The 144,179-nt window shown below is 35.3% G+C and overlaps 1 protein-coding gene across 1 annotated transcript in view; it reads right to left on the reverse strand.

Moving 5' to 3' along the window:
* LOC101270711 (elongation factor 1-alpha 1-like) overlaps positions 1 to 190 on the reverse strand; it is a gene marked incomplete at its 5' end in the record, with an annotated part of 315 nt that extends 125 nt beyond the window's left edge. Inside the window, one exon of the mRNA XM_033433374.2 lies at positions 1 to 190. This exon is cut by the window's left edge and continues 125 nt beyond it. Within this exon, the coding sequence (XP_033289265.1) occupies positions 1 to 190 (190 nt within the window).
* Between the last annotated feature and the right edge of the window lie 143,989 nt (positions 191 to 144,179).

A 144,179-nucleotide genomic window follows, 5' to 3' on the forward strand; every position in this document is an offset into this window, starting at 1 on the left:
AAACAGCAAAGCGGCCCAGAGGAGGATAGTCAGAGAAGCTCTCAACACACATGGGTTTGCCAGGAACCATATCAACGATGGCAGCATCACCAGATTTCAAGAATTTGGGGCCATCTTCCAGCTTTTTCCCAGAACGACGATCAATCTTCTCCTTCAGCTCAGCAATAGGAACATAGTGCCAAGGGTTGTTTCATGACAGTACAGGTATAAATGTTACACTTGTAAAGCTTCGACTTCAAAGATCTTTAAGCGTTTCTTGATAGGTCTTTGTTAAATGTATGCTTGGTGCTCTGCAGTAACATCAGTTTTCATCTTTAGATTTAACTCTTGTGTTATTTCACACTAGATGTCAAAGTTTGGGCCACATATTTTAGCCATCCTAATCCTGTTTTCATCTTGGCCTTATTCTCATCACCTCCCCCTGACATTTCTAGCTTCTTCATTTTCCTTCTGGCAAGGCTGCATGGTGTGGCCTAATCAGTTAATGACAAATTCATTGTCAAATACATTATTACTGAATGAAACCTTTAAAAAAGCATAGGAAGTTAAACATATGTACACACACACGACACCTTCCGTATACCTCAATGGTAGTATTTACTTATCTTCCTTTTTTGAACAGATTGTAAAATCCTTGGGAGTAGAGGGCAACATTCTATTCATTGTAGAGTTCCCAATGTTCATTGCTTGGCAACAAAATAAATTCAAAATATTTTAAAATTAAATCAGTTGTTCCCAATCTGGGGTTAATTTTCCTCCAAAGGGATATTTGGCAATGTTTAGAAACATTTTTTGGTTGTCACAAATAAGGCATATTGCTGCTGGCATCCAGTGGGTAGCAGCTAGTGATACTGCTAAACATTCTACAATGCACAGCACAACCTATCTGCAACAAAGACTTATCCAGACCCAAATATCATTAGTGCCTAGATTAAAAAAAACTATAAATTAAATAGTATATTCATATTGTTGACAAATTCAACTTTCACCCATTTACAATTAGCAGTTTTTGTAAATTACCATTATTAGTTCAATGACAATATCCAAAACAGTATAGGATAGAATCTGTGGTATGAAAAATAAAATCGAATTCCAAACTGGAATTTTTAAATAACTTTGATTTGTGGAGTGACTGAATTCTTTTCTGAGCAGTTTAGAACTAATAGAGAATGCCATCCTGAACTTGTCTGTAGTCTGGGTGGTAAATAGTAGCTGCTTATGTCTGGCTAGTTCAGTTTGTTAGAACAGAATGCACATGAAGTTAATAATGCTTTGTAGCAACTTGGTCTGAACTTTTTCTACGGCCACAGAAATGTCTGTTTCTTATCTTGACCTGGCTTAAGTGCCATTGATCACAAGAGGCAGGGATCAAAAGAAGGGGAATAGATTCTTTTTAAACTATCATCACTATTGTGTCAACAGTCTCAATGGCAGCTCCTCCTGCCAGCAGGTCAGCACCGGTGTCTTTATTCTGGAAGGACAGCTCATAAATTAAGCAGTTGACCTTTATATCAGTCAATCAACATTGAGCTATCCATGGCTGCCAAAACCATTAACTTTGAGCAATGGCCACTTCACCAAAGCACAAATGCAGTATTTATGAACTTCACATTGTTGTCTTTGCCAAAATCTCAATGACATTGTCTATTTCTCATTTTTTTTCCATCCACTAAAAGGTAGGAAGTGATAATCAATAGCCTAGGACATTATCTGTGAAAAATTCAATGACTCAGAAGTTAAAGAGTATACAAAATGAAAATTCCAAGCAACGTGCCCATTTTACATCAGAGAACAAAAACAAATTAGAACTACAAAGAATTCAGTGATGTTTTCCATTCACCTATTGCATAGATGAAAAAACAAGAAAACAAAGAACTTCTACTAGGTTATACAAATAGTGGACTATCTCGAGTAACTAACTCTAGCTTCTCATGAACCAGTTAAATAGTATCTGCCTTCTCTAATAAGGCCTAAGGAACTGAGAATCTGAGTTAGCCAGTATTTTATTTATAACTAAAATATGCAAGAAATGATGACACATTTAAGATGCTCTCTCCAGCCTTGGCAAAATAAGAAGTAATTAGAACTTCAGATAATATTAGTATTGACTGAAATAAAAATCCTATATATATGTTTGAAAAAACTGGCTCATTTAACACAATTACTGCATACCTATAGAACATGTGGAGCATCTTAGAGACACAAAGACAAATCAAGCACAGATGTAGCCCTAAGGGAGTTTACAGACTACTGATAATATTAAGAAAGATGTTTGTATCAGTCACGGTCTCATTAAGAAACAAAGGGTACACTCAAGTTAGGAAAACTTGAGAAGGGTTTGTTTACAGATGGACTTAATACAAAGGTGGGGGCAGTGTGTAAGGAAGCATAAATATAATGCAAGAACAGCAGTCTAGGAGCAGTGATGGAGATTCCCATGCAGGGGATTTACTGGGGAAAGGAAGTGAAGGAGGCAGGGTTGGTCAGATGCTCTAAATATAAGGGGGAGGGAGGAGTCATGTGTTCCTAGAAATAGAATCATTAGAGTCAGCTGCTTAAGAAGATCAGTGATTTGCTCTCAAGGGAGCGAACTAGAGGAATTAATAGGCTGAATTTACTCTTTGCTGTCTCGTCAACTTCTGCCTGGCTAAGTGCAACAAGAAACAAAGTGGATTTAGAGAGCAGAAAGAAGATATATGGCACGAATGTCTTCCTTTTAAAACATGTTTGAGGATTTTGTTTTTCTTTTTACATTAAAAATGAGTAGCAATGTTACATAATAGTTTGGTGAACACTGTGATAACACCATCCTGATTCTCTTGTAAAGAATTAATAATTTATTCTGTACTTCCTGTCTATAGTTTTTAGCTCTCAGCCTTCTTTCGGAACTGCCATGGCTATAGACAGCCATGCTGCTTAAGGTACATCCCCATGAGGGGTGCCCCATATACAATGATTGATCAGTGTGGGAGATCAATCATCAATCTGACCCATTTCCCCCAACTCTGGAAAATGCTGAATAGTTGTCCCAGCTTAATCTTACATGTAGGATTGACTGAGCTTTCCATTGAGATTGTAGCAGATCTCAACTTCTTGCTCTGACCAACCCTGCTTCCTCACTTCCCTTCCCCAGTAAATCCCCTGCATGGGAATTTCCATCATAGAATCTGTTTCCTGGAAAGCCCACAGGGACAACTGGTGTTAGTAGTCATCTGGTGGACTAGAGATAGGACTCTAGAACTGAATTGCCTGCTTTTTGGTTGGCAATGACCACATCACCGGTAGGAGGTGGAGTATAGATGGCTCCTGGCACAAAGTACCATTGTAATTGTTAAAACATTTACCTGAGGTGGTGTACTGCTGGAAGGGATTGCACTCGATGGTTTGATACATCAAGTATATGAGAGAGGAAGAGTAAAATGTAGCTAAAAGAACCTGTAATTGGCTGCATATGCTAAATGTTATTGCTTTAGGAAAAGAAAAGGAAAGGTTCAAAGTAATTAATTGACAACTGAAAGCCAAGTATGAAGGCTAGGGGGATTTTTAACACATGAAGAGGATTTTACTTTCTGCAGTAGAGTCAGAGAAAACTGAGGGTTAGGCCCGGGGCTTATTCGTAGGAGTAACAGAGCTCCAAAGATGGTTTAACTCTCCACCTAATCAGGTGTGCTACGCTAAGGCCAGGGCCCTGGTTAAGAAAGAACTTGACCTTGACACATGGGATGGGAACATCTTGATTAATGGGACTTATAAACTTTGAACTCCCAAATTCCCCTGAACCCTCAGAGCTGGAGAAATGGCTCACTCCGTATTTAGGGCTAGTAGTCCTACTTTTCTTGAAGTTGGTGGAGAGGCTTCACTCATACAAGTTAGCATATACCCCATCCTCAAGCTCTGTCTCCAATTCCCCTCTTGGCCACTAGGAGTAAGTCAGAACATAACCCAGTTGGGGACATGCAGGGCCAGATAAGGGAGGAAATGGACAATATCTCCACAGGAGCTGAAGAACATACTCAGCCTTAGTATGCCTGAGATGGTAATCTGAGGGTGCTTGATCAAGGAGCAGGGTTGGGGGAAAAAAAGAGGCAAGAAAAAGAATCAGCATTTTGTCAAGGTGAATTGAATCTGATCATCGGGAGTATACAGTGGGTCTGTTGTTATTCAGTGGGGGCAGAATGTATAATCCAGGTGCTGTACTTGGGGTCTCTTGATATTGTTTTGCCCTATTTTGATAGTGAATGGGCAAGTGCAACATGCCTGCTTGATAAGGATGTGATGACTAAGGGCTCAAACTTCTCATGGATTAAGAATGCATCATGCCTTGGGACCAGCAAATATGCTAGTTGATGTTGAAGGGAATAGATAGAATGGATAGTAGTGAAGGAAAATAAAGTAACATTTGTGGCTCCCATAACCGTTTCGAGCAGTAGTGTCTGTAGTTTTTCTCACTCATTCTCTTCAACTAAATTTCCCCAGCAGGAGAGGCTTACTAGCGCTCTGGGCTAACTGCTCCCTGAATTTATAAAAGAAGTGGTTCCAAGTGGTGTAAGGGACAGAAATCTCCCAGATGCCCCTTTAAGAATGAAGCTGCTAGGCGAACTGTCAGTACATAGCTAGTCCTCCTCTGTCAGCCTTATTTTGAGATTGTCTCTGCTGAAGACAAGTACCTTGCTCTAAGTCATGTCTCCTTTCTGGGAGAGTCCACATCTGATGAAGACTACGGGGCTGTAAAGATAATGGCTCTCTTACCCCAATTCAGGGTAAATATGAAGGGTTATTCCAGCTTTACCTGGTTTGGATGGCACCTCTATTGAGATAGCGCCACTGCTCAATTTCTTTCTCTACGCAGTCGGCTTCATTTATTCCCAAAGGACTTGAACCTAAGAGCTCTCCCTAAAAAAACTCTTGCACTCTAATCTGCATCTCAGAATCTTTTTCCAAGAGAACCCAACTTGCAACAGCTGGTGAGATGTATATTTGTACCATTGGGTGGAAATATCATCATATGTTGGGCAGGTTTTTACAAAGCTGTTCTAAAATCATTGCTAATCTGCATTGCTTTAAAGTACTATACTGTTTTCACTTTCTCACAATTAACACTTAATTGTATTTTATTTTGTATTTTTTTCTGGCTTCCTTAATAGGATATATTTGAATTTATAGTTTTTATATTGTATACATGGAAAATTTTGCCATATCAACAAATAGAGAATTACAAAATTAGGGAAGTGAATGGTCTTATAATCTAGTTTATCTCTCTGTTAGCCTTTCTCACTTTTCAAACAATTATTAAATCAAAGAAGATTGTTTTTTAATTGCTTTCTTCAAAAACATCATAACTGAATTTCAAATGGAAGAGCCAGGGTTGAACAGAAATGCTGTGGATGACATGGACAGAAAATGAGAATGAAACAAGTCCTATTTGGACCGTTAGTTAACTATCTGGACTGGTTAACTGTTAGTGGAGAGTTGGCCAAATATTAATTACTTACCTCTTCCTATGTCTGTATGATTTGTCCATTAATCTATAATTGCCCCCTTTTATGTTGATTTATTGCCAGTGTTTCCCACTAGACTATAAGCTCCATAACATATTGGTGACATTGTCTATCTCATTTATTGCTGTACCTCAAATACCTAGCATAGTTCCAGTACATAATAGCTACTCAATGAATATTTGTTGAATGAAAGAAGAGTTGGTTTGTAAAGAGAGGGCTCTATTTCTATGATGCAGTTATATGTGAAAACAAGAGTTGTTTCATAATATCCCAGCAACAGACAATTCATCTACTAAACTACATCATAGGTTATAAGGTAACTCTACCTACGTGGTTATCTTATCATTGCTTGGTCACTTGAGTTGATGGATCTTTTGCAGTCAGATTAACTTGGCAACTTTCTATCTTGTACCAGTTTTTTGTGGCAATATCATTACTTCTTATAAAACTCTTTTCTACCTTATAGCTTTAGTAAAAGAAATATAAGCTAAGAACATTTGAGTATTTTGGTAAAGAACATTACACTGCTGTTTGAGGAGACCGTAACACTGATTGTTAATATTCATGAAAAATGAATCATTTGTTTGCCCTCGTTTCATGCACAGAATTCACCATGACATCAGTGGGAGTTTTTACAACAATAAATCTGTGCCAAATAATAAATTACATTCCCTCATATTAAATTAAAATGTGCGCATTGGAGAGGTTTAATTTTAAATTTTCATGACACATGGAAATATGGACACTAAAAGAACTGAAATAAAGTTCAACAACAAAGAAAAACCTCCAGCCGTGACCTTCCCAGGGTTTTTTCTTTTTTCTTTCTTTGTTATGTAGCAAATTGTTCACCTTTAACACCTTTAACATGAGGTGTTGCTGTCAGAGAAGTGTTTTGTGCTTTTTAAAAGGAGTATCATCTTAATAATGGGTATTTATATTATTTTTGATAACTAAATATACATGTAATATTTCCCACAAGCAAAAAAAGTAAGAGAAGAAATCATATAATAAAACAAATGAAATTAAACATCCTAACAACACTCTTTCAAACAAGTGAATGTAACTCAGAATTTCAGAACTATTACATTTTTCTAGTAAACTGTTACATTTTTCTAGTAAATGTTATCTAAACTGAGTTAATGCATCAATTTCTTTGATTCTGGGTTATTATCACGTCGCTACCCACAGAAGTCCTATAAACTCAACAGTTTTTAAAAGGGTCAGATAAAACCTTCAGTTATTCTTTTATCACTATGATAAAACATCAGCTAAAGGTACAAAATGTCATGTCTCTCTTCTTCTCTTATCAGTGTGAGGTTCCCCAAATAATCTCCCCAGCACAGGGAGCATCTCATTTCAGCCTTAATAAGAATGGAAAACATCAGGTGTTTCTCATGTCCTATCCCTGGCCACTGCTGTAGGCATCATGGTGATCGATTTCATCCTGCAGTCTTCAGTTTACAGGAAATCCATATAAATCAACCAGAATATGGAAATTCATACCTCCCAGGAGTAACAGATTAACTGATTCTAAATTAGAGGCAAAAAGAAAGGTCAATAAGAAAGCATCAATGAGGAACACAGGAATATGCCAAACACTGAGTACTTTCTTTGGAGGGCTACAATATGGGTTATTTATTTTCTGATTCAGAACAGCACATCCAGGAGCCCACAACCACAAATGACCAATACTCGAGAACTATTAGGGTTACTGCTGTGCGGAAATCTTTAGCCTTTTTAAACTCAGATGTGAGAAGAGTCAAGGAAACTCTCTTTCCAGAAATATCTGTATTCAGACAATTTTTCATGCACCTTCAGAGAGAATTCTGTTCTTGAAACTGTAGTGCAAGGTTAGGCTGGCTTCCCATCAGGAAGAGAACTTCAGTAAAGAGGGGCTCCAAGAATTCAGATGGAGGCCCTCCAGAAACTACTGGAACAGAGTTCTGAGTTGCATTTCCATGAGGTATAAATTTTTTCATTCTTTTCAGAATATTCCCTAATGACATAGTGTCTCTAAATTATCCTTTTTACCTTATGGTCAACCTGAGTAAAATTCTGAAACAAAGCCTCATGAAAACTATGAATCCAGCGAGAATTAGAAACATTTATTACTCTTGATCCCCTCTTTGATCTCTTAGGTTGGAGTAAGTTCAACTAGGGATGGAAGGTAGGAAAGGATATATACATGAAAACCAATTTATAATTTTGTATATACAAAGGAGCAGTTACTTTGTTGGCAGACCAGCATGGATACCGGTAGAGTACCCCTGGTTTATCCAAAGTAAGTCATCTGAAGGAGTAGGAGGGACTTTAAGAAAGATATTTTTTAAATTAGATAGCACTAAAACCATTGTTCATAGTTCATGGAAAGAAAAACTATTCCTAAGCTATGTCATTGACTGGTGGATCTGTGTTAAAATTAATCATAGATCTTATTGGGTAATGATATTGAACTAATGAATTAAGAAAGAAATCTGGCAGAGCAGTCGAGGGCAGAGAAAATAGGGACAACAACTCTGGCTTGTTTTTGGATTGGGGCTAGAGTAGGCTAGAGTTAGTACCAGATGTACTGTAGATAGAAGAGAGAAAGGAGGTGGCACTGTCAGCCAATGCAAAAGAGACCTATTAAAATCTCTGAAAATGAAAAATAATAATTAATAGGTACATACAACTTAAATATACCTCACCCTTCACAAAATGATATATTTGCGTGTCTTTAATTAATTAATGCTCTAGATGTTTATTTTACCGATATAACTTTTTCTAATGAGCAGGGCTGCCCTATAAGTGTAGGTGCTGGACAATTGGCATAAATAAGATGTAGAGTTAATACATTTAAACCTTATTCATACATAAGGCACTATTCTAGATACTTTAAAAATAATGCCTTTGTTTCTTACAAACACCTTGCAAGGTTAGTGCTGTTATTACTTTCTTTTTTGCAATGAATAAATTAAGGGACATAGAATTTAAATATCTTGACCCAAAGCACACAGCTGTAAAGTATTAGAGGTGGGGTTGGAACTCAAGTGAGTTTGACTTCAAAGTCATATGAAGTCCATTCTGTTAAACCACTTTTCCTGCAGTGGTTATGCATAAACCAGAGGTTGAAAAAATCTCAAAATATTAAATATTTTTTGTCATAAAACTAAAATATAAAGTTTTTTGATATCAGGACAAAATAAAGTTGAACAAGTTTCAAAACAATGAATTTCCAAGAACCAAAAAATTGTGCAAGTAGTAAAATTGGCTACTGATCCTAAACAGGGTTGAAGTGATAACTATAAAATATTTCCTCTTTAACAACTTATTTCTTAGTGTTGAAAGTAGAGAATCCTAGTAAAAATGTTTGTTTATGTAGCTAGGCTCTGAGTAAACAGAGAACTCTTATTTCCATAGCCTCCAGAACAAATAATTTTATCTGAAGTTAAGAAGAACAGCCAAGTATATTAATAAAAAATGTTAAGAAAGAGAAAATGAATATATGTGTCTATTCATTCTGAGAAAGAATGAAAATAATTTAAAGTCTTCATGTTCAATATCCACTGTTTCGGAAAGATATACTTTTTTTCCCCAAAGTCGCAACTCAAGATTATTGAATATGACATCAATACTGGTGGTATTCTTTGCTGAAAGAAATGAACCATCACAGGCCTTCAAGGGGGCAGTGGTGGATTTAATGGGGCCGTTTGATCGGAGAACTTTCAGTCTTATTGCTGTTCCTATCACTTTGTGCAGGGGCTTCTCCCTTTATATTCAGTCTCGTAAGTAAAGTGGAAGAATCCAGAAGGGAAAAAAAAAAAAAAGCCAACTGAAGGGACTGCTTGCTCCCAGGAAGCTTTAATAAATTGTTCACTAGCCTGTTCAACACATGCACACAAAACTCCTTAGTAGAGGTATGTTTCAACTTTGTGTAACACCTGTCTAACATGGTTCAAAGAATGTCAGGAGAAAAGAAGATCAACTGATGGCAAAAACAGAAAGGACATCCAAGGTACACATTTGTATTACCAGCTCATTTCGATCCAGGCCAAGCTATAAACCAGGGTGCTGAGAATGAAGTTGCTCATGACAAGATTAGTGACCAGTGCTTTTCTTCTCCCCTGACAGCTTGTGGATGTAGGATGGATTTACGAGTCCCTAGAGGACAGGAAGGCATAAACAGCACTTGGCATCAGCATCATGAGTGCTGACATCCCCAGAACAAATCATCTGAATGAGCCAGAAAATTAGAATCCAAAACTTAATTTTGTAGTACATGGCCATGCAAATGAGGAAATATGACAGATCTCAAAAATGCTTCTGAAATATAGTCTCCCTTATCCATTGTCTTTTGTATTCTGATTGAGAGCATTCAAAGGGAGATAATATTGCAGACACAGCCTGTACAATTTGGGAAATGAGGGTTGGAGTATTGGCCCTGGAGTTGTAGATTAAGTGGCAACCAGTACTTTATTATAGTAATTACAAGCTCCAGTCACATGAAGGCAAAAACCAGCCCTCCTAACCTCAAGATAACAGACATATTTATATGGTGGAATCCTGCCATCTCGGGCTTGGCAGCATCAGACTGACGAGCAAGCTGTGTTTGAGCTGTCAGATGCTATACCATCACTGGCAGTCCCACTCTTGACACTTTAGTTATGTCTGTATTTTAAGAAAGGGCAAAAGACTGATCTTTCCCAAATCTATTTTCTGGCCCGTATTTTCATTTTGTCATCAGCAATCTCATGTATCAGTATCTAGGAGAGCTGTTTCTCTGTGTTAAGGTAAGAAAAGCAATTCTGAAATTAATCAATTTATTTCAACATTTATTCTGTTTTTACTTGCTAATCATTATAATCTCTAAGAGGCCCTCCTTTTTTCAAAGAATAGGTGATTCATTTCATAAAACTAAGTTATGGTGACATTTTCAACATTGATGTACAAATCTGCCTTTCAGGCTCAGCAGTAGTTATTTTAGTGTTTTCAAGTAGATAACCCATAGAAGCAGCATACTTCTACAATATTTATATTTTATATTTGATTTCTTGTATCCAGTGTTAAGTACCTGGACATTAGTAAAATCTGTATTTATGTGTAAATATAATCTACCAATAAAGCTTTGTTTTTAACAGAATAAAATCAACCAAAATATTTAAAATAGTTATATATGTATTTAGTTACCGAGTAATACTACTAATAATATTGCTAACCAGTAAAGGTGAATTATTTATTGAGAGCCTGCTATGTGCCAGACATAAGAACATGTGAATTACATGCGGGACATACAGATGTCTTCTTCCACACCCTCCCTGTGTTGATCTCTCAATTCTCAGGACTTCTGCAGTAGCTTCCTGTTATGGGAGGAGTAGAACTGAGAGGGTCCAACCAGTGCCTATGAACATAAGTCTCCTTGGGATTCACAGATTTATTTCATCACCCCAAAAGGCCAGTCTCTCATGTTGGCATCTGCTGTTATTTCTTCATTCTCATTTGGTAGCCAGTCTAAAGGACATCCTTTACCAAATGCCCAGGTTCTACTACAAGAATTTCATGCCCACAGGATGTTTATTACCTCCTTTCCTAGGATGGGGTGGGGAAAATCTTGTGTCCATCCACAGGATGGGGTGAGAAGAATTCAGATGCTCTCCCAGTTCACTCAAGAACCACGGGACACTATTGGAGCTGCCCCTCTATCTCCTTGCCCTTGGCAACCAATGTAGCTTTTACTCCTTTATTGCTCCCCTCTCTAGGGGATGTGGAAACTTCTGCCAAGCTTCTCTGCTCTCAGGTCCCAGAGGGGAAGTTCTACAAAAGTTTTCTGCATGCTTTGATTCCCCAAAAGTTATATAGGGTTCTCTAGGCCATGTTGTTAGATGAAAGTCCCTTGACAACTAACTGTCCAGCTTTTTCTTTCTCTGGAAACACAGGATGTTGGTATCTCTTCTGTGATGCAAAATACTTACATATATATGTAAATGCATACATAAATTTTTAAAACCGCTTTGCAAGTATTCTTTTAAATGTTATACTCTGACGCAGTCTAACAGATTTCTCTGGCTGTCATCAAAATTTCCCCTTGGGACAACAGTGATTAACTGCTCTAGGGTGTTGGGAGCTTTTTAGTAAAAATGGGGGGGGAGGGGACAATGTTGTAGAGTGGAATACATGTCGATGATTATTTTGCAGCATCGTCTTATCACAAAAGACAGAGAGAAAGGGGGAGAGACAGTATTCAAATTGCACTTAGGGTATGTTTCTTACAATACATCCTCCAAACTGGATGCTTTAATAGAATACATAAAAGCACTTTATTTGTCATAACACTCAATACCCATTACTTTTTTTTTTTTAACATCTATATTGGAGTATAATTGCTTTACAATGGTGTGTTAGTTTCTGCTTCCCTTTACTTTTTAGATGAGGAAGAAAAAAAAGCACAGAGAAATTAAGTATCTTTTCCAAAGTTACACAGCTCCTCCTGAAAAGCTCATGCTAGAATCTAGTTTTCTACTTCTTCATCCCGGGCATTGTCAAACTTCCACCAGTTTAGAGCTTCAGGTAATCTTGTGTTCCTGGACTAGCACACCCCTAATTTTCCTAGCTATGCCTGCATTTCCCTTTTAGTTTATTCTTTGCACCTAATTAGATAAATATAACTCAGTGATAATGTATACATAGTCAAGTGTTCCATTTTCTCTCACAGAATTAAACCCTGAGGGATTGAGCCCTTCTTTCTTAGGCACTGGTAATAGTAATAAATACTAGGTAGAAGCATTCAAGGGGAGAAATGACCCCCTATGTCTTTTAAGAGGTTGATTTAATGTAGCAAATATAGTATGTTTCATCCTAATGGTGATTGAATTGACTATTAAAAGATTTTATAGACGTATAAAAATTGTGATATGATGTAATAGGCTTTGAAACAATTACATAATTTCAAGCTGTTAATAAAAACATTATATTCATTCTATAAAAGTAATCATTAGCATCTGAAATGTGAATAAAATATTTAATTTTTAAAGTCCTAGATCCAAGAGACTTAGAGAATTTTTCACTTTTACAATGGAGAATTAGAGAATTTAAAGTGATATGTCCTCAGAGGAATATAGAATAATAAAATGAACATTTTCAATATATTCAAATAAGATGAAACAATTTGGAATGTTGAACTAAAAAAGATTTTCAAATTCCTTTTGAAAATTATAACATAGCATCTCTGTGATTTGCCACCTAAAGAATGTTTAAAAGCTTTCAATCATTGATTGTAGAATCTTTTTTTTTTTTTTTGGTAGTGGTAGTGAGGTACTCTTTGCAACACATAAGAAAGATATTAGCATTATTTATTATTACAATAAATTCTTAAACATTCTTTGTGACTGATATCACAACATACTAATTTTATACATGATTGGTATAACAGAGAATCCTAGATGTCAGCATTGTTTAAGGTTTTTGTTGGCTGATATATTTTCCCTTTGGATATAATTCTCTTTCATATTTAAGAGCTTTGTATAAAAATGCACTGAGTGAGGTTCTTTGGCTGTCAATGAGAACCTGTTACAAAAACCATTGATCTTTCCTCTTGCAATGCACAGCCTTATTTGAGTCACTGTTTTTTTAATATCTAGGGAGCATTGTAGCACACAGAGTGCAGAAGTAGACATGAAAGGTTAGTGATTTGCCTTTACATGACATGCTTTGCTTAATCTATTATACTAATGCCTTTCATTGCATCATCCTGTAAGATAAGAAACTTAAAGCCACATTTTAATAATGCAGCCTCATTAAAAATTCTAAACAAATGATCATGTTGGAGTTAGAGAGAGAGAACTGGATAATGCCTGAGGTCAATAAAATCTGAATTAATTATTTCAAAAGATAGTTTGTACCAGCAGACTTGTGTATTTGTACCTTGTTTCCCACCATGACTGAAGAATATGGAAGACTTTTTTTGTATTCAAGTCAGATAAATATCAAATTATATACATTTGTAGATACAAAAGTAATTATCATGAGTTGCATTGACAGTATCATTTGTCACCAGTGGCTGTTGTCGTAAGTCATTTACATTTGACTTACCCCCTCTAAAGACTCAAACCTCATAATTTTTTGAATAAACTTGGACTAAAATTCATTGATCTCATAACATTTTCACTGTCTCTTTCACTTTCAAGATACCCCTCCTCCACTAAAACCCAGCCTAAATCCATTTAGGTAAATAATTAACATTTCCTTCTATGTGCCCTCATCTTCTTTGCTACTTCTTCCAATATTCGTTTGTTTGACAATGTTCTCACTCCTGCTTAAATGTGGCTCTTTATATTACTGATAAGGAAACTGAGGCACAGAGATTAGATAAATTTGCCTAACGCCTAATATATTCTGGGAATGTTTGTTTAAATGTCAAAAATAATTTTTACCACTGTGTCCTTTAATTCATATTCAATTAATTTTAATGTACTATAATTTTATTTTAATTTTGTGGAGATGCTCATATAAATCTCTAGCTGAAAGCTCTTTCATTTCTAGTATCAATCCTGCCCACACTCCCCACAGTGAATTATTTCCATACACTCATATTTGTACAGGGACTGACTAGCTAGTTTTACTGCCTTCTGTTGTTCCAACCTCTCTTTCTCTCACCATTAACAGATTTATCTTCCTAAAGTCACTACTTTTTGCTGACCTTCTAAAACTGGCAAAGGTGAGTGGAACCTGTAACTTAGACGCTTCCTAGCAGCACCGTAAGTCCAATAGGCATAGCCTTCAAAGTCTCATTTAGGAAACATATGTCAAAGTTCCCAACTAGTTCTTGTATGTCAAGGAAAACTTAAACACCTGGGAATCTACCATAGTGTAATTTTCCTAATACACAGTAAAGCTTGTTGCATGACTGTGTACATCACATTATAAGTGTGACTCAAGTGACAGCTTATGAAGGTCCTTAGGGCTTGAATGGATTTTTAATATAATGACCTCTTTCCATATACTATGAGAAAATTATCTGCCCCCGAGTATTGTTGATGATACTGAGAAGGCTTATATTTCTCTTGAACACATTGTTTCAGTGACCTGTTTCCTTTGCATTCTCAATTTCCACTTCGTATTTTGTCTTATAAAACTGTTTTTTTTTTCCTGTGTCATATTCCCTCATTCTGGACCCTACCCCTATTCCTTCTTTATCTTAAAGTATCACTTCTCTAAAAGGTATCACTTAATCAGAAAGTACCATTGTTGGGAAACACATTTTTAACTGATATATGGATGCAGTGAAGGAGAATATATACTACGGTTGCTCCAGGCAATAATGTAAATTTTAATATTAGACATCATTGTGCAAAAATTTGCCAGGCATTTTCTACCATCTGGGAATCTCCCCATAACCTCTGGCTTCTTGCTGTAATCTTGAAATCCCCCTTCATATCAATTCTTCCCCTTTTCCAAAAGCCCTTTGGAAAACATCAGACTCTTTCTACATATTTAAATAAACCATTGTCCTGATTCAGTAGATCCAAACTGGGAACCAAGAATCTGCATTTTTAACTAAGTGTCAGAAGGTATTCCTGGCTTTAGCCTGCTCTTCTGGCATAATTATCACAACCTCTTGTTTGTCTCTCAGAAGGGGCATGGTTTGGAAGATGCATTATATGGTTATCCTAAATTAACAAATATTCCTGGTGATTCTGAAGTAATTGGTCCATGAACCATACTCTGTTCTAATGCTTGTTCTCATCAACAAAGGAGAATGGGTCACCACTTTTCCTCCTCAAGTGAGGAAATACGTGGCTATTTGTAGGAAATACAAATGTGGAGCGGGAAGGTTCAAAAGATGTTCTCTACGTTACTAGCATTTTGCTTATTTCCATGTGTTTCACTTTTTTTTTTATCCCTCTGTAAGCCTTTATGTCTGCAAAGGGCTTTACATGTAGGAAAACCATTACTATTACCTAAGGCCATGAAATTGGGTGGGGATTGATAACATCTAAATCTCAGTCAGGTGAAGCTGCCATGTTCACTATCTCCAGGTGTGTGAAGCATAAGTGTCCAGAGATAATGTTTATGTCTATAAGTGTGCACTTAAATTGCAGATGACCTTTAAATATGTGTTAACAGCAGAACGTAACATATGTGTTAACTAGTGTTAACAAGGGACCACCTTATATTACCTCCTTTCTTCTCCAATTTGTTGACTGATTGTTAAAAACTGAAAATTCAAAAACTAAACATAATTTGATAGTTTCTAAGATTAATCTCCCCTTCAGTGATTTCAAGGAAAAGAAATATACACATATGGAAATGTCTTACATTTTTTTAAATCAAACATCTTGCTGTGGATTTTCATCGAATAGTGTAGTTAATATATTTCCAGTAAACCCATCTTGACCTACTAAAGTGATAATGAACCTTGGAGGATAATGCTGATGTTGGTAAGATTGTTTTAGTGATGTGTGGAGTGAGAAAAAGCATCAGTTTTAAGTGGTATTTTCATGAGTCTCTATAGCATCTGGACATCTTTAAGAAAAAATCTGTTCTTGTGATTTGTTCCAATAATAAACTCCAACAAATATCTCTTCATTTATAAACTTAGATAAAATTTTAACTGTGAAGATTGAGAAAATCATTGATTGGAAAAATATTTCATAGTGCTCCTAAATACCAATTCACCATACACGATTTCACAAGCATAGGGCTGTTCCTTATACAGAGCTGATGTGTAGTTATGGAACACGTAGTTGCATAAATACTGAATACCCAGGGGGTAATGTCACAATTTACTGCCTTGCTTTTCCTTTAGAGTTTATTTCAATGCTGAGGACGACACTGATTTGCTGCCTTGTGCCTGGCCTGTATCTATCTTCAGCTGCTGGTCTATGGGTTAATAACACCCAGGGGAAATCTGGCCCACTGCTAAATGCGTTTAGTCCTTTATATTCTTAGGTCCACTGAAAATCATTATTGGCATTTTCAATTTATTTATTAGGCAAACCTTTAATGTCAACACAAGTTTAGGTCGGTTATCTTATATAAATCATCTCTACAGCCATGCGTTATATCACATGATCACAGAGGGGCATATTGTTTGTACACAACAGAGCACAGATGTTTACCCTACTGATAGTTTCCATAATATCTGCGACATAAATATCCATACCTTGTTGTATTTAAATAAGAAATAAATATAATTCCAGGAGTTAAACTAGGAATGTTTTTGTAGGATTCATGAGACAGTGAAGTGTTATGGAGATAGAGTAGATTTTGAACCAAATCCTGAATTCTTTATTTAGATATGTAATTTTCTCAAGGTGCGAAAGTTTTCGAGTCTCTAAAATGAAGGGTATTACAAGTAATACAAAACATTGTGGCTCTTGTCTATCCACTCCATCAAAAAAAGAGGGAGTCTGAACATTCTAGAAATAGATCTAGCTTCTCAGATCTCCTTGCCCCTGTTAACAGAGTCCGGTGGGACCTGCAGGATTAGATCTCAGACTGCTTTCCCACTGGCCATCAGAAGAGATCAAGGGAATACCTCCACATGCTTAGGGTAAGACCGTCCCTCCCCAGCCACCGAACTTCTATTTGCAGCAATTAAAGAGATTACTAGACTTTAATACCTCCCCAACCCCATAATACTCAAATTCTCACCAACATTGTATGCCTTAAATTCAAGACTTATGTAATTTATGCCTTTTATCCCTATTTGTATCAATCATCGAATGAGATCCTAGATTCCCAAATCACCCTTTATCTTCCATATTATAACTTCCATATAATTAGGTTCATCTATTCAACTATCCCTATTTCTCCCTGTACCCCAAATCCTTAAATTCTTCTACTCTGTCTTCTGGAAATCGTAGTCCATTATCAGTAAAAAATCTTATAACATCAATATCTTCTCTGAAAGTTCCCTTAACCTCCATCCTCTAACTGAAATGTGGACAATAATTTCTCTGCATTTCTCTCAAAGATGGTTGTTTCGTTTTCTTCCACAGTCCTCATAATTCTGGGCCTGGCGTCAAACTCTGAGCTCCTTAAAATCATAACACCTTGAACCTCATCTCATTACATGCTATTTCTCATAACCTCTCATTATTGCAGTCATCTACCAACCCCCACCTTATTCTCCATTATTTCTTGATGATATTAACTCCTTAAACACTCATTATTCTTAATTACTAATAATTTTAATAAACAGATCAATAATCTTTGCCTTTTCAATTTCTTTTATTCTGTTATTCCAATAATGTTGTCTTCCAACCTATTTCATCTCTCACAGACATATTGGACATATCCTTGTCATTGTCAATAACTGCTAATTGGAATATAACTGTCAAGATTGGGTAGGTTAGGTGCAGTAACAATCCCTAAAGTTAGTCTTATTATAGCAACAAATGTTTATTTATTGCTCACATGAATTCTCCTGTGTCTCCAGGCAACTCTCCAGGGCACTTCTCTACCTGTGCTGGCTCCATGTTGCATTTCTGTTGACTTGTGCTTCCATGATTGCTATCTCATGGGAAGACAGATGTTCTCTCCCTTCTGGATAGTGTGCTCATTCAGAATCACAACGTCATGTATACAACCATATAGCCACTCCCTCCAACTTTTGCAGCTTACCCCCTCTAAAGACTCAAACCTCATAATTTTTTGAATAAACTTGGACTAAAATTCATTGATCTCATAACATTTTCACTGTCTCTTTCACTTTCAAGACACCCCTCCTTCTCCACTAAAACCCAGCCTAAATCCATTTAGGTAAATAACATTTCCTTCTATGTGCCCTCATCTTCTTTGCTACTTCTTCCAACATTCGTTTGTTTGACAATGTTCTCACTCCTGCTTAAATGTGGCTCTTTATGTACTTTATATTTTGTTCAAGTCTGGAGAATACAAATAGCTATTTTTATTGCCTTAACCTTGAATTTATCACCAGAAAAATCAAGTGGACTTATAATACTATCTGGCAATGAAACTACATTTCCTTAATTTATTATTTATTTTACTTTTTTAGAGTACTGTTTTACTCCTTTTCTTCTTTCCTCAAGACACATTATTTCCTGTCCTTACTCTCAAATAATAACTGTTCCTATCTCACTAAGGGAAGTGACATCATCAAAGGAGAACTTTATCAAACTCATACCATCCCACCTATACATCTAACATCATTGGTAACCATATTCCTGCCTTCTAATCCATTTATAAGGATAAAATTTATCTGCCTGTATCTGAGGCAAAGCTCTACTCTTGTGCACTAGATTCTCATACCTACTGAGGAACACTGTTTATTAGCTATTCTTCTTTCTTTATCCTACAATTTCAAAATGAGTTTTCCTCTGCCTCATCACATTAGTATACAAAGCAGTTATTGGACATCCTATATAACTGAAAATTCTATTGGCTCTCAATAAAGTTTTAAAATGACTTCATTCTCAGTCCCTTATCTTTACATACATGATTTGCTTCTTGAATCCTTGTGATTGTCTCCTAACATGTTTCTGGTCCTCCAGTAGTATTTCCCAGAATACAACTAATTCTCTCCTTCTTCACTGCTACCACCATATCCAAGTCGCAATCAATTCTTGCCTGGAAATATTCTCTTGCCTCCATGGAATAGTGTAATAGGATATTAACTGGGCTTATTCTCTGCATGTTTGCTTTCCTTAGTTTATTTATAACAGAGTACATTATGTTTCTTTTAAAATTTAAGCATATTCAGGTCACTCTTTGTCACAATCCAAATGTCTTACTGTGGCCTTGAAGGTCCTACTTCGTCTGGCTTCCTCTGGCCACTCTGCCTCACCTTATCTTGCTCTGCTCTTCTGTCCCTCATTCCTCTCCACACTGTCCTACAGCTGCTACTTGAACATGCCAGACATGTGCTGTGTCTCCAGGTCTTTGCATAGTTTCTTCCTTTTGCCTGATATCCTTTTGGATGTGCTTATGGCTCCCTTCTTCATCTGCTTCAAGTCTTTGTTCAATTGTCACTTTCTCAATAAGGTCTGCTCTGACCACACTATTAAAGTTCTAACTCCACCTACCATTAGCAGTTCCCCTTTCCCTGCTCTAGATTTTATAATACTTGTAACCTTCTGATTATATCATTTACCTATTTATCTTGTTTATGTCTGCTTTCCTCTAAACCTGATGTAAACTCCATGAAGGCTGAAAATTTTGCCTATTTTATTGATATATTAGCTGTTAATATTAAATTATTAGTAATAACTCAATAAGCATATATTGGACAAATAGGTGAATGAAATCTGCTACCCATGTCAAAATCTTACACCTTCCAGACAACACATCATCAACTCCTTTAGTTTTTTTTCTTAAAATAATTTTATTCTCAGTACCTTAACATGCATAATTTGCTTCTTAAATTCTTGGGATTGTCTCTTAACACATTTTTAGTCCTTCAGTAGTATCTCCTTTCAACCCATTCTTCTTATGGCTACAGAGTGATCTTCTAAAAATACAATTTTATCAGGTTGGTCCTCTACTTAAATTCAATTATTGCCTGTCATTATTGCCCACTGGATAGAATGTAAGTCCCTTAGGATGGCAAATTAGGCTTTTACACCTACAACCCCACCACCTCAATAGCTTCATCTCCTCCCAGGCTCCTGTCCTCAAACTGATCCCCAACTGTGACCATTATAAGCTGCATTTGTGTCTCCTGCACACTGATTTGCACCTTCTGTGATGGTAGAGATTGCTTTCCTTATAAATTATTGCTTAATTAGAATCTAAAGTATAATTGATTTTCTTAGTTCATTTCTTGGTTCATTCATTAGTTCAATAACAAAATATCATAGACTGGGTGGCTTATAAACAGCAGAAATGTACTTCTCATTGTTCTGAGGGCTGGAAGTTCAAGATCAGGATGGCAGCATAGTCAAATGTGGTCTGCTTCAGCGTCAGAAACATCTAGTTGTATCCTCATATGGTGGAAGGAGATAGAAAGCTCTGTGGCATTTCTTTTATAATGTCACTAATCCCATTCATGAGAGCTCCACCCCCATGACCTAATCACCTCCCATAAGACCCACCTATTAATACCATAACTTGGTGCTAGGATTTCAACATATGAATTTTGGGAGGACACAAACATTCAGACCACAGCAGTGATCAATAAATATTTGTTGGAAAATAAAAAATGAATATACTACTTTTCTCCATGTAGCATGTTCTCTTGCCTCCATGGTTTAGCACATTTTAGTCCCTTTGCCTGAGATGCCATCTTCTGCTTTCTTCACCTGGCTAGTGACTTTGTGTCCTTCAAATTTCAGCTCACGTGACAAACTCTCTCCAAGGACTTTCTCATCCTAAATGTGTTGCTTATTCCTCATATGTCTTTTCATGGCATCTACTATGTCCTCAGTACTAAGAATAAGACCACAATAATACCGCAATTACTCTATTATTAGTAACTGGTTGACTGTCTTTTCCACTGGGACCTGGGTTCCTTGAGTGCAGCAATCATGGTTCCTTCAGGTTATGCCAGCACAGAGCATAGTGCTTGGTAAAAAATAATGAATGAAATAATATCAAATTATATACATAGGTAAACAATGCATTAGCCATGAAAAGTGTTGGTTCTACCCTTGGACGCTGTGGACAAGAGATAGGAATCGACTTGCCCAAGTCACAGAGTAAGTCAGTAGCATAGGAGAAAATTGGTCCTAGATCATCTGCCTCCAGGCCAGTTACGGCAAGGGGGATATTTCACTCTATTTCTTGCACCCCAGGAAGGTAACCCCACAACTAGCCTTAGGTAGCACATTACATAGTGAGAGTCAAATAAGGATTATCCTCGATGTGGCTGAGGTATTGTTACATAGCCTCTTTTAGCCTCAACATAACCAGCCAGTTTTACCCAACAGGTGAAAATATGGTTTTTGTATGTTTCTGCTTAAAACTGTTGGTCTATTCCATTATATGACACGCAGTTGGAATATAAGCTCAAAGAGATGAATAGAGTACATCTGACTGCTTGATTTTGCTAGAGAATGCATCCATTCTGTCTCATTAGTCTAAATGTTTCCAAGAATATACAGGAGACATGAAGATGACATTAAAGATTTAACTTCTTTGCAATTCAGAAGAATTTACATCCCCTCAGAAGGAAGACCCCAGACAGTGTCCTACAGAGGTACGCTAAGGGCTCTTAAAGACATAGACATAGCATTTAAAGTTGAGAAGTCAAAAGACCCAACATAAAGATGATCCAACAAAGCAGCCCAAAAAGCAAGAATGAGGAGGAATTAATTACATATGGAATACGGTAGTTATAAATAAAGACAAAGATAGGGAGTGCTTTGGATGAAGGGCTCCAAAAGGAAAATATAACTTTAAGAGGAAAATTTGACACTTTAATCAAAGTTAATTAATTAACTTTTAATCAAAGTTATTCTTTGATTAAACATTTACATGACAGTATGTAAAAGGAATTATGTTGGTGCTGGGGAAAACTGTCTAATACGATTTATTTTCTAAATTAATTTACAGTCTAGTTAGATTTGACCAAACAATAGGAATTTTAACAGATCATGAAGGTAAATAGGAAGTGAACATGAGATGATGGAAGGAAGGGTATTGTGAGCTAAACAAACAGTTTGAAAAGAATTCAGAGTGCAGAAATGCAGGGCTTATATAGGGAATGTCAGGTGGTTCATTACAATAGTCAAAGGATATACAAAAGGGAATATACAGATGAGGTAAGTTTTGAAGTTTTGAAGACAGATCTGTGTTAATTGACATTTCTGTCTTCACATTTACTGAATTATTTTCATAAACCTGACAAGGTAGGAGACCCCGATGCTCTCTTGTCTCAGTAATATAGAACTGGGGCTAGGGAAAACTTCCTTAGTTTTTTGAGTCTGTTACCTAAAATGTAGTGCACTGAATCGTAGCCCCCCAAAACAATCATCATATCAATTCCCACAACATCTGAATATTACTTCATGTGATAAAAGAGTAAATATTACCTTATATGGCAAAATATATGATTAAGTTAAGGATTTTGAGAGGAGGAGGCTATCCTGGATTATTTGTGTGGGCAGTAAAAATAATTACATGTGTGATTATAAAAAGTCGACAGTGGGAAATAAGACAAACACATAGAGGAGGATATAGACACACAGAAGAGAAGGTGATAGACACATAGAAGAGAAGGTGATACAGAACAGATTAAAGAGATGCAGCTATAAGCCAAGGCATGTTGACATCTGCAAGAAACTAGAAGAGGCAAAGAACAAAATCTCCCCTAAAGCCTCCAGGGAGAGGTCAACAACTCTGCCATTTTGATTTCAGATTTCTGCCTTCCAGAACTGTGAGAGAATACTTTTTTTCTGTTGTTTTATACCACCAAGTTTGTGGTAATTTGTCACAGCAGCCTTAGGAAACTAAAATAAAAGAGGAATGGCAGGTTTTTTCTCCCTTAGGTTAGAAGCTTTGAGGCATAAGGAAATGCATCATTTTGTTAAATGATGAATGAATATTATTGTGGCATTGCATTAATATTTATCAGGATATCTACTTGGCAAGAATATTACATAAAATTTAAAAAGGAAATGTAAAGGACTACTTGGACTGCAGGGGCTAATAGGCTGTGATCTTATCATTGAGACATCACCCATAATTTGAAATTATTTAAAATATCTACCTACTTTTGGTCATGTTCAGTTTTGTTCCAAGTTTTTGTCTCTGTTGTAGCTACTCTGTAGAATTAGAGTGGAACTCCCCACGAATGTAGTTTAGATGTCAAGCCTGATGATGCTCAACACACACCAAGAGTGTATGAAAAGTTTCATTACTTACATAGTGAGGCTTTCTAGAGAGAACAAGGCAGGCCCCTCAAGCTGGTCCAAAAGCTTCTTGAGAGAGCAAAGAGACAATACTGGCTTTAGGGTCTCAGTGGTACTTAGGTAGTGGGTTCATGGTGAGGTTTGTGTGTGTGGCAGGAGCTCGTGTTGTTTTATCTCCTGTCATCATCAAAAGAGGAAGCACCGGGCTTCCCTGGTGGCGCAGTGGTTGAGAGTCCGCCTGCCGATGCAGGGGACACGGGTTTGTGCCCCGGTCCGGGAAGATCCCACATGCCGTGGAGTGGCTGGGCCCGTGAGCCATGGCCGCTGAGCCTGCGCGTCCGGAGCCTGTGCTCCGCAACGGGAGAGGCCACAGCAGTGAGAGGCCCGAGGACCGCAAAAAAAAAAAAAAAAAAAAAAAAGAGGAAGCACCAAAAGCAGAAACTAACACACCACTGTAAAGCAATTATACTCCAATAAAGATGTAAAACAAAAAATATGTATATACAGACTGCCAACAAACACATGAAAGAATGCTCAACATCATTAATCATTAGAGAAATGCAAATCAAAACTACAATGAGATATCATCTCACACCAGTCAGAATGGCCATCATCAAAAAATCTAGAAACAGTAAATGATGGAGAGGGTGTGGAGAAAAGGGAACACTCTTGCACTGCTGGTGGGAATGTGAATTGGTTCAGCCACTATGGAGAACAGTATGGAGGTTCCTTAAAAAACTACAAATAGAACTACCATATGACCCAGCAATCCCACTACTGGGCATATACCCTGAGAAAACCAAAATTCAAAAAGAGTCATGTACCAAAATGTTCATTGCAGCTCTATTTACAATAGCCCGGAGATGGAAACAACCTAAGTGCCCATCATCGGATGAATGGATAAAGAAGATGTGGCACATATATACAATGGAATATTACTCAGCCATAAAAAGAAACGAAATTGAGCTATTTGTAATGAGGTGGATAGACCTAGAGTCTGCCATACAGAGTGAAGTAAGTCAGAAAGAAAAAGACAAATACCGTATGCTAACACATATATATGGAATTTAAGGGAAAAAAAATGTCATGAAGAACCTAGGGGTAAGGCAGGAATAAAGACGCAGACCTCCTAGAGAACGGACTTGAGGTTATGGGGAGGGGGAAGGGTGAGCTGTGACAGGGCGAGAGTGAGTCATGGGCATATACGCACTAACAAACGTAGTAAGGTAGATGGCTAGTGGGAAGCAGCCGCATGGCACAGGGATATTGGCTCGGTGCTTTGTGACAGCCTGGAGGGGTGGGATAGGGAGGGTGGGAGGGAGGGAGACGCAAGAGGGAAGACATATGGGAACATATGTTTATGTATGACTGATTCACTTTGTTATAAAGCAGAAACTAACACACCATTGTAAAGCAATTATACCCCAATAAAGATGTTAAAAAAATATGTATAATGTATGAGGCAGTTGTTTTGTCCTTTTAAATATAAAGATTATTTTTTCATCAAAAGAAAAGAAAAGAGGAAGCACCAGACCTTCTTATCAGGTTGCCCAGATGCAGAGCAGCAGGGGCAGAGGGAGGAGTGAGACTTAAAAGTAGTCAGCACTCAAATATCAAAACATAGAGTCAGATTATTACAGTCCCCATAAAATTATTAAATGTAGTAAATATTGGTTGTTACTCTTTGTCTATTCCTTTTTCTACCGTGGTCGGTTTGTTTTCCCCTCTCCAGTTCATCCTCCTCAGTATATTTTCTTCTGTTTTCCTCTAACAATTGCTTAAGCCATCCACAGCCACTGTTAAGTGATTGAGGCTGAAGGAGATCTTGACTTTGCTTATAAGTGACAAGCACTGAGTCCCCAGAATCAGGGGGTCTTTGACTTTCTCATGTTTACACATGAGTGTTTACACTTGTACTCATGCATTTATCATAAACACAAGTAATCTGGTAATCTGTAATTATCTGGATGACTGAAGCTTTCTGTCCTATCTTGAAAGTAAGTATTGCAAGGTGGCATAAATATGTACCTGATCAAGTGAGAGGTCTCTTGAGTGTAGGATTCTAACTTTATATAATGATGTTCAGTCACTATCTGATGCCTCTCTACATTTTATCAGCCTCAAAAGATACCCAAGGCACTTTGCTATCTTCTCTAATAGCTGTCCCATCAGACAAGTGATTGTATTTCATTGGGAAAGTAGAAATGAAAGAACCAACTCTGTATTCCTCAAAGACTGTGAAATTGTCTGATTTAGAATAAACTAGATAGTTAGGCTATCCTGCTCACTATAATGATGCTGCAAAGGAGAGCTTCTAGTAGAACTTTGTCGAGAGAAGTAAGTTTAACAGATTGCTTATGGAGTGGTTTCTGTAATTACATGATGTGCATATCAAAATGGGTTTATGCATTGCATTTCATATCACCATTCTTGTTCCTGTAAAAACATTTTATTAACCTAAAAGCAAATAACTGACATGTTAATGCCCAACATCACAGTCAAATGACATTTATAATAATACCAAGTAAATCTATAAAACTCTTCACTACACTAACATAATTAAATTGGAAGGTAACAGCAGCAGTGTAATACAGGATGCCTGTTCATTTCATCCATTTAGAGGCAAGGATACTTTCCAATTTTAGAACTGGTACCAAAGAAAATATAAGTAAACATACAAGTAAATATAGCTCATGTACATCACTTTGTCCTTTAAAACATTTGCTTTTATGGTAAAAATTGTATTGAAATATTACTGAGTATTCAAAAAAAAGAGGAAAGGATCAATAAAACATTTTTAAAGTTTTGTATTTTCTCTTTTACTAAATTGTTGATCTGCCATCTTTGTCATTGTATAATCTTCATGTAGGTGAAACCTCCATTTTGTTTTTTCTTTTAATCATATATCTATTTTTAATTTTATAGTATTCATATTCTCATTTTTGTGATTCTTGAAGTTTATTCCCAGGAATGTCTTGTTTCCCAGAAGAAAAGTTAGAAAAGTTGAATAAAGAAGTCCACAGTGTATATTCAGAGGGCTTTATAATTACATATTAATGAGAGAAAAACCACAGAAATTTCATAAACCAAACTGAGGATATTGGCTAATGAATGCATAGGCATTAATAGACACATATATTACAATTCAGTGTAGGTGCAACCACTTAGGAAGTCATATATAATTTGGTAGAGTCTGTGATATAGACAATATTCTCACTTGCTTACCTTTTATTGATCATATCTGAAATGATCACTTAAATAAGTACTGGACTCTGATTATATTTTGTTTAAGTACAGATACATTATGTAAGAGGGAAAAACACTTAATAATATATTAAATATTCTAGACTTATATACCCATAAAATTTTAGAACTGGAAGGAAATGAACAATCATGAAGTTTAGGAGACTAATTTACAAAAAGGCATAGTGACTTGGTGAATATTACACAGTGATTAGATGGTGCAGCTAGGATTTGAAATCTTGTGGTTTAATTTTATTGCTGTTTTAATAACTTAGAGCTATCTATTTAAAGATGCTTGAATTCTGTACTATTGTAATTCATTCATCAAGGAAGTAAATTAAGGCCAAAATAATATTTATGACTATATCAACATTTGAAGAAGATGACTAGAATACATTTGAAGACAGAATACCCTATTGGTAGTTAACATGCAATGCAGACAGTTACATGCTGAACTTAGTTCAAAGTGCTAAATATTGTTCAAATTATTTCATTTGATTGTTTCTAAAAATGTGCCATATGTCCATTTTCATCCTAATCTTGTATAAATCAGGCATGTGGCTTAGAAACTGTATAATAAATAAAGGATGGTGGAAAGAAGGTAGAAAGGGAGAGAGAAAGGGGAGGAAGGAGGGAAGGAGATGAGTGATGGGAGAAAATAGGAAATTTCAGATCCTGCCTCCAGAAAAACATTCACATGCACACAGGCACACACAAACATTTGAATAAAATTAAGGTGGTTCATATTAACTCGTAAATCACAGATTAAGAGACTCTTTTATCTTAATTCTATAATCAAAAATCCCAAAGATTCAAACATTTAAGAATTATATGATAATTTGGAGTGTATAAGCCAGTTTTCTACCTATTCAAGTCTAAATCCTTTATTTCAGCATTCAGGATTCTCTAACATCTGTCCTGATCTTTATGCCTAGTCCTAATTGTGATTGCTTAAGATTTTATATTGATTAAAAAGAAAGATTCTAAAAGACTGTTCCTCTTTCTCATTGCATAACTACTACTACTCATTGTATTATTATTATTATTTTTTAATATCTTTATTGGAGTATAATTGCTTTACAATGTTGTGTTAGTTTCTGCTATATAACAAAGTGAATCAGCTATACATATACATATATCCCCATATCACCTCCCTCTTGCGTCTCCCTCCCACCTTCCCTATCGCACCCTCCTAGATAGGAGCAAAGCAACGAGCTGACCTCCCTGTGCTATGCAGCTGCTTCCCACTAGCTATGTATTTTACATTTGGTAGTGTATATATGTCAATGCTGTGCTCTCACTTCATCCCAGCTTACCCTTCCCCTACTTCACTCTGTATGACACACTTGAAGTGCATCCACCTCATGACAAATAACACAATTTTGTTTCTTTTTATGGCTGAGTAATATTCCATTGTACATATATGCCACATCTTCTTTATCCATTCATCTGTTGATGGACACTTAGGTTGCTTCCATGCCCCGGCTATTGTAAATAGTGTTGCAATAAACATTGTGGTACGTGTCTCTTTTGGAATTATGGTTTTCTCAGGATATATGCCCAGTAGTGAGATGACTGGGTCATATGGTAATTCTCTCTTTAGTTTTTTAAGGAACCTCCATATTGTTCTCCATAGTGGCTGTATCAATTTACATTCCCACCAACAGTGCAAGAGGGTTCCCTTTTCTCCACACCCTCTCCAGCATTTATTGTTTGTAGATTTTTTTGATGATGGCCTTTCTGAGTGGTGTGAGGTGATACCTCATTGTAGTTATGATTTGCATTTCTCTAATGGTTAGTGATGTTGAGCATCCTTTCATGCGTTTGTTGGCTATCTGTATATCTTCTTTGGAGAACTGTATATTTAGGTCTTCTGCTCATTTTTAAATTGGGTTCTTTGATTTTTGATATTGAGCTGCATGAGCTGCTTGTAAATTTTGGAGATTAATCCTTTGTCAGTTGCTTCATTTGCAAATATTTTCTCCCATTCTGAGGGATATCTTTTTGTCTTGTTTATGTTTTCCTTTGCTGTGCAAAAGCTTTTAAGTTTCATTAGGTCCCATTTATTTATTTTTGTTTTTATTTCCATTTCTCTAGGAGGTAGGTCAAAAAGGATCTTGCTGTGATTTATGTCATAGAATGTTCTGCCTATGTTTTCTTCTAAGAGTTTTATAGTGTCTGGGCTTACATTTAGGTCTTTAATCTGTTTTGACTTTATTTTTGTGTATGGTGTTAGGGAATGTTCTAATTTCATTCTTTTACATGTAGCTATCCAGTTTTCCAACCACCACATAATGAAAAGGCTCTCTTTTCTCCATTGTATATTCTTGCCTCCTTTGTCAAAGATAAGGTGACCATATGTGTGTGGGTTTATTTCTGGGCTTTCTATCCTGTTGCATTGATCTATACTTCTGTTGTTGTGCCAGTACCATACTGTCTTAATTACTGTAGCTTTGTAGTATAGTCTGAAGTCCAGGAGTCTGATTCCTCCAGCTCCGTTTTTCTTTCTCAAGATTGCTTTGACTGTTCGGGGTCATTTGTTTTTCCATACAAATTATGAAATTTTTTGTTCTGTGAAAAGTGACATTAGCAGTTTGATGGGGATTGCATTGAATCTGTAGTTTGGATACTATAATCATTTTAACAATGTTGATTCTTCCAGTCTAAGAGCATGGTATATCTCTCCATCTGTTTGTATCATCTTTAATTTCTGTTATCAGTATCTTATAGTTTTCTACATACAGGTCTTTTGTCTCCTTAGGTAGGTTTATTCTTAGGTATTTTATTCTTTTTGTTGCAATGGTAAATGGGAGTGTTTCCTTAATTTCTCTTTCAGATTTTTCATCATTAGTGTATAGGAATGCAAGAGATTTCTGTGTATTAATTTTGTATCCTGCTACTTAACTAAATTCACTGATTGCCTCTAGCAGTTTTCTGGTAGCATGTTTAGTATTCTCTATATATAGTATCATGTCATCTGCAACAAGCAACAGCTTTACTTCTTCTTTTCCAATTTGGATTCCATTTATTTCTTTTTCTTCTCTGATAGCTGTGGCTAAAACCTCCAAAAGTATGTTGGATAATAGTGGTGAGAGTGGACAAACTTATCTTGTTCCTGATCTGGGAAGAAATGGTTTCAGTTTTTCGCCATTGAGAGTGATGTTGGCTGTGGGTTTGTCATATATATAGCCTTTATTTTATATTGAGATAAGTTCCCTCTATGCCTACTTTCTGGAGGGTTTTATTCACAGATGGGTGTTGAATTTTGTCAAAAGCTTTTTCTGCATCTATTGAGAGGATCATATGGTTTTTCTCCTTCAGTTTGTTAATATAGTTTATCACATTGATTGATTTGCATATGTTGAAGAATCCTTGCATTCCTGGTATAAACCCCACTTGATCATGGTGTATGATCCTTTTAGTGTGCTGTTGGAGTCTGTTTGCTAGTATTTTGCTGAGGATTTTTGCATCTATGTTCATCAGTGATATTGGCCTGTAGTTTTCTTTCTATGTGACATCTTTGATATTAGTATCTGGGTGATGGTGGCCTCCTAGTATGTTTTTGGGAGTGTTCCTCCCTCTGCTATATTTTGGAAGAGCTTGAGAAGGATAGGTGTTAGCTCTTCTCTAAATGTTTGATAGAATTCGCCTGTGAAGCCATCTGGTCCTGGGCTTTTGTTTGTTGGAAGATTTTTAACCACAGTTTCAATTTCAGTGCTTGTGGTTTGTCTGTTCATATTTTCTGTTTCTTCCTGGTTCATTCTCAGAAGATTGTGCTTTTCTAAGAATTTGTCCATTTCTTCTAGGTTGTCCATTTTATTGGCATATATTGCTTGTAGTACTCTCTCATGATCCATTGTATTTCTGCAGTGTTAGTTGTTACTTCTCCTTTTTCACTTCTAATTCTGTTGATTTGCGTCTTCTCCCTTTTATTCTTGATGAGTCTGGCTAATAGTTTATCAATTTTGTTTACCTTCTCAAATAACCAGCTTTTAGTTTTATTGATCTTTGCTATTGTTTCCTTCATTTCTTTTTCATTTATTTCTGATCTGATCTTTATGATTTCTTTCCTTATGCTAATTTTGGGGATTTTTTTGTTATTTCTCTAATTGCTTTAGGTGTAAGGTTAGGTTGTTTATTTGACATGTTTCTTTTTCTTGAGGTAAGATTGTATTGCTATAAACTTCCCTCTTAGAACTGCTTTTGCTGCATCCCATACTATTTGGGTCATCGTATTTTAATTGTCATTTGTTTTTAGGTATTTTTTGATTTCCTCTTTGATTTCTTCAGTGATCTTTTGGTAATTTAGTAGTGTATTGTTTATCCTCCATGTGTTTGTATTTTTTACATATTTTTTCCTGTAATTGACATCTAGTCTCATAGCGTTGTGGTCAGAAAAGCTACTTGGTATAATTTCAATTTTCTTAAATTTACCAAGGCTGGATTTGTGACCCAAGGTATGATCTATCCTGGAGAATGTTCCATGAGCACTTGAGAAGAAAGTGTATTCTGTTGTTTTTGTATGGAGTGTCCTATAAATATCAATTAAGTCCATCTTGTTTAATGTATCATTTAAAGGTTGTGTGTCCTTATTTATTTTCATTTTGGACGATCTGTCCATTGGTGAAAGTAGGGTGTTAGCATCCCCTACTATGATTGCGTTACTGTTGATTTCCCCATGTATGGCTGTTAGCATTTGCCTTATGTATTGAGGTGCTTGTATGTTAGGTGCATAAATATTTACAATTGTTATATCTTCTCTTAGATTGATCCCTTGATCATTATGTAGTGTCCTTCTTTGTCTCTTGTAATAGTCTTTTTTTTTTTTTTTTTTTTTGTGGTATGCGGGCCTCTCACTGTTGTGGCCTCTCCCGTCGCGGAGCACAGGCTCCGGACGCGCAGGCCCAGCGGCCATGGCTCACGGGCCCAGCCGCTCCGCGGCATGTGGGATCTTCCCAGACCGGGGCACGAACCCGTGTCCCCTGCATCGGCAGGCGGACTCCCAACCACTGCGCCACCAGGGAAGCCCTAATAGTCTTTATTTTAAAGTCTATTTTGTCTGATATGAGAATTGCTACTCCAACTTTCTTTTGATTTCCATTTGCATAGAATACCTTTTTCCATACCCTCACTTTCAGTGTCTAAGTGTCCCTAGGTCTGAAGTAAGTCTCTTGTAGACACCATATATACGGGTCTTGTTTTTGTATCCATTCATCCAGTCTGTGTCTTTTGGTTGGAGCATTTAATCCATTTACATTTTAGCTAGTTATCGATATGTATGTTCCTATTACCATTTTCTTAATTGTTTTGTTATTGTGGGTCTTTGCCTTCTCTTGTGTTTCCAACCTAGAGAAGTTCCTTTAGCATTTGTTGTAGAGTTGGTTTGGTGGTGCTGAATTCTCTTAGCTTTAATTGTCTGTAAAGGTTTTAATTTCTTCATTGAATCTGAATGAGATCCTTGCTGGGTAGTGTAATCTTGGTTGTAGATTTTCCCTTTCATCACCTTAAATATGCCCTGCCACTCCTTTCTGGCTTATAGAGTTTCTGCTGAAAGATCAGCTGTTAACCTTATGGGGATTCTCTTGTATGTTATTTGTTGTTTGTACCTTGGTGCTTTTAATATTTTTTCTTTGTATTTAATTTTTGATAGTTTGATTAATATGTTTCTTGGCATGTTTCTCCTTGGATCTCCTTTATCCGGTATGGGACCCTCTGTGCTTCCTGGAGTTTATTGACTATTTCCTTTCCCATATTAGGGAAGTTTTCAACTATAATCTCTTCAAATATTTTCTCAGTCCCTTTCTTTTCCTCTTCTTCTTTTGGGACTCCTATAATTCGAATGGTAACACATTTAATGTTGTCCCAGATGTCTCTGAGTCTGTCCTCAATTCTTTTCATTTTTTTTCTTTATTCTACTCTGCGGTAGTTATTTCTACTCTTTTATCTTCCAGGTAACTTATCCGTTCTTCTGCCTCAGTTATTCTGCTATTTATTCCTTCTAGAGAATTTTAAATTTCATTTATTGTGTTGTTCATCATTGTTTGTTTGCTCTTTAGTTCTTCTAGGTCCTTGTTATACTTTTCTTGTATTTTCTCCATTCTATTTCCAAGATTTTGGATCATCTTTACTATCATTACTCTGAATTCTTTTTCAGGTAGACTGCCCATTTCCTCTTCATTTGTTTGGTCTAGTGGGGTTTTACCTTGCTCCTTCATCTGCTGCTGCATAATTCTCTGTCTTTTCATTTTATTTAACTTACTGTGTTTGGGGTCTCCTTTTCACAGGCTGCAGGTTTGCAGTTCCTATTGTTTTTGGTGAGATTGGTTCAGTGGCTTGTGTAGGCTTCCTGGTGGAGGGGACTGGTGCCTGTATTCTGGTGGGTGGGGCTGGACCTTGTCGTTCTGGTGGGCAAGGCCATGTCCGGTGGTGTGTTTTGGGGTATCTGTGAACTTAGTATGATTGTAGGCAGCCTCTCTGCTAATGGGTGGTGTTGTGTTCCTGTCATGTTAGTTGTTTGACACGGGGCGTCCAGCAATGGAACTTGCTGGCCATTGGGTGGAGCTGGTTCTTAGCATGGAGGCAGAGATCTCCGGGAGCAGTCTTGCCAAGTGATATTACATGAATTTTCAAATCTATTTCTAAGTCAATTTGGGTTAGAATATTTGAACATGAGTTTAAACTCTTCTGTCTTTCACTACATTACCAAACAACCTAACTTCTTTGGACTTCTGTTTTCTCATCTCTAAACTGGATAGAATTATCCAGTGGGTTATTTTAATAAATAAACAGATAAAGTTTAAAAGACACATTTTAAATTGAAAATTTCTAATTTACAGTGTTAATTGTGTTTATGTCCTTTACTACAAAGGTTATAATTGGGGCAGCCTGCATGCTGCGCAAATTTGGTGTGTTTTGTTTTCTTTTCTTTTGTTTTGTTTTGCAACCTGATACTCAATACCTTAATAAGTTGAGTGAACGTTTAAGAATTGGAATATTTTAAATAAAAATCCCTATTTTAGGGCTTCCCTGGTGGCGCAGTGGTTGAGAGTCCGCCTGCCGATGCAGGGGACACGGGTTCATGCCCCGGTCCAGGAAGATCCCACATGCCGTGGAGTGGCTGGGCCCGTGTGCCATGGCTGCTGAGCCTGCGTGTCCGGATCCTGTGCTCCGCAACGGGAGAGGCCACAACAGTGAGAGGCCCGTGTACCGCGCAAAAAAAAAAACAAAAAACAAAAAGCAAACAAGCAAACAAAAAAATCCCTATTTTAGTTTCTTTTTTTTTTTAAAAGTATAATGTTTGAAAACATTTTAGGAAGGAATATATATATATATATATGTATCTCCTGCTTCTTGTAGTTGCTACAGTCCATTTTATATTTGAATGTCCAAACTTCAGTCACATTTGTTGTAGAAACTCAAAAAGTACCATGAAAACTTTGTCTCGCTTGATCTCTTAATTGAACTTTCAAAATTTGTTCTGATTGACTCAGTGCACAGCAGCATGGCCTTTGTAGTTTTTTGACTTTGCAACCTCTCTTTTCTGTAGTAATTTTCCTAGAATAGGTGCCAAATACAAGTTCGTTCAGTGTGAATCTGGTATGATTTGAAGTCCTCAAGGAGACATTGTTTCTGCCATAAAATCCTGCTCAGGCAGGGAATTCTGCTGGCTTTAGATTCATTCTTTTAATTTAACATTTTGATCCTCGTTATATTGCAAATATCACTGGGAAAAATAGTGCTTAGTTTTCAATAATTTGTTGAGTAATGCTAATAATAGGTATTGAGTTTCATATCATTGCAACATTTGAAACACAAAATTGTTTCAAATTGTGTAATACCAAAGACACTGCTTTTTAATTGCTGGCTTCTGTCACATTTGGATCCAGGAGATCACACAATATCATCAAAACAGGCTGTCCTTTCATTGTTCAGGTTAGCTTTCCTCTGTGTGGGTACAACTCTTAGTCAGATATTCTTCCTCTGGCCGCCAGGAAGTATCAGGCTTACAGCCTGTCAGATTTCAACTTCCAGTGGGAGGAAGATGCCATTTTTCTACTATCTCATAGGGTTATCATGAGGATTAGAAACCTGAGTGAATAAAAAACACTTAGAACAGAGCCTGGCATATAATAAGTATATATTTGTTATTATTATTAAATAAGTATATATTTGTTACTAGCAAAAATTCTGGGCCTCAATGTTACTGGCCTGACTGGGACTGTATGTGTATAACCATGTATATATGTTCTTATTGATTGGATTTCACCTCTCAGTTTCTAAGGAGTGGGATCCAGCATCCCAAGACCTTGTGGAATAGGAGAAGAGGGAAGATTGGAAATCAGAGTTATGTTATTAACAAAGAGGGGGAAAGGAAGTCATCAGGAAAAAAAAAGTGTACATATATATATATATATATATATATATATATATGTTAAACCTTCAACAAGGAGAGGAAAATAATTCTACCATTTGTGCAATCCTAAAAAACAGGTCCCAAATACAAGAGAAACTTATTCTCTATATGAAATATTGACTTAAACAGTAATGTTCATAGATGTCTGTTTTGATACCAGTTTTTTCAGCAACACTGCACTTCCCTTCCTGCTATTCCACTTCAAGAAGACTATCATTACATTTGCAGGTAATGAGATTTCAGGGAATTCCATTATCTTTTGGCAGCCAAAATGAGATACACATTTCATCACCATCTTCAATCTGGAGAAAGCTAATGGCTGGATCCTGACCTTTTGTGCTTGATGTGGAGATATGCAGCATCCTTTACACACATGGATTAGTATTTTGGGAATATATTTAATGGTGACAAGAATCAGAACACATACTTCATAGGTCTGTTAGATGCAGAATTATGTTATGATTCAGTAGTGATTTATGAAACAGAAGCAAAAACTTCCCTAATGGCGGAACTATATCCTCCACAGGCATAAACTGTCTTATTCTTCTGCAGGTATTGGAATGCTTGTATAAAGAAAGCATTTGACAGCAATATTGATTCTGAATCCAACATTAGTGTGGCCAAAAAAAAAATGTAAAAGCACCTTGTATCTATTTGGAGTGTGGTTTAAACTGTTAAATGCCTTTCTGTGTGCCATCATGGGAAATGAGTAGCTATTTATGGATCTTGAATAATACTAACAGAGTTTTACTTGAATTTATTTTAACACTTTAACTCATATTTATCTGTCACTTTTTATTGTTCAAGGCTGCTACCAAACTTGAGCCTAGCTATTTCCATTTTATTAAAATAAAAATATTACTAAGTACACACTTGATAAAAAAAAGTGTAATGAATTAAGAAGACCATTGATACAAGTGTCTGGTTGATGTTATTATAAAGTTACAAAAAATTAAAGTGCTTTTTTTTTAAACACCAAAATAGCATCCTGTCATAGGCATTGATTCCTACTTCAAGTTGCATTGAGAAAAGATTTGTTTTATCCTTTTCAATAAGCACAAATTGTGGTGAAGTTATACTTGCATATTAGGGAAATGTATTTAGTTACAGATTGTCTTTGATTAGGAGTTATTTTAGTAAAAATACTATTTCATTTTTTGTCTGTTCTGAATTATTTTCAAGTATGCAACATACTATCCTAAACATATGTAAATCTTCTCCAAAAGCAAGTCAAACCATGTTTTAAATCACGGAAATAAAAATTTTCACTATTAACTCCCACCAAGTCTAACATATGGACACTCAGCATAAAACATTTTTATTAACAATTTGTAGAGCCCTTATATCTGCTGGTTTTAGGCTGAGTAACAGTTTTCACATAGGTCTATAGTTCTTTATAGATTATAAAACATTTTTACATGTATTTTTTCCTCCAGCACCTGTGTCAGATCTGTGAAATTAAGGAAGCATTTGAGGGGGTATATTGCACCTCATATTCCAAATTACAGATTGCTGCCAGCCATGCACTCATGGTTAAAAGAGTCCATGTGTCTGCCTAAGTGTCTACCACATTGTCAGACAGTGATATGAGACTCAACCATTGATTATTACACCCATAAGATATTCTACTATTTCAGTCATGTAGTTTAGTTTTCAGTGTTTCATATTGAAAACTTACACATTTTCCCCCATTTAGGATGACTAAGTGAAGGCAGTAAAAATATAAAATTATTCACAAGGAAACATTGTTTTTCAAAACTTACTCATAAGTATGTTAAACATTAATCTATATGACTATAATCTTTATATTACTCTATTAAGTGACTGGTGCTGTTTACAAGGAAATGATCATTTCACATACGTATTGTAAATATTTTCAACAACTTGGATTATTTTGTTGTGTCTGAATACCTAAACCTAAGGACACATGTGTCCATTTCCTCCACGGCACAGAGAATACAGAGCTTACTTACATTTGGTGGCACAGACATTACCAGTTTTCTCTTTCATCACTCCTTAATAAGATAAAATATATATACAACAATAATGTGTGAGTCTTTTCTGAACTTCAATATTAAAATGATCAAATAGGAAAAAGGGAAAAACCTTGCAAACTAAACTCATCTGCCATTAATAAACCCCATCTGCCATTTTATGGCACATACACAAACTGCTATAGGAAGATGCCAAGACAATTTAGAATTTCCTTCTACAAGGGCCTGAGCCAGAGCTAATTTCATTCAAAGGATAAATGAGCAAAGTATTCCTTTGCCAACTGACAAAACGTAATGATTCATGATTAATGGATCCTTGTGTTTTTCCTTCGAAGACCTCTTCTTTCTGTATGGCAATACTGTAATCAGTGCAGGAGGAGAACCTGAAACTTTAAATGTGAGAGCAGCAAATCTGATCTATGGTTAGGACTGGCTTATTATTAGCAAAGAGAATGATTGATGATAGAAAAGGCTGTCTTTTGAACCTTATAGGGCATATGCTAAAAATATTTTAAAACATTTGTCTGCTCTAGATTAAGTTTTCTTAGGAAACAAGTTTTTGCTATTAAATGTTTTTGCTCTGATGATTAAATCTAATTACTTAAAAAACTATTAAGAGATGTTGACTCAATCACTTGTGACTTGTTTTTTAATTATAAAATTGGAATCACTCTTTGATAGAATTAGCAGTCTTTTTAGTGTTAGCTGTAGGGTAAAACAGTAACTTATATATTGTTAAATAATTTAGGAAAAACGATTCTGATGGAAAACAAGAAAGTGTTCTATTTTTATCCCTAATAATGAATGTACTGTTAAAATAAATATGATTGAAAAAAATTAGTCAGCACTCATTTCTTTACTATCCTTATTGTCAAGGATATTAGTGCCTAAAGAGTGTGAGAGTATTTCCCAAATACTATCAACATATCAGAACAACAAGGTAATTCTCATTGGTAATCTATTTGGGTTTCTCCTTTGACTCTGGGCAACTATTTAGTGACAAAATATACAACTGTCAGCTTATAGCCAGCATAATTTACAGATATCTTGCTTCTAAGTAATGGGGAGATTTTGTAAACATGAGATCAATAAAAATGTAAAAATGCATTGATCACATTGTGAAAGGACTGTGAAAGGATGATTAATCTGTTGAATAAAAGTTATATTAATAAGCAGTATATACAGTCTGATTAAAAGCCAATAAAATGGGCACATTTTAAAATATCTCATGAAACAAAATTATAACATACACACAAAAATTTTATTGGTCAATAAAACTCCTGCCTGAATAACTTTCATGGTTATAAAATGTACATGGATATATATTTGCCTGTTATGTGCTTAAATGTTATCATTATTAAGTCAAATAAAACTTAAACATAGTGTATATTAGAATAAACCATATGAAATTGAGTAATTCCATCTTTTTTCACTATAATATTGAGAATTTTATTTATTCGAATTATAAAAGGACCAATAAAAATTCTAGTTGTCTCTTCTAGTTCTGTTAGAGGAGAAAACTCAAGTTATCCTATATGTGTATAACAAAGTGCTTGGGATAGTAACTGGCACAAAGTATATACTCAATATGTTAGCCCTTATTATTTTATCATCACCATTATCATCATTATTAGTAAAGAGTTAATAGGATCAAGTGGCAGGATTTCCGATATAAATAACAATGGAATCAATGGAAAATCTTGAAGGCATTCAGTGGAAATAAAAAAATGGTTATCCAGAACTGGTAGATCTAGAGATAAACATTGGGATGAAGGCTAATTTACTCCTCAGTAACATAGGAGAGTAGTGTCTACTTTTGAGTTTCTTCTTTTGATAAAATGAAATCATGTATAAAAAGCTACCAGGATAGTGCTTGACTTGTAGTAACCTCTAACAAAGAAAGATTACTTGTTCTTTTGTTTTTAATGACATTCATTAAATTTTCTTTTCCTCAGGACACTGTCAAATATTGTTTTTATTATGATAAGTGACATGCCAACTTAATTTAGTATATCTTGAAAATTGAAGACAGTCTTATTAGAAAAATGAAAGAAAATATTCATATTAAAATTCATATTGGGAAGCTGTTGTTAAAGATTTTGCATTGGGGTACTAGCATTAATAATGATCGTTATATTGATGTTATTATGTGTATCAGGAAAAACTTTATTAAAATTTATAAATTACGATGAGCATTACTGGGAAGTCAACAGTTAGGCTAATTCAGATATAATTAATTCTCTTTTTTTGTCCTGGTAGTTACTGTGTTCTAATTTGAGGCAAGAAGTAAATAGGTTCTCAATGCCTTTTTTCAGAATTGTAGTACAACTCAAAAAATTGAAGTATGATAAATCATGTTGAACCCTAATGTTTTCTAAAAAGCTTTTGAGGTTTTTTGTATGTGTTTGGTTTGGTTGTTTTTGGTTTTTTCTGTTTATTCTTAATATATTAAAAGAGAAATTATTTTGCAATACAGCTGTGTACTTAGAGTGCTTCACAGAGCAAAAGAACTCTTTGTGCCTGTATAGATGTTTCAATAAAACAGTAAAAAGTATTTCCTTTCCTTTTCTTTTTCTATTCCCTCACTTCCATTCCTTACTGCACACAAAAGGGTTTAGACATTTAGTTTAGACATTCTGACATTCTTCTAATTCACCCAACACATTAAATATATAAACTGTTAACAGCAGCTCTAAATTGGTTGTTAGATTAAACGAATTTTAAGTATTCTATTTCAAATTTTCCATGTTTTCGGCTACTTACCTGAGGCTTAATGACCATGACGGCATAAAATGTGTTCATTGGGAATGTAAGAGAAACAGGAAAGAAGGAAAAACTTTGATCTGATGATTGAATTTTAAATATTAAGATTCTCAAAACCTATAATTCCATTTAGTTCATGAAGCAAATGAGTTAAGTCAGTACTTCAGTCCTGAGTGTATTTGTTGGGTGAGAAATTTTTGAGAGACATTAGGTATCTTGTTAATTCACAAAATTTCAGAGAGTTAATTCTGTTTTTTCAACTGTAAGTAGGTTAAACACTGACTATGGTACCCAGTAAACAAATGTTCTCCTTTCTGGGTGAGCTGTGATATTTCATTTTTTCACATTTTTGTCTTAGGTTTTTCTCACAGTAAACATAAATTGAGCATTGATGTTATGTTTTTGATTCAATTTCATATTGACTCATCTGTTTATTTTTCATGTTTTTATTGGTAAATATATTTCCCTATTTCCTTCACAAGAGTAGCTAAAGGCAAAAGAGCAATCTGATACCACTCATACCAATGATATTTCATTAGAAGATGCCTTGCCCTTTGGCCGGTTGGAGAGTTGGATAGCTGATTTGTGTAGAAGTACATAATACTGTGGTAGATGAGAAAAACCTCCAGTATGCAGCCCCAGAATTTCAGGTTAAATAATTAATGACAAAGTCTTTCCCTTAAAACTTTTTCCCCTCAGAAAATGCTTCCAAAGTGCATTCCTAAATGAAACCTCCCTGGGGGCACTTCTTTCCCACAGACATCAAAAATATACGAAACTTTCCTTTATAAGAGATTCTTAGATTGGGCCTAGTGCATTCAGAAAAAGAGGATGGAGATTAAGAAGAAAAGAATTGCAAAGAGCATGGGGGCGTCTACCCGTTTAGCAAAACCCACAAGGCCCTGACACCTATCGTCTTGTTTTTTTCCAAACTATATTCTTTTTCCCCTGTGATTTCCATCAGAAATCCCTCCTCTCTTCTGAGGATGTCTCTTTTGTTCACATGCATGGTTGATCACGTAACAGATTTAGGCTGAATCCAAGTGACAGTGCAACCAAGTCTGGTTTTTCCATCTTCCATTTTCTACCCCCTGTTGCCAGGTCTTTGATATTTGGAGATTTGGTCAGAGAAATGAATTGCTTTTCAATATTTACTTCTTAAAAACTTCTTCTGTCTATCAGACCAAAGGAAAAATATTAAGCATGGAGGAGAAATAACAATTTGTGGATATAAACTAAAACCACAGTAAGTGAAGAAAAATTTAATTTGTATAAAACTTCATAAAAATTTTGTTACTTCTTAATCCTTCAGCAGCTGTGAGTTAAGTACTCATTTGTTCTGAATGTGTCACATGGCAGGATATTACGCTAACTCTAAAATATACAAATTAAGTCTCTTTGCAGAACTAACAGCACTTAAGGAGCACCTGATGGGACCATCATAATTTAATAAGCAATATGCTCATTATCATGAATACACAAGGCTTTTGTTTGTTTATTTCAACAAAACTCCTTCATTAAAAGCACTTAGGTGAATTTGAAATCTGTGAAAAAATGCTCTCCGTGCAGCCTTAGAGGGTGAACTTAACATTTTTTTAATTTTAAAAAATAAGCTTGAATTGACAGGTGAAACATTCACAAAACAGTTCATCAAGGAATGGTATAAATAGTGCTAAACATTTGTTTTCCTTCACTCATTTATTCATTCACTCAACAGATATGGTAGAGTATCTGCTGAATGCCTGATGTTGTGTTAAGATGCTGGGCAAGGTGCATAGTTTTTTTATCCTTTCAAAAGTACTTCCTTAGACATTCTATCATTTGATACTAACAGTACTTTCTAGTAATGGGGCAGATGATACCAATTCTCATTCATTTTTTCAGTGAAGTTTGGGGGATGTGTGTGACTCCGTGAAGTTCAGACAGAGGGATGATAGTGAAGTTCTGGCTAAAAACTAGAACTCCTTTGTCTTGGTCCAGTGTCATTTTTATTTACTTGATAACCTTGAGACATTGTGAACTTGGACTTTCTGATTGCTTAAGTGTTGAAGGCCACCAAACAAATTATTTTGTTTAAAAAAGTAGAAAGCCCTGAGGATTTGTTAAAGAGTGTACCCATGAATAAATGATCAAAAAGCATTGAAGTACCCTGCCTTTCCAATTCTTAGTTGATAATAATCATAATTTTAATACTTACTGTAATTTGTGTCCTCTCCTCCACCCAGAATATAAGCTCTAGGATGTGAATGCTATTTGTATATTGTTCAATGATGTATCCCAATTCCCTAGAACAACGTCTGAGACTTAGAAAACACTAAATAAATATTTATGGATTATGGAATAAAAGTTGAACCTATCTGTGAGCTTTGATGCATGTGATAGGGCATGGTGGGTGTGAGCATTTTTATTCTGTTAAGGGATAACATATAAACACTTAAGACCACCAATTCCTCTTTCCATACCAAAGGGTAGTAAAAAATACCTTCATGCCCTATAATGAGAATTTAATAAAATCAAATTGGTTCACCATTAACAATCTCCTTTAATAATAGAACAGAGAAGAGAAACACATGTTATATAATATTAGGACAATTTCAGAACCTTATTTTAAGCTATGTTGTTAAAGTCCTCCTAGTCAATTCTTTTTTAAAAATCATTTATTTATTTATTTTTGGCTGCATTGGGTTTTCATTGCTGCACGTGGGCTTTCTCTAGTTTCAGTGAGCGGGGGCTACTCTTCGTTGCGGAGCACAGGCTCTAGGCACGCAAGCTCAGTAGCTGTGGCTCAGGGACTCTAGAGTACAGGTTTAGTGGCTGTGGCGCACGGGCTTAGTTGTTCTGTGGCATGTGGGATCTTCCCTGACCAGGGCTCAAACCCATGTCCCCTGCATTGGCAGGCAGATTCTTAACCACTGTGCCACCAAGGAAGTCCTCTCCTAGTCAATTCTTTTGCACACGTAACAAAAGCTGACTCTAGTTCATCTCTTTATATTATCCTTTGCCCCTTCTCTGGTACAGCTGATTAAGAGACAGAAATGGTTATAGATCAAGTCAGAGGAGAAGAACCAAAGAATGAAAAAAATCTACAATTTTATCATTAGCTCTTGAATAAGTTTTATATCAAACTCTAGAAAAGGAGGCTGTGAAGATCAACAGGTTTAATTTACATTGGCATTGTGTGTGTGTGTGCCTGTGTGTGTATCTATAGACATTCCTTATACATTTGACCTATCCATTTTGGAATGTTGTCTCTGCCTTACACTATCAGAGGGGGGTATTTTTGTTTACTTTGCTTCCTAAAGAAAGTATGTTCCATTTGGTAAATAAAAAGTGAAAATTCAAAGCAAATGTAACTAGGAGAACAGCTTAGCCAGGAAAATTGAAAAACACACCAACAAGGTTATCACTTACTTCTCACTCTCTTCCCCATCCCCCTTTTCTGCAGTGATTTATTTTCTCTTGCATAATGTTTCTCACAGTATGATAGGGTATGTTCTTGTGGAGGGCCTGCCTGCCTTCAACCCCCAGGCATAGAAGCTTAGTTAACTCTTCAAACAAAGAGCATATAAATTTGTAAAATGGTTTATAGATTGCTCCTTTTTGAAAATATAAAAGAGATACATATTTCATCCCTTTTTTTGTGTGTGTATAAATATATCCATTATACCTATAAATAGCCCTCATTAACATATTTCAGAAGAATTAATGATCCTTTAGTATCTTTTTCCATATGCTATTGATGTAATAGTTTCAAAAATATGTTCATCATATTTTAAAAGCAGAAACAAAAATAAAGGGAATAGCATTTTTACTGTGGAACTAACTTTTCATGTAACTTTTTGTGAATGGACAAGATAGGTAATCATAAGGGTCTTAATGTCCACAGCATTAGGATATAAGATGTTTTATTATTTGTTTTATGTTTGTATTTATTTGTGTTTGTTTTGTTATTTATTTCTTTGCTTTTGGTACTGCATAATTATAATAGTCCTTATTTTGTGCAGGTATTCTTCATTTTCAGTGTCCATATCTCTGAATGTGTTTATGCTGTGGTGGTGATTTTAAGTGTGTACACTGGCATTTTGAAGTCATGACTTCATGAACTTAAGGCACTTGATAATTTTCTTGTTTAAAGGATACCTGAAGTTCAGAACACTAATGGAGGAACTGTACCTGAAAAATAATTCTGCAGAAAAGAAAGAAATTATATAAATCCTTACTTTTGGACTAAAACAATTCATCTGTCTTTAAAAATGAGAGGAAAAAGAAAAACAATTTTCTAGGGGACCAAAAGATGCAATATCTGTGAATGAGATTTAAGTAAATGCATTGTGTTTGCTCTCCCCACATTCAAACAAGTATTTCAGAAAGTTTTCAGGTTGATTTTTATTAAAGGAAGAAAAAAACCACAGTGCTTAGAAATATATATCTACACTTCAAATCCTAAATCCAATTCATGAATTTAGGTTTCTTTCCTTTCTTCCTTCTTTCTGTCCGTCCTTCCTCCCTCTCTCCATAACTCCATTACTGTCACATTTCCATCTATCCATAGACATTTATTGAGCTAGGTATTTTTCTATCCTAGGAGTTGAGGCATATATAACTGAGTAAGTCAATTAGGCTCACTGCTGTAATGGAGCTTAACATTTTTTTCCAGTAAAATATGGGCAATGGTATAGTTATTTTTCATGATAAAATAGGTATGATGTTTGAAAGGATTTAGTTAAATATCTATCATCTAGAATAAGGCCTGAAGGAATAGTAGATCCTTCCTAATAAATTGGTTCCTATTTTCCAGTTGGCTGGTTACGGGAGCTACTAATATCCCCTATTCTTACTCTACTTTCAAATCTAAGAAACTAGGTTGATCCTTGACCACTCTCTGGTCCAGACCAATGGACCAGCTGAAGCAAGGCTCTTTATAATTCTCAGCCCTTAGATCTATGGAGAATGGCTGACTTACTATATGAATGAAATATGGTTGGATCCCCTTCCTGTTCAGTTCTCAGGCTTCACAATGCTCAGCGGGCAGCAGTCAATTTAGTAAGGTCTTATCCATCACAACTGAAAAGATACCAGGCATTGACTTGATGAATGGAAGATAAATCATGGAGGGTTATCCATTCAGGCAAAGCTGAATGACACTGACAGAGCCCTGCGTGAAAGCTCATTTTGCGTTTGCCTGTACTGTCGTGAGGTTCACTTGCCAATGATATTGGTGGCTTCCCCTGTATGAAGCCTTCTCTCTTTATTCCCTTCAACAAGTCACCCAGTTGGCAAAATGAAAAAAAACACCAAGGAGACAAGATGCTATTATGATCTAAAAATTCAAGTTCAAAAATATACTTTGTCTTTTTCTTTGCTATACAACAAAAACTAAGTGCACAATTTCTGTTGTTGTTATGTGGGAACAGATGAAACATCTCCAGCAGATGAGACTTAGAATGTTATAGAATTTGATCACCATACTATTCTACTTGCAAAATAAGTAATAAATTTCTTTATTTTTTAAAGCTTTCAGAAACCTAAGACTAATTTTGGAAAATTAAACATTTTGAGCATTTTCTTAAATGTTATTATAATTTTCATGTAAAATGTTAAAATGAAATGAGTAAAGTTATTCTGTGCTTTCTCTCACATTTTTATAGCAGTCTGTTAAATATTGAAAATTAGTGGGCTATTCCATAATATATGACAGTCATGTTAAAATTCAAGTTAGTTTTGTATAGGACCACATTACTTAGTACAAAAATATTTTCACATCATGATGTAGGAATTTGGAGAGACCTCACAAAAGATACCTCAAGTGTTAAAGCAAACAATGCAGCCCTGCTATTTTGCATTCCTGATACTATTTAAAAGAATTGAAATAATTAAAAATAGTCAATTTTCAGTGACTCTCCCACACTTGCTGATAATGTAGATGGGAAATTTGAGTCCTATAAGATTTTAGCCATTTTCTCCAAGATGTTGGTAAATCTGTAAATACTCTTTCAAAGAATAAGGGAAACTACATAGTTCATTCCTGCTATTTGTATATTAATCATTGCTACAGTATCAGAAACACTAAGGAAAATAAATATGTACCACTCTAGGGTAAATTTAGATGGGATTAAGTTTTGAGATTATCTTCAAGATTTCTGTTGTATTCATCAGAATGAAAGAAAATTTTAAAAAAGAAAACATCAAATATGCAAATTGGCACTACAGTTTTTATATCTCACTTAACCATAAATATAATAAATACTATAAAATCCTCTTTAAATGACCATTCATCTCTGAATTTGAGAAAGAAGAAAAAGATTTTAAAAATTCTATAACTTCATTCTAAAATACATCAACAATTACTTAATTTCAACATGGAAAGAATGAATGAAAGCCTTTAAAAATGTCAACCTTATAACAATTTTGAGGATTTTTATTTATATGCTAATATCTTGAATAAAGGACTAAGAAATGGCAGGCTTTCAGCCGGGTGAAATAAAGAATTATATCAAAGTATTCATTAAAAAATAAACTTTTTTATTTTCCAGGATGCCTATAGTATTTTCTCTATGAAAAGTTTAATGATAATTAACCTTCTCATCTCATACTATGCTACTTCCCATAGTGTCATAAATTATAGTTTTTATAAATTTATTAAGATGTTGTATCAGTTTGTTATACTATTGTAAGAAATGTCATATCCTATAATATATCAAAATAGAAGTATTATTTCTTTATGGAAGGACTACATGAAGAAAACTAATTTTAAAGACATATCACAAAGACTAGCTTATAGCACATTTATCAGCATTTACATTTTCAGTGCAGGCATAACTAAGGAATATTTTTCAATTTCTGATTTTTTAAAATATTAGCTTGGAAATAAACCCCTCAATGTAACAAATTACATTCATTATTGAAAGTGACCAGTTGATTTAAAAGATATACTGATTTTTGTCACTAAAGGCAATATAGCTGTTTCTAAAAAAGAAAAAAAAAAAAACACATTTTCTCTTGATAGCCTAACTCTTTTAACATTATAAGTTCATTTTTCATGGTTGTTATTAAGTTAAAAACAATTGATATCTCTCTTTATTCCTGTGTATTCAATTGATTCAATATTAATTTAACATTAGTATGGGAAGTAAATTTATTATGCACTCTTGGGAATTAAAAGACAATTTAATTATGCATGTATTACATAAAGTACAGACTTGTTTATCATAAGAGGCAAAAAGTTTCAGAGGCACTGCTTTCAGATGAGATCTGAGCAGATGTCATGAGAGAAGTCACATTTGAAAGTAAGGAGAGATGCACTTCAAGTAGAACAAAATGGTCAGATTTGGAACATATTCATGGTACTGACAGAACCATGGAATAGCAGTCCTCTTCTGTAAGAATGTTGGGTTTGTGTAAGAGAACAGAGTAAGAATAAGTTTGAAAATGATATTTGGTGTGGGTTTTGAAGAGCTTTGAATACTTGCTTGAGGAGTGGGAACAGTTTTAGAAGGCATTAGGGAGATGGGAAAGGTTTTGAGCATGAGTATGACACAACCGAATCTGAACATTAGGATAATTAATGTGACAGCTGTATGCAGGGTGGAATGTTCAGGTAAACAGTGGAGAGAGGGAGAGGAGATTTTGAGCCTGCAGCAGTGGTCAGACAAAAGGGAGTGAAATGGAACTGAAGCAACAGACATAAGAGATACAAAAGGGGAATCCACAGAGATTAAATTGTGTGGTAGAGAGAGGAAGTAAAATGAAGGTGTGAAAAGGGAGCAGCACTTTCATAACTGGACAAAATGGTAGCACAGGATATAGAATTAAATAATAAAGAATTTCATTTAAGAATCAGTGTGACTGAAGGTCTCAGCATGCTCCCATTTTCAGTGACTTGTCTCATCTGCTGATCATTTCTCAGCTTCCAAATTATATGTAAATGTTTAAAAAATATATATGTTATATAGGATATATAATATATTATATGGGATATATATATATGTAATTTTAGAAACATACTTTTGTAGAATAAGGTGTTTGAAATCATTTTCTACATTCTCTTCTATAAACTAGTACTTCCCTTAATTTTCTCTGTTACACACTTAAAAATAATACATGGCTTAAGAAATATGATGATTCATCATTTGCATAGTTTTTTCAAACTCTTTACAGTCTATCATTAAGTTTGTAATTTTTTCTCCATAGAAGTGTATTAATAGAGCTTTGAAAAGCTCATTTTCTCATAAAGTTTATTTTCAACAACAGGCTTTCCCTGTGATGAAACAAAATGCCTTAGAACAAGCTTAAGAGAAGTCTTAGATGGAATTATGAATTAGCTGAAATGCATCACTGACAAAACTTGGAATTTCTCTGTAAGTATACTAGTGAATGTAGAATTGCAAAGTCATGCATGTTCATATTGGTGAGGCACAAGTTTCCTTTCTCTCTCTTCCCCTTTATATATGTCAGCCCCCCACCTCCCCACCTCTCAACCACATCTGTTTCTCCCCCGCACCAGCCTCTCTTACCCGTCTTATCCTCTGACCCTCTGACTTCTCTCTCTCCTACTTTCCTTCATTTCTTCATACCTTTCCTATATATGTTTAAATTTTTTTTACCATGAATTGTCAGGAAGAACATATTCTTACTGCAACGTCAATATCCTATGCAGTTGGATATAGGGTAGCAATTATATGAATTAATATAGTGTTCATTATTAGTCAAAAATTATGTTACTAAATGTACACATTTTACTTCAAGGTGAAGGTAATGTTTTAAAATACACACACACACACACACACACACACACACACAACGTATATGAAAAAAATTTACATTGCTTTAAAAAAAACTGAGGAAAGGCTACATTCTTTATTCATTTATTTAAATGCTTCTTTAATATTCCCAGGCATGGTTTTCTTTTCACTGATTGTGGGGTCAGGCAGAAGAAAGAATTCCTTACAATAGTACATTATAAAATGATTATCATCATTTTGTAAAGTTTAAAAATTAAATTGAATTTTTTTAACCACAGATTAATCATCTTTTGCAAAATTTACTTCACTTCTTATACACAGCATTCTCCTTAACTGTTTCCCTTTAAAATATAAAAACAATCATAGCTTATTCAAACTTCTTAATAAAAGGAAAAATATCTTCATGATTTTGCAACAGCACAAGAATAGTAAAATAAGTAATCCTACATAGGAATCAACTGAATATAAGAACAGTGTAAGTTTAGTTATAAAATATGTGGTAAAAGTCTTTTAAATTATCTTTAGTTAATGACATAAATTTAATATGGAAAATTTTAGTAATCTTGATCTTTAACATTTTTAGTATTTAGTTTTATCTAAGGAAATGTTAAAAAGTACTCTGTTCATTAAGCATAAAGTTTTCAATATATGTTTTCATTATCCTGATTTCTGAGTAAGTGGCTTGACCATCACACGTGGCATTAATCCTATGTATATGAACAATTAACACTTTACTGCATGAAGAACATTGTAGATTTAAAGACTTCATAACCATAAAACACAATAGAGTTTTAGAACTAAACATGTATATTTCAAAATGAATAGTTAGACAAATATGTGACTTCTTGGCTTTCTGTATTGCTCAACATTTAAAACATGTTTTAAGCTATTTGCAAAAACACTCATATCATAAAAATACAGATTAAGAGTCCGTATTAACTTTTAAATGATAGCATGCACAACATTTCACAATATTGCCACACCCAATGAAATTAGTGACAGAAAAACAAATTATTGGAAACATTCATATGGTACATTCAAGCAATGAACTATTGGATTATTAAGAAGTCAAAACTACACTGCAAAGTTTAAAATTAAGTTGTAATTGAGCCCTTCAATATCTACAGTAGCCTATGACTTTGTTTCACTAATTTAAATGAGTTTATACTTAAAATTTCTGTAGTTTGTTTGATAATAGAGGTTCCATTTATATCATGGAGTCAATGTAATATTTTCAAAACTCTGTGAAAATATTAATGTGTAAAGATTACGGATATGCCAGATAATTCTAATGGAATTCAATTCAAAATACTGAATTAAGCATTTATGTTTCACGTAATTATTACTGCACACAAGAAATACTCACCTTCTAACAAATGCTTGTGTCCGAAAAAGGGAAAGAATATGATATTTTCCTATATGTAGTAAATAATAGTAATGAATAAGATACATTTCTGAGGCTTCTTATAATTTCCTACTCATTTTTACTCATGAAATATGACTTTACTCTCAAAACAAAATATTTCATTAATATAATAATTAATAGATGTTATAATTTAATATGATCACTTTCTCATGGTAATTAAAACAATTTTAAAGTGGTGAAGACATTAACATCACTATGTCAAACCACACCAAATTTAATTTAAAATTAAGATCATGAATAAGCCATGAACGTATTTGGGCAAGATTCTATTACCTTGTTTCAGATTATGATCATTTTCTTTTTTTTCTGATCTCCCAAAGAAAAATGTTTTGCCAGGTTATCTACTGGGCATCAAGTATGAATGTTTTCTCAGTGGTTCCTTGCATGAAGTAGAAGATTAAGTACCCACAATATTTTGTTTGGAACTAAGCATACATGTTTAGGAAACCAAGGATATTCATGCTTATAGTTGCTTGGGATTAGGGCACCATACTGATTAAATCCAAGAAGGATTTTAAATATTGCAGCACCATTTTTCTGTTTTACTGAATAATTGGTAACACTAGATTACAAGATTTGCAAGCTCCCAAGCTGCTGTATTTTCATAGGGAAAAGGTTCCCTTCATTCAAGCTTAATAAGCTTGGCCTATATCAGCTTTTCTCACATCAGCGCCAAGTGTCACATTTGGGCTGGGGGAAGCTTGTTAGCAGTAATTACCAGCAGTAGGTTCTATTATTTGCCAAAGTAATTTTCACTGCTAAGTACCACCAAAACTGCCTCAAGCCTTTAATTTTTTCCCTTCCTCTTGCCTTCCTTTGCTTTCTTTTAAGTTAGTGCATTTTCCCATGATACTGCTCTCTGTGGTGTGGGATGAGGCAGGGGGAAGGCGCTGGGTATCAATGTGCTCTTGAGACATGGGGTCAGGCCTAGCGAAAGCCTTTCACAAACAGAGCCTGAACTCTATATAGAGATGCAAATCCACTCTCTGAGTAAGGATTGTTTCAGCCACATAATGGAGGCCAAGGAATTCCACTGTAGCTCGCCTTTCAGCCTGGGCCCTTTGTCTGCGTCTTAGCAAATTTCAGCAGCCTGTTTAAACTCCAGCCATTGTTCCGTTGGCTTCATTGGTTTCTCTGCCTGCCACTAACTCACAATGGCCTGATATGAACATCTTTGCTACTGCTTTTGTACTGTATATCAGAGTAATGTTTCAGCAGATTGAGGCCTAGGAGGAAGAATTAAACCTGTACTACACAGAGCATGATGAATTGCAGGATTTACATATCATTTTGAGACTTTGGGGGTTGGCGGGGAAGGGAGAGGTTGTTGCTGAATGCTGTTGTGTCTCAAAGGATGTTGTCAGAAGACAGAGTGACAGAAAAGGAAGTGATTTAGATAGTCCCTGACAGCTTAATACAAAGAATACAGACAAATTGTGGAAATTCACAGGCATCCTATCCTTTTCCTATGTATAGCAGATTTGATTCTGAATATTAGCGTGGTTCCCGTGAAGGAGTTTTATGTGGTTGTCTTATTTTACGCTTTCAGAACTTAAGTGGTAGAAATACTGATATTTTAGATCCCATTATTCTTGGTTGACATAAAAACTTCCATTATTTGGAATATGGAAGCAAATCTTTCAATGTTAAGAGCAGTAATGATTCCCAAAACATATCTTCACCTTATTAATACAATTAAGTGATCCTTACCTACTTTTAAGGTTTTTCTAACTATATAGGTTTCTTTTTAAAGACATATCAAGTGGTGTATAAACTATGGAATAATTTTCCTTCCAATATTGAAAGATAATTATAAAGAAATATCCAGCTGTGTGCCAATAAATGTTTAATAACTGGTTCTCCCAGGGGAAAACAATACTGATGTGTTGCATTTGCTGATTTCTGTGATGTACAAACTTCCACCATGGCCAATTTCTCTTGCTAATGTGAGGTCACTGGATGTGGAATTGGGAAAGGAATATACCCAGTTGGCTTCTGTGAGCTTTACAAGGCAGTTCCAGCACAAAACTAGGAGTATCTGATTGCTTTTTTTACTATTTTGTAATAAAACAAATAATCTTAAAAACTTGGGTGAACGATGCTATAGAAATGCATAGATAGTGGTGCTTAAAATACTATAATTATAATGGGTTATCATCTAAGAGATGTCTCTTGTATGGTTGACATAATTTACATGTAAATTATGTTTTTTTCCTTTACTTTTTTTTAACCAGTGTCTTTGGCTCTTTATGGTATGTGATTGGCATCAAAATGAAAGGGAAGAAGTGAATCTAAATAGACTCATTTTATATGCTTCAACTTTCCAAGAAGTACACACTTAGGACAGAAGGAAGTTTTCATTTCTTGATTAAAAGTTATTTATTTGATGAGTTCTAATAAATATACTTAAAGGATAAAATGTTATAACTTCTATTCATATGCACTTTAGGATCACAACACCCCATATGGATATCTACTTATAAAAAATTATGAGATTAAGAGAAATGTTTTTAAAGAATCTCATATGTTTTATATCCCCCAAATTACTGAATTGCCTATAAATCCCAGAATACACAATGCAGTTTCACACTTCCATACTATTGCATCTGCTGTTCTTTCTACCTTGAGTGCCCTTACATCACATTTATAAATTCTTCAGTGAGTCGTCACCTATTTTGTACATGTCTATTTTGATATACATCTTACATTATTTGAACACATCTTTCTCCCCATTAGGTTCTAAGCTCTTTTAAGAGAAGCCCAATATGTCATTGAGCTTTCTGTCACCAATGCACGTAGCAGAGTATCTTAACAAATTGTATTTGAACCAAAATTAATTGAACCATAAAGTATTGGTCTTTTTTCCTATTTCTATGCCTTTACACATTTTTTATTGAATCCTGGTGTATTTTCTCTTTACAATTCAGTATTTTAAATATACCCACCAATTTACCATCAAAGCAATGTTTGTCTAAATAAATTATGACAGGGTTCATTCAGTCTATTTTTATCATCTGTGTTTCCAATTTTCTCAATTTGCATTTTCTTATGACATGGTATGTTTAATCCACCCAAAGACACTAAAAGCAGTTTTACTAACTGCATCATATTCATACCTTAAACCATGCCATTGATTGAGCACTGCTGGCATAGTTAAAGGTATGAATATGTGTCCTCTTGGTAATCAGTGTTTGCACAGTTTAAAAGTATTATAACACTCCCTAACACCATACACAAAAATAAACTCAAAATGGATTAAGGACCTAAATGTAAGGACAGACACTATAAAACGCTTAGAGGAAAACATAATCAGGACACTCTATGACATATATCACAGCAAGATCCTTTTTGACCCACCTCCTAGAGAAATGGAAATAAAAATAAACAAATGGAACCTAATGAAATTTCAAAGCTTTTGCACAGCAAAGGAAACCATAAACAAGACGAAAAGACAACACTCAGAATGGGAGAAAATATTTGCAAATGAAGCAACGGACAAAGGATTAATCTCCAAAACTTACAAGCAGTTCATGCAGCTCAATATCAAAAAAACAAACAACCCAATCCAAAAATGGGCAGAAGACCTAAATAGACATTTCTCCAAAGAAGATATACAGATGGCCAACAAACACATGAAAGGATGCTCAACATCACTAATCATTAGAGAAATGCAGATAAAAACTACAATGAGATATCATCTCACACCGGTCAGAATGGCCATCATCAAAAAATCTACAAACAATAAATGCTGGAGAGGGTGTGGAGAAAAGGGAACACTCTTGCACTATTGGTGGGAATGTAAATTGATACAGCCACTATGGAGAACAGTATGGAGGTTCCTAAAAAAACTAAAAATAGAACTACCATACGACCCAGCAATCCCACTACTGGACATATACCCTGAGAAAACCATAATTCAAAAAGAATCATGTACCACAATGTTCATTGCAGCTCTGTTTACAATAGCCAGGACATGGAAGCAACCTAAGTGTCCATCGACAGATGAATGGATAAAGAAGATGTGGCACATATATACAATGGACTATTACTCAGCCATAAAAAGAAACAAAACTGAGTTATTTGTAGTGAGGTGGATGGATCTAGAGTCTGTCACACAGAGTGAAGTTAGTCAGAAAGAGAAAAACAAATACTGTATGCTAACACATATATATGGAATCAAAAAAAATGGTTCTGAAGAACCCTGGGGCAGAACAGGAATAAAGACACAGACGTAGAGAATGGACTTGAGGACATGCGGAGGGCAAAGGGTAAGCTGGGACGAAGTGAGTGGCATGGACATATATACATTGCCAAATGTAAAATAGATAGCTAGTGGGAAGCAGCCGCATAGCACAGGGAGATCAGCTCGGTGCTCTGTGACCACCTAGAGGGGTGGAATAGGGAAGGTGGGAGGGAGATGCAAGAGGGTGGAGATATGGGGATATATGTATATGTATAGCTGATTCACTTTGTTATACAGCAGAAACTAACATACCATTGTAAAGCAATTATACTCCAATAAAGATGTTTAAAAATATATATTATAGCATCCAATCATATTTTTGTCACTTTTTTGTCTTGTTTCATTATTTCTTTAAAGTGTACTAAATCATTTGTAACATCCAGACATGCAAGATTCACATATTTTATATCATACCCTGTCTATGTCCTGATATTGAAGAAAGAACTCTACACATTTATAGCCAGAGTTCAGTAATGTTAGTGGCGACTAATTTATTATCTTCTCCATTACCTTTTAAAACTTCAATTATGAATCACCTTGTTGATCATTTAACCTTTACTTCATATGCCATTTACAACCAGTGCTTAAAAGGAACCTAGGTACAGGCCTTACACAGTACATAAAATTGACTCAAAATGGATTGTAGGCTTAAGTGTAAAATGCAAAGCTATAAAATATCTAGAAGAAAACATATGACAAAAATCTATGTAAATCTGAGCTTAACAATTAGTTCTTAGATATAATACATAAGGATTGATCCTTGCAAGAAAAAACAGATAAGTTGGACTTTATTCAAATTAAAAACTTCTGTTAGACGGAGATGCTGTTAAAAGAATGAAAAGACAAGCCACAGATTAAGGGAAAACTTTGAAAAAAAAATCTGAAAAAGAACTTGCATCCAGAATAGACAACCTGTAAAACTCAATATCAAGGAAACAAATTAAAAATGGTCCTGAAAAAATATCTTACCATAGAAGATAGATGGCAAATAGTATACAAGAAGCTCAACATCATTTATCATTAGGAAAAGGCAAATTAAAAGAACAATAATACAACACTATAGACCTATTCTAATACTTGAAATCCAAAAAATCTGACAATACAAATTGCTGGTGAGGGTGCAGAGCGACAGGAACTCTCATTTATTGCTGGTGGAAATGCAAAATGATACAGTTACTTTGGAAAACAGTGTAGTAGTTTCTTACAAGACTAACCATCATCTTACTATACAACCCAGCAACTGTGCTACTAGGTATTTACCCACCTGATTTGAAAACTTAAGCATGGGCGTGCCTGCACACACACACATACACACATACACACACACACACAAATAGGAACATGAAAGATATAGAAGATTTATTCATAATAGTCCCAAACTGGAAGCAACCAAGATGTCCATCAATAGTGCATGGATAGGGACTTCCCTGGTGGTGCAGTGGTTAAGAATCTGCCTGCCAATGCAGGGGACTCGGGTTCGAGCCCTGGTCTGGGAAGATCCCACATGCTGTGGAACAACTAAGCCCGTGCGCCACAACTACTGAGCCTGTGCTCTAGATCCCACAAGCCACAACTACTGAGCCCACGTGCCACAACTACTGAAGCTGACATGCCTAGAGCCCATGCTCTGCAACAAGAGAAGCCACCGCAATGAGAAGCTCATGCACCGCAATGAAGAATAGACCCTGCTTGCCGCAACTCGAGAAAGCCCTCATGCAGCAACAAAGACCCAACACAGCCAAAAATAAATAAATATATTAATTAAAAAAAAAGAAGCAGTGCATGGATAAATAAAATGTAGTACATCCATACAATGGAATGTTATTCAGTAACAAAAGGAATAAGCTATCGAAGTCATGAAAAAAAAATATGGATGAATCTTAAATGCACCTTGCTAGGTGAAGGAAGCTACTCTGAAAAGACTGCATGCTGCATGATTTCAATTATATGACATTCTGGAAAAGGCAAAACTCAACAGAGGTTAAAAAGGTCAGTGACTCTTAGCAGTTTAGGGAGTGGGAAGAACTGAATTGATACACGACAGGAAATTTGTAGGGTAATGAGATTATTTTGTACAATATGGTAATGGTGGATAGTAATGGTGGATAGATGACACAATGCATTTGTCAAAAGCAATAGAACTTCATAGCAGAAACACTGAATCTTAACATATGCAAGTTTTAAAAATCATATGGAAGTTGAGGGACTCCAGGATGGACGGCAGATTGAGAAGAGAAATCTAACTGTACAGGCAATACCTCAGAGATACTGCAAGTTCAATTTGAGATCACTGCAGTAAAGCAAATATCTCAGCAATGCAAGTCGCACATATTTTCTGGTCTCCCAGTGCATATAAAAGTTATCTTTACACTACACTGCAGTCTGTTAAGTGTGTAACAGCATTATGTCTAAAAAAATGTTTATACCTTAATTTAAAAATATTTTATTGCTAAAAATGCCAAAACAATTAGAATAGTAACATCACTGATCACAGACCACCATAACAAATATAATAATAATAGTGAAATTTTTTAAAATATTGCAAGAATTGCCCAAGTGTCACACAGAGACATGAAGTGAGCAAAAGCTTTTGGAAAAATGGTGCCAAGAGACTTGCTTGACACAGGGTTGCCACAAACCTTCAATTTGTAACAAACACGGTATTAGCAAAGCACAATAAAACAAGGTATGCCTGTACAAAAAAATGTATTAAATAACTTCACTGATTGTATTGGAGGGGTGGGAGTTGGAGCTGACCTAAGTAACATTGGAAAAGAGTGGAGGCTATAATACTGCAGGCAAAAGTAAATATGTATAGCACTGAACTCTAGTTGATAAAGCTGTTTCCCATAGAGGAGGTTAACAATTCTAACGCTATACATGTGTGTTAAACAATTAAGTAAATGTATGACAAATGACAGTGGCCAGGTTTCTCATAGAGTGAATGGTTACAGACAAGGAAAGAGAGGAAACTAGAATAATCCATGGAATACAGAAATAAAGTTGAAAACATCAATATAAACTCATGTTTACCTTAATATAGATACATATATAATTTTTAAGATATGTATATGCACATGGGTTAGTCTACACACCTATATTTCCTTGCTCTATCTGCTGACAAGTTTAAGAAGCAATAACACTCTGGCATCAATGAGTACAACTAGCTCATAAATCTTGATATCTTTAATGCTAGTCTCTAAGAAAGGAGCCAAGACTCCTTGGAGAAACAGCTGATTCTAGGGCTGAGGAAGAAGAGTACGTAAAAGATAAACCTAGAGAATCTTATAGTGCTAGATATTAAGGAACTTAATAATAACAATAACGACAATAATAACAATAAGAATATATCAAATAGAGAAGCCAAAGAAAGAGCTCCCCATGGTAAAAGCTGGAACAATTTTAGCAGCAATATAAATGGATTATAATTAAAACTATACAATTAATATCTATCAGTCCATACTGATATAGATAAATGATCAAATAAACAAATGAGTAGGGGAGAAAACACAAATATCTAGTACAGAAGAATTCCAAATAAGTTGTATAGATACTTGCCTCAAGGAGGTGCAGTATTACTCCTCACTCCTTAAGTGTGATCTGTGCAGTGAATTCCTTCCAAGCACAACATGGAAGAAAGAGAAAAAACATAACATTCAGTAGAGAAACCTGATAAACACTATCTCATCCAGGTGATCAAGGTTACTATCAAAATAGTATGTTTATAGTATGTATTGGTGTGATGTGATGAAAATGGCATTTTACCTCTGTGGTCTTTCTTCTAAAAACTATGACCTCATTTTAATCATGAGAAAAACGTTAGAAAAATTCCAATTGAGTTACATTCTACAAAGTGCCTACTCAGTACTCTTCAAATTTTTCAAGGTAATCAAAAGTGAGCAAATGTTTATGTCCCTGCTCCCCTCACCAAATTTGAAATCCTAACCCCTAAAGGTGATGGTATTAGTAGGTGGGGCCTTTCAGAGGTGCTTAAACGATGAGGTGGAGCTCTCATGAATGGGATGAGTGCTTTATAAAAGAAGCTCCCTACCGGCTTCCACCATGTGGGAAGATAGTGAGAAGGCAACAGCTACGAACCAGGAAGAGGATCTTCACCAGAAAGTGAGCATACTGATGCCTTGATCTTAGACTTTCCAGCCTCTAGAACTGTAAGCAATAAATTTCTGTTGTTCATAATCTACCCAGTTAGTCATATTTTGTTATAGCAGCCCAAAAGCATTAAGATAGTAACTAAATGTGATGTGGTATTGTGTATGGAATCCTGAAACATAAAGAAGGAAATTAGGTAAAAGCTATGGAAATAAATTATGAACTTTTGTTAATAGTCATGTATCATTGTTGGCTCATTAATTGTGACAAATATACCATAGTAATGTAAGATGTTAATAATAAAGGAAACTTGGGGTGGGTACATGCAAACTCTAATATCTTCTTAAACAGGGTATATGCAAACTAGCTTATTAAATCTGAAACTATTCTGAACTTTAAAATTGATTAAAACACATCCCAAAAACACTTCCTCAATTTTTGTTTGGGCCAATGTGCAGGATCTTGTAAAACTTTATATGAACCTGAGATATGTAAGTTTCTGTCCCACTCCCTGTGTCCCCTCACAAAGTAATCCTTTCATTCCATTTTGAATTATGATGCAATTGTAATATTATTTATCCAGTGTTCTCCCTCCTGCTTTTTTTTCTGTTAGATATGGTTCTATAATGAACTCTTTAATTTTATACATATATTTTTCTTGCATTTTCTAAGACAGTCTTCTGCACTTTTTAATTTTTTGGACCATTAAAAAAAATCACAAGAAACTCTTGTTAAAAGTGCAGATTTGAAAGTCCTAACCAAACAATTTTTATCCAATAGCCTGGAGTCAGACTCAGGATTCTGAAGTTTTATAGACATTTAGGAAAAGATTATGCATTCCAAAATTTGAGAAACACACGTCTAAGATGTCTAGAGGTAGTGTCCTCATTTATTCTTGTTTTTTTTTCCCCCTACATCTTTCTAGCAATTTTATTTCTTGTATATGAAATTATTTTGCTTTGTACAGAAAAAAAAAATATTGGAGTCTAATTATCCCCTTGCATTTTCAAATGGGTCTCTCGATTAAACAATTCTAAAACTCTTCTTGGTGTTATAGATTTTAATAAACATGCTAAAACTTGCAAATGTTAACATATTTACAAATCTCTGTTACTTTTAAAATAGATCCCCCAATTTTTTTTTTTTTTTTTTTTTTTTTTTTTCCGGTACACGGGCCTCTCACTGTTGTGGCCTCTCCCATTGTGGAGCACAGGCTCTGGACGTGCAGGCTCAGCGGCCATGGCTCACGGGCCTAGCCGCTACGCGGCATGTGGGATCTTCCCGGACCGGGGCACAAACCCATGTCCCCTGCATCGGCAGGCAGACTCTCAACCACTGTGCCACCAGGGAAGCCCAGATCCCCGAATTTTAATTGTCTCCTGTATATGCAATTTTTTTCTGTTTTAAAAGGAATTTACTCAATCATTGATCCATTTTCCAAATTTCTAGTATTTTAATCATACTGTGGCATTTACAATAATCTTCTGACCACCTCCACCTAATAATATACTAACACTTAAAATTTAGAATGTCTAAAATTGATTCAGTCTTTGTCTCTTTCAACTCTGCTGTTTCTCTGGTGGTGTATTTCAGTTGATGGCAACACTAGTCTCTTAACCTGAAATTTTGAAACTATCTTCGTGTTATTCCTTTCCGTGGTCCTACTTAATGAAATTCAATACCAAAATATAACACAATTTTCTCACCCTATTCTTCCTTTCTTCAGTGGACACTATCATAACTCAAGTACTTATTTCTCATCTGAAATCTTGATATCATGTCCATTCCCAAAGCATAACTCTGATCTGTCACCACTCAAACACTGTAAATTTGTGATTAATAAGTGTAGTTGAAATGGTTTATTAAAATCGTCAGTAGGACTCTTGTTAAGAAAGTGACAACTGTGGTTTCTTTCTGCAGCAATTTGTCGAGCTTGGTGAACTGCATCATTATCACATTTCCCAATTCAAAAATCAACCATCTATTGGCTTGAATTACTGTTTTAATGATAGCTAACCTATGCTATCATCCAATTGGGATATGTACAAATATACATATGTATGTAATATATATATATTAGTTAGCTGTGGCTGCCATAATAAAGTACCAGAGAGTGAATGACTTAATGAACAGAATATTTATTTTCTCACAATTCTGCAGGCTAAAAGTCAGAGACTGAGATGTCAACATGGTGAGTTTCTTTTGAGCCCTCTCTCCTTGGCTTATAGATAGCCGTCTTCTCCTGTGTCTTCACATCGCCTTTTCCTCTGTGCCTGTCTGTGTCCTAATCATCTCTTCTTATGGGACACCAGTCATATTGGATTAGAGTCTGCCAAATGACCTCATTTTAACATAATTACCTCTTAAGACCCTATCTCCAAATAGTCACATTCTGAAGTTCTAGGGGTTAGGACTTTAACATGTGAATTTCAGAGACACAGTTCAACATATACATATGCAGGAAACGATGAATGCCTATGCATAAGCTGTGGGTAAAATTATTTATTGAGTGTTGATCTTGTTAAGTACTTGGGAAATCCAGTTCCCAAGTACTTAATCTAAGGTAAAAAGGCATATACCTTTTGAAGTGCGAGAAACTGTTATAGGCACTATCATTCCATGTAGATATCATGGAACACACAGATGAAGAAAACTACCCGAGGTAGGCAAGATCATCCTGACTGAAAGATTCTCCTTGTGGTATGTTGGTCTCTATCTTTCTACACAGTTGTTGTGTAAGCTATCCACTCTGAAACCCTCTGATTGTCCCATTACATTTTGCCTGGCTAACTCCTACTCTAGCTTAAACATCCCCATCTCTGGTAATGTACCTCATGTGTTCCCCTGACACATACCTTTTACCTCCTCTATCAAAACACTCATCAAACTTTCTTGTAATTATTTTTTTTTTTTTTTTTTTGCGGTACGCGGGCCTCTCACTGTTGTGGCCTCTCCCGTTGCGGAGCACAGGCTCCAGACGTGCAGGCTCAGCAGCCATGGCTCACGGGGCCCAGCTGCTCCGCGGCATGTGGGATCTTCCCGGACCGGGGCACGAACCTGTGTCCCCTGCATCGGCAGGCGGACTCTCAACCACTGCGCCACCAGAGAAGCCCCCTTTCTTGTAATTTTAAGAATATATTGCCCTCTCATCTGAAATGTAAAACTCACTGTTTTAATGGTATTTTTTTATTAATGTATTTCAGTAATGATTTTAGTGTATATGAATCTCTATTCAAATATGTATCATACTTGGTTTTCAAATTTTATATTTAAATATGTTTTTAAAGCATAGAGTATCACCCTTTTGAAGTTTGTTTACTTCTAGCTTCATAGGCCTTCCCTCATAGGATATATTCCAAAACAATCTGTGGAAAGATAGGATTAGGGGGTGTGAAATAATAAGATATATCTCTCCAGATACAGATCTACATATAGGTCACTGCTCCTAGTTCCTAACACAGAGCTCCTAAAACTCTTGAAATGTCCTGAGTGATAGAGATGCTAGGAGCATCTTATACAGAATTCCTAAATCCTTTGAAATTCCCTGGGTGATAGGAGCATCTTTTGTTCTAAAGGAGAGACTCTTGGCAGGCTCCTGAATAGGAGCTGGTCACCAGAAATACCAAGCCATGATTAGAAGCTTGGAACTTTCAGCCCCATCCCCCCTTCTTCCAGGGAGGGGAGAATGGAGTGAGATCAATCATACCTATGTGATGAAGTTTCCATAAAAATCCCTAAAGTCCAGGATTCAGAGAGCTTCTGGGTTGGTGACACATCTACATGCCATGAGGCAGGCACACCTCAACTCCACAGGGACAAAAGCTCTTGTGGTTAGGACACTTCATACCTTCCTTGTGTATCTCTTCATCTGGCTTTTCCTCTGTGTCCTTTATCATATATTTTATTACATAATAAACTGGTAAACACAAGTATTTCCCTGAGTTCTGTGAGCCATTCTAGGAAATTATCAAACTTAAGGAGGAGGTCTTGGAAACCCCTGACCTATAGAAGTATGGGAGGCCTATACTTGGCATTGACATCTGAAGTGGGGGCTGTCTTGTGGGATCTGAGGCTAACTCTAGGTGGTGTCTGAATCGAAATAAATTGGAGGACACACAGCTGGAGTTGGGGAATTGATTGATATGGGGAGAATGCCACACATTTGGTGGCAGAAGTGTTGTGAATAGTAGAGAATATAGAAGAAAAACAGCTTTGTTTGAGTTCTTAAAGTCTTTTTGTTGGTGCCTCTTTTAGGGGGGTTGTAGGTTTGCACTTATGTGTAAAGAAGAAACTATAAAATAGATGTGTTAAGAACTGATCTGTGTAGATTCCCATTTTCTGGCAGTGGTAATTTCCCTTCATTTCTTCCAGGTTGCAGATCATAAGTAATCAGGTCATACTTCACATTTTTTGAGTCTGTGTTCTTTATCCACAACACACTCATCACTAATGCCTTGTCTTTTTTATATTGTAAACTTGGGTAACTCCAATGATTAAAATTGCCAGCTATTTTGTCCCCTAGAAAAGGGACACCCTGGTCCTTGACCTATGTTTTAATACATCCACTTTAACCCTAGTTTCCTGTAATCTCTCTTGGGCTAAACATTTCTTGGTAATCACATCACTAATTTCAAAGTACCTGTAACTAAGAGTCTCAAGGTGAGAACTGGTACCTTAAAGAAAGCAATCTTGCTTTGAAATCGCAGTTCTATTTGTCCCTAAAAATGAAAGTTCATTAAAAAAATACAAAAAATTACTGCATTTCAAAAATATGTTCTTATATGTTTGCAATAAATTTTTCGAGATTTTAGCTGAGCTACTCCATGGTATTGCTGCCTCAGCATCCGTTTTGTTTTTGGCCAAGTGACCTGCAGGGACCTTGAACTGACACTAGTCCCTCCTGTGATTAACAGCACACAGAGTCATAAGCAAATATAAGTTTCTGATATGACTTCCCCAACAGCCCTTGTGATTAGCAGTCTGCCCTTCTTCCAGTGCCTTCCCCTTGCATACCCCTTAGATAAGACCCCAGAGGGGCTTAACAAAACCCCACACTTTAGGTTTGAAATTACCAATCTGGCCTAAAGCTGGGAAACCCCAATGCTCTCCACCCACAGACCCTAATAAAGGCATGAGACTCAGGTCCTATACCTCTCTCTGTCCGCATCCTTCCTTAACCTCCCTGTATGGAACCCTCAAGGCATGCTATGTACTTCCTCCAGGACCTGTGAGTAATAAACTACTCTATTTCAATTTCTCTTGTGGTCTGTTGTTGAACTACAGCTTACCATCTGACTCCTTTTACTACATTTTATAAGTTTTAATTTGATATATTCATAACATATCATAAATATATCATAATTATGTTATAGTTAATAATCAAAGACAAGTTAGAAATATACGGCATTATGATTACTCTTATTATCGTTTGTTAATCACGTTAGCTCTAAAAACATTCTATAAAGTTCTTAAGGATAGGAACTACTTCTTAACTATTTGTATAGTTTTCTATCCTGCAACAACCTCACAGCCCCTGTCTATAGCACATATTATGATGTGATGTATATAATGGTTACATTTAAAAAAAAATATTTTAAATGATTATTTGTATTATATCAAGCTAGAGCATTTGGAATACTCCCTTTGTAGAGAAGGAAGTTACTGATTACCTTCAGCTTTAGATAGTTTTAAAGAATTTGAGCAGTCTGTAAAACTTAATTCTACAACACTGCTAATATTTGCATTACTTGACGTCTTAATGGAAATCTCTTCACTCTTTGTCTTTTGAGTTCATTCCCCTTATTGTTAGCATTTCCTAATGCTTCCTTTTTAGTAGTATTTTATGCGGCCGCCTTGGCACCTGATCAGAAGAGGAAGGCATAAAATTCATACAATTCTCTAACCTTGTTCTCATTCCAGAGACAGATCTCTCCTTAAGGAGCAATTTCTGAGAATTCAGGCACCTGGTTTCTTGAAGTGAACCCTGGAGGAGAGCTCCTAATCATCTTTCAGTGTTCACATACAAATGGAATATGATTTTATACTTTTAAAAATGACATTAGTATTCATACTCATAGTTGAATCTTTATATAATATTCTGAGGAAACCTAGACTCTTTTTGAGCAGAATATGCAGTAGAACCCTGGAACTGCGAAAAAGGAAAATGCTGCCTCTCTAATAAAGGTTAGAACATCAATGTTGTTCCTCCTTTGGAATCAAATAGGCCATATATTACACAGGTTTATATCAAATATCTTTGCAAGTATAAGACCACATAATTATAACCCCGGAAGCATTTATTGAGTGGCTAGTATAGGTGAGATACTATGGATGACACAACGAATGTCAGAAATTAACATAGTTAGTAAAAATAATTTATCTAGAGAACGATTTCATTTTGTGGTAATGACAATATCTATAAAAACAACTTTGGAATCTCTTTTTCTGGTTCAAAATGAATCGTACATCAAGACATTAAAATTAACTGCCAGTTTTTGTTGTTAGATGTGAAAAAAAGGTTGGGTGGTCCATAGTTTTCACTCAGCAAATAACTACCATGCATTTGAATATTTCTCTAGTAGTTTCTGAACAGCTACTATAATCAGAATCAAAGTCCATAATGTTCTTAACAGAGCCCGAAATCCTGATATTATTCTATTTGCTGTAAATATTTTTCCAGTTTTCCTATTTATAATGTTCTCCAACTTTCCTGGCAGCTCTCAGAGGTTATGGGTTAGTATGAATTTGCCTCTTACAGTTGGATACTGGGGTTCATATAAAAACAAAGTCAGTGTGTTATGCACTGACAGTGCTTCAACCTTTTGCCTTTTTGTGTGAGGTTGTAAAAATAAGGAAGGAAGGGTCTGAGAGAATCAAATTCTTAGCCTTTGGGCTTCATGGCAGATGCATCACTGGCCTACCCAGGGTTGTCAGGGATCATCTCAGGTCTGTGTCAGGAAACTAAAGCACAAACTTTAAGGAAAATAAACTTGCTTTCCTCTTGACATGAGTACATTTTCTTTCTGCTTTCTGTCCCTTGGATTAATGTATTTCCTGTGATGCTTACCATAATAGACTATTTTGTTGAAAGTGTCTAAGTTTCTTTTGATCTCTTCAGATAAATGGAGCTGAATAAGGACATTATTATAATAATTAGCACCATCTTCATCATATTATAATTATACAAAGGATCAAATAATAAGAAACCAACCCTTTTAAATGCAAAGCATTTAAGTCCACTCAAATTCTTTGTGAATATCTTCATGTACTATACCAGCTTTCCTCAAGAAGAGTCACTTTCAATTATAGGCATGAACATATTTATTCATCAGTTCGAAAAAAGCTACCAGATAGGTTAACCAGTAAATGACATTTCCTTTCATGGAACACATAAAAAAGCCTCTCACAAAAAGACCTGCTCAAACCTTCATGATGGATTTCCTTGTCATTTTGTAGCTGTATCATTATCTTTTTGTGAATTTGATATACCTACAATACAGTACTATTGAAGACTCGTGTTTTGCCATGATGGCTCTCACATAGTTGGTTTCAGAATTCTAACTTTGGAAATCCTCAAATTGAAATAAGTTTTTTCCCTGCTAAGTATTGTATATCTACAGGGACATAATTCATAATCATTATTCCTGAGATACAGACAAGAGTTAATTGACAAGCTCTTTCTTAGAACTGATTTTAGGAAAACCCAATCTTTAGGGTCACAGACTGAGTATTAATGTATTTGAGGCTCTACCAAGTAAAACCTTCTTCTTTTATGTTACACTAGGTAACTAATGTGAAAAATAAACTATAAAATGTAATATATTTTTAATTATTTATATGAATTATTCTCTCAACCCATTTATTAATTGATTTTATTTTCTCTACCCATGACTAAAGCAATATGTTTGTTTTAGTCACTACTAAAAAGCTATGAGGTAATCACTTGATAAACTACTTTTCTTCTTACACTATACTTGGACAACAGCCCCAGTTCTTAAGTCCTAACTGTATAAATCTGATTTTTTTTTTCTGAAAACCTGTTCTCTAATTTCCTATTCAATCCCCTTGCCTTTTAATAGGGATGTTTTCGCATCTTTTCAACTCCTTATCACAGGGTACTAACGTATTCTCATTTTGTCACCAGATTCTTTCCTGTGTATTATGTGATTTTTGCAATTAGATTTAGATCAGAAGTTTCTCATTTTGGAGGGGATGGAAGAGTGAGAAGGAGAAACAAGAAAAAAATCATTTTCCTTCTTTTTAAGTCTATTGTAGTATATCTTAAAAGTTACTTAGAATTTTAAATTTGGTCCTGCAAAAGCAGAGATTATCTACTGCATACTTTATAAAATCCAACACTTAATATGTTAGAAGGAGCTCCAGAAAATTACGTAGTTGTATATTGGTTCTTATGCAAAGTATAATATGTTTTCAGAGTAGCAAAGATTTTAATCAAGTTTAAAAAGTAAAAAGTAGGCACAACTGTCCTTGTAATAAAATAAGAACCATTTAATACCAGCCATACATGCATTAATATTTTATCAATAACTGAAACATCAAAGACCTTAGAAATGAATGCAACTGTTTAAATAAAAAAAAAAATTTAAATCAATAATAGTCAATGATTCCGTTGTTCAAAACAATGAAAGAAAGAAATCCTATAACAAATGCTTCTTTTTGTAGGATACAATGTTGGTAGGTCAGTAATTAAGAGAAGCTAAAGAGCTAGGAGGTGCTACTGACCTGCTGTGTGTGGCATGTTACTGTGATGTGCTGGTATCAGGACCCCTTTGGTTTGCAGAGAGAAACAATGCTGTGAACACACGAGAGAGATCTCAGTGTCTCTCTCAATCTTCTTTTCTATGGGTGAGGAAGCCAAGGATCCTGGAAGTTAACTATCTTAGGAACCATGTTCTTAATCAACGGCAAAAAGTAGAGGTGGTAAGGGGGTAGAGAGAAACTGTCTTCTCTCTTCTCACCTAAATTTGTTAGGCATTGTGCCAAGTACTATACCTGTTTCATTTTACGTAATTTTTACAACTTAACGAGGTAGAGTTTTAATTCTGATTTTACAGATGAGGAAAATCTGCAAACAGTGTCAGCAACATAATTTGTGGGCCCCAGAACAAAATAAAATGCTAGGCTCATTGCTCAAAAAGGAGGAAAAAATTTTCCTTCCTCCTGCAGTTTCTCTGTTGACCAGTCATGGTGTTTTTTATTTGCTGTTTAGTGTCACCCTCCCTTGGGGATGGGCAGTAATGTTCCTTTTCGTTTAATTGTTTAACGTCTGACTTACCTCTCTAGAATATAAGTTCCAGGAGATCATGGACCAATAAAATGGGATATTTTGATTTTTTTATAAACAGATTCAGAGTGAACAAATTTGTCTGAGGTTCCGTGTTCTGATAAACTCAAACCTTACTAAAACATTGTCTCCCTGGTCGCTAATGTTGGCACTCATCGCTTAAGACAAAGTTCCTCAAATGTGTCTGATCATAAGACTCACTTGATTCATTTGTAAAAACCATTCTTATTTTCCATCCCCAAACTCCAGGAGATTTTCATAAAACTGGTTAACCAGAAGGATCATTTATAAATGAAAGTCCTATCATACTAGTCCCCTGTATAAACTGCTGCAACGGCTTCTTATTCTACACAAAATAAAATTTAAATCCCTTGTTCTGGCATATATGTCAATTCTTTTTAACTTTCTCCCCCACCCCTGCTTGTGTGCTCAATATACAAGTTTTTAAATACTCTGTGCTTTGTAAATGCCAAGCTTATTTCTGCCTTTGTATTTGCAGTTCCATTTCATGTGGCTGGATATTCTTCCTCTGATGCCTTCATGAAAGCCATCTTCTGGACATTAAGGTCCCTTTCCATTATTGTCTCTTGTAGATAAACTCCCTAACCACACAGAGTCTTCTAGAACTCTATCACATCACTCTTTCATTTGTCTTGCCAACATTTTAACATATAAATATCTGAATTTACCTAGTTATTGCTTAATTACTTATTGTCTTATTAGCGTTCTAGAATATAAGCTCCAGGAAATCATGGACCTTATGTCTTATTCTTTTTTCCAGCCCCAGTGCCTGGATTAGTGTCTGTCAGTCAATACATATGAATTCATACTTTGTCCCATTCTTGATCTTCACTATACCTTCTACATTTACCTTAATAATTTTCCTGAGTTTACATTTGGAAGGAAGATTATGACATTCCCTGACCAACATCTCACCCCCACATGGCTCTGGTCAGAATATTTAAACACCACTGAATGGTATAAAATATTGACAATTTTTGCTACTAAAATTATCACACCCAGTGCAAAATATTCAGTGTTCTCTATTATCATGACTGAGTTTAGAAAGGGATAAACTGGAGAGTAGAGATGGAGTGAAAACCAGATAATCAGATTTCCGCTGTATAAACTGCTTGCTATTAACTATACTAGTAGCTTGTTGGTAGTTAGGAAATGGTTGGATTCTTTTTACTATTGTCTAATTTTTATATCTTTTACATTTTAAGTGTCAGGAGTTTCAAAATTTTAAAAATATGTAAAAACAACATATATAAGCTGTGCTTCTTCCATAGGTAGGAAGACTCTCAAAATCTAAATGTGGTTCTGGCATTGCCACTTGAGAAGCTTAGCTTTGGAATATAGCATATTTATTTAAAGTTTTCCAAAATCTTGGATGTGTTATCTCTACATAATGTTCTTGTTACCATTTATTTCCTGGAAATACTAACTTGCAATATTTTAAAATTTGGTTAAACTACGTTTAAAAACGTTAACAACTGCTCTTTTATATTATATAGTTAGTACTTCCTTCTATCTAAAACAATACAGTTAAGCCAAAAGGAGAAGAAATTTAAAATGGCTCATTCTCACCAAATAAAGATAACCACCAATGACATTTTCACATATAATATATACACATATATATATTAAATAAAGCACCCATGCTGGACATGTTTTATCTTTTATTTTTTACTTAGCAATATATATTTTGTTTAATATATAGTATATTTTCTCATATAATTATATATCATTTTTAATATTTGCATAGGAATCCACTATATGAATGTAACAATAAGAAGTGTACTTCTAGTTGATGGCTTTACTTCAATTTATTTGACTTATTTAATATGCAGAATACTTATATTTATTACTATCTTGAGTCTTCTCTGTATTAGTCTACTTGTGCTGTCACGTAATAAAATACCACAGAAATTTATTTCCTCACAGTTCTGGGGACTGGAAGTCTGAGATCCGGGTGCCAGCATGGTTGGGTTGTGATGAGACGCTATTCCTGGCTTGCAGATGCCTGCCTTCTCGTTTTGTCTTCACATGAAAGAGAGAGCAACAGAGAGTCAGAGAGAGAATGAGTTAGCACACATGAGAGAGAGCACTCTGGTGTCTCTTCTTAAAGCACACTAATCCTACTGTCTCAGAGCCCCACCAGTATAACTTCCTTTAGCCTTATTTACCTGATAAATGCCCTATCTCTAAATCTCTAAATATAATCACATGGGTGGGGTGGGGCTTCAACATATGAATTTGGGGGAGAGGTAATTCAGTCATTAATATTCTCATAATAAAAAAAATTAAACTTGCATCTCTGTACTGTTTTTAAAATCTCAGATACTCAGACATTATTTTCTTATAGCTTAAAAGCAGGTAAGAGTAGTAATAAGATTTCTCTAATAAGAAACAAGTACATAATATTTATTGGAGTCTTTGTAGGGAAAACAGAGGTTCAGAGAGCCATAGAGTTTTGCCAGTCACACACTACAATACATAAACTCACATATTCTAAATCCAGTGTCCATACAATAGTGTCTAGTTTTCACACTTATAGAACGGCTAAATAACAACAACTGCATACGACGAGATCAAAGAAATAAAATGCTTTTCATGTCTTTATGGAACATTACATTGGTTTGAAAGATAATAGTCAGTTTTTACCAAAATAGCTTATCTTTCTTAGAGATTATTATTAAAATATTCAAGGGTCTTTTTTTTTTTTTTTTAGGGTATCATCTGATGTATTCTGTTGAATTTGGTTACGGTTTCAAACTTTGCTGCCAGAAAGTGTTGTGTGTGTGTTGTACCTGCTTTAAATTGACACAGAGACTTTTTCTCAAAACAGTTATCCAGTACGGAATGCTGTGCTGATTCCATGAAATGGATTGCAAACACTGTCCTATATCCGCTGTGTCTGTGTCTCTCTAAGCCAAAAATGAGCATGGAATAATATTCGAGTAACTACCCTCATCATTCTTGGAAAATGTCAGGCTCCTGAAAGGAAGAAAATTTCCTGACACATCATCAGAGTAGCAAAATGCCAGTGTCAGGGTTTAACAATATTGCAAGTGTGATTGTACCAGACATGTGTGATACAGTTTGGCTTATGTGCTTCATGGTTTTCTTTTGAAAAAGAAAAGAAAAAAGCCTTCTCTCTTCATTAGTCTGCAGTGGTATCCTTAATGCTATAATTCTCAAACGACCCACAAAATGGAATATGCGATTTCCTCTCAGAAAGTAAATCTCAAAAAAAAAAAAAAATTAAATGGTTCTAAAAAGGCTCTAAATTTAGCAAGCTCAAATATGATGGTTGTTGATTATTGGTTCTGCCCTGAAGAAGATGAGCTTATTTTGAGGGAAGACATAATCCTCTTAATACATTTGCTAGATGGAATTCTAAGTATATTTAAATGGCATGATTTTAAACTAGATAGCAACTGAGAATTTAAATGGATTTTGTTCTAGTATTTTTCTCCTAAAGAACAAGACTCTGAGTTGAAAATTTAAAAAAAGAAAACTCTTTCTAAGCAGGAATAGTAAAAGAAATAGAAATAAGCACAACTTGACAGGTCTTTGAGGATTATATTCCTTGTAATTTTATCCTTTCTCATGAAAATATTAGTATAATTTTATTTATTTTTCTTAAGTAGAAGACCTAGTTATACTTATGAGCACTCATAACAAACAGCATTGAGTGGATATAGTAGCACTTAAACAGATTCTTCAAATGATTCAAGAATGAGCATTTCTATCATTAATTTATCTTGCTGTAATAAAAGTGTTTGGTGTATAATTATTCTATACAAATCATTAAGTGTAAAATACAGTAGGAGAACATACATGAAATAGATACAGATTCCCTATCTGTGGATATTCTAAGATAGTTGGAGACCTATTACATGCGTATAAACTATACTAAATGGAAAATACTGCCTGTCATAGGAAGTTTAAGAGTTAAGGGAAGGTGGTGATGCAGAGGAAAGAGAGAGAACAGCTAACTCTGAGAACAGGACAGTTTGTGGAATAAGTGACATTTGTATTTGTATTTGTACTTAAAAATGGATAAAATGTGGACATTTAGAGATTGTGGAGGATATGGGGCATGCATATGAGGAATGGAAGTTGAAAAATGAAGGTGATTGTTCGTACTACATGAAATAAAACTATAAAAGTGCATGGCTCCACATTTCTTGAATTTAGAATGAGTATGGATTTAAAGAAATTAAGTGAACTGTGGGGTCAGAAAAGGTAATTTGTAGCCTGGGCTGAGGAGGAACTTGAATCCAAATATTGGTTGTCCTGGGATTTGTGAGCAAAGAGCAATGTACAGATTTTGCCACTGAAAACAGTATCTAGTAGGCTGACTTCAAATAACTCTCAGGGTGACATCTTATTACTAAAGTGAGTTTATCATATGCAGGATCTGGTCTTAAGTCTTGGGCACTCAAAAGGTGGGTTAATGCCTCCCTTAGGAAAGGGAGAGGGGCACCCATTAACCGAGCCCAAGAGATTTTTACATGAGATTAGAATTCCCAATCATTAACTTATAATGAGAACTCGTTATTACATGACCTTACTTTCCTGGTAGATAGACAGCTGTGAAGAAAAAGTCATAAAAAGGGCTTCCCTGGTGGCACAGTGGTTGAGAGTCCGCCTGTTGATTCAGGGGACACGGGTTCGTGCCCTGATCTGGGAAGATCCTACATGACGCGGAGCGGCTGGACCCGTGAGCCATGGCCGCTGAGCCTGCGCGTCCAGAGCCTGTGCTCCGCAACGGGAGAGGCCACAACAGTGAGAGGCCCGCGTACCGCAAAAAAAAAAAAAAGTCATAAGAAGTTTAATTTTATAAGCATGTGATCAGAATTCAGGGAGTTTGATGATTTAAATATTTAATACTATTTGTTAATGTAACTTTTTATATCTATTTCACAGAAGGAAGGTTCTGCCAAGGAAACCCGATTTTAAAGACCCAATGTTTTGTCTATCAGTGGCTGAATGATACTGAAAACTTTTATTTCTGTGATTTTTCCCTTTTCTCTGCTTTCACAACTAACCAGTCTTCCTCCAAACATTACCTTTATATGTTGATCTTTTTAATCATCTTTTTTTTTTTTTTGCGGTACGCGGGCCCCTCACTGCTGTGGCCTCTTCCGCTGTGGAGCACAGGCTCCGGACGCGCAGGCCCAGTGGCCATGGCTCACGGGCCTAGCCACTCCGCGGCATGTGGGATCCTCCTGGACCAGGGCACGAACCCATGTCCCCGGCATCGGCAGGTAGACTCTCAACCACTGCGCCACCAGGGAAGCCCAATCATCTCTTTTTTTTAAGAGGTGTTTTTTTTTTTTTTTTTTTTTTGATGTGGACCATTTTAAAAGTCTTTTTATTGAATTTGTTACAGTGTTGTTTCTGTTTTATGTTTTGGTTTTTTGGCCCTGAGGCATGTGGGATCTTAGCTCCCCAACCAGGGGTCGAATCCACACCCCCTGCATTGGAAGGCCAAATCTTAACCACTGGACCACCAGGGAAGTCCCCTCAATCATCTCTTAATGAGGTCTTGATGGATATTATGTGTTGATTTTACAAGATAACTCATATTTCAATGCATTAGTATGTTATAAAATAGGAAAAGCACAAACTGATTTAACTAATATGTACACTGCAACTTTCCATTACCTGCATAAAACTTTATACTGTAATATTTGGCTTATTAAGAAAGCGTGCAAGCTCTATTTGGACATCTCAAAGGAATTTCAAACTCAAGTACCAGGAAAAATTTGTTATTTTCTCACCCACCTGCCCAAGATTCCCATTGTGTATTTTTTTTCCTTTTTTTTTTTTTTCCTTTTTTTGTGTGTGTGTGTGTTGGGGGGGTACGTGGGCCTCTCACTGTTGTGGCCTCTCACGTTGTGGAGCACAGGCTCTGGACGCGCAGGCTCAGCGGCCATGGCTCACGGGCCCAGCCGCTCCGCGGCATGTAGGATCTTCCCGGACCGGGGCACGAACCCGTGTCCCCTTCATCGGCAGGTGGACTCTCAACCACTGCGCCACCAGGGAAGCCCCCATTGTGTATTTCATCAGTGAATGAACCGCCGTCCATCAAGTTGCACATATTGTAAAACTGGGAGTCTTCTTCGACAATTTCTCCTCTTCATCCTTAAAGCAACCCCTCCCTTAGTTTATCCAACAAATATATCTTGAATGGCCATACTGCTTCAGTTACTGGCAAAAGAGCAATAAAATGCAAGGAAATCACCTTGTAATCATTACATTTAGCATGCAGTTGGGGAGGAATGTAGGCAGAAAATAAAGAATTAAAACAAGTAAAACATTTACTGTATCAGAAGTTGGTAAATGTCAGATCCCCAAATAAAACTGTATGAGAGAACAGGATTATGTGGGAGAAGAGAGGTGCTTTTATAGACGAGGTGGTCAGGGAATGCATCTCTGATAAGTTGTCATTTACACCTTTCTAAAATCTTATAAAGTGATGTTGACTTTAATTCTTGAATCTTGATCATATCTATTTATTTCTTTCCTTCTTCACAGTCAACACAGTGTGTGGCATCCATGAAAATACACCTCTCAGATCTTCTGCCAAGTGTATTTGACCAAAGAGCACAGTTGCTGTACTCTGAAATTCATCATACAGTTATACTTACGCCAGACTTCCCACGGACTCCTCCCAGACAGCCATTGAACACAACAGGGATGCCAAGGTAGGCCCGTTCCTGGGAGACAGAGCATTCATTTAAAAGGCTTTCAAGAGCTTCTCATCAGTGGTATTGAATGGTGGGCTAAGACTTTCCTACTCAAATGTCTTCCTTCCCTCTCTCCCTCATCAAAGTTGGGTGGTCTCATAACTCCCACAGCCTCTCCCATTTCTCTCCCCATTTTCTTGCACATCTAATCTTTGCTTCTCGAAGGGCCTGGATACACACATCCTGCTTGAGCTCTCTCACATTCTCTCTGACCCTCTCTCCCTCTCTCCGTACTTCAACCATTTCACACAGTGAAAATCTCATCATGTCATCACTACTGATTAGAACACTGTAGTTTCATTCTGTGCTCTTCAGAGACTCAAATCCATAACAGGGCATTCAAAACTCAGCGTAACTGTCTGTCCCTGGCCACCTTCCCAACTCCATCTCAAACCCCTCTCTTTCTCACTTTCCCTGATCGAGTTCATGTGCCCTTCTTTTGTTCTGTGAAGGTGTCGTGCTTTCACTCAATTGACAGACACCTCTATACATTCTGTTCCTTTGCCCAGAGTGCTCTGACCCCTCATTTCTCCCACCAATTTTGAGCAGGTAACTCTTATTTATCCTATGATTTTCCTGTTCAAACTTGCTCTGATCACCATTATCCTTCATCTAAATCAGATTCCTTTATTTTATCTTTTCAGCTTCCCTAAAGAACATTTACACATTCATTAGCATGATTGCCTTCAGAGACTTTGTCTCACTTTGCAATTATGCATTTATTAGTATGATTATTTGATTAAAACCCAATTCCCCTACTGGGCTATAAGTTCACTTTTTATTAGCATTGTATCCCAGCATTTAGCTCAGTGTCTGGCCTGAAGTAGGCATATAATTAATATGTATTAAATGAAAGAATGAATAAACAATCTTTCTTCCTAGGAAGTCTGATTAAATAGCATATCTTCTTGAAGCTTGATTTTTTTTTCAATTATAAGTAATTGCAAATATTCTATATTAAAACAGCCTCTACATAATGGGAACATAATAATACAAAACTGATGTAATTTTTAAGACTATATATCAAACTGCAAAGACATAAAACAGAATTACTGTGTATTGAGTACTTATTACATGGTAGGTACTACTGAGGACTCCATAAGCATGAACTCACTTAATTCTCAAAACACCCCAAGGCAGTGTTGCTATGATTTCTTTCTTGATGAGGATCCTGAGACTAAGTGCTGCCATCTAAGAGTGGTTACCATGCGAAGGAGCCAGGGTTCAACATAGGTACACATAGGTGTTCAACTCCAGGGTGCACTCTCCTCAATGCTGTATTATGGGTCCTTTTAAAGGAATTTTGTGTTTTCCAATTATACTTCCAGATTTCTAAAGAATATAAAATACACTTCTACTTTGGGATCAACTTTGAAAATCACGGTATGCTTTAAATTGCTTGTGATTTCTTGAACACAACATGAGGTGCTTCACACTGCCATTCTGTAAAAATTAGCTTGTATGTATTAGCTTCTGCAAGCCTCCCCTGAACTATTTGCATGGCTGAGAGGCTGACTACCTGATTTGTACAGCATCATGGGCATAAGTCTAATTTAGCTTTTGATACATTTTATTAGTATTTTTTGTTCACTTGTCTGCCCTTCCTTAGACTATAAATTTCTTGAGAGAGTAGCAGTGTCTTAGTAAGAGCAGATATTTGCGGAGGTTTTGTTAGGCCAAATACCATACTAAGTGCTTTAATGAACTCAGTCCTACTGACAACTCTACTTACGAGGTAAGTACTGTTATATCCACAATTTATAAACGTAAGACAAGATAACTAGTAAGTAGCTGGGTTTGATTTCAAGTCTGTCCAATTTGAAGTTCATTCTCTCTTCCACTTAACAGAGCAGGGCAGATCATTAGATTTTCGAAAATAATCACATATAACTGGCATTTAGTAAGCTCACAGTAGCCTCTCCTTCTCTCCCCCACCCCTTTCTCTCATCCACCTCTTCCTCCCTCCCTCTGTTTCTCTCCCCCAACTCTGGGGTGTGTGTGTGTGTGTGTGTGTGTGTGTGTGTGTGTGTGTGTGTGTGTGAGAGAGAGAAAGAGACAGAAACAGAAGGAGAGTGATAAAGAGAAATATTTTTTAAACACTTGTTTTTTCTTTTTGGCTGCACAGCATGTGGGATCTTAGTTCCCTGACCAGGGATCGAACCCACGCCCCCTGCAGTGGAAGCATGGACTTCAGGGAAGTCCCAAGAAGAAATATTTTTTATTAAACTTTTATTTCTCAAATACACTTGTAATTTCCTACCAAGGGAATGAATCTGGGAAATTTCTATTAAAGGAAAACTGACAGATTGGTCATATATAAAAAATAATAATAACAGGAGATACTAACTTGAAAGATGGAACATATTGCTTGGATTTAAAAAAAAAAAACACAAATTGATCAGAGAACTATCTGGGAGTTTAAAATTAAGCAGATCATCCAAGGGGAAAAAAGCCATTTTTTTCTCGTAAGATTGTCTCTTCATTAATGAAAATTCTAGAAAACCACTGACATGCATTTTTAAAATTTTTTTAATTGAAATATAGTTGATTTACAATATTATATTAGTCTCAGGTTTACAGAATAATGAATCAGTATTTTTATAAGTTATATTCCCTTTAAAGTTATTACAAAATCATGGCTGTATCTCCCTGTGCTGTACAGTATATCCTTGTTGCTTGTCTATTTTATACATAGTGATTTGTATTTCTTAATCCCATCCCCCTTTCATACCCCTCCACCCTTCCCTCTCCCCATTGGTACCCATTAGTTTGTTTTCTATATTTGTGAGTCTGCTTCTGCTTTATTTTTTAGATTCCATGTATAAGTGATAACATATATTATCTGTCTTTCTCTGTCTGACTTATTTCACTAAGCACAGTACCCTCTAGGTTCATCCACATTGTTGCAAATGTGCAGAATTTCATTCATTTTATGTGCAGAATTTCATTCATTTTTTTGGTTGAGTAATATTCCAGTGTGTGTGTGTGTGTGTGTGTGTGTGTGTGTGTGTGTGTGTGTGTGTATTCTTCACATCTTCTTTATCCATTTGTCTGTTAATAACACTTGGGTTGCTTCCATATTTTGGCTATTGTAAATAATGCTGCTATGAACATTGGGGTGCAAGTAACTTTTCAAATTAGTGCTTTCATTTTCTCCAAATATATACCAAGTAGTGAAATTACTGGATCATATGGCACTTCTTTCTTTAATTTTTTGAGGAACCTCTAAACTCTTTCCCATAGCAGCTGCACCAATTTACATTCCCACCAACAGTGTACAAGTGTTCCTTTTTCTCCACATCCTTGCCAACATCTGTTATTTGTATGTAGATTTTTGATGTTAGCCATTCTGACAGGTGTAAGGTGATACCCCATTGTGGTTTTGATTTACATTTCTCTGATAATTAGTGATGTCAAGCATCTTTTCATGTGCCTGTTAGCCTCTTTATGTCTTCTTTGGAAAAATGTCTATTCAGGTCTCCATCCATTTTTTAATCAAGTTATTGTGTTTTTTTTGATATTGAGTTGTATAAGCTGTTTTTATATTTTGAGTATTAATCCCTTATCTTTAATTTCATTTGCCAATATTTTCTTCCATTCAGTAGCTTGTCTTTTCACTTTGCTGATGGTTTCCTTTGCTGTGCAAAAGCTTTCAAGTTTAATTGGGTCCCATTTGTTTATCTTTGCTTTTATTTCTTTTGCCTTAGGAGACATATCCAAAAAAATATTTCTACAATTTATGTTAAAGAATGTTCTGCCCATGTTTTCTTCTATGAGTTTTATGGTTTCAGGTCTTACATTTAGGTCTTTAATCCATCTTGAGCTTACTTTTGTATATAGTGTGAGAAAATGTTCTACTCAGTGTTCTTGGATTGAAAGAATTAATATTGTTAAAATGTCCATACTATCCAAAGCAATCTGCAGATTCGATCTGTATCCCTATAAAAATGCCCATGACTTTTTTCACAGAACTAGAAGAAATAATGCAAAAATTTGTATGGAACCACAAAAGACCCTGAATAGCCAAAGAAATCTTGAGAAAGAAGGACAAAGCTGGAGGTATCACACTCCCTGACTTCAGATTATACTACAAAGCTATAGTCATCAAAACAGCATGGTACTAGTACTTAAACAGACATATAGTTCAATAGACGGAATAGGGTGCCCAGAAATAAACCCACATGGCTATGGTTAATTAATCTATGAGAAAGGAGGCAAGAACACACAATGGAGAAAAGATAGTCTCTTCAATAAGTTATGCTGGGAAAACTGGACAGCTGCATTTATTTTTACTTTTAAGATCTATTTTAGATTAGAAATTTGTTTTAAATTAAATGCTTGTTGAAATATATAACTTCTCATAGTGTGTTGCTATTTTCAACCCTCTTAGCATGTCTCTGATTTTCATTGCATTTAACCTATCTATAGAAAATTAAATACTATATGGACATGAACATGACAGTGGGAAATAAATTTAGGGTGATGTCCTTTTTCCCTCCTAGAAAAAAATGTAATTGATGTAACTATGTTAGCAGAAAAAAACAGACACTAAAATGTTCTTATTCTAACATTATCATGTTCTTTATATCATTATGACTGGTAGAATCAATAGTTTATTGCAGGAGAATTTTTTATCCATGTCATTTACAAATGACAATTCATGGTACATGAAGCATTGAGATATTTCCTGTCTCCTTCATGTATTAGTGAGCTGATTCTAAAAGGAACAATTTCAGTAAGAGATAGACTTTTCCTCAAATTTTATATTACTTTTTTCTTTCTGATGAACAGTCTGCAATAGTTGCCATGTAAATGGAAACTTAAAAATAAGCTAGCTGTCTTTCAGTCTAAATAAATCACTGCTTTATTATATATCTAATTATGAGGTATATTTATGTACGTTTCTCTGAAAACTGGCATCAACTGATCAGTGGCATTCTAAAGGCAGAGAAATGCTCTAGGTTGCTGAAAATATAAAAGATCAAGAAAAATTTTCCTCTGAGGGAACGTGTAACAAAAAGGATTATAATATAATTCAGTCAGAGTAAGTGAGAACAAATAACATAGTAGACTGGCTTGTCCTGTTATATGGTAATGACATACACAGAACCACTCCTTTTTGAAGGTCTGGGTATCAGTCCTTGACAGGGCTACCTGTAGAAATCATGTCACTAGCTTGAGATATGCTGAATTGGGCTATTCTACATATTTTTAGTATATTTCTAGGCTGACAGATTTCCAAGAAAATTAATAGCTATAAAGGAATAGTAAGTGGTGAGTTTATTTGCCTATTTGAGAGGCTAAACTGACAAGGTTGTAGTGCTGATGTAGAATTCTAATGTCTTGTAATTATCCTAATTTTTATTTATTTCTTGACAATGTATGGATATTTTAAACGCCAATAAGATGAGTCTCAGAGAAATGTCTATGTACGCTTGGAACTAGCAGGAATGGCAATTCTATAGAGTAAATACTAGTAAATACTGGAGTAAATAGTGGTTACCTGCAATCTTGTCACTTGGAAAACTTTAGGAGGTAGGCAACATTTCTAACTGACTGCTATGAAAAACTGCCCAGAGGATTAGCAACAAGGGAAGCTTTCATTTTTTGTGGAGGTCAGATGATTCCAGCTACTTAGGTTAAGGGGGCACAATATGAAAAATAGAAATAGATGTGTCAAGTAAAAACACTGCAAAGTAATACAGATATTGTGTTTTTTATGTGTCAAGTATATATTCAAATGCCAAGAAATTTCATTCTTCCTGTTGAACTGTCAAATCATTCTAGAAAGAAAGCTTCCAAAGACAAAATGTCAAGAAATGATGGTATAATACTAGCGATGGTATTCATCTAGAAAGAACCAAATATGTTGTCAGTACCCTTTAGGTGATTCTATAAGCAAGTCAAAAAATTACTTCCAATATATTGTCATGAAAATTGGATGGCATAACCTCTCCTTTCATCTTCTATGACTGGCAAATAAATATTTATAGCTCTATAGTGATTTATCATGGATAATAGAAGTTTTTCATTATAAATAACCTTAGGAATGACCAGATCATCATTTGTGAGCTGGAAGAAAAAGAAAGAGAGTGACTCACTCAAGGTCAACACACAGATTTTTAGAGATGGGGGCAGAAAACAGTGGTATTGTTTTTTTCACTTGAAGTTCAGTGCTTCTTTTTGTATTACAGCATGCCAAAGTTAATTTTCCAAATGGAAAAGTTATTTGGATCATTTAAGAATGTAAAACATGTTGAGATTAACACAAAACTATCTACTTATTTAAATTGTTTACAATTCCCAAAACAAGTGAAATGGATAAGTGTGGGAACATACTCAAACAAAATATGTAGCCAAGTACTTGGTACAAAGGATCTAGCCTGCTCCAGTGATTTGCAGATAAAAAGCTATCCTTCATTTATATTTTAAAAATTCATGGATAAATATAGGGGTAGAAATTTGCTTAGGCAAATGCACTGGTCAACAATATGCCAATTTAAAACTAGTCATTATTTGGAATCCCTATAGGAAAAAGACTACTGAAAAGTCATGGTTGGGTAGTGTAGACTGTATTTATTTCTGCCTATAGTAATTACAGTAAACTAGAGAGTACCAGGTTCTTGAATTCCTCAAAAATTTATGAGATTGTTATAATATTTCTCATTTTTATTGTAAGATTTGTGTACAGGCTTGCCTTTGATTTATTTGGTTACTGAGTGGGTCCATACAATAGTGAGCTAATGTTTTGTTCTTTCTTATCTTCTCTTGACCAATGTAGAATATACTTTAAGAAAAGCATTTGAACTAAGATTGACATCAGACTACAAAAATTTACCATTATTTATAGAAGACCAGAACATAGATAAATTAATAATACAGTTCTTCTCTCAAGAGATTCTGCCTTTCTCTTTGAAGGATTGTCCTCTCAGGGTCAAGGTCATGGACAAAGCAGCCTGGAGAAATTCCTTTGCAGCTGTCTGCTCTGAGCAGGCATGTGGAAAATAAGCAGATGACTTCAATTTGCAGTGTCATTACTCACCCCATTCCTGACGTTGTCCTAGCATATACACACATACCATGAACAGCACCAGAGCTATATTCCCATATGCCTGATATTTGAACTACAGTATGTCAAAATAGATTTGGAGAAGAAGGTGTTTGCTGATATATGGCATATATTCATTTTAAGTACAGATGGGTAAGGTCTTCACCTCATTTTCCCTAAGGTAGCTGGATTCCCTGGTGTCTATTGTTTTTTTTGTTTGTTTGTTTTTTGTTTTTGTTTTAATAAACACCATCCAGACTGAATAAGATGATATCATTAAAAATGCGACTTAGCCAACAAACCATATTGATGGTGTTGACCATCTGACAATGACAAGTTATTCTACTTTTTAGAAGACTTTTGACAAAATTTGTCTACACATGAGAAAATAAGACATTGGGAATTTATAAGAATTCTCCACGAAAATATAACAGAGATTTTAGACCTGAGACATCAAGTTTTCTCTAACGTAATTCTGGTTTTAAATCACACAATGCAAGCTATTCTATGGCTGTACACTTTTGCTTCAGAGTGATATAAAAGATTTTTATGCTATGGAATTGTCTTCATCTCTTGGTTCAAAACAGTGTCCTCTGGATGTCTTCTGTCTAACCTGCAGCAGTTTTTTTGTTAATATAAATTAAAAGTTGTCCATGATGTCATACAACACATTCAAGATAATGTTTTTATGGAAGTAGTTTCTCAGCTATATATTTATGGAGTTTTAAAGAACTGTTAGGGGTTTTTTTTGAATTTTATTATTATTTTTTTTATACAGCATGTTCTTATTAGTTATCTATTTTATACCTATTAGTGTATACATGTCAATCCCAACCTCCCAACTTATCCCACCACCACCACCCCATCCCCGCTTTCCCCCCTTGGTATCCATACATTTGTTCTCTACATCTGTGTCTGTATTTCTGCCTTGAAAACCGGTTCATCTGTGCCATTTTTCTAGAAGAACTGTTAGGTTTTCTTAAAGGTGAATTTCATTGATGTAACTTTTACAATAAACAGAACTCACTTTGAGCATACAGTTTTAAGAGCTTCGACAAATATATAAAGTCATATAACCACCACTGCAATTAAGATATAAATTGTTTGTTTCATGATTATTTGTAACAGGGAAATATATTTGGCGCTAAGCATTAGGGTATATATTCATATCTTAGGGTGTTAAAAAAACATCAGGCAAAAAGATCAGGATTTCTTCATCTAGGGCCCTTGGACCCAGAGATATATCCATGGAGGTAATTAAGAATGTCTGAAGACTTCCTGAAATTATATGCAAAATATTATGTGTATGTACACATGTGTATTTTTCAGGCAAAAGTGTTCATAGCTTCTTTCAGAATCTCAATGATGACTCTAAACTTCCAAAATATAAAATTCACTGTAATTAGCTTAAAGCCATCATAAAAAGAAAGAAATTTCCAACTCCTTACATTTCTCCTTTATGTTCTGGCTTATGGCAATATCTGCCTCCTTAGAATTTATTCTTAATACTACTCATATGATAATTATTTACTTATCCATGAACACATATGAAGTTTCTATAATATGAAAAACACAGTGCTCTAAGATCTGAAAGATAAAAAGATAAATAGCAAATAGCCCCATCTCTAAAACCCTCACAGCCTAGTAAACCTTCTAGTATCTCTTTTATTATAGTATGACAAATTTATTTATTAAGGGATAATGCATGAATGTTTCAGTTACAACAGTATTGAAAGCTAGTTGAAATCAAGGGCCAAACCAGACATAGATGATTGTTTGATAATTGGTTATAACAGGGAAATCTGTTTAACTCTAAGGACTAGGGTATATATTCATATCTCTCTGAAGATTCCTCCATGTCTAGAGTACTACATTGCGTAGTGATTGCTGAATTAAAATAAGTGTAGATTGGGACTTCCCTGGTGGCGCAGTGGTTAAGAATCTGCCTGCTAATGCAGGGGACATGGATTCAAGCCCTGGTCCAGGAAGATCTCACATGCATAGCAACGAAGACCCAACTCAGCCAAAAATAAATAAATTTACAAAAATAAAATAAGTGTAGATTGATTTCTGACCCTTGCTATTTGGTGTTAAGAGTGGATCAATTTTTTGAGGTATGGAATAAGTATGATTTGGTAACATGAGTTGCATTACTTCAAAGGGGAATGGGATCTTTAGTCTTGTGATGCTTACACAGTAATCTGCAAATTTCCAACAAATGAACAGAAGGAATATGGGGAAACCTAAAGAAGAATGGCCTTCTACCCAAGAAATTTTGTCTGTGGCCTACATTCTTCTTTTAACTGGTCTTCCTCAAAAGTAAGCCAATTTTAAAGGACCTTGTGTAGTTTTAACCAATGATCTTGCAAAAAGAAAGAAGCAGTTGTACATTTAAATGATGTACTTTCTTTTTTTAAAATTTATTTTATTCAAGTATAGTTGATTTACAATGTTTATTTCTCCTGTACTGCTAAGTGACTCAGTTATACATATATATACATTCATTTTTATATTCTTTTCCATTATGTTTTATCACAGGATATTTAATATAGTTCCCTGTGCTATGCAACACCGCCTTGTTGTTTATCCATTCCATACATAATAGTTTGCATCTACTAACCCCAAACTCCCAATCCATCCCTCCCCCACATCCCCTCCCCTTGGCAACCACAAGTCCGTGCTCTATATCTGTGAGTCTGTTTCTATTTCATAGATAAATTCATTTGTGTCATATGTTAGATTCCACATATAAGTGATATCATATGGTATTTGTCTTTCTCTTTTTGACTTACTTCACTTAGTATGATAATTTCTGAGTCCATCCATGTTGCTGCAAATGGCGTTATTTCATTCTTTTTCATGCTGAGTAGTATTCCATTGTATATATGTACCACATCTTCTTTATCCATTGATCTGTTAGTGGACATTTAGGTTGTTTCCATTATTCACTACCGTGAATAGTGCTGTTATAAACATAGGGGTGCATGTATCTTTTTGAATTATAGTTTTGTCCAGTTATATGTCCAGAAGTGGGATTGCTGGATCATATGGTAACTCTATTTTTAATTTTTTGAGGAATCTCCATACTGGTGTCCATAGTGGCTACAGCAATTTACATTCCCACCAACACTATAGGAGGGTTCCCTTTTCTCCACACCCTCTCCAGCATTTGTTATAAAATGATGTTCTTTCTTTCTCATCTTCCTTAGAAGTTTGAGCATTGAATTCACAGAGATAAACATATATATACACACAGACACACACACACACACACACACATATATATATATACACACACACAGGTCTGTAGAAAAAGACCTTGTTTTGTCCTCAACTTCTATGTAACTTGCTCTGTACTAATGGAGTCATTTGGCCTCAACAGAGACTCAGATCTGCTTTGTAGTCTTAAGTCTAATCATGGCTTTAATTGAAAGAAGTTTAAAACTCAATTTCCAAAATATTAGAGTAAACATTATACATTACACATAGCTTTAAATTCCTAAGAATTATATCACTTAGTACAAGACATTAATGGAGTAGGGGTAGTGGGAGCCTAAGAAAAACTTTTTTATTCAGAAAAGGAATCAAGGAAAGACACACAGCAGTCACTGGTCAATAGCAACCATAAGTTAATATGCGTATGTTTGTGTGTGTGTGTTACGTACACACACCACAGGAACTTCAACTGCTATTCTCCCTGAAGCATCACATCAAATTTATTCAACTCATGTTCAATTCATAGATGTTATCCCAGAAATTGGTCTGACTCTAGACATTGAAATTGGCACAGGTCCTAATACAGGCCAAGCCATGGTGTCAGGACATGTTATAAACAACAAAAACCTTAGTCTAACCCAGAGAAGTGATTTGGTAGTTGGTGGATGATAGTGTAATTTTTTACAGTATTACTACTACTTATTACATTTTAATCCATTAAAGAACATTTTATCACAGAGTAAAAACTCATTATATAGCCCATTATCTACCCATTTATAATGCCTTGTATATTTATTTTCTAAAACTTCTGCAATGACCAGATTATGTGTATTTCTGATAGCATTTTTATTGACTGCCAGAAAGTATGTTCTTAAGTCCAACTCACGTTTGGAACAAGGAATCTTAAAATAATACCAAAACATGAGCCAAAATTGTGTTCTTATTTCAAATACCACTCAAATTGATTGATGACAGCTATACTAAAGCTCCTTACTGTTAATTGATTATCTTGTATCTGATTTTGAGTTGTACAGAAATATTCCAGAATTTTTCAGAAATATTATTTTGAGTCCTTATATTTAGAACAGATAATGCTTGGGAGTCTTTCACATAATTTGTACAAAATTTAAAACTGAAATTTGTATTCAAAGACATGGATATATTTAAGTAGTGAAAAGAGTAGCCCTTTTCCCAAAAATTAAAAATAAGAATTGATATTCCCCTACTTAGACAATAATATTCCCCTAATAAATGTGTAGTCTTTATCACCTCTATCTTACTTTAATTTGAACTTCAATGACTTAATGGAAATTAGTACAAAAATTTTTGAAATTCATATATGTGTTAGAGTTATTATAATTCAAAATACATATTTACTTTTAGTGTTTGTTTAAAAAGAAAAAAACATGAATGCTCAAAATAGAACTAGTCTCCTAACTGGTCTTATTTACTCTCTTTGTATTATGATTTATTTCATCTAGAATTCCTTCTGATTCTCTGATCAACCATGTTTACAGTATTATTTCATCTTCATATACTGAGTAATAAAAGTTGAAAATGCCTTGATTAGATTGAACTCTGAATAGACAGGATTCTCAGTATTATATAACTTGCTTAGTAATCATCTTGAGTCATGTCTACACTGTAAAATCAATTCTGGTACCATTCTAATGTTTCAGATAACCAAATTGGGTAACCTCAGCAAAATTATATTACCTTTGTGGGTACAGAGTGAATGCTGGCATAGATGACAAAGTTTGTAGGGAATTAATCAAAATCCTATAATAAATAAAAATGGGAATTTGAATATTAACTAAGGTAACACGAAATATAGTAGGCATCTATGTAGAAAAAAATCTGTTGTGCAATTTGAGTTTTCCATTGATTTATTCCTTTATTTTCAAAAAATAGTAAACATACTAAGTCTCCACTATGTTCCAAGCATTCTTCTAAGCTCTATAATATTAATAGTGAACAAAAATGAATGACTCTTTTGAAGTTCAAGTTATATAGGTAATAGGTAGTAAACAAATAAGCAGAAATATAATATCAAATTGTGCTAAGTACTATGAAATAAATTAAAATTAATGTTACTGAAATTTAACTGAAATATGAAGGACAAGAAGCAGTTATCCAAGGGAATAGTAAGGTTATGGACAATTCAGAAAGTGGGAATACATGAGGGTAAAATGATTTGTGGAAGAAAACAGTGTGGTGATATCAAAAAAACTTTAAAAATTGGCATCACTGGCTGAGGTGAAAGAAGGCATGGGGTGAAATGAAGGTGCAGAGATACACAGATGTTGGACAATATTAGGGTTCTATAGATCATTATAATAATCTGCAATCCTACTCTAAATGCAATAGGTGATTATTAAAGGTTTTTCAGTATTTATTTATTTTTAAGAAGACAAATTACATGACGACTTCTGTATTTTAAAGATCATTGTGACAATTGAAGAATTGAAGGGATGATAACTGGATCAGAAGAGAGAAAGCCAATTAAGAAGTAGGAGGTTGTTCTTGAGTACAATAGACAGAGATAATATACCCCAACTAAGGACAAAAACAACAAGACACACACTGAGACAAAGTAGGAAGAGCAGAGATGGAATATGACTGGGACCCACACCCCTAGTGCAACAGCACACAGGTGGGAGGAATATGGCCATCACGGAGGTCCTCCCTGAGGAGCAAGGGGTTCAAACCTCACATTAGGCTTACCAGCTTGAGGGACCCACAGTGAGAAGATGAGCCCCTATAACAGCTTGCTTTGAAAACCAATGGGGATTACTCTGGGAGAGCCAGAGGTCTGTAAGAAACTGAGACTCTGTTCTGTAAGGGCATGAACAAAAACTCAATTGCTCCAAGTCTCAGTGCAGAGGCAGCAGCCTAAGTCATACATGAAGGAGATTCATTGACTAATTTTAGGGTGTGTGCCTGAAGGGCAGGGATCTGCTGGAATGTTGTTCAGGTTTGGAGGCACTGGCTTGTGTCAGTTTTTAAACTGTTGCTCACCTTCTACCTACCTGGCCCAATGCTGGCAGGTGCATTTGTGACTCTCCCCATCTACCTTATTAGCACTGTTCCCCTGCCCCAGGTTAAATGTCAAGCCACTCCAACTGGTGGTTCTACAAAGAACCCCCAACTCTGTGGGCTTGCTTGGCACACCAGAGCTCCCACAGCAGTTGCAGCCAGACCTTATAGCCATCCATGCCAGGGACCAGCCCCTCACATTAGTGCACCCACAGCAATCATGGCCCAGCCAGAATAGGAGGGCACATGCAGCTGACACAGAAAACACACCTGGAGCACCTGGCTTTTGCAACCAGGAAGCACTGCTCTTCTGGGCTCCCAGGACACCTTTCTAGATAAAGCCACTTCTTCAAGACTGGGAGATGTAGCTGATCAGCTAATACATAAAAACAAACATAGAGAGTTAAGCAAAATGAGAAGACAATAGAATATGTTCCAATCAAGAGAACAAGACAAAACTTCAGAAAAATAACTAAGCAAAACGGAGTTAAATAATCTAACAAAGATTTCCAAATAATGGTCATAAAAATGCTAACCAAACTCAGGAGAAGAATGGAGGAACACAGTGAGAACTCCAACAAGTGATAGAAAATATTAAAAGAACCAATCAGAGCTGAAGAATACATTAACTGAAATGACAAATATACTAGAGGGAACCTATGGCAGATTAAAAGATACAGAAGAATGGCTCAATGGTCTGGAACACAGGGTAGTGGAAATCACCCAGTTGGAATAGCAAAAATTTTTAAAAAAAGGATAGTTTAAGGGACTTCCGAGACAACGTCAAGCATACTAACATCTGCATTTTATGAATCCCAGGAGGAGAGAGAAGGGACAGAAGACATATTTAAAATGATAATGGCAGAAAACTTCCTTAACCAGACACAGTAAACAGATATGTAAGTTCAGGAAGTACAAAAGAAGATAAATCCCCGAAGACCCAGACCAAGACATTATAATTAAAGTATCAAAAATTACAGGTAAAGAGAGAATGTTGAACACATAAAGAGTAAAACCCCTAGTTACATAAAGGGGAGCCCCCAGATGACTATCAGCTGACTTTTTAGCAGAAATTTTTTAAGCCAGAAAGGAGTGGCACAACATACTGAAAGTGCAGAGAGAAAAATCTTACAATCAAGAATATGCTGGCAAAGATAGAATTCAGAATTGAAGGAGACAGAGTTTCTCAGACAATCAGCTTCTACAGGAGTTAATCACCACCAAATCAACCTTACCAGAAATGGTTAAGGGACTTTTTTAAACAGAAAAGAAAAGGCTATAACTAGAAATACAAAAATTATGAAAGAAAAATTCTCACTGAAAATGGCAAACATAAAGTGAGGTAGAGGATCAACCACCTACAAGGTGATATGAAGTCTAAAAGACAAAAGCAATAAAATCATCTATATATACAATACTTAGTTAAGAGACACACAAAATTAAAAGACGTAAAATATAACAACAGAAACATAAAATATGGGGGGTGGGGCGGGGGAGGATAAAAATGTAGTACTTTTATACTGCACTCAAACTTAAGTGACCATCAACTTAAAACAGACTGCTATATGCAGTCCTATGTATACAAGTTTTTATAGCAGAACCTCATAGTAAACACAAACCAAAAACCTATAATAGATGCACAAAAAATAAAGATAAAGGAATACAAACATAACACTAAAAAAAGTCATCTAAAAATGAGCAAAGAGAACAAAAGAAAAAGAGAAACAGAAGGAAAAAAAAAAACAACCAAAATTCAACAAAATGGCAGTAAGTACATACCTATCAATAATCACTTAAATGTAGGTGGATTAAAAATCAATCAAAAGATATAAGGTGACTGAATGGGTAAAATAAGTACTGCCTACCTCAGAGTCACTTCAGATTTAAAGACACACACAGACTGAAGGTGATGGGATGGAAAAGGATATTCCATGCAAATAGAAATAAAAAGATATCTGGGATAGCAATATTTATAACAGACAAAATTGACTTTAAAACAGAGTGTAACAAAATTTTTGAAAGCCATTACATAATGATAATGAGATCAACCCAACAAGAAGATATAACACTAGTAAATATATGTGCACCCAACATAAGAGAACCTAAATACGTAAGGCAAATATTAACTAACATAAAGGGAGAAATCGACAGTAACACAATAATAGTAGGGGACTTTAACACTGCACTCAGGTCAGTGGATAGATCATCAACAGAAAACCAGTAAGAAAACAGTGGCTTTAAAGGACACATTAGTTCAGATAGACTTAATAGACACATACAGAACATTCCATCCCAAAACAGCAGAATAAACTTTTTTTTCAAGTGCTCATGAAACATTCTGTAGGATAGATCAAGTTAGGCCACAAAACTAGTCTCAATAAATTTAAGAAGGTTGAAATCATATCAAACATATTTTCTGACCACAATACTATAAGACTAGAAATCAACTACAAGGAAAAAAAAAATACAAACACATAGTCTAAACAACATGCTACTAAAAAAAAACCAATGGATCATTTAAGAAATGAAAGAAGAAATTTTAAAATGCCATGAGACAAATAAAGACAAAAACAGGGTTCCAAAATCTATGGGATGCAGCAAAAGCAGTTCTAAGAGGAAAGTTTATAGTGATACAGGCCTACGTCAGGAAAGTTTAAAAAATTCAAATAAAAAATTAACTTTATACCTAAGGGAACTTGATAAAACAGAACAAACAAAAGTTAAAATTAATAGAAGGAAGAAATAAAGATTAGATAATAAAGATTAGAGTGGAAATGAAGTAGAGACTAAAATAAAAATTAGAAAAGATCAATAAAACTAACAGCTGATTCTTTAAAAACAAACAAAATTGATAAACCTTTAGCCAGACTCATCAAGAAAAAAGAGAAATAGCCCAAATCAATAAAATCAGAAATAAAAGAGAAGTTAAAACTGACATCACAGAAAAACAAAGGATCATAAGAGATTACTATTAACAATTATATGCCAACAAATGGGACAACCTAGAAAAAATTGGGTAGATTCCCAGAAATGTGCAATCTCCCAAGACTGAATCAGGAGGAAATAAAAAATATGAGGAGATTGATAACTAGTAATGAAATGGAATCAGTGATCAAAAAACTCACAACAAAACAAAGTCCAGAACCATATGACTTCACAGGTGAATTCTACCAAAATTTAAAGAAGAGTTAATACCTATCCTTCTAAACGATTCTAAAGTTTTAAAGAGGAAGGAATGCTTCCAAATTCATTTATGAGGCTAATTAATTTTGGTATCAGCATTACCCTGGTAGCAAAAACACTACAAAAAAAAGAAAAAGAAAGAAAAGAAAATTACAGGCCAATATCTCTGATGAACATGGATGCAAAACTCCTCAACCAAATATTAGCAAACCAAATTCAAAAACACACTGAAACAATCATACACCACAGTCAAGTGGGATTTACCCCAGGAATGCAAGGACGGTTCAATATCCACAGATCAATCAACGTAACTGTGACACATCATATTCATAAGATCATCTCAACAGATAGAGAAAAAGCTTTTGACAAAATTGAATATCCATTTATGATAAAAATTATAAACAACGTAGGTATAGAGGTAACACACCTGAATATAGTAAAGGCCATATCTGACAAACCCACAGCTAACATCATACACAACAGTGAAAATCTGAAAGCATTTCCTCTAAGATCAGAAATAAGACAAGGAGGCCTACTCTCACCACTTTTGTTCAGTGTAGTATTGGGAGTTCTAGTCACAGCCATCAGAGAAGAAAAGGAAATAAAATGCATTGAAGATGGAAAGGAAGAAGTAAAACTTTCACAGTTTGCAGTTAGCATGTTATTGTATATTGAAAACCCAAAAGACTGTACAATAAAAACCCTGTTAGAACTAATAAATTCAGTAAAGGTGCAGGATCCAAACTTAATATACAGAAATTTGTGTTTCCATACACTAATAATGATCTATCAGAAAAAGAAATTAAGAAAGCAATCTCACTTACACTGCATCAAAAAGAATAAAAAAGCTAGGAATAAATTTAACCAGGAAGTGGAAGACCTATATTCTGAAAACTGTAAGACACTGATAAAAGAAATTGAAGAGGACACAAATAAATGGAAAGATATAACATGTTCATAGATTGAAAGAATCAATATTGTTAAAATGTCCATACTACCCAAAGCAATATATGTATTCAATGCAATCCCTATCAAAATACCAATGGCATTTTTAACAGAGCTAGAACAAATAATCCTAAAGCTAGTATGGAACTGCAAAAGATCTCAAGTGGCCAAAGCAATCTAGAGAAAGAACAAACCTGAGATATTATTCTCCCTGGGTTCAAACTATACTACAAAGCTATAGTATTCAAAACAGTATGGAAGTGGAACAAAAATAGACACATAGGTCAATGGAACAGAATAGAGAGCCCAGAAATGAACCCACACTTATATGGGCAATTAAGCTAAGACAAAAGAGGTAAGACTATACAGTGGGGAAAAGACAGCCTCTTCAATAAATGGTATTGGGAAAACTGGACAGCTACATGCAAAATAATCAGTCTGGACTACTCCCTCACACCATGCACAAAAATAAATTCAAACTGGATTAAAGACCTAAATGTAACACTGGAATCTATAAAACTTCTAGAAGAAAACGTAGGTGGTACTTGTTTTTGGTTTTTTTGGTATGTTTCTTCAGGCAAAGAAGACAAAAGCAAAAATAAATGGGACTACATCAAACCAAAATGCTTTTGTACAGTGGAGGAAGCTATCAACAAAATTAAAAGGCCACCTACTGAATGGGAGAAGATAGTTACAAATGATATATCTGTTATAGGGTTACTATCCAAAATACACAGAAAACTCTTCCAACTCAACATCAAAAAAGCAAACAACCTGATTTTAAAATGTGTAGAGGATATGAATAGACATTTTTCCGAAGAAGATATACAGATGGCCAACAGGCACATGAGAAGATGCTCAACATCACCAATCATCAGGGAAATGCACATCAAAACCACAGTAAGATATCACCTCACACTTCTCAGAATGTTTATCATCAAAAAGACAATTAATAACAAGTGTTGGCAAGGATGTGGAGAAAAAGAAACCTTCATACACTGTTGGTGGGATTGTAATTTGGTGTGGTATTACTACGTAAAATAGTATGGAAGGTCCTCAAAAAATTAAAAATAGAAATACCATATGATCCACCCACTCCGCTTCTGGGTATTTACCTGAAGAAAACAGTAATTTGAAAAAATATATGCACCCATATATTCAATGCAATATTATTCACAATAGCAAAGATACAGAAGCATCCTAAGTGTCAATTTATAGATGAATGGATAAGTTATAATATATATATATAATTGTATATATATAACTATTATTCAGCCATTAAAAAAAAGAAAGAAATCTTGCCATTTTCAATAATATGGATGGATCTAGAGGGTATTGTGCTAAGTGAAATATGTCAGACAAAGACGAATACCATATGATTTCCATATGTGTAATCTAAAAAAACAAATGAAAAAACAAAATGAAACAGAAACATAATCACAGAGAGAGCAAACTTGTGGATGAGTGTTGTGCCAAATAAGCGAAGGGGATTAAGAGGTACAAACCTCCAGATATAAGATAAATCAGTCATGGGCATGCAATATACAGCCTAAGGAATATAACCAATAATACTGTAATACCTTTGTATACTTACAGATAGATGGTTCTCAGACTTGGTGCTGATCATTTCATAATGTATTCAAATTTGAATCACTATGTAGTACAACTGGAACTAGCATAATATTTTATGTCAATTACACTTCAATTAAAAAAAAACAGGGCAATTCGAATCAAAATGACAATGATATACCCAATAGGATGGCTATAATCAAAACATAAAAATAATAATGTTTTTGAGTTGGAGAGAAAAGAACCCTCGTATATTGCTGGTGAGAATGTAAAACGGTGCAATCACTCTGAAAAACTTTCTGACATTTCCTTGAAATGTTAAACATACAATAACTCAGCATTTCACCCCTAGGTAAATATCCAAGAATAATGAAAACATGTCTATGCGAACACTCACGCAAGAATGTTCACAATATCATTATTTGTAATAGCCAAAGAGTGGAAAAAATCCAAATGCCCATCAAATGATGAAAAAATAAACAAAATGTGATATATCCATATACTAGAATACTATTCGGCAATAAAAAGAAACAAACTATTTATACATGCTACAATGTGGATAAACCTTGAAAACATGCTAAGTGAAGGAAACTAGTCACAATGGACTAAATATTATATGATTTCATTTATATGAAATGTCCAAAGAAGACAAATCTATAAAGAAAGTAGATTAATGTTTGCCAGAGACTAGAGTTGGGGCTGGGAATTGGGAACGACTAATAGTAGATACAGGGTTTCTTTTTGGGGTGATCAAAATATTCTGAAATTGGATTGTGTTAATTGTTGCACACCTCTGTGAACATACTAAAAAACATTAAACTTTAAATGGGTGATTTTTATGGTATGTGAATTATATCTCAATAAAGGGTTAATTTTAAAAAGTGATCCAAAGACTTTAACAGACATGTCACCAAAAATGATATACAGTTGGCAAATAAGCATATGGAAAGATGCTCCACATCATGTGTTATCAGGGAAATGCAAATTAAAACAATGAGATACCACTACACACCTATTAGAATGACCAAAATCCAGAACACTGACAGCACCAAAGGCTAGTGAAGATGTGGAGCAACAGGAACTCTCATTCACTGGTGGTGGGAATGCAATAGAGAGATCTCTCTAGCTTTAGGTTATAGGGGTTACTGATGACATGTCTGACGTTAGAGCACTCATGGCTCTCTGGCCTGAACTTGTAGGGTTTTGCTTCGGTCTTGAGAATCTTAGGTGAGATTCAGATATCCTGGATTTAGGGTCTAGCGTCTCTAGGTCTTGTTTCCTTTCAGGTCTTTCCATTTTTATGGGATTCCTGACCAGACATTTAACCCTGATCTTTTTAATTCCTTTTCTAACACTTGAGCACATTGCTGTTGCCCCTCCCAGTCTGAGTTGTCCAGCACAGAGCTCAGTGAGCTCAGACATTTATAAAAGAGGACGAGTGCGTTTGATTTCAAGCAGCATTTTATTTCCCCTTCTAAATTTCCTGAGGAAAAAAAGTGAAAAATGTCTGCTTATCTGCTTGAGTCTCTTTTCTCAACAGGTCTTTGATTATAAAAACAACAACAACAACATAGCATCAACAGTGTTTGAAAGCCAAAGCTCAAGATAAAGAACAAAAAGTGTGATTTGACTTGACAGTTACTCAAACAAAGTGGTAAAGAATTCTGAATGGCTTGAACTTTTAGGTGTGACTGTCACTGCTAATTAAACCTGACTAAATTAAACCAAATCATTTTCAAAGTCCCTTTGGAATGATTTCACATTAATTCTTTAAAAAAAAGGCAGGGGCGGGGGGATAAAGAGAGTGGTCATATTTTGCAGCTGGAAAGGATTGCAGAGATTTAGTCCTCAAAATTTGAACCTAGGTTTTCTAACTCCTCCTGAAGTAGTTCTTCATACTAACTCTCACTGCCTTTGAATTACAAATAAAGTCCAGTCTTTAGAGAGAAAATCAAAATCAAACATCCCCTAAGATGTTTATTAAACAACCCAATCCCTCTTTTAGCATATCAAGAATTCAGGCTTAAAGTAGCTGATTCCAAAATCTCTTCAATCAGTCAACAAGCTTGCATTAGGAGCAGTCTTTTCTCTCATTTAGAATTTTAGATTCTGGGTGGAAATGTGATCTCTATTTTACAGCTATGAGAGAGCCTCAATTCCCACACCATCACATGGACACTCCTTGTATTGTAAGCAACATCTGGAAATCATTGTACGACTATTATTAGCTAATCATTTGAAGATCCCTGGTAGAAAAAAGGGAAAACACTTTCTATTACCAAACTAAGCATACTGTCCAAACCATTGGGAGCAATGGATGAAATTCTTAATAATGAGAAACAGGTTGTATTATTACTAAAGGGCTATGTAAGTATTCAGTTGAGCCTACTTATAAATAAAAAAGAAGGTCCTCTTTCTTGCTCTCACCCTCTCTTCTCTCTGCTTTGCTTCTTGTTTCAAGGTTAACTTCTCAAAAGTGAATATAGTATTCACTTATTATTATTAAAGTATTAATAATGATTAAAGATACACAAAATTTGGATGTTACTGGGTTTTTTTGTTATATCGTTGTATTAGTGTTAAAGTTGAATTTGATTATCAGAATACCAACACGTAAAAATACATTTGATAATGATAAGCATAAAGACAATAAGATATATTTGATAGTTTTTGACTAATATTGTAGAGGATAACTGCATGTATTTATCCACACACTCTGGTTTTTTTTCTTTTAAATCTATTGATTTTATTCATGTTTACAGTTGAGACACTGCCAAAAATACTTGATTGTTGAGGTTTTGTAGTTTTGCCAATGATTCATAAATCATAACCATCAATCTTTTGATAATGAGGACTTTGATTTTTCACGTTGAATGTTGTATAAAACTTTATACTTACTATTAGAGTTGTAACTATGTGATCTAAGTAGGTCACATAAAAAGTAACAATCACAACACATAATGTGACTATTTGTTCATAAATATATGTACATCAGTCATTCTATGATTGAAGATTTCTATATTCATTAGAATTATTTTTACATAGATTTTAAGATGTACAAGTAAATTAAATAAATGTGATAAGTGAGAAAGTGTTTTTGATTTATAAGTGGGTTTATTTAGTAAAACAATGAAATTCTCAGTCACTGAATCATCTGACATTGTTAACATTGTGAATCATTTGCATTAGAACTGAAATCTACTTAATTTTACACATTTCAAGCTATAAACATTTCATCATGATACATTTCATCATAATATCTGGGGGTAGAGATTTCTTTTTTACAAACTGAACATGCTGATTTACATTTCTAAGACATCTAGAACTTATATGACCACTGGAAAATGGCAAATGAATCAAGTTTAAAAGTCAGCCAGGTACTTATTAAACTATACTATAAAGAGTAGAATGTTTAGCATAGTAATTGTATTTATAATCTTCAAATAATATTTTGGGGCCAAATAAATGGTTCAAAAGCTAGTTTATTTTAACTATCATATTTGTGTAATGTTACCTGAAATACATTCAGTGTGAAGTGAATCCAGTAATTGCCTTGGGATATGTATGTTTTTGCTAAGCAATGATTTAGGAAGGCAACCAGTGTGGCAGAAGGGTATTCCTTTTCCTACTGTTTCCATTACTGACTGAAGGCACATATTCATGCAATATACACAGATGTATATTTGTGTGTATGTATATGCATATATATGTATATACACACATACATACACAAACACATACCTCTCATCTTCACCAGTGCAGATCAAAATGAAATGTGTTCATATCCCCTATTGAATCATCAGGCTTTATGTTTAGTTATGCTCTTTTCCCTTTAAAATCTGTCTTTGACATAAATTTTCTTCCTTTAAATATTGTCAAAAATTGTGAAAATTGTGAACAAATTTCAATATAATCCAGCTTTTCTGCCCTCTTGAGTACTGTCCTGAATGTAATAATCTCTTAGGTGGTGGAGTACTTTGTCTTGGCAAAGTTTTTCCTTGCTCTCCTTCAAATATTTTAAGGACAATTATAATTGTAGAGCTCCTGCTCTGTAAGTGTGAAATTTCATTATTAAAGAATTTAATTAGCTGACTGTCAATCTTCTGACTATTTCACTGATATGTGATATGATCACACACAGGTACATTGCTTCAGCTATGCTTCCACATTGCTTCAGCATATGACCAGGTGATTCCCAACTCTTTAGCTCCAGGATCTCAATCTTGAGTTTCTGTCCTTTATATCTAATAATCTTTAGCATTAATTCAGTTGGGTGTTGCAGGCACTCAAATCTTCACAATCTGCCTATGTCTTTTTCTCCTCCAGATGTGTTCTTCCTTTTTTTTCTTTTTTGTTAGTTTCTGCTTTATAACAAAGTGAATCAGTTATACATACACATATGTTCCCATATCTCTTCCCTCTTGCGTCTCCCACCCTCCCACCCTCTAGGTGGTCACAAAGCACCGAGTTGATCTCCCTGTGCTATGCAGTTGCTTCCCACTAGCTATCTATTTTACGTTTGGTAGTATATATATGTCCATGCCACTCTCTCACTTTGTCACAGCTTACCCTTCCCCCTCCCCATATCCTCAAGTCCATTCTCTAGTAGGTCTGTGTCTTTATTCCCGTCTTACCCCTAGGTTCTTCATGACATTTCTTTTTTCTTAGATTCCATATATATGTGTTAGCATACGGTATTTGTCTTTCTTTGTCTGACTTACTTCACTCTGTATGACAGACTCTAGGTCCATCCACCTCACTACAAATAACTCAATTTCATTTCTTTTTATGGCTGAGTAATATTCCATTGTATATATGTGCCACATCTTTATCCATTCATCTGATGATGGACACTTAGGTTGCTTCCATGTCCTGGCTATTGTAAATAGAGCTGCAATGAACATTTTGGTACATGACTCTTTTTGAATTATGTTTTTCTCAGGGTATATGTCCAGTAGTGGGATTGCTGGGTCATATGGTAGTTCTATTTGTAGTTTTTTAAGGAACCTCCATACTGTTCTCCATAATGGCTGTACCAGTTCACATTCCCACCAGCAGTGCAAGAGTGTTCCCTTTTCTCCACACCCTCTCCAGCATTTATTGTTTCTAGAGTTTTTTGATGATGGCCATTCTGACCAGTGTGAGATGATATCTCATTGTAGTTTTGATTTGCATTTCTCTAATGATTAATAATGTTGAGCATTCTTTCATGTGTTTGTTGGCAATCTGTATATCTTCTTTGGAGAAAGGTCTATTTAGGTCTTCTGCCCATTTTTGGATTGGGTTGTCTGTTTTTTTGTTATTGAGCTGCATGAGCTGTTCTTCCTTTTATTATTTCTAAATCAGTGAACAGAACTGCTTGTCACTTAGCTGCCTAAATAGGAAGGCTAAGTTTTAATCTTTACTTCTTTCTGTCCTTCATTATTCATATGCCATCAGGTTTTCAATGTCTTTTAACTCTACGTTGGAAATTTAAAAAAAAAACAAAAAACCCATCTTATCTTCTCTATTCCTATTATCACTGTTACTGGATAAAGTATAGAAATAACCTCATATTTGTCTCCTTGACAATGTTTTTTTTTTCTACATTGTGTTTAGAATGGTACTTTTAAAATGTAAACCTAATCATTGACCTTCTTAAAAATATTCCTATTTTTTCCCTTGTCTATAGAATATGTCCTATATTTCTCAACATATAAGGTGGTTCTGAGTCCTCAAGATCCTGAATTAGTGGCTCAAATATGTGATTTATAAAATTTCCTATAATAATGTTATCTCTGATTGTGAGCACTACCACTCACTGGCTTAGTTTAATGACTACTTAAACTCAGGTGAACTCAGCCACCTTAGGATTTAAGCATAGTCAACCAAGTATTTCAAATCTGTCAATTTAAAATATATATTTCTGAAAAAAGTTTTTGCAGCAAGAGAAAAAGCTACTTATGATATAGATTGACTTTTCACTTGCAATAGAGATACAAGTAAAATTTCTTTGTGATCTTTGATTCAGATTACGGTTTGTTTTTTCTATGAGAAAGTTGAAAACTCTTTGGATAGCCAGATGTATTAAGTGTGTATGGAGTAAAGTATAGATGTAAACTGTTTGTGAGTTTACTTATATTAAATAAATTTATACCAGTATATAAAGGTCCATCTTGTGCTTGGGAACAAATATTTGCTTTAGTAATCAAGCAATACATATTTACCTGTATCTGCTTTAACGGTCAGCAGACTTTTTTTATTTTACCAAGTTGAAGGAAGCTTATATTTAGAGAAAGATAAGTTCTAGCGGGGGCAGTTAATAAAAACTGAAAATGCAGTATTTGAGCTGGTCTTTGAACTTTAGTGGGAATTGGACAACTAGGTATGGGGAAAATGCATTTTGTATTTTTATGAATGTGGGAAAAAATAACAGTAAGCCATTAAAAGATTATAATGAGGGCCAGACAGGTTGGCAAAGAGTTAGAAAACAATTGGCAAGAGTAAAGAAAGCTTTGATAAGTACAGACTCTTTATCTTGCTACTGAAAAATCTTTAAAACACGACGGCCTCCTATCTTCCACTTCTCTAGATATTGCGTGAACATACAAGGAGCCTTACTCCTTCTAGACCTTTGCTGTTTCATTTCTTCCTCTGAAATGCTTTCTCTCCTCTTTGTCCTTCAATACCAACTATACTACAAGCCACATATTCTTTCATCATTAAGTACACACTGACTTTTGCGGCAGTCACTGTGCTGAGCAAGGGCATATGTAAGTTATGAAGAGGTAAGTGCTATGTCAAGTCCTTATAATCAATTATAATATGTACTCAAAAACATGTTAAAAGGATTGTGATGAGAGAATTCTGTTCTCAAGTAACTTATCTCATATAATAAAAAATAAGCAGGGCTTCCCTGGTGGCGCAGTGGTTGAGAGTCCGCCTGCCGATGCAGGGGACATGGGTTCGTGCCCCGGTCCGGGAAGATCCCACATGCCGTGGAGCGGCTGGGCCTGTGAGCCATGGCCGCTGAGCCTGCGCGTCCGGAGCCTGTGCTCCACAATGGGAGAGGCCACAACAGTGAGAGGCCCATGTACCACAAAAAAAAAAAAAAAAGCAGATCCATGAAATTTCTATGTAAGGTGATATTATTATCTCAAACACTGCCTCTTCTGTGACATCTTCCTGATATCCAAATCAGATGTGTTGCATGTAGCACCCATATCTCTTTATACCATAGATTCTGCCAGCAGTAGAACTGGTCAAACCTTTACCTTATCCCTCTCTGTTAGGCAAAGAGTATACCTATTTATCTTTCTATCCTCTGTGAATTTAAGAAAAGGCCATACACATAAAATATGTTCAGTATTATGTTGGTTAAAAAAAACCTGAAGGATGTGTTCAGCGGTGTCAAATAATGTTGAAAGGTTGTGGAGACTGAGAATGTAGACAAGACCATTGGAATTAGAGTGGGCATTGGTGACCTTAGAAATATTAGTTTCAATACAATGGGGGACACCTATATCAGATCACAAAGAACTAAAGCAAAGTACAATCCATTCTGCTATAATCCACCTCATGCATTCCTAAAAATCACTAAACATAGGCAAAACAGAGCAATACATTCTGTAGCACTTAAAGAGAAAATGGAGATCGGATCAAAACACTCTAAAACTCTGTCAATGAGACATTAAAACAAAACAAAGGAAGTAAAGAACTGCAGGAAACTAATAAAAACTGTAGCACAGTTTTAAACCTATTAAATAGGCCAGAAATATATAAGCTATACTACAATATATAAATATATAAATACATTACATATACTACAATAAAGATGGCAGTTAGCCTTGAAAATGATCTGAAATTTGTTTGCGGAAGTGGTCATAGGAAGGGTTGTAGCAGCTTGAGTGTAATAGTGGAGTGATGAAGAAAGTTTATCTGAAATGGGACAGAAGGTTGTAACAGTATACAAGGTTGGGTGTGCTCATAAGGTACATGGTGGACGGAGGTACCTGTAGACGTTTGCAGTGAGTACATGTGTGCGTGTTGTGTATTGCTCCATGGCTAGGTTCAGCTTGGTGAAGTTTTCCATGTTCACACAGAGTTTCTCCTGGACAAAGTCACATATGTTTAAGCAAACACAAAACCTGCGTTTTGCTCAAAATTGTTCCTTAAAATATCAATCTTGTTGGAAAACATTGTCATTTTTAAAATAAGCATTATAACAGAACCAACTGTAGGTGGTGAGAAAGTATATGATGACTTTGGCAGTGAATGGAAGGAATGAGAGCGAGTGTTGCAAAGTGTCAAGAGAATGAGAAAGTTAGCATTTAAAACCAGATGAGACCAAATTAAGTATATGCGTCAAGAGAATGAGAAAGTTAGCATTTAAAACCAGATGAGACTAAATTAAGAAGTATATGATTGATAAGGTCTTAAAATAACCTATCCAGGGGAATTTGTATTCTGTGAAAAATGAAAACTTTAATTGTACAAAACAAGTTCTAGAGATTGCATGTAAAAGAGAGGAAAAAATATGTTTGAAGACTCATCAGTATTCTTTCCGGGCCCCTACAATCCCATTCTGACTTGGCACCCTGCTATACCTGCAAGTAAGACTATTCCTGTAATAGAAAATTGCCTATATTAAAAATATTAAAAACTTTTTCAAAACTTTCTTTTAATTCTCTTTATAGGAATGTTTCTTTCCTTTTTTTTCTTTCTCACCCTGTGTCAAAAGGTGCTAAATATTGACAAGTTTAGAATTTCTCATTTAGCAGGAGAAGCTATATTCAGTTTTCATCTGACTGCTTTCAGATCTGTTTGGGCAAGAAAAATGTGTTATCCTTCCCACATCGAAGTTTCTGTTTATTTCTGTTTTAACAAAGATAACACATTTAATCTAAATGGGTAAAATATAAGTGGAATTTCAGATATTGTTTTTTGGAAGAATTGAGAATCATTGAGTCTTCTGGAATAGTTGCCTTTTTAACTAAGGCCAATGCAGGGAACATTCCTTTTTAGCTCCCCGTAGGAACTTATTTATCTGGAACTAAATAGCACAGGAAAGAGAAGCAGAATGATATTAACAAAACTTATTTCCCTAATTTGACTGAATCATTTCTCAAGAACATATTTTGAGTTTTAGAGAAGATAAAGGGAGATCAGATCTCTACTTTAAGCTAATGGGGTCATTTGTTCCTGTCACAAAAATACCTCTTTAACAAAAGTTACTCATACACAGCTACAGCATAGTATTCTGTGAGGAAGGCAATAATCTTATTGAGGAAAATTATGAAAACTGGCAGATTTAATTCAAGAAAATAAAGATACAGGAATCAAATAAATTTTAATTTCGTAGAACAAGGGACTCCCAGCATGCCTATGTATCCTCAGGTCTCACATGAAACCCAAAATGACATCTCTGTTGTACTTAAACTCCAGCACTGTATCCCTAGTGTCTTCAGTAATCAGTTAGGGGAAATTCTCTGACCCTGTCTGATTTTCCATACTTTGCTTGAGATTCTTTTTCCAGGAAAGCCAGTGAAATTTACCTCTAGTTTAGTTTCTAAAACTTCACTAAGAAGCCCTCATTCATTGATTCATTTATTCATGAAAGCTATTGGCTTTTTCCCTTTTATAGCAATAATCAGTCATTTATACTCTGTTCTTTTTCATTTGAATATTTCAGTTTAGGAATATATATATGCCAGAAGATATAGTGGCATGTTTATGTATATGTATGATACGTATTACAAATAAAGGTTTATATGTATATAAATTTTTTGAAAACTCTGTAACTAGAAAATATGAAAAATGAGATCATGAAACCCAGTGACTCTTAAGCTTAGTTATACAAAGGCAAACTTCTGCTCTTATAAAATTTAACAGAGCTTTAACCAGGCACATTTGCATACCCAAATGCCTTGGTAATATAATTCCGCCACAACTATAGTTATTAGAAATGAACTAGGGCATATGCTTATCAGAATATGTTAAATTCTTTTATACCAATAGTCAATTTCAGCAAAAGCTTAATTTCAGATTACTGTAAATTGCATATAGAATGTATCTGGTGGTGTATTACAGTAATGACAGAATAAGAGAAATATGCAAACAAACATTTCTCACAAACTGAAAGGCACCACAGGTGATCAGTACTCTTTTCAGTTGAAATGTATTTTTACAGAGAACATAAATTTGTTTTCATTGTTTCTTTAAAACTTCATGCTATTTTATAGACAAACAATCAAATTTCCAGTGCTGGGGAATTGTTACTAATTCAAGTAATAATACCCTTTTCAATATTTTTTTAATATAAAGCTGGAATTAGGGTTTATTATATATCACTAGATGACAGAAGGGAACTCATCTCAGATATTAGACCTACATCACAAAAAAGCTACAATAATTTTATATATTTCAAATTTGAGAAACGGTGCATAATGTCTACTCTGAGTTCCATATAATGAAAGTTAGCAAGTTAGATTATGAAAATAACTGCTGATAGTTACCCTCAAGATGGTTGTTTCTTGTCTCTCAAACAGTTAAGATTTTCTCTATTTCACATAATAATCCTCTTTTAGAAATCTCATCTCTAATACTCTTATATGAATAGAAAACGTTAGGTCAGTTTATGTCATTATCTATATTATATTTATACTGGATTTCTCATGAATCCAGTTGTTTTCTGTGGTGTACTAAGCATTTTTATGAACTCCCAAGTAGGAATGAAAAAAACTGGAGTTATTTGAGGCTGGAAAAATGTTTGAGTTGAGTGGAACCTGAAACATAATCTGCAAACCACGGTTCCTCTTCATTTTATGTATATTTTAAGGGAAATTTAATTCAGATGTTTCTGATGAATGTGCACGTAGCTCATCAAACTTGTTGTGCAAGAGATATTTGATTTCCAGGAAGACTTTTTCTTTGCAAGACATTTTCCTCTGTACAAGGAAGTCTCGTTTTGCCTTCATTAGATGTTATGCAAAAGTGGAGACACTTCTATTGCTCCTTCTCGCTCTCTTTTTTTTAATGTATCTGAGTTCATACTTTTGTTTAATGAGAACTTTTAAACCAACCATGTCTCTTGTGTTATTATAAAAGCAGTAAAGAAAATAACTGATATACTAGAGGTGACTTAATCAAACTCCACAAATTAGAAAAATAATTTGTGACTTTATATTACATTGAACCATACAATCTTTGACTGCAAAATGGCTAACATATGTTAGAAGCAGTAATGGAAAGAAATTGAACCAAAAGTCAAAGTGTCTGGTTTCTAACCTCAATTTCACCACACACTTTCTAGGTGATTTTAGAAGAATCATATTGTTTATCTTTATCTGTAAAATGAGGGTGTTAGATAAAATGATTTCCCCAGATACAATTCTTAAAGGTCTGTCAAATTTCTGAATTCAGTATACATTTTATCAATAGTATCAAAAATATTTTTATGCATAATTTTTATTGTATATAAAATAGATATATTTTATGTATATAAAATATAGCCATGTCTCTAAATGTCACCAAAAAAGAAAAAATCAGCTTTACCTCAAGTAACAATCTTAATTCACTTAAATAAGTTTATAGCAAAATACATCTTGGTCAAAATTCAACTAACTAAAGTCTCACAAAAATATTTTCTTTGATTTCTTTTTCCTGTTATCTACCTTTATGGAAAAGAAGCAAATGATATAACAGGGACTGAATTATCAGTTATTATTATTACTTGCGGCACGCGGGCCCCTCACTGTTGTGGCCTCTCCTGTTGCAGAGCACAGGCTCCGGACACGCAGGCTCAGTGGCCATGGCTCATGGGCCTAGCCGCTCTGCGGCATGTGGGATCTTCGCGGACCGGGGCACGATCCCGTGTCCCCTGCATCGACAGGCGAATTCTCAACCACTGCGCCACTAGGGAAGCCCTATCAGTTATTATTAACATTTTCCCGGATTAGATTATGGTGTTTACATGTAACCATCTATAGTTATTACATCAATGTGTTTTACATGAGAAGTAATATAAAAATATCCAAAAACACTGAAAACTTTGAGATTGTTTTATTAATTGTGATAGATTGTTTTCTGCTGCAGTAACAAACAACCTCCATATTTCAGTGGCTTGAAACAATCATAGGTCATTTCTTGCTCACATGACATGCCTTTTGTGAATTGTTTGGAGGCTACATTCCATGTCTTCTCTCAGGGATCCAAGCTGATGGATACCTTATCTCAAGGTTTATTTCACAATCATGACATCTGTGGGAGGGACATGACAAGACACTAACTTGTTCTCAAACTTTTACAGAAGGTGACACATAATTTCTGCTCTCAAATTAGTGACCAGTGAGAGTTATCTAGTTACATGAATTTCAAAACTATGAGGAAGCACAAGTCTAGTATGTACCTAAGAAGCAAATGAGAAATAGATGGTAGACAGTATTAATGACTTGCACAGTTACACACACACAAATGGTAAGTGATATTTAGAGTAGCAGACTAGTTAAGAAAAGAAAGTTGATTGACTAATCCTTAGATCTTTGAAATCAAGAAGGGAAATATTTTTCTAACTGAAATAAATTTTAAAATTATGTAACTAGATATTCCCTAGCCTTAATTTATTTAAAATGTTAATTTTAATTAATACATTTGAAATATAAAATTTTATTATTACCCTTAGTGCTAAAAATTACTTTTTTCATAATTCTATAAAATCCTTTGTTTTTTCACTTAATAGTGACATCTATGGGTTTAGAAAAATTTACCACAATTTTAAGTAATCATTAATGTGCCATTTAGTTTATACATATCTTATGTACTTTTTATACATATCATATGTACTCTGTACCAACAATTAATAAAACTTATCCCCAATCTTTGCCCCTCCCAAAAAAGCAGTTTATTTGTATTGCCTCTACTAATATATCTTAAAAATATTTGTTTATTAGGATTCTAGATATATCAATTTAAGACATGTCCTATTCAATTCTTCCTTTGATAGAAGAATTGCTAACTCAAGTAACTCTTTATCTCTCCCTCAAGCCTTTCCAATACACCTAGTGCTCAATTTTCAGTCCCTGTCCTGTTTAATTATTATATCTAAAAGTTAATAATGTTTGTATTGTTTAGACTATTTTAAATAAACTGCTTCCTGAAGAAATAAGTAGTATAATTTTTTTTTGGGGGGGAGGGGTATGCGGGCCTCTCACTGTTGTGGCCTCTCCTGTTGCGGAGAGCAGGCTCTGGGCGCGCAGGCTTAGCGGCCATGGCTCACGGGCCCAGCCACTCCGCAGCATGTGGGATCCTCCCGGACCAGGTCACGAACCCGTGTCCCCTGCATCGGCAGGTGGACTCTCAACCACTACGCCACCAGGGAAGCCCTAAGTAGTATAATTTTATTAATTTTTGATCATATTTTTCTTTTTGTACAGTTTATTAAGTCTCAGTTTAGGTAGCTAACAGTGGATTATCCAGAAGTTATCAGGTTCTCAGAACACTGAGCATTTTATTTTATTTTATTTTATTTTATCTTAAATCTTTATTGGAGTATAATTGCTTTACAATGGTGTGTTAGTTTCTGCTTTATAACAAAGTGAATCAGTTATACATATAATGTTCCCATATCTCTTCCCTCTTGCGTCTCCCTCCCTCCCACCCTCCCTATCCTACCCCTCTAGGTGGTCACAAAGCACTGAGCTGATCTCCCTGTGCTATGCGGCTGCTTCCCACTAGCTATCTATTTTATGTTTGGTAGTATATATATGTCCATGCCACTCTCTGGCTTTGTCACAGCTTACCCTTCCCCCTCCCCATATCCTCAAGTCCATTCTCTAGTAGGTCTGTGTCTTTATTCCTGTCTTACCCCTAGGTTCTTCATGACATTTATTTTTTCTTAGATTCCATATATATGAGTTAGCATACGGTATTTGTCTTTCTCTTTCTGATTTACTTCACTCTGTATGACAGACTCTAGGTCCATCCACCTCATTACAAATAGCTCAATTTCATTTCTTTTTATGGCTGAGTAATATTCCATTGTATATATGTGCCACATCTTCTTTATCCATTCATCCAATGATGGACACTTAGGTTGCTTCCATATCCTGGCTATTGTAAAAAGAGTTGCCATGAACATTGTGGTACATGACTCTTTTTGAATTATGGTTTTCTCAGGGTATGTGTCCAGTAGTGGGATTTTTGGGTCATATGGTAGTTCTATTTGTAGTTTTTTAAGGAACCTCCATACTGTTCTCCATAGTGGCTGTACCAATTCACATTCCCACCAGCAGTGCAAAAGTATTCCCTTTTCTCCACACCCTCTCCAACATTTATTGTTTCTAGACTTTTTGATGATAGCCATTCTGACTGGTGTGAGATGATATCTCATTGTAGTTTTGATTTGCATTTCTCTAATGATTAATGATGTTGAGCATTCTTTCATGTGTTTGTTGGCAGTCTGTATATCTTCTTTGGAGAAATGTCTATTTAGGTCTTCTGCCCGTTGTTGGATTGGGTTTTTTGGTTTTATTTGTTATTGAGCTGCATGAGCTGCTTGTAAATTTTGGAGATTAATCCTTTGTCAGTTGCTTCATTTGCAAATATTTTCTCCCATTGTGAGGGTTGTCTTTTGGTCTTGCTTATGGTTTCCTTTGCTGTGCAAAAGCTTTGCAGTTTCATTAGGTCCCATTTGTTTATTTTTAATTCCATTTCTCTAGGAGGTGGGTCAAAAAGGATCTTGCTGTGATTTATGTCATAGAGTGTTCTGCCTATGTTTTCCTCTAAGAGTTTGATAGTTTCTGGCCTTACATTTAGGTCTTTAATCCATTTTGAGCTTTTTTTGTGTGTATGGTGTTAGGGAGTGATCTAATCTCATACTTTTACATAGACCTGTCCAGTTTTCCCAGCACCACTTATTGAAGAGGCTGTCCTTTCTCCACTGTACATTCCTGCCTCCTTTATCAAAGATAAGGTGACCATATGTGTGTGGGTTGATCTCTGGGCTTTCTATCCTGTTCCATTAATCTGTCTTTCTGTTTTTGTGCCAGTACCATACTGTCTTGATTACTGTAGCTTTGTAGTGTAGTCTGAAGTCAGGGAGCCTGATTCCTCCACCTCCGTTTTTTGTCCTCAAGATTGCTTTGGCTATTCGGGGTCTTTTGTGTTTCCATACAAATTGTGAATTTTTTTATTCTAGTTCTGTGAAAAATGCCAGTGGTAGTTTGATAGGGATTGCATTGAATCTGTAGATTGCTTTGGGTAGTAGAGTCATTTTCACAATGTTGATTCTTCCAATCCAAGAACATGGTATATCTCTCCATCTATTTGTATCATCTTTAATTTCTTTCTTCAGTGTCTTATAATTTTCTGTATACAGGTCTTTTGTCTCCTTAGGTAGGTTTATTTCTAGATATTTTATTCTTTTTGTTGCAATGGTAAATGGGAGTGTTTTCTTGATTTCACTTTCAGATTTTTCATCATTAGTGTACAGGAATGCCAGAGATTTCTGTGCATTAATTTTGTATCCTGCTACTTTACCAAATTCATTGATCAGCTCTAATAGTTTTCTGGTAGCCTCTTTAGGATTCTCTATGTATAGTATCATGTCATCTGCAAACAGTGACAGCTTCACTTCTTCTTTCCCGATTTGTATTCCTTTTATTTCCTTTTCTTCTCTGATTACTGTAGCTAAAACTTCCAAAACTATGTTGAATAAGAGTGGTGAGAATGGGCAACCTTGTCTTGTTCCTGATCTTAGTAGAAATGCTTTCAGTTTTTCACCATTGAGGACGATGTTGGCTGTGGGTTTATCATATATGGCCTTTATTATGTTGTGGAAAGTTCCCTCTATGCCTACTTTCTGCAGGGTTTTTATCATAAATTGGTGTTGAATTTTGTCAAAAGCTTTCTCTGCATCTATTGAGATGATCATATGGTTTTTCTCCTTCAATTTGTTAATATGGTGTATCCCATTGATTGATTTGCATATATTGAAGAATCCTTGCCTTCCTGGAATAAACCCCACTTGATCATGGTGTATGATCCTTTTAATGTGCTGTTGGATTCTGTTTGCTAGTATTTTGTTGAAGATTTTTGAATCTATGTTCATCAGTGATATTGGCCTGTAGTTTTCTTTCTTTGTGACATCCTTGTCTGGTTTTGGTATCAGGGTGATGGTGGCCTCGTAGAATGATTTTGGGAGTGTTCCTCCCTCTGCTATATTTTGGAAGAGTTTGAGAAGGATAGGGGTTAACTCTTCTCTAAATGTTTGATAGAATTTGCCTGTGAAACCATCTGGTCCTGGGCTTTTGTTTATTGGAAGATTTTTAATCATAGTTTCAATTTCAGTGCTTGTGATTGGTCTGTTCATATTTTCTATTTCTTCCTGATTCAGTCTTGGCAGGTTGTGCATTTCTAAGAATTTGTCCATTTCTTCTAGGTTGTCCATTTTATTGTCATAGAGTTGCTTGTATTAATCTCTCATGATCTTTTGTATTTCTGCAGTGTCAGTTGTCACTTCTCCTTTTTCATTTCTAATTCTATTGATTTGAGTCTTCTCCCTTTTTTCTTGATGAGTCTAGCTAATGGTTTATCAATTTTATTTATCTTCTCAAAGAACCAGCTTTTAGTTTTATTGATCTTTTCTATCATTTCCTTCATTTCTTTTTCATTTATTTCTGATCTGATTTTTATGATTTCTTTCCTTCTGCTAACTTTGGGGTTTTTTTGTCCTTCTTTCTCTAATTGCTTTAGGTGCAAGGTTAGGTTGTTTATTTGAGATGTTTCCTGTTTCTTAAGGTAGGATTGTATTGCTATAAACTTCCCTCTTAGAACTGCTTTTGCTGCATCCCATAGGTTTTGCGTCGTCATGTCTCCATTGTCATTTGTTTCCAGGTATATTTTTATTTCCTCTTTGATTTCTTTGGTGATCACTTCGTTATTAAGTAGTGTATTGTTTAGCCTCCATGTGTTTGTATTTTTTACAGATATTTTCCTGTAATTGATATCTAGTCTCATAGCATTGTGGTTGGAAAGGATACTTGATACAATTTCAATTTTTTTTTATATTTACCAAGGCTTGATCTGTGACCCAAGATATGATCTGCCCTGGAGAATGTTTCATGAGCACTTGAGAAAAATGTGTATTCTGTTGTTTTTGGATGGAATGTCCTATAAATATCAATTAAGTCCCTCTTGTTTAATGTGTCATTTAAAGTTTATGTTTCCTTATTTATTTTCATTTTGGATGATCTGTCCATTGGTGAAAGTGGTTTGTTAAATTCCCCTACTATGAATGTGTTTTTTCGATTTCCCTTTTTATGGCTGTTAGTATTTGCCTTATTTATTGAGGTGCTCCTATGTTGGGTGCATAAATATTTACAGTTGTTATATCTTCTTCTTGGATCGATCCCTTGATCATTATGTAGTGTCCTTCTTTGTTTCTTACAATAGTCTTTATTTTAAAGTCTATTTTGTCTGATATGAGAATTGCTACTCCAGCTTTCTTTTGGTTTCCACTTGCATGGAATATCTTTTTCCATCCCCTTACTTTCAGTCTGTATGTGTCTCTAGGTCTGAAGTGGGTCTCTTGTAGACAGCGTATATATGGGTCTTGTTTTTGTATCCATTCAGCCAGTCTGCGTCTTTTGGTGGGAGCATTTAATCCATTTACATTTAAGGTAATTATTGATATGTATGTTCCTATTTCCATTTTCTTAATTGTTTTGGGTTTGTTATTGTAAGTCTTTTCCTTCTCTTGTGTTTCTTGCCTAGAGAAGTTCGTTTAGCATTTGTTGTAAAGCTGGTTTGGTGGTGCTGAACTCTCTCAGCTTTTGCTTGTCTGTAAAGGTTTTAATTTCTCCGTCAAATCTGAATGAGATCCTTGCTGGGTAGAGTAATCTTGGTTGTAGGTTTTTCTGCTTAATCACTTTAAATATGTCCTGCCACTCCCTTCTGGCTTGCAGAGTTTCTGCTGAAAGATCAGCTGTTAAACTTATGGGGATTCCCTTGTGTGTTATTTGTTGTTTTTCCCTTGCTGCTTTTAATATGTTTTCTTTGTATGTAATTATTGACAGTTTGATTAATATGTGTCTTGGCGTGTTTCTCCTTGGATTTATCCTGTATGGGACTCTCTGTGCTTCCTGGACTTGATTGACTCTTTCCTTTCCCATATTAGGGAAGTTTTCAACTATAATCTCTTCAAATATATTCTCAGTTCCCTTTTTTTCCTCTTCTTCTTCTGGGACCCCTATAATTCGAATGTTGGTGCATATAATGTTGTCCCAGAGGTCTCTGAGACTGTCCTCAATTCTTTTCATTCCTTTTTCTTTATTCTGCTCTGTAGTAGTTTTTTTCCACTATTTTATCTTCCAGGTCACTTATCCATTCTTCTGCTTCAGTTATTCTGCTATTGATCCCATCTAGAGTATTTTTAATTTCATTTATTGTGCTGTTCATCGTTGCTTGTTTCATCTTTAGTTCTTCTAGGTCCTTGTTAAATGTTTCTTGCATTTTCTCTATTCGATTTCCAAGATTTTGGGTCATGTTTACTATCATTATTCTGAATTCTTTTTCAGGTAGACTGCCTATTTCCTCTTCATTTGTTAGGTCTGGTGTGTTTTTATCTTGCTCCTTCATCTGCTGTGTGTTTTTCTGTCTTCACACTTTGCTTATCTTACTGTGTTTGGGGTCTCCTTTTTGCAGGCTGCAGGTCTGTAGTTCCCTTTGTTTTTGGTGTCTGTCCCCAGTGGCTAAAGTTGGTTCAGTGGGTTGTGTAGGCTTCCTGGTGGAGGGGACTAGTGCCTGTGTTCTGGTGGATGAGGCTGGATCTTGTCTTTCTGGTGGGCAGGTCCATGTCTAGTAGTGTGTTTTGGGGTTTCTGTGGCCTTACTATGATTTTAGGCAGCCTCTCTGCTAATGGGTGGGGTTGTGTTCCTGTCTTGCTAGTTGTTTGGCATAGGGTGTCCAGTACTGTAGCTTGCTGGTCGTTGAGTGAAGCTGGGTGCTGGTATTGAGATGGAGATCTGTCTGAGATTTTCGCCGTTTGATATTATGTGGAGCTGGGAGGTCTCTTGTGGACCAGTTTCCTGAAATTGGCTCTCCAACCTCAGAGGCACAGCACTGACTCCTGGCTGTAGCACCAAGAGCCTTTCATCCACACTGCTCAGAATAAAAGGGAGAAAAAGAAGAAAGAAAAAAAGAAAGAGAGAGAGAGAGAAAGAAAGAAAAGAAAAGAAAAGGAAGAAAGAAAGAAAGAAAGAAAGAGAAAGAAAGAAAGAAAGAAAAAGGTGGGAGGGAGGAAGGAAGGAAGGAAAGAAAGAAAGGAAGGAAGGAAGGAAGGTAGGAAGGAAGGAAGGAGAAAGGAAGAAGGAAGGAAGAAGGAAGGAGGAAAGAAGATAAAATAAAATAAAGTAAGATAAAATAAAATAAAATTATTAAAATAAAAAATAATTATTAAGAAAAAAATTTTTTAAAGAAAAAAACAATGGACAGGCAGAACGCTAGAACAAATGGTAAAACAAAGCTATACAGACAAAATCACACACAGAAGCATACACATACACACTCACAAAGAGAAAAAGAGGAAAAAAAAAATATATATATATATATATATATATATATATCGCTGCTCCCAAAGTCCACCTCCTCAATTTGGGATGATTCGTTGTCTATTCAGGTATTCCACAGATGCAGGGTACATCAAGTTGATTATGGAGATTTAATCCGCTGCTCCTGAGGCTGCTGGGAGAGATTTCCCTTTCTCTTCTTTGTTCGCACAGCTCCCGGGGCTCAGCTTTGGATTTGGCCTCGCCTCTGCATGTAGGCCGCCTGAGGGCGTCTGTTCTTCGCTCAGACAGGACGCAGTTAAAGGAGCAGCTGCTTCAGGGACTCTGGCTCACTCAGGCCGGGGGGGGAGGGAGGGGTGCAGATGCGGGGCGAGCCTGCGGTGTCAGAGGCCGGCGTGACATTGCACCAGCCTGAGGCGCGCCATGCGTTCTCCCGGGGAAGATGTCCCTGGATCCCGGGACCCTGCCAGTGTTGGGCTGCACAGGCTCCCTGGAAGGGAGGTGTGGATAGTGACCTGTGCTCGCACACAGACTTCTTGATGGCGGCAGCAGCAGCCTTAGCGTCTCAGGTCCGTCTCTGGGGTCTGCACTGTTAGCTGCGGCTCACGCCCGTCTCTGGAGCTCCTTTAAGCAGCGCTCTTAATCCCCTCTCCTTGTGCACCAGGAAACAAAGAGGGACGAAAAAGTCTCTTGCCTCTTCGGCAGGTCCAGACTTTTCCCCGGATTCCCTCCCGGCTAGCCGTGGCGCACTAACCCCTTCAGGCTGTGTTCACGCCGCCAGTCCTCTCCCTGCGATCCTACCGACCGAAGCCCAAGCCTCAGCTCCCAGCCCCGCCCGTCCCGGTGTGTGAGCAGACAAGCCTCTCAGGCTGGTGAGTGCCGGTCGATCCTCTGTGCGGGAATCTCTCTGCTTTGCCCTCCGCACCCCTGTTGCTGTGCTCCCCTCCGCGGCTTCGAAGCTTCCCTCCCCCTCCGCCACCCGCAGTCTCCACCCGCGAATGGGCTTTCTAGTGTGTGGAAACCTTTCCTCCTTCACAGCTCCCTCCCACTGGTGCAGGTCCCGTTCCTATCTTTTTGTCTCTGTTTTTTCCTTTTTCTTTTGCCCTACCCAGGTACGTGGGGGAGTTTCTTGCCTTTTGGAGGTCTGAGGTCTTCTCCCAGCATTCAGTAGGTGTTCTGAAGGAGTTGTTCCACATGTAAATGTATTTCTTGTGTATCTGTGTGGAGGAAGGTGATCTCTGCGTCTTACTCTTCCACCATCTTCCTGATTCCCACACTGAGCATTTTAAATGAGCTCTTGCAGTCTGTTAAATTTTTTTTGAAAGATGTAAGTGGTATCTATTAATTTGGTTTTTCTGATTGTTCGCTTGTTTGTAGAGTGGAAGAGGATCTTGGATCAATGGCATATGGACCAGCAGTATAAGAAAGACATATTACTTCAAAGGTATTCCTTCATGCATATTATAATGCTTCCTCTTCTGTGCTACCACAATGATATATATTCATACGCCATTTATTGAGTTGAAATTAGAGCATCTGTACTAGAAAAAGGCCTTGTATACAGGGAGCATGACTTACACATCTCATAATTCTAGAACTTAACCGAAAATTGGCTGAAATTTAATTTTTACTGAGCATGAAGGATGTGCCAAGCACTTCATAAAGTACTTTAATATAGTTCATGTATGTGTGTATATATAATAATCTAACATGATCATATTTTATTATAGAATTTTTACACATAAAGAATACAACAGGTAGTAGGGATTGTAGAAAGTTTCTGGGAAGGATCCAAGGCACCAAGAACATAGAACATGGTTACTTCTAGTCAACCACAGAAGGTTCTGGAAGAAAGGAAATATATCAAAAGTGAGGATTGTTAAAAGGGCAAAGCAGCTGCATAATCACTGGATAATTTCTTATAAAAAAAGTCAAAGTGACAGTAACAGTGGAATGACTCTAATGACCCCAAATTATTTAATGTTAATTGACTCCTTCTGTTAATGATATTTCGCTCTGCTCTTCTTTCCTTTTGTGTAGCTACTTATCAAAATACTGATGTTATTCCTATTACCTTTTTAACCTAGCCAAGAAAATAAATATGTATTTTTTACTTAAAGATAATCAGAGTGTGTCTAATAGAAATGGGAGAACACACCCATAAAAAAATTCAGTGCATTGCACTTAGATTTTCCTTTCTGGTATTTCTGTTTTTTTTTCATGAGACTCAGCTTTTGGAGGCAAACAATGGTTTCAGGCTAATATTTATAGTCCTTTAATTTAGTAAACTAAGAGCTTAGCATAATGATAAAAAGAAGCTAGAGAAGCACATAGAAAGATGGATGCAGGGCTAATATATTTTGATCCTTATTTTCTTCTGGATGAAATATTTTTATATTTTCTATAGTAGGGATTATGACAGCATGTGATTCCACTGTATTTACATCTGTACAATTCCCATTTCTAATAGAGTCTTTTTTATATATATAGTTAAACTTTGATATGTTTTGTTTTATTTTCCTGTATAGCTCTTTGATATGGTCTGCTCCCTAAGTTTTCTTATGTATATTCTCCTATATTTAAAATATGTTTCTGCTCACCTCAAGCTCATTGGGAATTCTAGACTCATTTTCCCAAAGGAAAAGAAGCATCGCCTCTCTGAAACGTCCTATTCAGCTTCTCTCAACAGCAAATTAATGAGCTTTCTTCTAAGACATCACTTAGAACACTGATGAAAATGCTAAATAGCTTGTATTGTTGATGCTGGAAGCATTATAAAATCAATTCTGCAAGGTTGGATTTCTGTCATCTTTGAGCTCATCACCGTGACTCTTAGGATGATGCTTAATTGACTTTATTAGGTGGAAACAGGTACATCTGTTTATTACATAACACAATTGTGGTCTTATCTTAGATCACTGTAACTGTTTCCAGGACAATGTCAAAGTTACGAATATTTCTCAAGTCATTTATTTTAAGATTTTCAAAATATAACCAATAAGAGGCAAAATTATTACTTACATAAATTCAATATTTTTGATTAAACTTAAAACATATTTTGATAGGTTTTAAAGGACCCAGAGAAACCTGTAGACCCAAATCATAAGTGAGCTAAGGGGAATCTATCATGATTTATTCATAATAATTTTTCAGATTTCTCCAGTTGGTATTATAGATTAAATGTTTGTATTCCCCCAAAATTCATATGTGGAAGCCCTAACCCCAAATGTGATCATTTTAGGAGGTGGGGTCTTTGAGAGGTAATTAGTTTTAGATGAACTCATGAGTGGAGCCCTATGATGTGATTAGTGTTTTGTTTTGTTTTGTTTTTTTGCGGTACGCGGGCCTCTCACTATTGTGGCCTCTCCTGTTGTGGAGCACAGGCTCCGGACATGCAGGCTCAGTGGCCATGGCTCACGGGCCTAGCCGCTCCGCGGCATGTGGGATCTTCCCGGCCTGGGGCACGAACCCGTGTCCCCTGCATTGGCAGGCGGTCTCTCAACCACTGCGCCACCAGGGAAGCCCGTGATTAGTGTTTTTATAGGAAGAAGAGACACCAGAATGTCCTCTCTTCACCATATGAAAATACAATGAGAAGGCACTGTCTGCAAGCTAGGAAAAGAATCCTCACTGGAGTACTGAATTGGCCAGCATGTTGATCTTGGACTTTTTATTCTCCAGAACTGTAAGAAATACATCCTGTTATTTAAGTCATCTAATCTATGATTTTTTTTTTTGACAGCCCAAATGGACTAATACAGTTGAGAGACGATTTTATGATTCAGTCATAGGTTGAAAGAAATATGAAAAGAAATGCATGGCCTTAATGAATGAGACCTTTACAAGTGCCTCTGACTTGAATGAAAATTCAAGTAACATGGCATAGTGAAAAGAGCCCTGATCAAGGAGTTAGTGGACTTGATATCTGATAACTTTTTCTGCCACTAGCAAGTTAAGTGATCTTGTAATGAACACTTAATTGATCCTTACCTTAATTTCCTTACTTTTAAAATAAAGTAGTTGGAGGAAATCATTTTGAAGATTCTTTTTAGTACATAAATCTTACATTTCAAAAGATTAAAAGTAGGGCACTTAATTGTATGTATTTATATACATACACACATCTACACATATTTAAATGTATATGTGTTTGATAAGTATGCAGTAGAATGCATAATGTCTGGCTTTCTCCTCTTTAAATAAAAAATACGAAGATCAATAGTAAGAGGAGATATGTATTTTATGTGATAAGAATATGAAATGCATTTCACAATGGATTTATGGGCTTCCCTGGTGGCGCAGTGGTTGAGAGTCTGCCTGCCGATGCAGGGGACGCGGGTTCGTGCCCCAGCCCGGGAAGATCCCACATGCCATGGAGCGGCTGGGCCCATGAGCCGTGGCCGCTGAGCCTGCGCGTCTGGAGCTTGTGCTCTGCAATGGGAGAGGCCACAACAGTGAGAGGCCCGTGTACCACAAAAAATAAATAAATAAATAAAAATAATTAAGAATTTATATGATTAACAAATGGCATAAATTCAAATAAAGAAATTAAGTAAATCTTCAGACACACCAGAATGGACATATTGATGGTGGTAGATTTTTGGAGAGATGGACATGAGAAGGAGGACACAACACTACAGTATCACATTTTTCAAAAATGATTGATTATTATAATCTCACTTTAGATTGAATATCTTTTATTTTTTACCAGACTTAAAAGATCTCTTGTTATAAGACCTTACAACTACCTTTTCCTCACAAAATATATACCTATTTCATGAGTCTGTAAACTGGAAAATAATTTTTAATAAACATGTATCTGTTCATCTCAACTTTGGGGTATGGCTGCAGCATTTTGAGACACATCTCATGCTATGGCATGGCTGAAAGCATATTTTCCTCATTCATGCCAGTCTTCAGGGTAATCACTACAGTTATTTTTTTAATTTTAGCATTTACATTTTTAGCAACCTAGCCTCCTTATCCCCCCCCAAATCTAAGCTCATAGTTTTGAATGGTAGAAAAAATAGGCTCTTTCATTTTTAAAAATTCTTTTAAATCCATTTGCCAGTTTTGAGAGAGGAAGGAAAAAAGAAGGAAGGAAGGGAGGGAGGGAGGAAGGAAGGAAAAAAGAAAGAAAGAAGGTCAGGTACTAGAAATAGAATATCTAATGGATATGGAGGATGAATATCATTGACAGGGATAGGCTGGGACAAGACTGGTTCTTCATACCACAGAAACCATGATACCAGCTTACTCACCAAACTGGTTATGATGTGAATTTAATGAAGAAAAAATTTCTGAGAAGTCATGCTATGTAAATATGGTTTTTATTTCAACTTTTGTCTATAGCCCTGTTTTTTGTGTGAAATGTATTTCCTCACTGAACGCTTTTCCACATTTGCCACACATAACCACCCCCCTCCCATCTTGGAACCTGTGTGTAATTTTCTTTTATAAACTTTGACAGAAAAATTGGAGACTTTTTACCAATTAGATAATAAAAATAACTTCCCCTATTTCTTTCTATTACTCAGGGAAATCTCAGTTGTGCTGTTTCCTTATTTCCTCAAGTTATATATGATCATAATATATGCTCATTAATTCAGACACACTGAACATTTATTTTATTTACAGGTTTTGCTCCTTGGTATTCTCAGGAGATGTACATCTCAATTTTATGAGTGACTTGGGGGTAAGTAGTTATGCAGTCATGCTCCAGCCTGCTTCGGTATCATACATTCATAATGTTGAACACTCAGCCTACAACCCACAGCAACACATCACAGTCACAATTCCAATCACACAATGTCCTATTGCAGTATTTCATGTCATACCTCTGAGACAGGCAATTTCTGATTAGCCCCTGGATTTCCCCTGCTTTTAATGTCTGGGCCCATTTGGCCGCTGACCTAGTATAAATGGGGATGGCGAGTATGTCTTTGGTCTTCTGTAGCTGCAGAGGGCTCAGAGCAGACATAAAACAGGCCTACAGCCCTACAACATCTGAACAGTGTTTCCTGTCTGTAGTTCTCATTTTTACACTTGGCATGAGCTGCAATGACCTTTACCCTATTCTTTAAAGGGATGCCTTTTATGGAGGTTAAGAGTGACTTGGCCCCCATGCTAACAAAGTCCTAGGCTCCCACTGTACTCCAACTGTGCCATATGTGCATGGTGCTGTGAATGCTGATTTAGTGGTATGGGCAACAGTCCACCAGAAGCGAGCACACTGAGATCACCACAATTATGTGACTTGAAGATATTTGTGTACCCCACTGATCATTACCAGAGTTATGAATTTTAGGCTTTGGGCTGCACTTATCTGTCAACTCGGCAGCATTTTGACCACATGAATTAATGATAGCACAGAAAGTACATTCTACAGCTACTTGTAACTACTCTTTTAAAGTTGAACATGGAACTTGTACTGAAAATAGAGTCTCAACCACTTGCATCAGGGTAGAGCTATACATATTTACTGTATCCTGTTCTGTATACAGTTTTGACTCCACATGTATCGCCACGCATGCAGGATCATTTGACCTAAAAATTAAATGTCAAATGGTATGTTTCTGCAGTTTATTACTTAGGAATTCCATCCGTGAAAGATGGTGAAAAAAACAAACATTTCCCTTTGTTTTCCATTAATGACAGTTTGGGCACTCCTGCAAACTTTTGTAAGACAAAATCTTTAAGAAATAAATGTAATGTACAGTAAGTGAAGAATTCTCACTTTTGCAAAGCTATAGTGTATTGTTTTACTATGCAAACTCTTTATTGAGGTTGTTGGGATATTTGATTATTATAAACTTCTTTGATTCTATACTAAATACAAGTCAGTGAAAGAGATATAACTTTTCTCACCTTATACATTTATCTTGACTTTTGATTATTTTGAAGATTTCAATTTTAATTAAATCATGCCATCTCAGAAGATGGCATGATTTAATTAAATTTTAATCATGCCATTGTAATCATGCCATCTATTTTAATCATGCCATCTCAGAAAGAATAGAGCCCTTGTTACTTTCTATGATAACTGTAAATCTATTATAGACCTTTTTAAAATATTGTTTTTGTCTGCTTTATCATTTCTTTAATCTTTCAAGCAAAGCCCTTGAAATAATAATAGAAATAACTCTTGAGTTCATGAGTCCACCATGGCCAAAAGCATCTATCTGTAGTAAATGTGTGATCATAGCACAACACTATGTCTCTTCTGTTTATCCCTCCTACTGACACTTTTTGGGCTCATTTAATTAGTAGCCACATACAATCATGAACACTGGGAGAGACAGAGTTGAGGGTGCAGCTTCATTGTTTCTGATATACTATGTCAAAAACAAAATCCCAACACCCAAATATCATTGTGGTCAAAAAACAAAGAGTTAAGTAATTTTTATTCCTAAATTCAGATTTCTGAAATTTACTTACATGAACATTTGAGACAAGAAATAAATATGGAATCCAGAGATTGTACTCCTTGGTACTTACCCAAAGAATTTTAAAATGTACGTCCACACAAAACCCTGCACTCCTATGTTTACAGCAGCTTTATTCATAATTGCCATAACTTGTAAGCAACCAACGTGTCTTTCAATAGGTGAATGGATAAATAACCTGTGGTCCATTCACACAGTGGAATACTAATCAGTGCTAAGAAGAAATGAGCTATCAAGCCAGGAAATGATATGGAGGAAAATTAAATACCAAGTGAAAGAAGCCAGTCTGAAAAGGCTACATACTGTATAATTCCAACTACATGGCATTCAAGAAAAGGCAAAGCTATAGAGACAGTAAAAAGATCAGCAGTTGCCAGAGGCTGAGGGGGGTGAGGAGATGGAGAGAGCACAGGGGATTTTTAGGTCAGTGAAAATACTGTATATGATATGTCATCGTACATTTGTCCAAATCCATAAAATGTACATCACGGAGAGAGAACCCTAATGTAAAGTATGAACTTCAGGTAGTTATTATGTGCCAGTGTAGATTCATCAGTTGTAGCAAATGGATCACTCTGGTGGAGGATGTTAATAATGGGGGAGGCTGTACATGTGTCAGGGTGGGGAGTTTATAGAAAATCTCTGTACCTTCCTCTCAATTCTGCTGTGAATCTAAAAATGCTCTTTAAAATCAAATATTTAATAAACAGTACAAAAGAGTAAAAGTTGGTAACTTGATGTTAAAGGTATATTACCCCAGTATTCAAATTTGTTTTTGAGCTAGGCTGTGAGCAGCTAGAGAGCAGCTCTGTATTTTGTTTGTTTCCCTATTTCCAGTGTCTAATTAATAAAGCATCTGACACAAAGAAGTTACTCAATATGTATTTGTTAAACTGAATTGAACAGATTAAGAAAAGTAACTGCTGTTAACTCTAAAATGAAGGAAAAAATACAACTGTATTTCTTTTCTGGGTAAGACCTTGTCTTGAAAATCTTTCTCAAATAACTTTTATCTTTTCTTTTACATTTACATATTCCCCTTACAGTTTTTCTTCCCTTAGAAATATAGTTCATGTAAATCGGTACATGCATTCTTCTTTGTCCAGAATAAATTATCAATAGCCATAAAAACCTAATTTTTATTTTACTATCTGAAGAGATCATTCTTACTTTTTCTTAAACAACATATGTTCTCTACATAGAAAATGTGTGTGTGTGTGTGTGTGTGTGTGTGTGTGTGTATGTCTATGTGTGAGACCTGAGGTATAATGACCTAAAAAGAAGATTTAATTAGTACTTTATCTCATTTTGTCATTAAAATATGAGAGATTTTACAGTATGATACCAAAGAATAAAAAATGTTCCCTCTCCTTTTGATTTGCTTATAATCTAATGGTGGACAAATCCAAATTAAAAATGACTTAGAATCTATATGTAGCAATGTTTTTAAAAGCTTACACTAACTGCATAAATACAGAGAGGCATTAAAGAGATTCTGGCAGTGAAAATCCAAAACTGAATTAGTCTGCACTATTGGAAAAAACTAACTCTCCTTCAGCTATCAACTTCAACATTTTAAGTTTCAGCATATAGATTCTGTAGGCACTTTGCTACCTACAGAAAACCCAGAGAAGAAGATGGAAAACAGTTTAATCAATATGCTCTATAAACTCTTTGCTCACCTAATTGAAGGGAGGGCAAAAATAACATAGGGCATTTCATTTCACTGACAGCAAGTCTTGGATACATATAACCTGCTTGCCTTTTTAAAGTAGAGCATCCTATACTGTCGCCCCTGGATGATATTTTCAGGGGCTGTATAAATAATCTCTCTAAATCCTTAACCCCAACTAAACTGTGAGAATGAAGGAGAAAACACGTGTTGCTTTCTGAATTCTTTAAAAGAATAGTGATACATACATTCATGATTTTGTAATTAGAAGCCCTATGCATTGTTTCTCATTATATGGCATATCCCTTTCAAGTTGCATAATTTTACATTTCCTTTATGAGCATATCTTATTAGGGAAGCAGGGGCAGTGGAAGGGCTTCCCATGACACCTTGCTCCAATGAGATTATGACTGATTAATGAGTAGAATTTTTTTCTATCTATAATAGCTTATTATAGGAAAAGTGTGTGTTACTGAATGTCCTTGGGTAAGGTGCTGCCACCTCAGTAATTCAATGCCATAAGGCATGAAAAAGGTAATCATCACATTTTTTTCCACAAATATAAAATGATGGGATATAGAAGACATTACTTATAAGCCATTAGTAATGCTGTAGTAAATTTCTAATGTTTGTTTTATCTGGCTTCATTTGACCATTAGCAATGTGCCACCAGTGTATTTTTTTTAACAACTTTATTGGAGTATAGTTGCTTTACAAAGTTGTGTTAGTTTCTGCTGTATAACAAAGTGAATCAGCTATATGTATACATATATCCCCATATCTACTCCCTCTTGCGTCTTACTCCAATGCTCCCTATCTCACCCCTCTAGATGATCACAAAGCACTGAGCTGTTCTCCTTGTGCTATGCAGCTGCTTCCCGCTAGCTATCTATTTTACATTTGCTAGTGTATATATGTCAGTGCTACACTCTCACTTCGTCCCAAATTACCCTTCCCCCTCCCTGTGTCCTCAAGTCCATTCTCTACATCTCCATCTTTATTCCTGTCCTGTCCCTAGGTTCATCAGAACCATTTTTTTTTTCTTTTGGGATTTCATATATATGTGTTAGCATACGGTATTTGTTTTTCTCTTTCTAACATACATACTTCACTCCGTATGACAGACTCTAGGTCCATCCACCTCACTACAAATAAATCAGTTTTGTTTCATTTTATGGTGGAGTAATATTCCATTGTATATATGTGCCACATCTTCTTTATCCATTCATCTGTCGATGGACACTTAGGTTGCTTCCATGTCCTGGCTATTGTAAATAGTGCTGCAGTGAACATTGTGGTACATGACTCTTTTGGAATTATGGTTTTCTCAGGGTATATGGCCAGTAGTGGCATTGGTGGTTCTATTTTTAGTTATTTTAAGGAACCTCCATACTATTCTCCATAGTGGCTATATCAATTTATATTCCCACCAACAGTGCAAGAGGGTTCCCTTTTCTCCACAGCCTCTCCAGCATTTATTTTGTAGATTTTTTGATCATGGCCATTCTGACTGGTGTGAGGTGATATCTCATTGTAGTTTTGATTTGCATTTCTCTATTAATGATGTTGAGCATCCTTTCATGTGTTTGTTGGCAATCTGTATATCTTCTTTGAAGAAATGTCGACTTAGGTCTTCTGACCATTTTTGGATTGGGTTGTTTTTTTGATATTGAGCTGCATGAGCTGCTTATAAATTGTGGAGATTAATCCTTTGTCAGTTGCTTCATTTGAAAATATTTTCTCCCATTCTGAGGGTTGTCTTTTCATCTTGCTTATGGTTTCCTTTGCTGTGCAAAAGCTTTTAAGTTTCATTAGGTCCCATTTGTTTATTTTTGTTTTTATTTCCATTCCTCTGTGAGGTGGGTCAAAAAGGATCTTGCTGTGATTTATGTCATAGAGTGTTCTGCCTATGGTTTCCTCTAAAAGTTTAATAGTGTCTGGCCTTACTTTTAGGTCTTTAATCCATTTTGAGTTTATTTTTGTGTTTATTTTTGTGATGGGGTTAGGAAGTGTTCTGATTTCATTCTTTTACATGTAGCTGTCCAGTTATCCCAGCACCACTTATTGAAGAGGCTGTCTTGACTCCATTGTATATTCTTGACTCCTTTATCAAAGATAAGGTGACCATATGTGCATGGGTTTATCTCTGGGCTTTCTATTCTATTCCATTGATCTATCTTTCTGTTTTTGTGCCAGTACCATACTGTCTTGATTACTGTAGCTTTGTAGTATAGTCTGAAGTCTGGGAGCCTGATTCCTCCAGCTCCGTTTTTCTTTCTCAAGCTTGCTTTCGGTATTTGGGGTCTTTTGTGTCTCCATACAAACTGTGAAATTTGTTGTTCTAGTTCTGTGAAAAGTGCCATTGGTATTTTGATAGGGATTGCATTGAATCTGTAGATTGCTTTGGGTAGTATAGTCATTTTCACAATGTTGATTCTTCCAATCTAAGAACATGGTATAAGTCTCCATCTGTTTGTATCATCTTTAATTTCTTTCATCAGTGTCTGATAGTTTTCTGCATGCAGGTTTTTTTCTCCTTAGGTAGGTCTATCCGTAGGTACTTTATTCTTTTTGTTGCAGTGGTAACTGGGAGTGTTCCCTCAATTTCTCTTTCAGATTTTTTGTTGTTAGTATATAGGAGTGGAAGAGATTTCTGTGTATTAATTTTGTATCCTGCTACTTAACCAAATTCACTGATTAGCTCTAGTAGTTTTCTGGTAGCATCTTTAGGATTCTCTGTTTATTGTATCATGTCATCTGCAAACTGTGAGGTTTTACTTCTTTTCTGATTTGATTCCTTCTATTTCTTTTTCTCCTCTGATTGTCATGGCTAAAACTTCCAAAACTATGTTGAATAATAGTGGTCAGGGTGGGCAACCTTGTCTTGTTCCTGATCTTAGAGGAAATAGTTTCAGTTTTTCACTATTGAGAACAATATTGGCTGTGGGTTTGTCATATATGGGCTTTATTATTTTGAGGTAAGTTCCCTCTATGACTACTTTCTGGAGAGTTTTTATCATAAATGGGTGTTGAATTTTGTCAAAAGCTTTTACTGCATCTATTGAGATTATCATATGGTTTTTATCCTTCATTTGTTAATTTGTTGTATCACATTGATTAATTAGTGTATATTGAAGAATCCTTGCATTCCTGGCATAAACCCCACTTGATCATGGTGTATGATCCTTTTAATGTGCTGTTGGATTCTGTTGGCTAGTATTTTGTTGAGGATTTTTGCATCTACATTCATCAGTGATATTGGCCTCTAGTTTTCTTTTTTTGTTATGTCTTTGTCTAGTTTTGGTATCAGGGTGATGGTGGCTTCGTAGGATGAGTTTGGGGGTGTTCCTCCTTCTGCTATTTTTTGGAAGGGTTTGAGAAGGATACGTGTTAGCTCTTCTCTAATTGTTTGATAGAATTCCCTTGTAATGCCGTCTGCTCCTGGACTTTTGTTTGTTGGAAGATTTTTAATTACACTTTCAATTTCAGTGCTTGTGATTGGTCTGTTTAAATTTTCTGTTTCTTCTTGGTTCAGTCTCAGAACGTTGTGCTTTTCTGAGAATTCGTCCATTTCTTCTAGGTTGTCCATTTTATTGGCATATAGTTGCTTGTACTAATCTCTCAAGATCCTTTGTATTTCTGCAGTGTCAGTTGTCACTTCTCCTTTTTCATTTCTAATTCTGTTGATTTGAGTCTTCTCTCTTTTTTTCCTGATGAGTCTGGCTAGTGGATTGTCAATTTTGTTTATCTTCTCAAAGAACCAGCTTTTAGGTTTATTGATCTTTGCTATTGTTTCCTTCATTTCTTTTTCATTTATATCTGATTTGATCTTTATGATTTCTTTCCTTCTGCTAACTTTGTTTTTTTTTGTTCTTCTCTCTCTAATTACCTTAGGTGTAAGGTTAGGTTGTTTATTTGAGATGTTTCTTGTTTTTGAGGTAGGATTGTATTGCTATAAACTTCCCTCTTAGAACCGCTTTTGCTGCATCCCATAGGTTTTGGGTCATCATGTTTTCATTGTCATTTGTTTCCAGACATTTTTTGATTTTGTCTTTGATTTGTTCAGTGATCTCTTAGTTATTTAGTAGTGTATTGTTTCGCCTCCATGTATTTGTATTTTTTACAGTTTTTTCCTATAATTCATATCTAGTCTCATAGTTTTGTGGTTGGAACAAATAGTTGATACGATTTCAATTTTCTTAAATTTACCATGGCTTGATTTGTGACCCATGATATGATCTCTCCTGGAGAATGTTCCATGAGCACTTGAGAAGAAAGTGTATTCTGTTGTTTTTGGATGGAATATCCTATAAATATCAATTAAGTCCATCTTGTTGAATGTTTCATTTGAAGCTTGTGTTTCCATATTTATTTTCATTTTGGATGATATGTCCATTGGTGAAAGTGGAGTGTTAAAGTCCCCTACTATTATTGTGTTACTGTTGATTTCCCTTTGTAAGGCTGTTAGCATTTGCCTTATGTATTGAGGTGCTCCTGTGTAGAGTGCATATATATTTATAATTGTTATATCTTCTTCTTGGATTGATCCTTTGATCATTATGTAATGTCCTTCTTTGTCTCTTGTAATAGTCTTTATTTTAAAGTCTATTTTTTGTGATGTGAGAATTGCTACTCCAGCTTTCTTTTGATTTCCATTTGCATGGAATATCTTTTTCCATCCCCTCACTTTCAGTCTGTATGTGTCCCTAGGTCTGAAGTGGGTCTCTTGTAGACCACATATGTACGGGTCTTGTTTATGTATCCATTCAGCCAGTCTGTGTCTTTTGGTTGGAGCATTTAATCCATTTACATTTAAGGTAATTGTCAATATGTATGTTCCTATTACCATTTTCTTGATTGTTTTGGGTTTGTGTCTGTAGGTATTTTCCTTCTATTGTGTTTCCTGCCTAGAGAAGTTCCTTTAGCATTTTTTTTAAAGCTGGTTTGTGAATTCTCTTAACTTTTGCTTGTCTGTAAAGGTTTTAATTTCTCCATCGAATCTGAATGAGATCCTTGCTGGGTATAGTAATCTTAGTTGTAGGTTTTTCACTTTCATCACTTTAAATATGTCCTGTCATTCCCTTCTGGCTTGTAGAGTTTCTGCTGAAAGATGAGTTCTTAACCTTATGGGGATTCCCTTGTATATAATTTGTTGCTTTTTTCTTGCTGTTTTTAATATTTTTCTTTGTATTTAATTTTTGATAGTTTGATTAATATGTGTTGGCATGTTATTCCTTGGATTTATCCTGTATGGGACCCTCTTAGCTTCCTGGACTTGATTATTTCCTTACCCATATTAGGGAAGTTTTCAACTATAATCTCTTCAAATATTTTCTCAGTCCCTCTCTTTTTCTCTTCTTCTTCTGGAACCCCTATAATTCAAATTTTGGTGCATTTAATGTTGTCCCAGAGGTCTCTCAGACTGTCCTCAGTTCTTTTCATCTTTTTTCTTTATTCTGCTCTGCAGTAGTTAGTTCCACTATTTTATCTTCCAGGTCACTTATCTGTCCTTCTGTCTCAGTTATTCTACTATTGATTCCTTCTAGAGAATTTTTAATTTCATTTATTCATCATTGTTTGTTTGCTCTTTAGTTCTGGGTCCTTGTTAAACGTTTCTTGTATTTTCTCCGTTCTATTTCCAAGATTTGGGATCATATTTACTATCATTACTCTGAATTCTTTTTCAGGTAGACTGCCTATTTCCTCTTCATTTGTTTTGTCTGGTGGGTTTTTACCTTGCTCCTTCATATGCTGCTGCATATTTCTCTGTCTTCTCATTTTGTTTAACTTACTGTGTTTGGGGCCTCCTTTTCACAGGCTGTAGGTTCATAGTTCCCATTGTTTTTGGTGTCTGCCCCCAGTGGGTGAGGTTAGTTCAGTGGCTTGTGTCACCTTCCTGGTGGAGGTGACTGATGCCTGTGTTCTAGTGGATAGGGCTGGCTTTTGTCTCTCCGGTGGGCAGGGCCACGTCTGGTGGTGTGTTTTGTGGTGTCTGTGGACTTAATATGATTTTATGCAAGCTCTCTGCTAACGAGTGGGTTTGTGTTCCTGTCTTACTAGTTGTTTGCCATGGGGCATCCAGCACTGGAGCTTGCTGGCCATTGCCACCAATGTAAATACATTTATATTCAAGAACCTCACCTGAATTGGCACCATTTTACATCATTATCCTCAAACCAAAAGAATTGTGCAGCTCATGGAATATGCCCCAAAGTGGTTAGGAGGAGAAGTTTGGGCCATAAGGCTTGTTTACTTTCTTTCGTATTCCTCAAAATTATGTGACTTTTGGCAAATAAGCCCTCCTTTGGCAATCAAATAACACTGAAAAGTCAGAGGGTATTATTTGTATCCTACTGTACACTTTACCTTCCATTTTTCCTTGTTACTTTAAGAAATTGAATCAACCTTTTCAATTGGTAATAGGAAGCATTTCGGGACTGTTGACCAAATATTAATATAACCAATGATCAAGAGCTGTATTGCCTTTCTATAATCTTGGTCCAGACCCAATATGAGTTAATCTTTGATAATAATAGTAAAGCTTAACCAAGTCCTGGGATTTAGAAGGGATGAAAAGACTGGAATTTCCCTATGCTATTGTGATATTGCGATGCCAACAATCTGGGAAGGTATGCTTCATAGTTTGATTTGACATTGTAAAATGCTTTGAGACATTTTTCTTACAGCCTTGTGGCATTTGGTTTCAGTTGTACCTCATGTAATATTCACCAGAGTTGCAAAACATAAGTAGTCATTGTTTTCTCTTTAGCCACCAAATCTGCTGGAATAGTCTTACCTTCTCTTATGAACCAAAGGATTTTTCATAACTGACATATCTGGGCTCTGAGAAATGGGAGAATACTAATATAATAGTACCAGTGACAGAGAGCTGTAAATTAAAGTGTGAAGTTAATTTGGATGTGCCTCAGATAATTACTTAGGGGTTGTTTTAACTGTTTTCTGTATTCCAGCTGGTCTGGCCAGTCTAGAATTCTGGAAATGTGACTTAATTCCATCCCACCAAGAATTTTGTTTTTCTACCTTGTGATAAGAAATGGAAACTTCTCCATGAAAACTACGTCTCTAAGGCATGTTTACAAGGCAGATTTAAATTGAGCGCAATATCAACTTTGTACTTACTGTAGTTTTTAAGATTCTAGAAGTACCTCCTTAACTAAGAACCTTAACAAAAATAATGTAGATAACTCCATTGACCATTGATATAGCACAACCATACTTGATGTCTTTGATTTACTAATATTAATGAATATTGCTGCTTTTATAGTAAGGTATTGAACAAAGAGTTCTGAATATATGAACATCTTGATTCTTTGGCTCATATACAATCAAGACCATCTGATTCATGCAGACTATTAACAAAACAAGAAATATAATGGCAATGTGCAATTATGAATTCCTATAAATAATTAATAAATGCCAAAACAGCAAAAATATTATTGTTATCCTCTATAATTGTTATAGATGATTTCGTAAAGGAGAATATGTGGTATTAGCAAAGTGTATAGCATAGATTACTTGTGTACTATGCTAATAAAGCTTAAGTTGATAGGTTTTAAGTTTTAAGGGCAATTCGGACTAGTTATAATAACCTGAAATATAATCTCACTTTTTACTCAGGATTCACATGTAGAAATCTACTCAGAGGAAATGAATTTGATTTGTTATAAAAGCAATCTATAATTGCAAAAGCATGGAAACAAACAAAATAACCAACAATAGAATGGTTGATTGAATTTTGTAACATCCACAGGAGTTCCACAGGAGGCAGTATTATGCAGCACTAAAAATTCATGTTTTCAGAAGTTTTAGGATGAGAAAATGCTCCTGCTTAATTAAGTTAAAAAATTCAAAATTAAAACTACCTTTGGAGTCTGACCTGCAGTCTATAAAATATATCTATATCAGTATCATCTACATGGCAGCTGAGGTGACCCTGTAATTTAATATATAAATTAAATTGTTTGAGTCCCTTAACCACAAAGTTCAGTTCTCTCCAAGATATTTTTGGCTTCCCAGGGATTTAAGTCTTAATATTCTTCTAGCTGTTTCTCCTTTTAATGTATTGTCATAAAGAAATTAATAGTATTTGTCTATTTCCCTTTGATCCAGTAATATTTTAGTAATATTTATTTTTATTTGTGATACTGACCATTTATATTTTCCCTTTTTTCTTAATTATATCTGCTTGATGTTTATCAAGTCTATAATTTTTTTCAATGAATATTTTTTCATTTTTTATTTCATTGATTTATACTCCTATTTTATTACTTTCTTTATATTTGCTGTTTTTTATTTCTTGCTCTTCTTCTTTAGCATTTCCTAATTATCAATTTGAATTAATGACGATAAAAGCCTTTCTTCTTTTCGAATATAAGCAATTAAAGTATAAATTTCCCACTATGCACTGTGTTAGCTGCGTTCCATAAGTATGCTCTATTTTCATTACCGTTCAATCATATATTTTTGAGCTTTTGTTACATAATTTTCTTGGACCCATGATGATTTAGAAGTGTTTTAGTTAATTTCCAAGTATTGGCATATTTTATAGATATCTTTTTGTTCTTAACATAATTTAATTTAGATATAATCAGAACATATTTTATAAAATTTTAAACTTTTGAAGTTTATTGAGACATTTTATGATACACCATATGGTCTATCATCTTGCTACTTGTTTTGTATTTTTTTTTTTTTTTTTTTGCAGTACGCAGGCCTCTCACTGTTGTGGCCCCTCCCGTTGCGGAGCACAGGCTCCAGACGCGCAGGCTCAGTAGCCATGGCTCATGGGTCCAGCCACTCTGCGGCATGTGGGATCCTCCCAGACCGGGGCACGAACCTGTGTCCCCTGCATTGGCAGGCGGACTGTCAACCACTGTGCCACCAGGGAAGCCCAATTGTTTTGTATTTTTTATGGGCAGTTGAAAAGAATATTTTTTTCTGCTAGTGATAGGTGTGACATTCTGTAATTACTAATTAGGTCAAGTTTGCTCGTGGTGTTTGTGGTAGACATGGAAATGGGCTGTCCAGGTCCCCTATTGAGGAAGAACTTGCTGGGAATGCAATCAACAGAGAATAATTAGATTTCAGCTCCTTCAGTTCTGTCTCAACTGCAAGAGTTGCCTCACCAGAGGTCACATCTTTTCCTGGGAAAGCTCACAAGCAGTAACTAAGAGAGGTGTGGGTATAAAAGCACTGCTGGTTCAGCCTGATGTGGGAAACTCTGACAAGAAATACTTTCTCCAGAGCTCCTCACTGGGTTAGCCTGAGAACTTGTCAGACCTGTGTCACAGTTTGACTTCTATTCTTACTCAATTCTGTTTCCTTCTTCCAAATGCTGTCTTGCACCCCAAACTCTTGCTCAGGGTTTGCTTTGGGAGATCCAAACTGAGAGTGTTGTTTATATCCTTTCTGATTTTTTTGTCTACTATTTTTATCAACTATTGAGAAGGGACTGTTAAAAATCTTTAGCTATGGTTGTAGATTTCTCCATTTCTCTCACTTTTATTCTGTCAGCATTTCTTCATGAATTTTGAAACTCTGTTATTAAGTCATACATATTTAGGATTATTGTGTCTTCCTGATGAATTGCCCCATTAATCATTATTAAATGTCCCTCTTTCTTTCTTATAATATTCTTTGGCTTGGAGTCTAACTTATCTGATATTAATACAGACAGAGCATCTTTCTTCTGTATACAGTTTGTATGATAGATCTTTTTCCATCCCTTTAATTTTAACTTGTTCTTTTCTTTATGTTTAATGTCTGTTTGAGAAACAATAGAATTAGGTCTTGCTTTTTTACCAACTCAGTAAATTATTTTCCTTTTGATTGAAGTGTAGTGTCCATCTACATTGAATGTAATTATTGATATGATTGGGTTTAAATCTATCATCTTGCTATTTATTTAATATTTTTTTCTCCTGCGTTTGTCCTCCCACTTGCTCTTTCTCTGATCTCTCTCTAGACAGTAGAATATTTTTAAGCATTCCATTTTATCAACTATTAGATTATTATCTAAGAATTATTATCTTAATTGTGGCTTTAGTGCTTATAATATGCATCCATAACTTTTCATTGAAAATAAAAATCAACCTAGAAGTTGAGGGATCTCAGGATGAAATACAGATGGAGACAAAATAATCTAACTGCGTTGTAGGTGTATGCCATACCTCCACTAAAAAGGTTGGGGGCGGGGGGAATACTGACCTAAGTAATTCTGGAAAAGAGTGGAAATTGTAAGACTGAAGACAAAAGAAATTGTACATAAGAATTATACTCTAAGTGGTAAACTTGTTTCTCACTGGGGTATAGGTTAACAATTCTGAAACCACTGTACATTTTACTAGGAATGAACAAATAAGTGAATGGATATGGCCAGTGATAAGACCCAGGACTGTTAGAGAGGAAAGTAACAGATAAGCAAAGGGGAGAGACTAGAATGAACTACGCAGTACTGCATTAGAGGCAGAGACGTCAATATGAGCTTAATATAGATGCAGGTGAGTAGATAGAGAAATATAGATGCATGTATATACAGCGTTAATATTCACAAAAATATTCTCCAGTTTTTTCTGCAGAGAGGGCCTATAACAATCATACACAGCAGCAATGAGTTCACCCAGTGCCCAGATACTGGTTTTTATCACAAGTCCTCAGTAAAAGGAACCAGACCTCCTTGGAGAAATAACCAATCCTAGGAATAAGACAGGGAATGTACAAGATAAGCCTGGACCATTTTATAGTGCCAGAAAGTAAGAAAGTTCTGGAAAACAAAAAAATGGAGATTTGTCAAGGGATCATAGGGCCCAAGGGAAAGAACTCCCAATGAATAGATCTGAAAGATATGAATAACTAAATAATGTAGTACTGTGTTACAACCCAAGATATAAAATAAATATCCATGAGACTAAGATAATATAAATAAATTATTGAATAAATAAGTAAATAAAGTGAAGAGATACATCACCCCTCAAGAGAAGTTATTCACCCCTCAAAAAGATGGAATTGGATCTACCACCTTTAAGTATAGCAGCACTGAGTGAATTCCTTCCAAACAGTGCAGTATGAAAAGTGGTGGGAGAGGGGGCTTTACAGTAGAGAAACTTGGCAAACTTTACTTGAGCCAGGTGAAGGTTAGCACCATCAGGGATGTTATGTTAATAACATGTTTCTTTAATATGCTATGATGAAAATGCACTTCCCTCTTTTTGTCTTCCTCCTCAAGATCCATAACCTCAATCTAATCATGAGAAAAACATCGGATAAATCCCAATTGAGTAATACTCTACAAAACTCCTGATCAGTGCTCCTCAAAACTGTCAATGTCATCTAAAATAAGCAAAGTCTGAAAAATTGCCATAGGCCAGAGGAAGCTAAGGAGACATAATGAATATAAATGTAATGTAAAATTCTGGATAGGATCCTGAAACAGTAAAAGGACACTGGTGTAAAATAAATAAATAAATAAATAATAAAATAAAATAAAATCCAAATAATGCACAGCATTTAATTCATATCGATCTACCAGTATTGGTACCTTAGTTGTGATAAATGTACCATAGGAATGAAAGATGTTAATAATAGGAGAAACTTAGCATGGGGTATGAAGGAACTCTCTGTACTATATTATTATAAAATAAAAAGTTTCTTTTAAAAAATCTATTCAAGTTAATAGTTTACCACTTTAGTTCAAACATCACCTCCAACACTTCACACTTCACGTGACCCACTTTGCATATATAGTAATTGTATGTGTAATATTGCATATTGTAAATATACTTACAGTAGTATAATTCCATTTATCAGTCCCATTGTGTTTGCTATTGTTAACATGTTTTCTACCTTTAAAGATGTTAGGAATCCCTTTTGACAATGTTAATTTGTTTATACATAGAGTTGTCTTTAAAGGAAATTACGGAGAAAAAAAAATCATGTTTTATGTTACCATTCTTGTGCTCTTTAATACTTCCTCTATATCTGAAATATATCTTGTATAATTTCCTTTCAGTCTAAAGACCAATTTTTCACATTTTTTATACTATAGGTCAGCTGGTAACAAATTTTCAGTTTTTGTTTATCTGAAAATACATTTTTTATCATCCTTTTTTGAAGGATATTTTTATTTGATATAAAATTCTAGGTGGCTGATTCTTTTATTTTTTCCATAATTTAAAGATGGCATTCTATTTTCTTTTGCCCTCCATTGTTTATAAAGAGAAGTCAGTCATAATTTGCTTCGTTTCCTCCATATGTAAAGCTTCTATTTTCTCTGTTTTCTTCGTATTCTTTTTATGCTTGCATTTTAGCAGTTGGATTATTATGGGTCTAAGTGTAGTTTTCTTTATATTTATCTTGCCTGAGACTTGCTAAGATTCTGTGATCTGAGAGGTGATGTTTTTCATTACACTTTGTAAATTGTCACGTAATATTTTGTCTGATATTTCTTTCTATCCCATTTTCTTATTCCAGTGCTCCAGTTACATGTATGTTACGCCATTAACATTGTCCCTTAGGCTTTGTTCATTTTTTTCCTCATTTTTTTCTCTGTTTCTTAAAATGGATTATTTCTATTCGTCTTTCTTTAAGTCCTCAGCCTTTTTCTTCTATAATCTCCAATATGCTGTTAAACATACCTAGTGACTTTTAAATTTCAGTTTCTTTCATTTTAGAATTTTGATTTGATTGTTTTTAATAGTTTCTAATTTTCTGCTAAAATCCCTATCTTTTGATTCATTAAGGCAAAAAAATTACATTAATTTGTTGACTACATTTTCTTTAATTCTTTGAATATATTTATATTAGCCCCCTTAAACTTTCTGTCCTTTAAATCCAACATCGGAACCATTTCAGGGTTAGTTTCTCTTGAATGATATTTTTTCTGAACACGAGTCACATTTTTGATTGTGTACTGGCTGTTGTGGAGATGTATTATAGAGACTCTAGATCCTGTTATTGTCTTTCTGAAGAATGTTAATTTTTCTAAAGAATGTTAATCTTTCTGAAGAATGTTAATTGTAATAATACAATTACTAGATGCTCATCTTGAAATTCTGTAGACTTATTTTTATGCTTTCTGAAGGTCAATATGTAGGAATCCCAGCATTCCTCAAACCCTTCAAATTTGGTAGGTCTAAAACTCCAAAGTGTGCATCTTTTCAGATCTTGATTTTAGGCTTTGTTAAAGTAGACTTAGAGAAGACCTTACTCTTTGGTGAGGTCCTTTTTCATAAGGTAGCATTTTTTATGTTTCTCTGTCCAATGCCTGAGGTCTTAATGAGGTGGTAATGATGTAGCTCCATCATTAAGAGACCTTTCCCTCACTCTCTCCTTAAGAACTTTAGTACAGCTCTTGTTAAATACTGCTTCAGCCACCATATTGTAATTGACAGTAGAAATGATACCTGGTTAATCTTTGTATTCCTCCAGGCTAACACAATACTTCATATAGAGTATGTAGCTCATAAGTGGTTATTGACTTTTAAAAAACAATTTTATTGGAGTATAGTTGATTTAAAATGTTGCGTTAGTTTCTGCTGTACAGCAAAATGAATCAGTTATACATATACATATATCCACTCTTTTTTAGATTCTTATCTCAGATAGGTCATTATAGAATGCTTGTTGAATTTTTTAAATTACTAAACTTTAATTTAGACTGTTTAATGAATATTTATTTGCTTAACTTTTTAAATGACCCCAGTCCCCCAACATCTGTCAGTTCTGCTCAACCTCTAGGAGCTTAATTCCACTTTCAATCCAGCAGAAACTGTTTCCCGATAATCCAACCCTGCATATGTGCAAGCAAGCTCTCAGCCAAGGATGCGGGAAAGACATTTGTACTTCTTCCTGCACAATTCCATCTCTAGCCACATCAGGTGTCCCAAGCTCTGATCTCATCTCAGCAGGACTTACCTGTCCTTCTTGGATTCCAGATTCTTGCACTACAAATAGAGAATTGTCCAGGGAAGACATGGGGCTTTTTTTGTGGGTTTCATTCTGTCAGACATCAGAGATGTGTCACTGTTGTCAGCACTTGCACAGTGACTAGCCCAGAGAAAGGGCTCAGTAATTATACTCTGAGTAAGTAAAGAAAGCAATTATCTCATGTATTTTGTCCAGTTTTATGACTTTTTGCTGTAAGATAGTTGATCCAGTACCAATTATTCCATAAAATCCAGGATTTTAAATCCTCTTAATAAAGTATTAATCTCAATCGCATCTCATCTCTTATGGCCATTCTCTTCTCTCCTTTACATTAACCCATAAATGAAATTCAGACTTTACTTGGATTTTCCAAAGATAAGACAAGATATTTGCATTTGTTATAGAATTTACTGAGTTTTAGGAAACAGAGAGAATTTTATAGCACACAAATGCAAACAATTTTAAATTACTTATTAGGTAGTCTTGTGATTTAACACATTTTTGGTCACTCTGACCTTGCGAAATTCTGCCTGGTCATCTTCTGTTTAGTCTTCAGTCTCATCACATGTCTTCCTCCCAACTTCACTCTCTCTCCTTTTTTGACTCTCCCACTCCCAAACGTTTCGTCATCATTTTTTATGCAAAGAAGTTTAGCTGTTAGTTTTATTTTGCTGTGTATTTTCACAGTACAGCCTCAGGGTTTCATTTTCCACATCAAAGGAGCTTAATTTCCTAAACAACATTCCCTCCTTATGAAGAACTTTGGTGCCAGTTGATAAAATAATTATATCTATAAATGCATATTTGCAGAGATTAAAAATATAAATATTCAAATATATTATGCAGTTATCAATTTGTCATTCATTCATTTGACAGGCATATATTTATTGATAGATTTCTATATTTCATGTGCTGAGGTTAGAAAAACTAAACATGTATAGTCCATCCTCCCTATGAAACTCCTCACTCAACTCTATAAGTCAAATTAACAGAATTTATCAAGTTTTGTGACTGATGTACACAACATGGTTTGCTATGGGAACATAGAGTAACTCAAACAGGAAGAAGGATTGTGATTCATTTTATAGTGTGCAAAATGATCTGAGTTCAAATGCTTTTCTCTCTGAAGCTTTCCTTGACCCTCAGACTACATAGCTATGGTATTTGATATCATCCCTCTCTATATTTTTCTTTGTGATTCTAATCCCACTAGTATATGTGCCTTTACCACCAGATAGTAAGTTCTGGAATGTTGGCTTTGTGTTCTCAGCATTTGCACAGTGTCTAGCACACAGCAAATGCTCAATAATTATACTTTGAATGAGTAAGTAAATGAATGAAAAGCCTTGCAATGTGTGCCTTTTGATGCTTAAAATGTAGATTTATTTAGCTATTTATTTTGGGTAAATGATTAATGTCTTCAAAATACAGCCTTTTATTTTTTTAACATGTTCATAATTGATTCTCCCAAGAATCAAACATATTTTCTTTGTTTCTCTTATTATTTGTGTAGATCAAATTATGGCCTTAATTTATATGTACCTTTTTGTAAAGAGATATGCATGCTTTTGTTTTCCATTTTTTGTTTGTATGATTTAAGGAAAATATTTCATTCTTTGTACAATTGTTTATTCTTTCTCAATAAGGGCAGTATTGTTAGGTCTTTGAGGATACTGCTCATTGATATATTCAAAAGATGGATTATGTGCTTCCTCAGTTGACTTAATGCCTGTGACTGCAGCAGCAGGAGAAAAAAACAAAAAGTATTTTTAGGTGTGTTAGAAAGAAGTGTCAAAGCACCTCAGGCTGAGCAGACAGTCCAAGATAACACTCTTGCCTGATGTTAAAGACAATCTGTTCTTGCCTTCTCTCCACTCAGATTAGAGCTCACGCACCCCTACGTTTCAACTTGAGAAAACTCAACACTGATAGACTCATACTTAGATAAGTAAATAAGGTGATTCTGTAAGTTATTTTTGAAAGTTATGATAGTGAGGGTGCATTGCCTGCTTCAGTAACAAATGAATGTTTGTTCAAAACCTGTTTAGGGAACTGTGTATCTTGAAAGATTTATAATGATATAGAATTGTCAGCAGGAAGAAACACCAGGGCTCATTATTTAGTTCCCCAATTTCTAGGCAGGACTGGATCCAAGCCTACTCCAGCATATGGATGGCCTTAGGGGAAAAAGACTTCTCAAATCATTTCCATACTTAGTTTAGTGCCTTGAAATGTGTTGTCTAAAGAATACACTACAGGAAGTCACAAGATCTGACTTCTATTTTTAACAGTTATCTGCTCCATGGCATCATGCTTACAAAACCTACTTGTGTTTGTTTTTTATCTGTAATATAAGAGTGGTTAGGCTACAGTTTTTGAAAAATTTCCCTGAATAAACAAAGGTGAGTTTGAAAGAATGTTATCACTTTCAACATTTGTGAAAAATAACCCTGGAAGTTATAAACAACAAATAGAAGATGCTTTTAATATTTGTATATCATGAAAATTCATTGATTTCATTTTCTCTATGTTGATATTCAAAGGTCTTTTTATTTTGTAAAATTATGAATTTTAAGGTTGAAAAGTAATTTTTGAAGTGTAAATAATATTCTTCTTTCTTCTATGAGGGGATTCATTATACGTCTCGGCATTTAGAAGGAGAAATACCTTGAAACTTTTAGAAGAAAGAAAATAAGAAAATACAAATTATATTGGTATCTAACTCACCCAGGAATAGAAGGACAGGTTTTCTTCATGAAAACAAAATTAGCCCTTTTAATTATTAAGGTAATATTTAGTATCCTAAAATCCTCAGTGCTGACCTTGGATTTTAAAAATTCAGTTCAGCACTATATACTGTTGCTCTATGGAGCTGTGTTTCTTGTTCATAGAGTACTGTGAGATGCTTGTTACAGATGATATTACTACCATCTCCACCTTTCTGAGTCAAAAAACCTCTGAGAGTGGACTTGGGGAGCTGCATTTGTCACAGACATCTCAGATAGTACAATTGCAGTACCACTGCAGTTGGTCCAGGTACCACATTTGGAAAATACTGTATTTGGATGATATGAGTAAGAAAAAGATGTTAGTCTTCTGCAGCTACAGTAGAAAGCATATAAAATACAATGATAACATTCAAGGAACCGTCATCCTGAGAGCTCTTATACTGCTTTGCCCTTCTATGATATATCATCCCTGACATGTTTATTTAATAATTATGTTTCTTTACTTTATATTTTGGTTATATCAATCCAGCTGCCACTTACGCTCATTTCTTCTCCTCTTCAAAACATGGAGGCTTAGAAAAGGAGGTCCCTTCAGAAGAATGTAAATCTTTAGGAATGATCTTTGTGGTATTGTTCAAGAAAGACCACAAATTTTCCCTTCCTCTCCTTCATCCATGCTCATTGTAGGGCCCTCCCACTCTGAGTCTGGGCATGCGTATGTGACTTGTGTTAGCCAGTGGGACTGTAGCAAATATGACACAAGCAGGGACTTGAACAGTACATATCTCCTTGCTGCTATTGGAATCCTATGACCACCATGTGGAATGCCTGAGATAGCCAACTGTAGAATGAGAGACATGCGGCCCCGTGACCCCAGCTACCCCATATCCATAGCTTCCACGTGCTACAATGTGAATGGGCCCATCTAATGTCATCCAGCTGCTAGGAGATCTATGAGAAAAGCTGCTTTGTCTATTTAGGGTGAAATTGCAATACTATGGCATTAGATTCATTCATTCATTCATTTAAATAATTAAGTTGTTAAAATAATCAAAGTTGTATGAGTTATTTTCAAAAAACAGAAACATTGGTTTCTTTTGGCTTCTGGTTGTGAAGTATTTTGACATCCTGCTGTGATTGTATTTGTAATTAAATAATTTATATATTTAAATTAAATAATTGATCATTCCATTGCAAAATGCCTAAATCTCCAACTAGGGAATATGAATGCCTGCAAAGCAAATGATATGTATAACAAAGATACCTACTTATGCATATTTTCTTAGGTACCTATATAATATATTTATGCATACTCTATATGAGGTAAACACATTGGAAAATGATCACATATATGGTTAATAAATGTTCTTAAATGTGCCAAAGCGTATAATTACTAAGACTTTTCAAGTTCAGATATTTTCTATGCTGTATAAATATTATATATATATAAAATGTATCAAAACTGTCAAAATTTATTTTACAGTAAATACTGCATCATTGCCAATGCCTATATTTAATAGTAAAAACAATGTAACCCCAGTAATGTACCTCTCAATGCTTAAATTATTGTGCTGCTGTAAATTAGACACTTGGGCATTTAGTTTGCTGAAGCAGTTGTAAAGGCAGGTACCTTAGCTGCCTAATGTTCAAACAGTAGATTCTTAGGTGCTTGGGGAATTAGTTAATTAGAAGAAAATGTGCTTTTGCACAAATGTTTGTGTATGTGTGCATTAATATATCTGATATTATTCATAGTAAATAGTTGGGAATATTTATATTATTTACTTATTATGCAGCAGCAGAAGAAAAAAACATATTTTTAGGTATGTTAGAAAGAAGTGGCAAAACATTTCTGTCTGAGCATACCTGAATTTACATATCTATTTTAGTGTATAGATGTTGTACATAAAACTGTACATATGTGAGATGGCCTCTCTTTAGTACTTACTAAAAAACTAACCAGTATATAAACAGTTCTTACATTGACCAGAGCTTGTCTAGCTCCCAAGACATATGTCAACTCCATATCCTTTTATGTAACATTCCTACCCTAAATCCCATGAAAATATTCTGAGTATGGCCAGTAATATATGTATGGAAACAAAGTATAGAGCAACTATTATTTCTACATACCAAAGAAAAGTATTACAATAACTTTTCTTTTTTAAATAAATCAACTCCCTCTCTGGCTCCAAAAAATTTTAATTCACACTGGGGCATGTGGACACCTGTTTATTTACAAAGCCTTCAGTCATGGAGACATAGATTTAGAGAGCTGAGACAAGAATAAAATAAACTGGATGGTCTCCTTTTAAATCTAACTGCAACTTTGTCACAAAATAAGCACAACATTTGGCAAGATTGGAAGCTTCAACTCCAGGCAAGTCCAAGTTGGCATAGAATCACCTTGACAGGTTCCCAGATCAGCAAGAACTCTCTGCTCTGAAAAGCTCCTTTTGCTAAATTTAACTTTCCCTGTGTAAAATGAATGAGATGCTCCTGAGGAGAAGAAAGAGCTTCAAGATCAAGGAGAGGGGGGCATTGGGCTAAGTCAGCTCATCCAGGTATATAGGATAAACATGTAGACTCACAACAACCTGCACAAGACAAATACAGAGTGTATACAAATTAGGATATCCCTGTAAATTTGGAAAGATAAATGATTCATTCTGTTTTGTTTCCCCTGTGGGATCACATCATTTTCATTTTCTTTGGAGGCAGTTGGGCTCAACAGTAAGAGTAGGAACGATGATAATTATGTTGTGTCTCGATGTTATCAATTCTGGGTCTGAAGGTTATTTTCAATGCTCGGTTTTATGATTGGAAAGGACTCCAACTTTCTTCTGCTTAAATTAAATCTCTTCCTAGAACAGAACCCAAAGAAATCTTTAATAAAAAAGTTGCAATGCTGGCAAGCTGTGACACTACCAGGCTGAGTCATGCACACAGCATGAACTTTGAAGTCAAGGATTTTTTTGTCTTTATTTGGGTTCACGATTTGCACAGAGGGCTGTTTCTTTTCCCACATCACACAAATTATGTTGGCAAAACCTTGATGAGATGCTATAGCATAAGTGCGGCTATTTTAGGAATCGTTTTGGCTCATGTCATTGTAGAGTCAACCAAGCTGTCAAGCAGTATAAGAGTTACTTAAAGAGTGTCATACTAAATTAATATCGATGGAAAAGGGTCCTTAATCTCATTCTGCTTCTGGACATGCATTTGCTTAATTCCAGCTTTTTTTTACTTAAATTCTCTGTCCCTTTTTCTTTATTAGATAGCAGAAATGGAGAAGTTCATTATCCTGCCAGAGAGAGAATTCTGTGCCACATGATGTAACTAGTTCTCTTTTTCTGGACAAGTACAGTTCATTATATGTGCCTAGCTTTAATATCTTTAATCAGTCTGTATTGATGGAACTTTTTCCAGGCTTCATTCCCATATGAATAAAATACTGTTTTGCTAAGTTGAAAATGCTGTAAGTAGCATTCTACAGTGAAAGTCATATGTGTTTTACCAGCTGGCATTTTTCTCTTGTTCATTTTACTCTTCAGAATGCAATAGTCAGAGAACCTTAGGAAGCATCTGCTCTAAGCTGTTCATTTTACAATTGAAGGAATTAAACATCAAGATGCAGAGAAACTTATCCATACACAGCTAATCAGTAAAATCAAATCAGAAATCAGGGCTACTGGCTCCTGGGGCTTTTTTCTCTGATAAACCTGCTCCCAGGAAGCTCCCAGGGCTTTTCTGATTTCCTTTCTATTCTCCACATCAAGAAATGGAGGCTCGTCCTATTTATCATCCCCCGACCATGCATGAAACCCTTTGCCAAGAAGATCAAGTTTTAAAGAATGATAAACACCTACTATTGCTCTCCCCAGGCCTATCACCTTTCAGAAGGTCACTTGAACACCAAATGCTTAGATTTTTACATTTTTTCATGTTTTTATATTTTTTTATTCTTTCATTTGAGAAGCCTATTCAAAAGAACAATAGGAAAAAAATAAACATGAATGTTCAATGTTTTCTTAAGAAACTTTTTTATTCATCTTAAAAATTCATTTTTCATTTTTGGAGGAAAATTTAGTCACCAAAACTACAATTCATTTTAAAAATGAGAAAAAAATATGTTGAAAATACATAATATAACATATATCCTACCAGAAGTTTCCATTCTGTGAAGATATACCTTTCCCAAAGGACTAGAAGTTCCCTTTAGACTGTAAAATAGTCTAATAATTAAGCTGTTATCTCCAGTTTTTGTTTTCCTATGGAGAAGAAAGCCTCACATCCAAATTTTCCTGCACTAAGAAATTCTAACTTTCTTAGTCTCCACATTGTAAAATCATTCAATTGTAAAAGCCTCTGTACTTTGAATGTTGAAGCTCCCAAAGTATTTGAAAGTACAAATGAGGTGTGGGGTCCAGGAAGCATCATTTTCACCTACACATACTAATCAGCACAGATTTTCAAAGAACTCTTGACATTTATTAAGAATAGGCATAGATGGCACCTACACGGTGGGACAAATTGAATTAAGCCAATGGCAGTATCCAGAACTTGGATGTTTTATGGATTTTAAATCACATGAATGATTTGTATGTAAAATATTTCAGGGTATAAAGAAATTTCTTTTGTACCCTGAAAACATATTATGTGTATTGTTAAAATCAAGGATTTGAGAGCCAATAAACCTGAGTTTCAATCATTAATTTTGGTATTTATTAAGAGTAAGATGTTGAGAAAGTTACTTTATCTCACCAATTTTGAAGTTCCTTCTCTGCCAAAAAAGGCATAATAAGTTAGTTACTAGTGGTTGTGAGGAATGATGCAACACATGCTAACTGCTTATGCTAGTACCCGTTTTATAAAATACAATTAAAGAAATTAGGTGGCTGTTATTCTGCTTACATGAAAAGCCATTTGTATGGATTTAGAAGAATTGTGTTAATCACAATTCTTTTGGTTCACTCTACAAATTTAAACTGCCAGGCCCTAATCTCTCTTAATGTATGTATTTTGGAGTATTTAATTCTAGTATGTCTTCTTCCACCTTTTCTTCCATGTGCCCCAGTCTTCAAAATTGATCCTTGGTCCATCTGAAAGATACCTTGCTTCTCAGTCTTGCCCTCATATCAGGCATTTGCATGGACTATAATCAGGAATTTTCAGAAGCCTTGGCCATTCCATTATGCTTGCTCTGAAGGTTAATTCTGCAACATCTGCCTTGGACCAACTCAATAGACAAGGCTAGATGTCACTCTCAGGCCCACAAGCAGTAGACCCAGTGGTAAGCAACAAATTATGCTTAAGGAGAAAGCACCAACACATGTAATAAAAAGAATCAGGTTTACTGGAAGTACTATGTCTGCATTCCAGGCCAGTGCTATCCAATCAATAGATGAGGGAAATGTTCTTTTCTTTGCTGTTCAGTATGATAGCTTTGGCTCTTAAGCATTTGGCTATAAAACTTGACTATTATACACAGGAAAGTAGCTATTGCAACTAAAGATTAAATTTTATTTAATTTTAATTTATTAATGTTTAAATTTAGATAGCCAAA

Source organism: Orcinus orca, chromosome 5 (genome assembly GCF_937001465.1).
Source record: "Orcinus orca chromosome 5, mOrcOrc1.1, whole genome shotgun sequence".
NCBI classification, from domain to species: Eukaryota; Metazoa; Chordata; class Mammalia; order Artiodactyla; family Delphinidae; genus Orcinus; species Orcinus orca.